The 142,393-nt window shown below is 49.3% G+C and overlaps 1 protein-coding gene across 4 annotated transcripts; it reads left to right on the top strand.

Moving 5' to 3' along the window:
• The first annotated feature begins 64,454 nt into the window (after positions 1 to 64,454).
• Positions 64,455 to 110,091, top strand: RBM19 (RNA binding motif protein 19). Of its 4 annotated transcripts, none has more exons than XM_015878371.3 (25): positions 64,455 to 64,595; positions 65,369 to 65,551; positions 66,275 to 66,406; positions 66,580 to 66,618; positions 67,198 to 67,414; positions 67,923 to 68,197; positions 68,657 to 68,749; positions 69,458 to 69,536; positions 70,246 to 70,317; positions 70,676 to 70,876; positions 71,362 to 71,492; positions 72,070 to 72,191; positions 72,942 to 73,038; positions 73,539 to 73,649; positions 74,133 to 74,333; positions 74,868 to 74,985; positions 77,108 to 77,256; positions 78,534 to 78,594; positions 80,221 to 80,300; positions 81,806 to 81,861; positions 83,105 to 83,221; positions 99,210 to 99,315; positions 103,189 to 103,309; positions 106,563 to 106,674; positions 109,813 to 110,091. In XM_015878371.3, exons 1-24 carry the CDS (start codon positions 64,560 to 64,562, stop codon positions 106,652 to 106,654), a joined length of 2,889 nt encoding a protein of 962 aa, XP_015733857.2. In that variant the 5' UTR covers positions 64,455 to 64,559; the 3' UTR covers positions 106,655 to 106,674; positions 109,813 to 110,091. The 4 variants fall into 4 exon arrangements, 2 of the variants coding, with proteins under 2 accessions (XP_015733857.2, XP_015733858.2); XM_015878372.3 differs by having other exon boundaries at positions 106,563 to 106,669; XR_014931990.1 differs by lacking the exon at positions 78,534 to 78,594.
• The last annotated feature ends 32,302 nt before the right edge of the window (positions 110,092 to 142,393 follow it).

Genomic DNA, 142,393 nt, shown 5'->3' on the forward strand with positions numbered 1-142,393 from the left:
GGCTGGAGTAGGAAATCAGAGGAAATTCCTGGCTGTGGTTGTTTCATGTGAAAGAGGAGGCTGTAGTTCATGGCTTCTAAGCCTCCTCACGTTAGTGGCATAGTAAGTGAAAATGCCAGCCTGTGTTGTCTCCCATTCGTAACAACACATTTGCATAAATGCATATCATCTAGAGGAACAAATAGTGTTGGAAGAAGCATTTCAAATCCCCACTTGGATGCCCCAAGAGATTGTATCAGCTCTCACTGTTTAGCTCTGGCTTTGGGTTTGTTGGTGCTTCAAGGCAGGGGCGAGGGAAGACTTGGTGTCTGCTGGGTTGGCAGAAAAATGACTAATGGCAGAGCTCTGTTTTGGGATGAATTAGAAAATAAGCAACAATGTTTTTCCAGCCAAGAACCTTCTATTCAATTCGAAATGAATTTCAGTTTGCATTCAACAAATACTGGGTACCATTTTTCAGAGAAAATGGGAAGACGTTTTTAACTAAGATTGGACTGTAACTAAAGGCTGTGCTTGAAAATAACACAACAAATTATTTTGGTCTTCACTGTTGTTGAGTTTGCCAACAGTTTGTGTTTAAAAAAAAATATAAAAAAATAACAGAATGGTTTTCTCTGATTAAATTTCCTCTTATTTGCTTCAGAACATAATTGGCCAAAACATGTCATTCAGCCCTAATCAAGATCAGATTAATCAAACCTATGTAGCTAATGGCTTGTAGCTACCACGCTAGCAAAGGAGACCTCCAGATAAAGGAATGGGGATGTGATGTGAATTCCTGGTTTTCAGTGGTTGTGTAACATCTTTCACAGGGATAGTATAAAACCAGGATAACGGGTTTATTAGAGAATTGCTCCTCAAAGTCATTCTAGAGTAGTTACAGTTTCTCAAAGATTTTGAGATGCTCTGTCTCGTTAAACTGGACCCTCATGCCTCTTTAGATCTAGATGAAAATCCCCCTTGTCTTTCCTTAATATGTCTCTTTGTTTTAATGGTGGTGTTTGCATTTGCCAGCAGGCCCTGTGCAGATTTCAGCTGTGGCAGAAGGGCTCTGAAGTGCCTGCTCCAGAAGCCTCTGTTTTTATGAAGGGCTTTTTGTGGTGTTTTTTTAAGGTCTATGTTGATCTGCGAGGAGTAAAGCTTATGGAGCTTGGTTTCTTGTGTCTCGGTGTCTTGCGCATTGGATTATCACATGCCTAATAAGGTGTGAGTTCTGATTGAAACATTTCCTGAGGTTGGAGCCTGTCAAGTATTTCTTCTCTCCCACGTGTCCTTTCCAGCATCCAACAGCCCCATTGAGCTCCAGTTGTGACTTCTTTCCCAGGGTGGGCGGAAAATGTAGACTTTTTTTTCTATCCAGCTGCCTACAGACATAAAACCTAGCAAACTTTGAATGCTTTGGTGGCTTTTTCCATCCAAGTTGATTGAAACAGGACCGTGGATTTCAGAAATTATTACTGGGGGGAGCTGAGTGATATGCAGTGCTGGTACGATTCCTTATGAATCGCTGAAAAATTCAGTCTGGGGCTAAGATCAAACCTGGTGTACTTCATTCCAGTGGAAAGCTGGACAGGAAAGCTTCTACGTGGAGGAAAAACAGTGAAGGAGTTTCAGCTCTAATGGGGTTTAACCTGACATATGGTAAACTTGGACTACTGGGACTAGGACAGGAGAGGTGGAACCCCTCTCTGAAGGCAGCAGACCTACCTGGGGCCAATGGTTATGAGCAGCACAGCTGCAAGGACTGTGCTATTTGATGTCTGTCCCAAAGCCTGGAGGGGTGGGGAGGGTCTGAGCATTTGAATGTGAGATTCTCACCATGTGCTTGTTCCACTGTGGCCCCACAAAACCATGCCCTTGGACAGGTGACATTCACCTCCCAATGTGTTTAACAGCATGGAACTGAATGTTGACTTACTTATTACCTGGGTTCTAGCATGGGAACATGCTGGCCAACATATCCCAGCTCTGGTGTGGTCATGGCTTTATTGAAATAATTACTAATTTTCAAGTTGTGGGGTTTTTGGGGGTGTCTGCTAGAAATATATCATGTGGGATTCAATGTTCACCTTCAGCTCTTTGCACTGTTTCCCCTGAAACAAACTACAAAAATATTCCTGCTACCATTTGGAAATCTTACTGCTTGCAAATAATTCCAGAAGGGGGGTGGGGGTGCTTGTTTTGCTTCTCACCTGGAGCAGCTGAGAGTGCTGGGCTGCTCCAGGGGTCCCTGGTTGCATGTCCCCAGGCCCAGAGGCACAGACAGGGAACCCAGCAGGCACAACAGAACGCTGTCAGCAGCTGCCAGCATTCTTGCGGGGACTGTGGCACCTTGTGTGTTTTGACAGGGGACAGGCTGTTCTCCCGCTAATAGGCTGTTGGACACAGTGTTTGGGAGGAGAGGGTGGAAGGTTACAGACTCCAGGCACAGCTAAAGGTTAGGGATTCAGTGCTGGCACTGCTCCGTGCCTGCATCCTGGAGACCTGGGGTGAAAGGATGCTGCTGGGCTAGTGTCTGGGGCTGTATGCCATTGTACATCTGCAGTTCGGGGACTTTATCCTTCTTAGGGGAAAGGAAGAGCTGGCATTAGCAAGTATTGCCTTCAGGCTAAGGTAAATAAGAATAATAAGGACAATTAATGATTCTGAAGATTTTACTAGCATAATTGGTGCTGATTTAGATCTCCAGGTATCAGAGAGACGTGTGGTGGTAGAAAGAGTGGCTGAATTTTCTGAATGAGATAAGGGAAGGGGGGTAGCAATGGGGAGTGAGAAACGAAATGTGCTTGCTAAAAAAAGCAAATGGAGCTGGCACAGGCATTGAGTGGAGCAAGGCAGGTGGCATAAATAATACCCGTGTATCTGTTCTCCTTATAGAGGGGTCATTCACTCTGTAATTAGCCCAAGATATTAGTGCTCTTGGTTGCTATATGAGCAGGCATAGAACTCTGTTGAGCAGAAAATAATAGTATCATTCCCTCCTACAGAGGGTGAAGAAGAAAATGAGGGAAAAAGTTTAGTCAAAGTGAAGAACAACTGCATGAGTTACATGACTTGGAGGGTGGGCTTCATCCAGCTCCTTTCAGGAGACTGCTCCTCAGGCTTGCTCCATTAGCAGCTCTGCTGGGAGGACACTTCTCACCCACAGGGACCACTGGAGCCACCAAGTTCCCTGGGTTCCTCTGGTGCCCCTGATTTCATCATGCCTGGGCTGTGAGCCCTGCTGAGCTGTGCTGGTGCCAGCCTTTGCAGACAGGTCTATCATGGCTGTGCAAGCTGAAAGTGCAAAGAGCATAAAGAGGGCACTGGCGATTTCTGGATTGGTTCTGCACTGGTGTTTTCATAGAATCATGGCCATTGATTACCACAGACCTAAAAGGCATTAAGATTTCACTGGGCAGCACCAGTAGCGACATGGGTTGTACCAGAGGAGTGAGGCTGTCACCCTGCTTGCTAGACTGTTAAGGAAAAGGGGATTATTTTTTTGACGTGGTGCCACTGCTTGCTCCTGGGAGCAGTGGTAGCTAAAGCACATCTGAAAATAATGTGATTTTTGCTATTGTTTTGATCTTGTTTTATTGTGAAATTCATCTGGCCAAAACCCCATTATGGAAACAACAGGTTGGATCAATGCAGAAGTATCCCCCAAACTCCCTCTGCTGGGAGTAAGGGTAGGCAGAAATCAATGAGGAGCTCACTGGTCCTTACAGCTGCCTGACTGGAAGTAATCCCTGTAATGAGTTTCTCCACATCTCCTTGAGATGCATTACACCACGGCCTGGGGAGCTCGGTGCCCACAGAGGGCTTTGCTGCTGCAGATGCTTAAACAGCATGTGGCTGGGCTAAGGACACGCTCAAGCTGCCTTACTTGCTTTGGAAAAGTGATTTGTCTAAAATGTACTGGGACCAGGGATATCTGCATGACAAAGCAGAACAGGAGGGCCAGGGAAGTAGTGGGCTGGAAGGACATTAGGTACAAGAAAAATAGCAAGCCTGGCTTGGGACTGTTGAAATATTGATTGCAATCTTCAAGAGAAGTATAACATACTGCTGCCCACAGTGTGCTGCTTGTGTTTCATGTCTTGATCCTCTCTATAACATCTGCTCCCAGTTTACGCATGGGGAAACTGAGGCATGTTTTTGTTCCTGAAAACCTCTGTTGAGTCTGATGCAAAATGACAGATGTAGCTAATGATCCTGCACCAAGGACAACAACCAGACCTGGTTGTTGGTGGGGCCCTACATGGAGAAGGCAATGTTTGCCTGTTCCCAGCTTACCTCATGCACCTTAGGAAACTGTTGTATGAGGATCTTCACCTCTGTAGCATCTGCAACAGCCCATGGTGAAAGACAAACTCCTCTTGAGAATGCCTGAAGCCTTGTATAGGCTCAGGGTCCTCTCTTTCTAAACATCACAGGGTGACCATGAAGCTTTGGAGCTCAACAACCACCAGGCAAGATGAGCCCAGCTCTGTTTGCATCCCTTTAGAGAAGGAACAATCCAGCATTTTGAAGTCTTTGCACAGGAAAAAGGAAAGAAAAAGGGGATTGCTACATCCCGGCAAGGCTTGGGGCCCACCAGTTCCATGTTTTCCCAGTAGCGGATGCTTCTGGAGCTGAGGGACACATGATTACCCTGGTACTGAAAGGCCTGCTGCATTATTGCCATCCTGCTAGCTGCCCACACTGTGGGCACACCAGGCCCTGATCCCATCACAGTGATGCTGGGGTGGCCAGTGGGTCTGCAGCCATGTGAGCAGCTGAGAAAACTCCCCACCAAGCTGCAGCACTCCACTGGTGTCTCTCACTTACCCAGGAGTCCAAAACAATGCAGTGACACTCCTTTTCCACAGACAGTGTTGCCAGCTCTTGAAATACTCAATGTTTTTTTTAGAGCCCCAGCTCCTGAAGCCTTGTAATTACTTGAGCTTTCATTTACTTTAAATAAAGCCTATTTCTAACATTCATACTGTCAGAGAATAGCCAGAAAATGTGACCTCTTATGAGCTCAGAAGCCACATAATGAAAACCCCACCTTTAGTTTTTGTATTTCAGTTTTTCTCTCCCCTTCATGTCATGGTTTTCACAATCTGCTCTTGCAGATCAGGGTTGCTGGAAGTCTTCCTCTACCCCTTGAGTCTTGCAGTGTTGCAAATGATCTTGAATTTGTGTCTTGGATGTGCTGATATTTCAAGTTCACCAACTTCAAGAAGTTACTGTGGATATTTTCTGTCTGCTGACTCATAGTTTTGCGCAGATAGCAGTGAAGGTAAGTAGAAAGGTTGCCATTCCCAGCCTGCACAGCAGCCTTTTGCTGTTAGGACTTCTCTTCCATGAGCACGACTCAGATCCAACCTCTGCCTTGAATTCCCAAAGTTTAAACCCCAAGTTTTTGCTGGTCAGGTTTAATTGTCTCCCAGACGAGCCCAGCTTTTTTCCAAGCTCTGTTCTGCTGTCTTCTGTCTTCTGTCCTCAGACCCCCACACGGCAGCCAGAGTGTGTGGTAATCCCAGGGAATTACCTTTTGAAGTAATCCTCTTACTTGAACAACAAGCACTGGTGATCTCCAGTGAGAAGCACGTGATTGGAAGTACGCGTAATGCAGAGACATTCCAAAACACATAACTTTCTGGAGGGTGGGTTGATAGAATTTTTAGCAACATCAATCAGTGCAGCGGCCAAAATCACACGTTCAGATTGAGAGCTACAAAATATGGAAAAGTTTAAATAATCCTTGGAAGCAATCCAGGAGTTGGTCACTCAGCCTGCATGAATAGCACGGTAACACAGCCCTGTAATAGTGGGTGAGATCTGTCCCATTGGTTGTCCAGTCTGATTTTCCCATTCCAAATTGGGGGGAATTGGCAGAACTACTTTGTATTCTGGCTGGGAGAGCTTGGCTGGGAGGACCTCAGCTTTCAGGAACAGGCAGCAATGTGAGTTTTCTCCAACCAGGGTTCCTCTTGGCTTCAATCTCCTCATTATTCTCCACAACTTACACCTCTATTAAATAACCAGGGAGCTGCTTGCTTTCTGCTGCAGGAGATTCTCCCCTCCCTCTGTTGGAGAGCTGATTGCTGTGCAGTAGCAACCTTGGAGATCCAGTGAACCCACATATTTTAATTCATCAGCCCTCTCGCACACTGGCTCCTGAAGTTTTCCTTTCTTAAGGAAAAGTAGAAGAGTAGCATTGCATTGCCTTACGTTCCAAGTGGGAACAGCCAGTGGAGAGCAGGACTGAGGGATCACTATAGTGAGAGCTGCTCTCATCTCTAGAGGAAAACAGTCAGAGTTTTCTTGTTTCTGTTTTCCTCAGCAACAACCTTAAGCAGAATCCCCTTTGCCACAGCTAACAGGATGATGAAGAAATAGAATCAGGAGGTTGTGTTTCCCAACCAACTTAGGAGTGAAATGTCTCTGGAAAGGAAGGGAAAGGATGGATGGGAGCAGAAAGCACAGCCCAAGGGTGGGTTCCTGTGCTATGAAGTACAATGGGCACAACAAATCCTTGGCATCCAGACATCTTCAGGCTGACATCTGTCTGTTTTCCACTGATTTCCACGTGCACCAAGACACACACACACCTTCCACTGGTGTAGTGTGTTAACAGTTCTTCCTTCTTGATGCTAGGAAAAAAGTGAAGCAATTCAATACCAATATGCATTCACTGAGCTGCCATTCAACCTGGAGAAGTCAAGCACCTTCCACTTGTTTTTTTTAATGTGGTTTTAAATGTTTTTTAGAAGTATCTGTTTATTACAGCTCAATAAAGTTTTATTTTGCAAAGAAACCATGATAGGTTTCCTCTGCTTTAAACAACAAACAGGCAGCCTCCCTGGTCAGCACCTCCTCCCTGATTCATAAAAACGTGTTAACAATTCATTTAAAATTCATATACAAGCCAAGCACAGTTTATTCACGAAGTTGCACAAATTAATACAAAGCAGCACACTGCCAGGTCCTGGCATGGAGTCAAAGCATGCTCTGACACCCTCCCTCTACTGAACAATGTGTCCGTGTGTGCTTGGGGGCTGCCCTTACTGAACCGCAGTGTGGGGCAGCAGCAGTGCAGACCTTGGGTTGTGCAGGGCCGTGTGTGCTTTTCCCTGCTATCCATCCATTGCCGTCAGCTGTTCTCTTCCACGTGTAGCCACAGTGATGGGTATGTTTTTCCTCTCTGGAGTGCTGTGAGCTAGGGTGTTAAAGCCAAGGATGTCTGCATGCAGTATGAGTCAGGTGGAGGGAAAGGAGCACTCCAAGGAAAGGCTTGCAGGGGTGTTCATCCAGAGCAGGCACAGGCAAAATGTCCTAAACAGTATGTAGGCATGTTTGTAGTTGTAACAGACTACATGGTACAAAGCAAGATTTGGCAGAATTGATTTGTCTGTCCCTATGTCCAGAAAAGCAACCACACCAGATCCTGCTGCCTGCTTCCCACCGGCCTGACTCTCAGAGACACATCCAGGCCCTCACTGCCCTGGGGAGCTGTTTCCTTAGGGGGTTTTTCAGCCCCATTCCAGACCCCCTGTCCTTGTCTCCAGTTTCACCCTTCCAGGGCAAGAACTGCAGAAGGAGCAGGTGAAGTTGGTGACCTTGAACATACTGTTACTACTGTCGCTGATAATGGCCCCAAATTTCCCAGGTTGAAGGAGCTGGGAATGTTCAGCCTGGAGAAGAGGAGGCTCAGGGGAGACCTTATTGCTCTCTATAACTACCTGAAGGAAGGTTGTAGTGAGCTGGGGGTCGGCCTCTTCTCTTGTGTCATTAGTGATAGGACTACAGGGAATGGTTTCAAGCTGTGGCAGAGGAGATTCAGGCTGGACATTAGGAAATATTACTTCTCAAAAAGGGTGGTCAGGAACTGGAATGGACTGCCCAATTAGGTGGTGGAGTCACAGACCCTGGGGGTGTTCAATAAACGACTGGATGTTGTGTTGAGGGTCATGGTTTAATGAGAGCTATTGGTAATAGGTGAATGGTTGGACTGGATGATCTTTTAGGTCTGTTCAGGTCAGGCAAAAAAGAAATAAAAATGGTTCTAGAAGAGCTGAAACATTTGCAAAATTAATGTTGTATTTTAATTGATGAGATCTGGTTGCACAAGGTGTTGACAAACAGATATTTCCAAACACAAAATTTCTTCTATAGAAGATAGATACTCATCCTTTCATCTGCTTACTTTTCAGTTGGCCAAACTGAATGCTACCCCATTCTAAAAGAGCCAGTGTAAAACTCAGAGGGCCATGCAGTCTTTCATGCTCAGCAGGCACAAAATGTGTCTGGGTTCACTCTCATCCATCCCTGTGATGTTGCCAAGCTTGTGCACAAGTTCCCTGTGAGCTTTGGTTTGGGTCACACCATCAGTTGAAGCTATTTTGAATCATGCAGTGAGAGCACCACAGCTCCTTGCCATCAGCTGCCCCTTCACAAGGGCTGGATTTATGCAATTCTAACAGTGATGAAATTAATATAAAGGTGAATGTTTTAACTGGTGTTAAGGGCTATGTTCTCTTCAGTAGCACCCAATATGGCTCTGCAGATCTGCAGTTTTATCTAACTTGTAACAACTTATTTTTTCCCCTGAGTAAGTGCGCACCTTTGTTTAAACACATATTCACCTCTATTCTTTCCTTTCTTCCAGAAAGAAAGAATTCAAATCATACAATGGTGACAGACTGCCAGGTGCTGGAGGAGCTGTGCCTGGTATATTGGGAGGGAGGGCAGAGCAAGGTGACCTTCATACCAGGACACATCGATTGTCCTCCATAAAGGAACCTGGAAGCAGCAGCAAGACAAGTGTGAGGCCAGGTGGGACCTGAGAAAACAGCCCTCACTCCCACCGCCTGTGCTCCTTGGAGCAGGGAGCACTCATGTCCATGGAGAAAAGCACAAGTGTGGCTTGATGTTATCAATAAATCATCATCCTGGATTTCCCTGCATCTCCAAGGGTCAGTGGCTGCGGTGCCAGAGGTTCTTTCCCTGGGGGCTGTGGGGCAGCCAGTGAGCAGCATGCTGTACGTGCAGCATGGCCCCTGAGCAGTGCATCGCCTGCCTTGCCTCTTCCTCAGGGACCTGATTGGTTTGTGAGTGACAGCATCAAATACCCCACACTTTTGCTCCTTCCCCCTTCTCTGCTCACCTCTTATCTTAAGTGCTCTCCTGCCTCCAGCAGCTGAGTTCTGTCACACCAGGGAGGTCCAATGGCCCAATAACTTCATAACCTGCAGCTCACAGAGTACATAAGGTGGGTTACAAAATGCTGCAACCATGTTTTATCCCTAAGCTCCAAGTCTTCTTTTGGTATTATGTGGATGACAACTCATTTTACAGGTTTATTACAAAATCTGCTTGTAACGTCAGTCCCCAGTGGTTGGGAGCTGTATTTTCTGAGGTTAGAAAAGAATGTATTTGAGACCTTTTCCTTTTTTTACAGTAAAGAGACTGAGAAATACTGTGATGATGGAGCAGAGTCCCAACTGCCAAAGCTGATACAAGTCCAGAACTGCACTCCAACGTAAGCAATGCTGTGCTGTGACTCTTAGCTGACTTACAGACAGCTTAAGTTTGCTGCTTAATTGTGAACCATGTGCTTCTTAGAGCCAATGGAGTGATGCTGTTGGATCATCAGGCCTTCTGTCTGATGGGAAAAGTTGGCCACATAGCCTGTTGAGATGAGACACTTCTCTGCAGATGGTTAAGCTTAAGCAAAATACATCTATCCTATACTCTTTGTTGAATTAAATCCGAGTCATTTTGGGAAGTTATTGCTTAAAGGAAAAAGTAGATCACATTTCATTAGATGATTCCTGAGATGAAAAACCGGAGCTGGTTTTATAGAAAACAAGGCTAACCTTCTCCCAGCGTGTATAGGAAGTGGGAGAGTAATCCCTACAGCTGAGAGCAGTCCCTGATGGAGACAGGGAGCGAGTGTGAAGGCAGAGCACAGCAAGGCAGTCACTCACATCCCATCAGCTATGAGATGGAGTACCAAGAGCAGCTGTTGCTCCACTGAGGCTGAGAGACACTATGGGACAGGCTGGGAGCATAGTGGTAATGGTGATCTGCAGGGTGAACACTGTGCCTGTTGACTGCCAGCTGAGCACGCATGGCTGGGGTTGTGCTTTTCTTTCTTTCAGAGGCAGTCTGGTGTAGGCTTAGGGCTGGGACAGAAACAGGCAAAACCAAACCATTATTGTGAGAGATTAAGGAACAGGTGAGCATTCCTGCGGGGTGAGCAAGGAAAGGAGGACAAATGTAGGTGAGAGCAGAGCAGTGGCTGGTGCAGAAAACGAGTCTATGACTTGTTAGAGGAAGAGCTGTTTTTTCTCTGATCCCATCCTGACTCAGGAGTGAGCCTGAATCCTACAACTTCTACACAGTCCGTTCCAAAAGGAAAAAGCCTCTTAGAGCAGTTGACAAATTCTGCTTTAGTAGAAAACTTGATTTGTTTTGAATTGAATGTAGAAAAAGTCAAGGAAAAGCCATTTCGAAGCAAGACCATCCTTTTTGCGGGAGAAAATGTCAAAAGGGCATGCTGACATTTACTTTTTTTTTTCCACTTTGTTCCTGAACAAAAATTTGCCAAAGCCAACAGGGTGTCATTTTCTGATGGAAATCTGTTTTGACAAAAATTTTCCAACCAGCTTCATGAGCTACGCACAAATATTTCCGCTCTCAATTCCAGCCTGGATTTGGCAGGAGGGGGAGGGGCTGACAGCTGGAGAGGGGCTCTGCATTTTGGTACCCGCTGGTGATGTATCACTCTGCCCCAAGAGCCACCGCTGCAAGAAACATTGCTGCTCCTGATGCCCTGGGACCAAGGCTCACCCCATTTGGCTGGCTGGCGAGTCTGGGCAGAATTGCAGCACTCCCTTAATGGGAAATGCTCACATGTGAGTTGAATTACAGCTTGATAGTGTTAATTTGAAGTTATGTCCCACTTAGACTCCAAGTGAAATGGAATGCAAATATGTTTTTCCTGAGCAAACCTACTACTGCTGCTAAGCAGTACTGTGTGTCTGGTGTGTGTGCTGTGCCTGGGATGGATTCAGAAATGTACCTAGGCTTCACACCAGCTGTAGTACACTGGGAGATGCCCACCTGGCAACATGGGATGGAACACTGCTAGGAGAAAAGTCAGCAGGAGGCTTCCTTCAGTGGGATGACCATTCAGATGAGCTGCAGGTGGTGTGTGATATTCCTGCCTGGCTGAGGGGCTTTTCTTCGAGTATATTTTCTTTTGGTTGGAGTTCATGGATTGTAGCAGAGATATGGAAGGAGTGCAGGAATCCCCCTGGCTCTGGCTGAAAGGAAAGTGGCACCTCTGGAGGTGGCTGAGGAGGGGGCAAGATTCTTCTTGAGGAGTTTCCTCACTGTGGGGAGACTAAACATCAGCTTAGATTAGATGTCACTTTCAGTTTTCAATGGAATTCGTTCCACTTCAAGCATTAAAGCAAATACAGGGTGGCATGCAGAGTTCTTTTTTCCTTGGTGGAGACACCAAGTCATGCACTGGTGGAGTATTTGGGGAACAGATCCACACAACCCTTCACTTCTGGCTGACATCATCAGCTTGTCTCCTAGGAGGGAATGTCCTGGATGACCGCAGGCCACCTATCTCAGCCAGCTACTACCTGCTGACAAGGCGCTGCTGAGATGTGTGACAACTGCAGATGGCTATTAGCTCCTGGAGATCCCCTGTCCGTGCTCTTCTGTCCCCTCATTTCACTGAGTGGCACCAGGGGAAAGTGACAGCTGAAGTACCATCTGACCAGACAAAAAAACAACACAAAAATGCAGGGGAAACTTTCAGAGTTCTTTCTTCTTTGTTTCTTCTATGACTGGCTACAGTGGTTGTGATACAACACCATCCCCACGCTGGCTCAGCTGTTCCTTGGTCCAAAACCGGATCTACCAACTCATCCTATAGAGCACAGCTGCTTCTCCCCCATCTATTCACCTTGCTTTAAAGATGCACCTGAGATCCCATGGCTCACAGCTGAGCTGGTGGCAATGCTTGCAGCAATCCATGAGGTCTTGTAGCTCATCTCTACATCACTTGAAACCAGAACGTACACAGAAAGAGGTTTGAGTGCTCCCCTATAGGATGGTGGAGAGAACCACCAACCTGTGGGCAGACATAAGGGCCCCAGCCACGCTGGCAGTCCAGCTCCTACCCCTGTGGAGAGCCCAGCTTGTGCTTCAGCTCAGCACAAAAGGGGCTCAGGATAAAACATAAGCACGAGGCATTGGATGTTACTGGGGTGGGGGCAGGTGGGTGGAAAGCCACAGAGGCAATAAAATTAATTTCCTTCTCTAATATATACAAGACTTTCTCCAGGAGAATTATGACCCAAGCTGATCAAAGTCTGTAAGTGGTACTTATGCTATCAGTTTCACCCCCTTAATGCCCTCCTGTCAAAACAAAATCCCTTCGAAAGGCTTTGAGGAAAATCACATGAGCATAATGGCTTTCAAAAAAAGGGCCCTAAGTACTCAGTAACATATACAGAGAAGACTATTAGATCGGCTGGTGTAATTGTACTTATAGTCAAACGTAAACATTCTTATATGAGCAAGTTACTGCTTACCCACAGAGCAGAGCACAAGCTGCAAATGCTTCGGTTATCATCAGAGAGAGGAGGGGCTGGCAGCAGTGGGAACTTTGCCCTAAGACAGGATGGTGACTTTGAGCAGAATTAGATAAAAGGGGAAGGGAAGAGGTGGGGGAAATGATGGGGCTTATTAAAGAACCATTTGGAGATGTACACAGAGAGTGTATATATGTATTTTTTTGGAGGGGGATGGGTGTCATAATTGCAGTGCCATGCTGCTTGCAGGTAGGAGTTGGACACATCAAACTATCTGATCCTCTATCTGTGTTTGTTCCAACATGTCCTCTGTGGATTTAGTGCTGTTCTGACAGCTCTGGGAACCATAGTTCTCCGTGTGTTCCCAGGATGGGGGCATGAGGTGGTGCTGTGAGGTGATGTGGTGCAGCCCAACCAGATCCCCAGCCAGCCCAGCCAGTGGGTGCAAGAAGGCTGGTGCCTCAGGCACCCACTGGCCACTAGTACTGGGAGCAGTCTGCAGACCAATGGGAATGACCAGCCCATCTGTGTCTCTGCACAAAATAGAGCCTGAGTATTTGCTGATCCACCTGCAGGGATATGGTCACAGTACCTGCTCTGTGTGCAGCTCCTGCTGTATGTTCTGCCATTTTGCTTTACTGTTTGGGAATGTTTCAGCTACTCAGACCCCCCTTTGCTAGTAGCTGCAGTGCTTCAAGGGTGTTCCATAGTTGGTGAAGGCTGAAGAGCATCAGTGGTTCAGGGTGAGTCTGGAGAATAATAGATGGGGACAGTGTTTGAGCAGATACTGATACTAGGGCAGCACAGCTGAGCACCAATGATAGCTTGGATGCTTCTAGGTGGAACAGGTACTTTGAGGGGCAGTGCCACATGTTTTACCTGCACAAACCCACAGCAGGAGCTGAGAGCTCTTCTCTCCTCTAGTTTGCATTGCACACCCTGACAATCAGAGCCCAGCAGTTATTTCTTTGGAGTCTTCTTTCTCTTTCCCAGGGTTTCCATCCTCTTTGGCCCCAAGGACCATTCATTTTCATTGCCATTCGTTGCTTTATTTATTTATTTTTCACAAAAGCCTGAAATACTTCAAAAGCTTTCTTAGAAAGACAAAATGATACCAACAAAACCATACGTTTTCTATTACTCTTTTTCTGGTGAGTTGAAAACAAATCTTCCCTGGTCATCCCTCTTGCGCTGCAGCAGAGACAAAGTCTGCTGGAGTCAATGAAAAGATGTCCATAGATCAGGCTAGTCCAGATTCCTAACATCTCATAGAGGTATTTCCCTATCTGTCCCTCCTTCCTGGACTTACTGCCTTGCTCTCCCATTGGAGGAAATTCCTTTTCTGGTGATAACCATGTCTCTAGCTCATATTTCCTCTTTCTTGTTGACAGTTTTAAACCAATAGATTTATGAACTTTGAAGTAATAGAAATATTTAAGGCATACCTACTTTCCTTTATCTAGAACAGGCTGGGATTATTATTCTTCTAGACACTGCACTTGTAAAGGGAGACATTCACCTTTCAACTCATCTTCTGGACAGACAACCCCACTTTACTTAACGAGAACTCTGCTAACCTCTGGCTGTAGCTGTATAGCACGAAGTGTTACCACCAGTTTCATCCCAGTGCTGTTGTACTGAATTTTATCCCAGGCAAGGTGAACCAACATTTGGGGTGGCCACAGCAATACCCAAGTGATTACAGGGTGCTTAGGGAGTGGGTGAGGGAAGATGGGATTGGTGAAGTGCTGAGCTTTGGAGCATTGTGATTCAAAGGTCTTTTCCTTGGGGGTACCCAGATCTCTGCCCCCTCCATGTGGGATGCTCTAGCCTGGGAGAAGCAGACTCTTCACAGGTTTTATTTGTTGGGTGAGAAATTTTCTGTCTCTTCAAACCCCAGATGGCTTTTGTCATACCAGGAAAAGATGCCATGCTGATCCAAACTCCAGCTATTTCCCAAGCTTCATGCTGAGGCAATACTTATATTATGCTGGGCAGAGAAGGGTCACTCTCCCTCACAAAGTGATGCTGGCTGCTGGCTAGGTCAGAAGTAGCCACAGCACTGACAGCAGCTTAGAGCTGACCTTGGCTCTGTTAAATGGGCAAGGAGTATGCTGCAGCTTGCGCCTGTCCTGGGGAACAGCCCTGTCCCCAGCTCCCAGGGATGGGCATTCTGCAGCATTGCTCTTCTCCTGTCCCTGAGAGCCTGCTGAGTGTCAGTTCCTCCCTCAAAGACTTCACAGATGGGCACAGAATATTTCCACCTTTCTCCTTGATCTCTGCTGGGTCCCTGCTTACTGGATAGAAGTAGAAGGAGTAATCCTGCCTGACATACAGGGGTGGCTGGATACCTTCAGGGCATGTTAACCCATGTGCTGATTTAATGTTGTCAGTCCCCCAGGAAACAGGGGCTAAAAGTGATTACAGAAGTGGCAGCAACCTCCCACCTTAAACTGAGCACTGTGTTCAGGGCTGTACAAACCACCTGACACTGATGAGCAACACCTCCCAGCATCCCCAGAGAGCAGAGCAGGAACTCCACAGGTGAGACAACTTTGTGGTTAACAAGAATGTTCTCATCTCTGATAAGCATTAGCTGACAAACTCCTGTGGCAACATATCTGTGGCTATGTTTGATCTGAGGGAAGCTGCACCTGTGCTCTAGCAGTTCTGGTCCCTGGTGACCTGGAGTGCTATGCTTCTGAGCACCCTCCTTGCGTCAGGAGGTTTTTATCAGCCCCATTCCTAGTATGTCACTCTCTGAAGACAGCTCAGTGGTGGAAATGGAGCAGGTGGCTGGGTCTGTGCCCAATCAGATCTATTAAATGATGTTTGCCACCACGACAAGCAACAGCTTTGTGACTGTTTCCATTCATGCATTTATTCCCTCTCTGTAGTGTCATCTGGTGTCTCCAAGATGAAGTGCTGGAGTAAGAGGCAGTGCAGGGAAATCGCACCCTGGCATTTCCCCAGCTTTATCAGCTGCAGGGCTTAAAAAAAAAAAAATCATTTTCCAAGGCCATAAATCTTGAAACTTTCACCAGCTCTTACAGTAAGGCACATGTGCAGAACAACAGCAGCCTGTTTACCCCAAATCACCAAAGCATTTCTAGTGGAGATGATGAGTTGGCAGCGATGAAGTTCCCCCCCAAGCTGTGGGGCTCAAGGGGAGAGGAGGATGCTCTCCCAAAGCCCACAATGGGATGTTTCTGTGAGGGTAATTTTAAGACCCCTGTTTTTTATTTCTTGTTTCATTGCATGTTGGTATTTTTTTAGCTGGGATTCTTCCAGAGTTGTAGAACTTGATACTGTAAGGGTTAACTGGGTGTGCTGGGATGCGCCTCTCTCCTCTTGATCTGCAGCTCCTGGCTCTGTTAAATATCTCTCCATCTCTTTTACATCCAGCTCCTCTTTTACAAGGCTGGGTTTTGGAATCAGCCTGGCCAGGAGATGTCTTCCCATCTGCTAGGCTGTGTGACAGCAGGTAACCAGCACTTCAAAAGGACAAAATCATTCCATTTCCCTCCCCCCCCCTAAACTACACTACTGGAAAACAACATTCAAGCACAACATAGGAAGCAGCAGCTGTCCTTTTTCCTTGTGAGACCTGTTTGCCTCCGCACCCAAATAGGCTGTCTTGAGGGACACCACCAGAAGTGAGCCCTGTGTCCACCAGGGTCTCTTGGGGCTGCATGTCAGGGACTGCAGGACTATGCCCAGAGAGTTTTGCAGCTCCGCTTTTATCCTTCACCCTCCAGAGGAGCTGAAAGTGCTGTTTTATCAGTGTGCTGCTGACCTCTTACCCTGGATCAAACCAGCAAAGGCTGGATCATGTCTTGGCTAATCACTGCAGCTGCAGAATGGAGCCCTAAAGCTCTGCATCTTCCAAGGGATGCACTGAGCTCACTTTCTCAGCCTGCCTGGTGCTTTTTTCCCATTCTTTCCTTTCTTTCACCTCTGCTGACTCAGTGCAATGTTTCCCACTCCACTTTTCTGCATGACCGTGCTGGCTGTGCAGCTGGGTGTGTGCAGTGCATCTCCCAGCACACAGGTTGCTCTGTGCTCCTCGTGTGTGGTCCTCCTCCTGGGAGCCAGTGCATGGCTTTGCCCCTCCTGCTTGGGCACTGCATGGGATAGTAATAACAGTGGCATAAATGTCTCCTGCAAGGAGCAATCAAACGGGAGGGCACTGCTATCCTTTAGTAAGAAACATGTACAGAAGAGGCATTGGGGTTATTTATTTCAGTTTTGGGATAGAAGCTTAAAAAGAAAAGCCTAAAAAGCAGTCATGCACTGTGCAAATAGATCTAAGAATCTCCCCTATCCCCTCTCACTGTGGAGCTTCAGCCACCACAGCACACCCTCTCTGCAAGAGGTGGTCCTACCTGGCTGCCTTCACTCCGGCTTTCCAGTTGCCAACCCTCCTGCTTCCCAGTGAAGTCTCTGCTGTGTTGATTTGAGGGCCTGTAGCCCTCTAGTGCCTTCCAAGAAGCCCATGTAGGATAAAGATATCTCCTAGCACGTGCTGCAATGTGAATGCTGAGCACTGGGATGGTGGTCCCCAGACCTGCCCAAGTGTTCATCTGCTGCTGATATGCCATATTTGTATTGTTTTAAAGAATGGAATGGTTTTGAACTGAGCCCTTGGGAAATACTTTCAGTCTTTCCTAGGCTTCCTGATGCCTTTTCTCTTTGCAGAGAGGGGCCTATTTGAAGGACACCACCCCCATATTTACAGGATCCACAGCAAAAACACAACTTGACTCATGATATAACCAATCCAATTGATGAATGTCTTGGAAATGGATTTTTCATGACCCTCCCAAAGCAGCATTTTCCAGAAACACGTTCCCCCCTGCTTAACTACCCATGGCACTGAGCACTCCCATGCACAGGACTGCAGAGTTCACCTCTGCTGTCAAACTTCCTTCTATTCCAAAGGAAAGGGGACTGCAGACAGCAGGCAGTGCATCCCAGTGCCTGTGAGGAGCTGGGCTCCCCAAACAGGACAGCAGGTGCAGTACCTATGCAGCTTTGGGCCATGCACAGTAAAGATGAAGGCAGATTTTAGCTGCTAAAATAAGTAAAAGATTTTAGGGCGCTCCTATAGCCTCTGATTTATTTCTCCTAACACTTTGAGAATGTAGGAGAAAACACAAGCGTTCCACAGACAACGAAGTACATGAAGTAACATATTTCCAACAGCTCTTGCTGTCTCAGTCTCTTCTCTCACCAAAACCAATCCAGTGGCCATTTTCCCCAATTACCCCTCAAAACTGTGAATATCAAGTTAAAAAGGGGGTGAAAGCAGAGCTCGGAGCTAGAACTGGAGCTTGCTTCTGCACATCTTTAAGGTCACGGGGCTGCTGCTGTGATTCCTTGGGTAGGTACCAGCAGTCCCTCCACCCTCCCTCCTGGTCTGCCTGGGGACCTGTTTGGCAGTCCTCATCAGACAAAGCTACTGGGACTCGCATGAGATGTGGAAGCCATTTCAGTTGCTTTTCCTCCTTTTGTTGGCACAAGCCATCCTGCAGCACTCACACCTTCCAGCAGAGCAGGGTGCAGTGCTGGAATGCTAATCCACTAAAGAGCCTGGCACTTGTGGCTTCCCTGTAGTAACATCCTCTGCAATGACCCACCATGAAGTTTATAGTCATAAAAGGGGCTGGCAACCATGTTTAGAGTCACCAGGAGGCGTTTCAGAAGAGAAAGACACAGGGAGAAATGCTCACTACCTGCACAAAGAGGGAACAAGATGAGCAATGTGCATCTCAATGCTCCTGGTCACATCTCCATCAGCTCTGCACTCTCCTGAAAGAGTTAACTCCCTGGTGCACTAAATGGTCAGCGGCCCAATAAATTATGCCCTCAAAAGACAAACCACAATCATCATTAGTCACGGCTCATTGGACTGTTAAGGCTCCTCAGTGAAGTTTATCTCTTCCCTCCTGTCCACCGGCAGCCATATTTCATGCTCCGAAAACAGATGACCCCTGAGGTCAGCAAAATGAAAGCCCCATTCAACAGGTCTGCGAAGGGCTCACTGTGGAAAAAAACGGCTGGGGTCAAAATAACATTGAGATATGGGCAGACCTTCAGCCGCTGCCCTCCTGGAGCAGACACACACCACACGCTCAAGTGACCAAGACATGTTAATCCGTTTCAGGATCAGGCAGGGTCAGGCTGGGGCTGGGAGGAACAGTGGCATAATTAGGTGAGGGTGACCTCCATAAAACAGTAATGGGCTTCCAGAGGTGCTCCGGTGCAGGGCTTTGCGCCCGCTGTCCCATCCATGGTATGGCAGAGGTGGCTGTGCTGGGACACTCCTGTCCCCACTGGATATCCCTGTCCTAGATTGTGGCTGGTCTTGTGGCACCCATGCACCTGGATGGGAAGGACATCACAGCCTTATGTCACTTGTTAGTGCAAGTTTTTATGAAGAAAGGAGCGGTGGAATCTCCCCAGGTGGAGCTGGAGGCAGAGGAAAGAGGAAGGCCCCCAGGCTCCGTGTCCTGTACACAGGTTCCTCACCTCTGGGCACTGACTCTCTTTTCATAGGGAAGTACAGCCAGGTCTGCCCATCTTCCACCACCAGCATCCTCCTTTCTGAATCATGAGGCCAAGGGGGCAGCTGGAGCAGCACCTTTGCTCCAGACTTCTTTTTTGATACTTCTGTGTGATAGAAAGGTAGAATAATAAAGGTGATAAGGAAAGCAGCTTGATTTTTTTTCCTTTTTTTGGAACAAAATGACATTCAATTCTTTGCTAGAAAAGAGGCATTATGACTATTAAATGGGAATAAATGGTTGCAGACTGAATTAAATTAGTCAGACTTCAAGTGCTTTACTGAGCAACAGTACATTTCATACATCAAGTTACACTTTTGTTCCAAATACTTTTGTATATAAGTTTTTACACTCCCAGTACATGAAATAAAAGGTTTCAACCCAAACTGTTACAATCTGCTATGAAACATCAATCCACATTAAGTCATCACCAGCTGAGCTGCGCATGAGAAAACCCCAACCAGTAGTCAGACCCAACTCTTCCTGTAGAAAACTAGTTGCCACCCTCAGCACACTATTTTCAGAAGGGGCTTGGGTGGTTTTTTTGAGCATCTGTTCTACCAGCTGTTTTGTGGGTGACAGCAGAATTGTCAGGAAGCTGCAGCTGAGCTGGAATTTGAGGACAGCCCTGGGGAGGGCAGCTCAGCTCTTTGAGGACAGGGCTGCCGCTGCCCCAGCAGCACCTCAATGGATGTTAATGGACCTTAAGATTCTGCAGGACATGGCGCACCCAATGATATCATTTTTGTGTCACCAGAGGTCAAATCAGGGGCTGAACCCACCTTGACATCTGTGTAGCTATAAAGGAAGGGCTTTAAAACCAGCTTCCCTAATGAAACCCCCTAATTGGTGTCTTTGATCACTGTAAATCAAGAGTTTCTGGGTCAGGGCTATACCAGCAGAAGGGAATGGAGCAACAGGGATAATTCTAGGTAACACTCCAGTGAGATAATTCCTTTACAAAACAGCTCGCTGGGATCACATTTTAAAACTATTCTTTATCTGCGTGTCTACTGCAGTGTGTGTTATGGGCTGTTGTAATATGAAGCAGTGGGGATGATGTGGTTGGGAATATTCGGTCTCACAGCTCCTTTCCCCACCATTACAGCTGTGCCCTGGTGCAGGTAAGGGCAGGGGTGGGCTGGGGCAGGTGCAGCACACTGCAGATGCCAATTGGTGGTGCTGGAGCACTCAGAGGCTTTGAGAGTGGTTTGCAGCAAAGGATCCCTGCAGGAACTGGGTACCTGTCTGCAGGGGCTGAGCTCTCCTCTTGCAGGAGTGGGGGGGAAGAGAGGTGTTTTAGGGTTTTCAGGAACATGGGCTGAGGGTCCCTCTCCTCCCCTAGGGAGATGGGGTGTTGGAGTGCTCTGCCATGGGGTTCCAGGAGGCAAAATGTTGGGAGGGAGCCGAGAAAATGAGCATCTCTTTCTCCACTCTCTGGGATCCTCATTTCTTAACTCTTCTGCTGCCTAACTCAGGTGATCAGACTGAACCACAGCATACCCTTCCCTTGTGCTGACCCACCAAACTTCAGTCAGACAAAGAACCAATCTGCTCTAATCAAAGAGTGGGGAAGATCTCCCCAGCTGGGGACAGAGGGTCATGCTGCAGATGCTCCCCTGGGAAGGAGGGCTGCAGCAGTGGAGGGCTCTGAGCTGAGACTTCCCCAGCTCTCCCCCAGAGCAGCAGCCGCCAACACGTGCTGGCCATCTCTGATGACATAGTGCAGTCAGAACAAGGTGTGAACTGATGTGGTATTGATTCATTTCTGGGCAAGGGAGAAGAAAATGGATATCAAAGTGAGAGCATACGTGACATGGAGTCAGGTGCAGGTAAGGCTTTGTTATTTAAATATGCTCTTTACAAGCCTGCTGAAAGCAGGCGCAGATGTAAGACTGACAAGTCAGGATGGTGCGTAATACATGTAGCTTTTCATTTCCTAGTAAATAATAAAGCCATTAGTTATGTTGCAGTAATTAGCATCTTATTGTGGTGTTCCCTCCCTACTGCAGACAAGCCCAGGCTGAGTGTTGCCAAGCCTTCCCCGCCACCTGCATGGAGCAGAGAGCATCTGTGCTCCCTGTGGATGTGTCTCCTTTCAGTCACCTGCCCATTGGACAAGGCAGCCTGAGCCTGTGCTATTTTTGTTCCCCTTTTCCTCCAGTTAACCCCTACTAGAATGGAAGCCCTGTTGCTTGAGTTCCTTTGCAAAGCAACTGCAGGCAGGTCCCAGGAGGAGGTGCAGCTGGAGCCCTGTGCAGGATGACACTGCGGAGCTGGCAGAAAATTTACAGCCTCAGGGTTGGGCTCTGGGCCCCTATTTTATTGCATTTTACACCAATCAAGCTAGATTGAGTTACCGTTGTTTTCATCCTCTCTCAAAACCAGAGAGCAAGGAGATGGGAAGAGGGAGCTGCAGAGGTGTCAGTTCAGGCTGTCAGCAAATACATCAGATGTAAAGAAAGAGGACGTGATATTTCATTAGCTTAGAATGGGATTTAGCTGTCCAGCAAGATCTGGAAGGAAAGGAGCACAGCATCTCCCCAGGATGTATCTGTATAATGAGAAGATTCTCCACTTTGTTGTCATTCCCAAGCTACAGAGGCACATCTGAGTGTTTGCTGCCCTCAGAGAGTGGCCCCACACTGCTGGCAGAGCTGGCAATAGGGAATCTTCATAGCTGTTTTCCAGGACAAGGGCTCTTGAGCTTGAGAGCAGCACTTCAGGTGGGGATGGGTGAGCTTGTTTCTGTGCAAGTGAAGGTGCAAAGGAATGGGATGTGCCCTGAGAGCTGCTTGCCTCCTTCCAGAGCTTTAAGTTCTATGTGTGTGGATTCTTAGAACCTTTTCAACGCCTTTTAAAGGTGAGTTGACAAATGCTGGTAGATATGGACAGTCCTCACTGGCTGTGTTCTGGGTGAGCGTTGACCTGCATGCAGAATGTGTCAGGAGATAAAGTCAGGAAGAGCTGGTTGGGGGGAGACTTGACTTGAAGACGAATATCTCATGGATACAAGTTATGTCTTAAGTACCAAATCTCAGAGCATTTGAACTTTGCCTCCTAATTATTTGTAGAACAAGTTGAACTCTGAATCCTGCCCCTTGGCTCCGACTTTGTATCGCTTCTGCTCTTCAGGTAGGGATGATGATGAAGGACTAGAACAGGGTAGAAAGTGGGTTTTGTCCCCTGGAGAATGATGAAGGAGCTGAGCCATCCACCCCATCTGCCTGCTCCCTTTCCAAGCCCTGCTCTTCATCTCTGGCTTTCAGCTGTGAGCAGCAAGACTTGCTTGGGCTGCAAGCTGCCGGCTCTGCCCTCACCAGTAAGCTGCACATGGTGGTAGCAGCTGCTCTGGCAGAATGACAGAGGTCTTTTTCAACAGGCAGAGCAGAGTCTGGCATCCTGCAGCAGGCCAAGTTTAATATGGCCTCTCCATACGCAATTTGTCACAGCCTTATCAGAACATCTGCATCCTGGCCTCTTATTAAGCCCATAGAGAAAAATAGATATATCTAAGGCCTGAATAGCTTTAAATTTGGAAGCAGAGTGGGAGTAGATGGAAGAAAATAAATTCCTCTTCATGTAATCATCAGAGGAGGACAGTTCTGAACAATGACCAGATCGTCCTCACACTGATGATGACAGCAATTTTGGACTTATCACACCCCAGCACTATATTAAGGCACAGAGATTACATTGTTATTCATTTGCACAACATCTGTGGAAAATCAGCTTGGAGAGGGCTGGTGCAGATGCTACAAAGCCTTGTGATAGGAGCAGAGAAAACGCTCCTTTGCAGGGAGCGCAGCATTCTTTCCCTCCTGGCACTCCCCTGTCTGAGTTGCCCCTTTCCTCCTCACTCCTTCCAGGCAGCCTCTGGCTATGGTGGACAGTGTTCCCTGCATGGCATGCCAAGGTGGAGGTATGTCCGTGCTGCACTTGTCGCTATGAAGGAAGAAGACCCCATTTCCTATATTTTGAAGTTCTAAAGGAGGACCAAACGGCTGTTCTCCATGCATTCATACCAACAGAATTTCATTCCTCTATTATTATCTGCATCCTCTGAGATGACAGCCCAGCTTTCATGCCAATTTAGGAGTAAATCACTGCCTTGGTTGTTCTCCTGCACTTGGTCTCATCAGCACTTAACCTGTGCAGCCCTCCTTGTTCGCAGCCTGCAGGAGCACCTCCTTGCAGCCTATCTGTGATTCCCACATGGATCAGCTGCAGGAGTATTAAGCGATTATTTACACCCAGTACTTTGGCATTTTAAAGCAATTTCAGTTAGCCAGAGTATGAAGAATTGGGAAAAGCAGGACTGCAGTGGTAGCCTCACTGCTAAAAACACAGAGAAGGCTCCTAGCTGAAGATCTTCTGGAACTAAAACGGTGTTGGATTTGCTTCTATATATAAGTATGCAGTTCCAGAAGCTCTGCTGCACTTCTAAAGGTGATATCTGAGTCTCTCCAGTCATCACAATCCATGACAGCACATTATTTGATTTCATACAGCATATGGATGATTCAGGGGATGAGGGGCATTATTATCAGGCACTGTGTTGATGTGTGGGGCTGCCCAATAGCTCAGAAATCCAACACAGCCTTCCCAGCAAAGCTGCCCTGCTTCTGCTCAGGAGTCACTGATGCTGGTCTGCAGAACCTCCGCTCAAAGAGCTTGAAAGGACTATTTTAGCAGCTGGTGCAAACCATCCATCAGTGCTCCTGTCTTCGCTCTAGCTTGCACCATTCTGGTTTGCCTTACTTCAGTTATGATGAAATTTAGAGGAACTGCTCCTGACAAATGAGACTCTCTAGTGGGTTGCTTCTTTAAACCATTAACACATGCTTAAACATTGACAGAACTTAGAATGAGAACTTTGAAAAGGATGATCCCTCATTATCAAAGGCAGCTGGTGGCATGCCTCGGATCACTGCTACGCAGTACTGCATCAGTGTGAGCATGGCCTTGTCTGATCAACCCTAGGCATGTCAGGAGAGGAGTGGGACATGCTGCCCTTCATGTTATAAAAATGGGGTGGAAAGCTGTTTGTTTACAGGCAGAACAGGAACGAGGTGAAGATGCAAGTTGGCTGACTTGAAACTTCTCCATGTTCTACACGGACCTCAAGGAGAATTCAAGGAAAGGCCTCGTACTGAGATCAAAGATTTTTTGCAACTCTTAACATCACAATTGTGTCCTCCAAAGGAAGAGCTCCTGAGAGATTCCCCTTTTGCTGCCCTCAGCTTCTCCAGCGATTATTCCCACTGGTGCTGCTGTGACAAATCTCTCTGAGGGCACCAAGAACTCCGATGGCACATACTCATTAATTGATTAACTGGGACCAAGAAAGCATCCAATCCCATTAGAGATAAATAATTTATGCTATTGAACTCTGAGATTGGGACACTATTGATCAAGGGCAAGAAAGAGGACAACAGCTGTTTCTGTTTTCAGCATTATGGAACCTCAACTGACATGATGATGCTTCAGCTGGGGGTGGGAGAGAGACCACCAAACTGCAGGTGAACAGCTGAAATCTCCACATGGTGCAGAGGAAACTGTTTCTTTACCTTTAATCCTCTATCTTTGATGATGCCAAGGACCTCGAAACCTGTTGAGCTCCTGGAGGCTTTTAAGGACACATATCTTGAGTGCAGCAGATGTTTCAGGAGGAAACAGCAGAGTTCAGCTTTTCAGAATGGGACCGACTGCCATAGTTTTGAAATTACCACTGGTCAGGACACTAAGCCCAATGCTCCAGAGTGCCCAATCCAAAAGCACCAGAGGAGCACCCAGTCATAGTAGATGGAGGGGAGAGCAGCTCCCTTGAAAGATTTTGTTTCTTCAAGGATATTCACACGACGACAGAAGCAGCAAAGGGGAAAGTCATGATGGAAGCATAACCCTGTGCTGTGTGCCAGCAGAAGGCACTGCCCCTGCTTGGGAGCAGCACTGTGTATCTAGTGCCAGAACTACAGAGTGCCTTTGGAAGACAGAACAAACCAGTGCTTTCTAATTCAGATTTAATTCTACCGTTTTGCTCTACATGAAGCAGCTGAGGGGGGAAGAGAGTAGTTTGGTTTTGCTGTGTAAAAAGAAAAGGAGGAAGAAAGTGTAGTTCCCACTGGTGGTGTTTTTAAGCCGATCTGGAGAGGATGTAGGGATATTTCAGGGATGAGGCTGAAAAATGGGCAAAGATTTTCTGATGAGGTCCAGAACTGGTTGGACTTTACCTATTCAACAGCATCTGTATGGTCGAGAGACTGTTGAAACCTAAATGAGCCAGCTGGAGGCTTTCCATTGACTTCAATAGAGGTTGGATTCAATGCAAATGAATCCTTGCAGAATTCCAGGAGATGAGGGGGAAGCTTTGCGAGGTCCAACCAATCTGGAGAAACAGGATCGTTCAGTTGACATCCCCCTGTAATGAGCACATGGTTATTTCAGGCAAAGGCAATCTGTTATTTCCACTCCTGAACATTTATTTGGGTCAGGTTGGGAAAATCCAATTGACTTACCAAAGTCCCTCTGGGGTGATAACAATCTAAATACCACATATTACTTACTGCATGTGTATTCAGGAGTGGTTAGCGACTGTGTGTTTATTACATGTGGCCTCTCACTGGAAGTTACTCTCTCTGCCCCCTCCCCTAAATTCACTTAAAACCACTGCAGAGGAGGGAGGCAGAGCAGCTCTGTGCTCAGCCCCTGGCAGGAATTCCTGCAGCCTGCAGAGAGGTGAGATCGTTGCAAGCCATTGGTCCCATCTGGCCAAGACACCACACGGACATGGGGTGATGCTGTCCCAGCACTAAAGCTGGCTTGTTCACAGGGACCCATTCTGCACTTCACTGCCTGAGGATGCATGTAGGTCTTCATTCATGGAGCTGTAGCAGGGCACAGGTTTCACCTTGGCAGTGCAGATTTTGGCTTGTGGTGGAAAAGGTGAAGTTGAGGGCAGAGACGATGAGTGCCACGAAGGTGCTGTTCTTACACTTGAACAATAAAAAGGATTTTTCACCCAGGATGGATGGCAATGGAGCCCTGGATGAGATGCACAGCCCACCCCAAAACCCAAGTGCTTTTTGCAGAGCATCACTTTACAGGCTCAGTTCTCAGCTTTTCCCCACCCTGGCCAGACAAGAAACAGCACGAGCCTATTCCAGTTTTGGCAGTGCTAGGAATGGATCAGATCCACGCTGCTCCAGCCCAAGAATGCATCATCTCCATCCAAGAGCTACAGCTGCCCGTTCCAGAGCTGTTTCTGGATGTGTCTTTCTACCAGAGGAAACTTCAGCTGGAGAAGACAGACTTTCTAGCCTTTGTATCCAAAAAGATGTGATTGCACCTTGGGTTTGGGTGTCGCACAGAACATTATGGCTTTCAAAAAACTTAAACTGGCTTCATAATCTAAATGCCTTGATCCCATGGAAAGGTTTGGGGCATATTCGCTGGCTATGTGGCTTCTGAACAGAATAGATAATCCCCAATATCCCTCTCCTGGCTTTTTGGAACTGCTGGTGGATTGATGCCTCTCATTAAGAAGGTCCTTTCTAGCCCTACAGTCCATTTTGGGCCAGTCCTTCACAGGCAGCTTTTTAAACCCCAGGTCTGTCCTATAAGCTACACTGGATATGATTAATCTGACTCCATGCCAACCCCTTCTCTAATCTACTCCTTACTGCAGGGAGCTTTGGTGCATGTGTTAGCATCGGATGCTGTGGGTTTGAGGCTCCTGCTAGCAGCTTGTCTGACTATGTCTGAACCCTGCTGCCTCTGCAGACTGGTGCTGGAGACAGATAATCTATTTTCATACTATGGTTAAAACCCACCAGCACCTGCACTACAGCAAAACCTAAGAGTCCTAGTGAGTCAGACGCACAAATATGAGCGCACAAGCTCCTACAGAGGAGGACTGTATCATTGAGGCTAGCAAAGCCCTCTGAATGTATCCTGTGATGCAGCCCAAGGCATCAGCCAATTCCCATCCCCACGCAGCCATCTGGGGTGGAAGGAGTGTCACTGCACCAACAAAGTGTAACACTGTGCTGTGCTTGAATCATTGCCCTCAGCTCAGGGCTGCGTGTGAGCCCTTGGTGCTGAAGTGAGAGCCAGAGGGGCTCCTCCACCCCCTGTGCTGCCAATCCTGCATTTAGCTCTCGCCCAGCTCACTTTGTGAAGCACTGAACAGCATAAAAGCTGGGAGGCATATCCCAGCCTGACCTCAGCCTCACAGGGCCCCATGGACTTGCTCCCTTTTCCTCTGCCATGAAAGCTGGTGTACATGCTTGCAGATAACAGCTTTCACAAAGAAAACCTGGCATCCTGAGGCACAAAGCGCAGGTGCTATATGAAGCAGTTGGCATAGCTTGCAAACAGGGAGTTCCCTCTCTTGCATGGGAAAAGTGTATCTTGAAAAGCCTGGATGGCTCTGGCTTGCGCCACGGTGCAGATTGCAGAGCCTGGTGGTTTGCATTTTGGGGGAATTTCTGCATGTCTAACCCATTTGCTCCCTGGAGCAGCTTCCTGTTTGCATGCATTTAAAGCTCTCCCTGCCCAGCCTGCTGCTTGCAGGGTGAGGGCCACAAGCACACCGCAGTGGAGGACACGGCCCATGGGCTGACCCTGTGCCACACAGACACCACGCCTGCAGCAAGGATGGTAGTACTGCAGTACCATTAATGCGCTCTTAAAATATATTGGAGGAGCGACTGGGAAAATGAAGTGTGTAAGATTTATCCTGCACCAGAGGATTTCAGCATCCAAGAAAGTCAGAGTCCAGTCCCTCAGACTTAATAGAAACCTCCTGCTTTATTAATGTTGCTTTGCTTTTTTTTTTTTTTTTTTTTTTTTTCCCTTTTTCCTCGTCCACAGGTCCTGGGCAGAATGTCAAAGCTGTACTTGAGGAGTTTTCCTGGAGGTTTTCATTAATAACAGGGCCAGGGAATCCACTGCAAATGTAAAAATAATAGATCTGAGAGCCCTAAAAGGATGGAGATTTACTTTCTATGGAAATATAAGGGAGAAGGTGGGAGTGAAAGGTTACTGTGGCTAAGTGCTGCCAGGGAGGTGCTGGGCATGGGGCTGTGTTGGTAGAAGTCTCAGCCCAGGTGTTTCCCAGTTACAGAGGAAAGAAAAGGGGGACAGACAGCTTCCATCAACCAAGTCTGATTGACTCCAGGTCCAGATGCCTCACTCATCCCTCTGAAAAAATGAGGTGCAGAATAATGCTGGAGAGTCACACAATGGATGTGAGTCAGGGTGAAAGATGCTGCTTGGTGCCAACCCACCAGCATTCAGTTCTTGGGGTTCCTCCCAACTGCGTCTGGGACAGTGGCACTCCTGGACTCCACAGCTGCTCCCTGCTCACATAGTCACAAAAAAGTGGCACTGTGTCTGTATCAGTCAATGGAAAAGGCACAATAGGCAGCAGAGAGACCAGGAGGCCACTACCCACCTTTCCACCCCTACAGAGATGTCAGCCCCAGCACCTCAGGTTTATAACTTGGGATTCCAGCACTATGAAAATGCTGCTTTCTAAAGTCCTTTGTGGCTTGTAAGTGGAGAAGAAACTTATCCAAATGTTACCTTGTAATAGTGGCTTTTAAAGACAGCCACTGTGCTCTGTGAGCTGAAGGCTCAGCTTACCAGCGCACAAACATTTGCATCGTGGTCTGAACAGATGACTGCCCAGCCTGAAGCAGCAGGAAGGATCCCCACTGCTGTGTGCACCAGGAGTTTGGGAGTGGGCAGTGCTGGGTCACACTCCCCCGTCAGACAAACACCCTGGTGTTCCTTCAAGATGTTTATGAGCTGCCTCATCTCTCTGTGAATGCTGCAATTAGGACCGGCATTGAAACCTTCAGCAGTGTGGTTGGAGTGCTGAAGGGCAGGGTTTGTTCAGATTGGACACTGTTGTGCTCTCATGGCACTGCTGATGAGGTGCTCCAGCACAGGCTATCTGCACTGACCAGTCTCATTTTCCAGAGACAGCTCTGGGCTCCCTGACACCATACTCACCTCCAAACCTGAATACAGATGAATTGAGTGCAGAGCTGAGGGTGTCACAGATCCAGGAGAAGCTGCTGCATGGACAAAGCCCATCTCCCTCCATGACAAACTGCTTGCAGCTCCTGTGCTCTCTAACCCAAGTCAAACCCCTGCATGTGGTATGCGACCTGCTAGATTCCCTCTGGTCACACTGGGAGCAGAAAGGCCTTGCAGCCTGCTGGGGAAGCACTTCAGCCCCAACACAACTCCTCCTGCCACGCTTTTCAACAGCTCTGAGACCCCCGGTCCAGCTGCTGTGCTGGTGGCCAGCGGGCTGGAGGCATTTTCCCAGTGCTGTAATCTAATAGCACCAGTGGGAATGTTTACAGCACACTGCCACTTGAGGGCTTATCAGCTCCCTCCCTATCTCCCACCGCTCCAGCCTGATAAACTGAGGTGCTGGTTGCAGCTGGGGGGAGCACCCACGGTTGGGGATGGAGCTGGAAGCAAAGCCGGAGGGGGTGCTGCATTTCCCTGCATCATGGAGGGTGCTGGAGAAGGAGCTGAAGTCCCTTGGGTAGCCGGGCTGACACCTCCCCAAGCAGTGGAGAGCAAATGGTGCTTGGGAGCAACGCGCATCCAGGCTTGGTGCAAAGGGAGTGTGCCATAGGAGATGTTCTGCTTCATGAGAGAAATCCTTACATCCATGTAAGGATTACAGGAGTGCTGGACAGGCTGTGATGTTCCTAGCAAGGTGGACACCTACCTATAGCAGGTAGGAAAGGGTTTTCCCTAATTAACCTCATCGGCAGGGGGCAAATGGCAGCTCACCTCCCTTCTTTGCTGCAGGGGTGGCTCTGAAGCACCTGCAGTGTTCTGGATGCCGGCACTGACCTCTCTCACCCAGTGGCAGCTCCTCAACCGACCAAAGAAAGCTCGAAAACATCTTCGTGCCGTAAGGGAAGATGCCCCGAGGTGTCCATACGGACCACGCGCATCCCCGCAGCCCGGCAATGCTCCCGCGTGGGACAAACCGCTATTGCCCCCTAGCGGTCCCGGGTCGGGCCCCACGCCCACGGTTGGATCGCTTTAATAGTTAATTAGTTTCCTCGCTGCTTTGTGCAAAGCTCACCTGGATGGCAGCTCCCAGCACAAGCAGGCTGCCTTTGCCTCTCGCCGTCTCATTTCCCTGTCTGGTTTTCTCCAAGAAGGGAAACTTAGGTTTGAGATTTCTGAGATCAATTGGAACGTGGAGCTTCTCAGAATGCTTAATTTTAACTGCACTTTAAGCCATTGTGATGAGAAATGTGTCGGGAAAATGCACAGCCAAGAAATCTGGTGCTCCTTGTGATGATGTGGCCAATGGAGAGGTAGTGAAGTTGCATTGGGACTGGGAAACAAGGTGAGCTCAGAACATGGAGGGATATTTGTAATGGAGAAGATGTGGGACTGATAGAGGGCTGATCCTCCATGGGAGGGCTTGAGAAATGTAGAGGAAAGAGATGGGCTGAAAAGTCCCCATGCTGAAAGAACTGTGCAGGACCCACTTTCTCAGCATTCCCCTTGGGTCACCCCTTTTATCTTAATACAAAAGGACCCTTTGTAAACCAAAACCACCCTGCTCTTCCCAGAGCATGTTCTGAAAGTGCCCTCCTGCAGATTGCAGAACCACAGCAGGGTGATGCTATACTGATCCCTACAGGAACCATTTCGAGTGACTTGTCAGGACCTTCTTCATCCCAGACATGAGATCTCAACTTCATTTTTCATTTACAAATACATTCCTCCCAGAGCTAGACACATGAAGTAAGCATGATCACAGACATCCTGAGCCTACTGGAAGCCCCCGATATTACCTCCTGGGTGCAAGCAACCCATCACAGCTGTCCCAAAGGGTTTCCCCTTGCTACAGATTGCTGCAAGAGAGGATGGAAGCCACTGTCAGACCATCCCTTTGGAGCTACCTGGAGGTGTCTGAGGTCTTGGGTGGAAATTCTGCAGCTCCATGGGACCCCAGGAAGAGTTTTATGGCCCAGGGCAGACCCTGATGCCCACCAATATCCACTGGTGATGGCCCAGCATATGACAGAGGTGTCCCAGGCCTGTCTGAGATTTCCAGGCTGCAAAGCAAGGGTGTCAAGGCTGCAGATGGTCTGGGACGCCAGATTCCATGGGGCCCCAGTGTGACCATTCCCTCCTGGAAAGTGCTGCCCCATGTGTGAGCTGGCAGAACAAGACATGACAACACCCTCTGGATGTGATTTAAGCTGCTGCTGATGGTCCCTTGGGTGGCCCTGGCTGACTTTGCAGTACAGGGAGCACCCCCAGGGCTGCTTCCATGGGCAGAGCTGAGGGAACAGGGAGGTTCTGGTGGCTCAGTTAGGAGCCAGGGCAAAAACATCTCCAGCACACTCCTGTTCCATCTGAATTTTTACATCCCAGGGAGATGGATTCTGAATCCCATTTCTAAAGCTGTAGCATTTCATCCCTTTGTCATCAAGCAGGGTAAGCCTCAGAGTTTTCCCTTTTTCAAACCAAGAAATAGAATCTTCCCCACTCAGGCAGTCTCCTGTGCCCCCACTGCCCACCTGCACACAGCATCTCCCAGGCACCTCCACCACTCCCAATACCGGTACCCACAGACTGCTGAGCTCATACCCTACACCCTCCGGGGCTCAGTGGGGCACCTGCTCTGGGCACCCAGCAGCAGCTCCTGTTCCAAGTCCACTTTTGATGGCCTGCCAGCCCCAAGCAGTGCTGAGGGCCACCTGCAGCACAAAGGATGCTGTGTGGCTGCTGTTTGCCCTCTGGGAGCTGAAAGGAAGCTTGGCACAGAGAAAAACCTTTAGAAGCTACCAGAAAGAACTGAGATTTATGTTTTACTCCTCTCGAGTGGAGAATAAAGGGAAACTTGGGTGTGAGCAGGTATAGCAGCAGCGATGTAGGCACTTTATTTGTGAAGTGCCTATCTGAGGAGAGCAGCAAATGGGATTTGTCTCCATACGTTCAAGAGGAGCATTTGACAGTGTATATTTGTAGTTTATATCTTAATAAGTTGTCTTTGGCATCTGGGGGAGGCTGAATATACTCAACTGAGAAAGTGCCTTTAGATTTCCACAGAGGCGGTGGGCTGTGTGGAAAAAAAGAAATCTCAGCCCTGTATTATTTTTAACCTGGATGTCTTTTGCTTTAGATTAGGGAGAAAAAGTGAGATAAATTAAAACAAGTAAAAATAAATAAATAAAAATCTCCCTGCAAAAGAGGGCACGGTGCATGTGTCTGCAAGTTGCAGCAGCCTGCAGAACAAAAAGGCTGCTGTTGGAAATTTGGGCAGACGTATAGAGAGTTTAAAGGAATGGCACACTGAAAACCCACTGCAAGCCCCATTGCCAGTACTCCACAAGAAAGGACAGCTCTGTCCCTGTGTCACTGCATCGGGCTCAGGCAAGATGAACTTCCCTGCAGCTGAAAAGCCGTGTTGTAGATTGATTCCTTGCTCGCATTGCTGAAAGGCTAAGTCATGGATTCTTCTGAGCTCTGTGGTTAAGGGCAGACCTTCTCCAACCCAAGTCCCCATCCCAGCCCGCCTGTGCATGGAATGAGCCTCCCATGGTGCTGGGCTGGCCAGGCAGCCTGCAGTGTGAGCTGATCTAACAGCACAGAGCTGTCCTTCAGAAATGGGCTGTAGCAGCTATGCCACGCTGACTGTAAGTCTGAATTTCCCTCTTACCATGCTCTGCCTGGTGGTCCTGTGCTCAGAGTCCTTCTGTGAGCATCCCTAGCCAGAGAAAGGCAAAATGTCTACTACAGCATCCTGTGACTGCTTGTAGTTAGACAAGTATGGCTATTTCTCCTGCTTTTTTCTGCCATTCATTAGATCCACTGACATCTCCCACAAGGATCTGAGCACCCATAACAGAGGACTGTCGACCCCAATGCCTTCCATGGAGGTTCCCTGCTGCTTGCAGTCTCTGTGAGTTTAGTCAGCTCAATTCTTCAGCTCAGTCCTGAGCTCTACATGGTCAAGGGCCTCTGATCTAAAGGCATTAGTGCTTTGGGGTGGTACAAAAGTCCTCTTCATTCTTCCTAGCTCTGGCCAGTGGTGCCCATCTGTACTGCTGGGCTCTGGGCTGTGAGCTCACCCTGCACACCAGGGTCTGTCTGTGTGGTCAGAATAAGCACAAAAACAACTTGTAAGAGCTGAAGATAGCTCCAAGCTGAGCTCTCCCAGCTGCAAGCCATTCTCACGAGCTGCTTGCATGAACTGTTGCCACCAAATGTCCATATAATTTTATGGCCCTAGTCTATCCATCGCGCCTAATACGTGGATATATAATCCACATTTAAGTAATGAGATATGACAGCTTGTACATTTCTTTGTGATTATGGCATGTGTCATAAAGCAAAAAGCTGAAGGCAATAATCCCCTGGAAACACATTGCCCTGGGGTGTCTTGTTACTATTATGAAATAAAATCACGAATGAAAAAATAATGAAAACATTCATGAAACTTGTGCACTCGAGCTGTAGGTGTGTTAGAACTGACAGGCAATCAAACCTCCAGCCCAGACTGCGAGGACTGCTTCTATGCATGCAGCTCCCACGCAGCCTGGTCATGGTGCTGTGGTTACTGCAGTCAGGGCCTCAGGGGAAGCAGCTTATCCTTGCTGGCTCTGGGGGTTCACCTGCATGCTCCTTGGCCAGGGTTGATATTCTACTTCCAAACCCACAGAAACATTAAACTCATTTAATAGAAAGCTTTTTTAAAAAAATATATTTTCCTAATTTAAGGCATAGTACCTTCTGAATTCTTTGGGCTAATAATCTAATTCTGATCTTAACTAGGCTCAAGGCGGGAGCATTCTTACAGAGTAGACCTTCTGTGGAGTGTGAGGGATGTGGTATCTCATGTCAGATCATGTCATCTCATGATACACTCATGATACTTAACCTCCTTTTCCAGTTAGTAGCAGGATGTTTTTCAGAGAAGCCTGGAAACAACAGCTATGTAGCTGCCTGAAAGTACCAGGACATACCTGTCCTCTTGTCTCCCTTTCTTACATATGTGTATATATATACATATATATATATACGCACAGTAGTGTTAGGATGTCAGTTTCCAAGGGTTCTAGGTGGTCTGTCCTGCAGAACCAGAGAGCTGTGTCAAGAACCAGAAGCAGTGTGGTGATGCTGATGCTTGCTGGGCAAGGGTTGGAGTTCCTACCAGGCATTTAGCCCAGCTGCAAGAAGGAAGCAGAATCAGGGCCCCAGCTGAGGCACTGTGAGAGTGGAAATTGCTCTCCTGCAATGCCTCCTCCCAGCTCAAACTGCTGCTGTTATGAAGTTAATGGAACATTTTCCAAGGCAGCTTGTCTTGGTTGTGTCATAAAGCTAACAGCCAGTAATGGAGAAAGAGGCTGACTTGCAACTCCATCAGGGAATGCACTGAAGCTCTCCTAGTGGGTGAGTAGTGCAGACAGACCAGCCCCTTGCCAATAAAAACCTCCCAGTGTGCTCTGAAGAGGCACATGGTGTGAGATGACTTAATAAGATGACTGGTTGCTCTTCAAGAAGAAAGTCTTAAAGGCGCAGGAGCAGGCTGTCCCTGAGCCGCAAAATGAGCTGGTGGGGAAGAAGAGCAGCATGGATGAATAGGGAGCTATTCTTGAGGTTCTGGGAGGAACAGAAAATCTACCTCCTGTGGAAGAAGGGACAGGCAACTCAGAAATAATACAAAGATGTTGTTAAGATGTGCAGAGAGAGAATCAGAAAGGCAAAAGCCCAGCTTGAGCTCAAACTGGCCACTGGGGTAAAAAGGAACAAGAAAGTCTTTTGCAAATCGATCAGCAGTAAGAGAAGGACAAAGGAGAATCTCCATTTTGTTGAATGAGGCTGAGAATGTGACCACTGAGGATATGGAAAAGGCAGAAGTTCTGAATGCCTTCTTTACATTTTTCTTTAAAAGTCAGACCAGTTATCCTCAGGGTACTTCACTCTCTGACCTGGTAGTCTCAGTTGGGGAGCAGACAAAACCCCCCACAATTCAGGAAGGCACAATCAGAGACCTACTGCTCCAGCTGGGCTACCACAAGTCCATGGGGCCAGATGAGATTCACTTGAGAGTGCTGAGGGAACTGGTGGAGGTGAGAACAGAGCCACACTTTGCTGGGGCCTGTCCTCTTCAATATCTTTACTGATGACCTGGATGAGGGCATCGAGTACAACTTCAGTAAGTTCGCAGATGACACCAAGTTGGCTGGAAGTGTTGAACTGCCTGGGGGTAGCAAGGCCCTATAGAGGGATCTGGATAGGCTGGAGAGCTGGGCTGAAGCCAATGGGATGAGTTTCAACAAGACCAAATGCTGGGTCCTGCACTTTGGCCACAACAGGCTTGGGGCAGAGTGGCTGGAGGACTGTGTGGAAGAAATGGAGCTGGGGGTATTGACTGATGCTTGACTGAACACTATCCAGCAGTGTGCCCAGGTGACCAAGAAGAGAGGCTCTCAAGGCTGGGTAAAAGCCCAATGCTGTTGTGTGACCATCCTCAGTCCCAAGGCGGAGACGCAGAGCATAGTGCTGTGAGGTGCATGGTGTTCTTCAGAGCCAAGGATCTCATTCACACTGAAGAGCACATTTGAAAAAAAAACAAAAAAAACAACAAATGAGCCATCCAACAAAAAACACACAAAACCAAATAAAAAGTCACCTATTGGTCATGGAGGAAAACTGTGTATATGATCATGTTGGAAAAGGGAGGGGGTTTCTGGGTTAGGGTTAGGAGAATGAACAGCAGTGGGCACAAGTTGAGGTAGAAGGATATGACTGGCTACGATGTAAAGCAGCTTTTACTCTGAGAATAGCTCTTTGCTGGACCAAAGTAAGTGGCAGGCTCTCCATCCTTGGAGATATGTTAGGAACCAGCTGGATATGGGCTTTTTTTATTTCCCATGGGTAGCACCAGCTAATAACCTTGCTAACCAAAGACCAGGTTGTGCTGTCTTCCATCCCAGAAAGGTAAATAATACCAAATAATATTTGGTATTATCCAGCATTTAGAAATGATCTAACTTTGGCCACCATCTGAAGTATAGGACTGGAAATCTTTGTCCAACTTGAGTCCTTGTATCTGGAGGTACCTGGTGATCCAGATGGACACAGGTCTGTTGCGCTTGCATGCTTTTGGTTTTGAGAGAAAGAAGAAATTTTTGTCACAGGTTCCATTTTCTTGGGTCATCTGAGATTGAAATCTCTTCTATCAATTTCCCCAGTGTTTTGCTTCATTGGTAACCCAATAACATCGATGGAAACAAATGTCTTTTCTTCCTTCTTTTCCTTGGAGGAGAGAAAAAATATTCCGAGAAGTATCATTAGCTTGAGAACTGGTTGAGAACTGCAGTTTTTAGCCTGAAAATAATTGAAAAGGAAGTTTGCACATTCTGAAAGGCAATTAAAAGTCAGCATTTTTCACATAGTAAATATTGGACAAAAGCAAACAAGATTTTTTGGGACTCTCAGAAGCTTCCCAACACTTTTAAAAGAAAGGGAGAAAAGAAGGAAGGAAGGAAGGAAGGAAGGAAGGAAGGAAGGAAGGAAGGAAGGAAGGAAGGAAGGAAGGAAGGAAGGAAGGAAGGAAGGAAGGAAGGAAGGAAGGAAGGAAGGAAGGAAGGAAGGAAGGAAGGAAGGAAGGAAGGAAGGAAGGAAGGAAGGAAGGAAGGAAGGAAGGAAGGAAGGAAGGAAGGAAGGAAGGAAGGAAGGAAGGAAGGAAGGAAGGAAGGAAGGAAGGAAGGAAGGAAGATCCATTATTTTAAATAAAAATTTGACATTTTAATATAAGAAAATATTTTGCTTGGCCATCTGTACACATAGCTTAAATTTTGCATCATAAAATATATCTTTGCATTTAACATACAATAATAAGATTTCAAATATTTTAGTATCATTCAAACAAAATGATCCAATGAAACAGTGTCAAAAATGAGAAGGAACATTCCAGCACTGTCCTCAGAAACTCACAGTGAATGCTTTGACCCTCTGGCTTTGAAAATTTAGTATAGATCAAACAACTTCATGCAAAATGTTCTGATTTTGATCCAAATGTGGTTTTGGAAGGCAGACCTCCACCAATAATGATGTTTACCAACATTTGATGCATGTCCTTCCAGCGCCACAGCTTTGCTGGGCTGTACCCCAAATAAAACGACAGTCCATACAGCTGGCTCTTATTGCACATTATCTTGGTACTCAAGCACATTGCAATGACCAGTCCCATTTTGCAATGAGGTTGCAAAATCACTGTACCAGTAACACCATGTTGGGTGCTCTCCAATGCTTGATTATCCCATTCTGTGCTATGAAGCTGGCAGTGGGAACGATACCGGCCTGGAGAAGACTCAGGGTTGAGCGAAGGTTGTATATCATCTCCTGAGGCTCTACTTGATCTTGATGTCTGGAGAAGCTTGCTCAAAATAACCTGACAATTGTCATTTGTCCCATCACAGCTGAGGTTTGTCCCATCACGTTACCTTCAATGATCTGCAGCAGAAGGGGTGTTGACAAGATTTCTGAGAGCTGGAGCATGTGTTTCTTTTTTATTTTTTAAGTGCCTGGTATTACCTTGAGGAAATCTCTGCAGTACAACTAACCAGAATTAATAGCCTCTGTTTCTGTATACAGAATAGTTAAAATCTGATTGAAATTGAATGAGATTGTTAAAAATTTTTCTTTGAAATTTTTGCTGAGGACAACCACGTAGGCTCACACTGGTGTATTTCCCTGCTTGGAAGGACAAGATCTTGTTAACCAAACCCTTGCTGAAAACAATAATAAGCTGGCATCAGCCTGAAGCTGGTCACCAATGTAACCTTCAGCACCGAGCCTGTCTTCAGTCTCCTCTCCAAATGCCACTCCTTGCAGTCAATCACAGCAGTGCCCTTCGGGCTCTGACCTTGGTGCATGAGGTCCTTTGACCTCAGACAAACACCCTAGGTTTAGTTTGGTCAGACAGGCTCTCTGAGAACACAATTTTGGGTACTGTAGTACAATAGGGTGTTTTACCTTCATGTGTGTGTTTGTATGTGTGTTTGTGTATATGTTTGTGTGCAACAGTCCCTTTGTAATGCACAAAGCACTTGTTGCAGTTTTGAGCCATGCAGTCTCAGCAGCAATGTGTGGGAATGTTCATGAGCTCAAAGCTGTGCTTAGATTCTTCACTTCAGACTCAACAGCTTTTGAGCAGCTCTTTGGGATTCATGTGGCATTAATGATAGCACAGTAATGAAAACATGACTTTGTACATAAACCCTTTATCTGTTCTGACAGGAGGAAGATTAATTCCAACTTGTTTCTAAACATACTGACAGTGGGCAATCTGGGAAGAGAGGGAAACAATATACCTCGAATTTGGCCATAAATGAGGAATTAATTGAACACGTTCTTTTAATTTCCCCCTCTTCCCCAAGGCTGAGCTAAACTCACATCCCTCTGGCTGACAGTGTGCTTCCTGGTGGAGGAGAGGTGTGCGCTGATTGCCTTTCTCTGTTGCCTGTTGTTTCACTGATCCCTGCTTGCTTTGGACAGTTCTTTGCTCCTTTCACAGCAGCTCTTGCCTTTTGGTGCTCCTTTCCCAGGAGTGATAGAGCTGGGAGGAACATCTGAGTTGCAGTTTGTGGGTGCTGTGTAAAGGACAGCAGGGATCTGGCCCTGCTTTTATCCCCACTTCCTCAGGTTGCTCATTGCATTGCTCCTGTCTTCAGGGCAGTGCATGGAGCCATCCATCCCATTTTGCAGCAAAACATGAGTTTACAGGGAGAAAATCTGTTGTTGGGAGACCTGGATATTCCCTTTCCCTTTTTGTCTCTGTCTGGTCCCCAGCAAGTCCCTGCCTGGCCCCAATTACAGGGGACGAAGAGCACTTCAAACACAGTGAAGCCCTGTTGCATGCCTTTCCTACAAAGACATCTCCTGGCCTTCTGCCCTAATGAGAGCAAATTTTTTGTCCAAACATTTGAAGCGAGGAGGTGCCTTCTCTTGCAACCCCCCACTGAGATAAATATTATTATCCCGTTTGCTCCAGTTAGAAATTAAAACAAGGGTATTGGCCTCTTTTAATGAGATGTGACAGTGGCTCCAGCACTTCAGAAGGGAATTAGGCAAGGAGGGTTGGCTGCTGAGCCTGGCTGCACACTGCTGCATCCTGCGGCCCCACTGCCCCGGGATCAAAGGGCTCCTCCTGCTGCTGCAGCCTTCCCGGCTCCCCTCCCACACGGGAGCAATGGCAATTACCCAGTGCACTTATTCTATCTCTTGCATCTATTCTACCTATTGCATTATCCCATCTAATGCATCTTTTCTGTCCAATGCATCTATTGTATCAGTGGCATTTATTCCATCTAATTCATCTCTTGTATCTACTGTATCTATTAATATCTAATGCATCTGTTGTATCTGATGCATCTATTCTATCCAATGCATTTCTTCTAACACATCTATTGTATCTACGGCAACTACTCTACTCTGCATCTATTATATCTATTGAATTTATTCCATCTAATGCATCTTTTGATCTAATGCATCCACCTATTGCATCTATGCTGTCCAGTGCCTCTATTGTATCTATTGCACCTATTCTTTCCAACATCTCTATTCTATCCATTGCATCTATTCTATCTATTGCACCTATTCTAAAATCAGAAATACTTAGCAAATACTCCCCAAGGCGCACTGGTTATGAAAATTAGTGATCCAACCCTGTTCTTGTGTCTGTCTCAGGATCGGTTTGATTAGAAATGTCAAAAAAATGTGGGGCAGAAAGGTGAATTTTTAATCCCATTTTAAAGGGCCTTTAGCCATGCATGAACTCCTCATTTGAAGTATAGTGTTCAGCTCTTCCCTGCTTCCCCACAGCCCAAACAAAGGGTTCTGGCAGGAGCCTTTGAGCAGCAGCACTGGTTGCTGTGCAGAGCAGGACACTGCATCACTGGCTCTGTGAGCAGTGTGCTTGGCTGGCTTGTGGATCTGAATAGAAAGTCAATTTGCAGGCATGGCACAAAATATCTGATGCTACAGGGGTGTGAGGGATGGTGGGAAGCCATCCATAGCAGCCTGAACCCCATAATGTAGACCTTACAGAGTGAAAGCTGTTTGAACAGGCTGCTGGCTGTGATTGCAGTTAATTTGGTTGTCTTTTTGTTTGTGTGTGCAAGAGTATCTCCTAGCTGCTGTGTGAATGGCTCCAGTTCCATAAAGGATGACTTTAGCTCAGCCCAGCAGCAGGGATGGTATTTTATGATCCAGGATCTTGTTGCCATTGATACCGAGATGGCAAGGGATTAATTCAGCCCAAACATCCCCCCATCTCATGCAATGGTGCACTTGGAGGGTTGAGCTCATTGTGTCGGTGTTGCCAGTGTAAAGCTGTGTTTGAGGGAGGATGCTGAGCTGTGAGTGGGAGCAATGCTGCTAGGGGTTCAGAAACACTGTTATCACTGTCCCTGTGATGGCAACAGGACCCAAAGGCAGGAAATAATGGTGGTGGCAGTCGGGCACTGGGAAAACTGGAACAGACAAAAATCCCTTAGCCCTATATCCATCGCAGAACGCAATGTCAGTGCTTTGTTTTATTTTTTAAATGAAAATATGAAGATAGGCTTTAGAATGAGACAGATTTAATGGCATTGATAAGGACGTACCTATCCTTCACTCAGCCCTGGGGCTGGGGCTGCTGGCAGCACAGAGAGCAGCACTGCTGCATTCTGCAGTACAGCTCTGCTCAGTGCACAGTCTGTCAGAGCAGAAGGGAACTATGTGACAGGTCGGGCTTGATGGATTGAGCAGAGCTTTGTGCATTCAGCCCAGGATTTTGGAACAAGGGAAGAGGCTGGTACTGAAGGAGACCAGCACAGAGACCAGGTCTGGATTTCTGTGGCTGCTAATGTCCTCTCTGTCACCTGCATGCCTGTGCGCCAAGATCTTTCTTCTTATTTTTCTATGGAAGTTGTTTTAAAAACACAAGCAAATATTCCCACATTATCAACATTTGAAAAACTTTCTATGAAGAAAACATCTGAATATTTTGTGGACTGCATTTTAATGTCCTGTTTTACAAAGGCCAAAAGCATTCACTTCAAAATATATGCTCCCAGCTAACCCAACTATCAGTGAAAAGTAACGAGAAGTCATAATGAAGGGAAATGAACCAGCAGTGGCAACACTCTCTCTGATGATTCCTTTGGCTGCAGCTAGTTGTAGATAACTCTGCATTCAGCCTCGTCATTAAAACCTGGCTTCTGAGAGATGCTTCAGCTGCTTTTGATTCTGGAGAAATACCTGAGCTCCCAGATGCCAGACTTTGGCTTCTTACCCGGCAGGAACTTGTTAGACTGTCAGCCCCAAATGTTCAAACATCCCAGGTTAACCACCTCTCATCTTCAATTAATTACGTATCCATACCCATACGCTCATGTAGACAATCCTGCAGCTTGTGGGGTGAAACCTATGGCTTTGGAAGGCGTGGGTGTAGGAGGACGCTGGTTTTGTTCTTTGACCATCAAGCAGATTTTAAGCCATGTGCTAATGAATTTATGTGTATCAGTGGAAGCAGCTGTGCTGCTTGCATGCCTGTTGCATGCAGGAGATGCATCCAGCTGCATAAATGAGGCATTTTTCTCTTTGTTTACAGGTCTGACATTAAAAAGAATGTGTTCACAATTTCAGTGGTGGTTTGGGAAGGGAATAAGAGGGTGCTGAACGTCTGCTGGTTTGAGAAAGGTGTTTTCACTCTCTCTTTTTTTTTTTTTTTGAATTTGTTGGGAAATCAAGATGAGAGAACTCTACTGTTTTGATCAATCCAAAATCAAATAGGAATATTATCATAAGAAAGCTCCACGTTGGCTTGAGTGGTGGTGGTTTGTTTGCATGTACTTAATGCCATTCAGTTAAGCCTTGCTTCTCTAGTGCTCAGTGTCTGTGCTCAGGATGGGCTGTCACAGGCAGTGTGCTTTGGGGCATCGCTGCACAATCCTGTCCAGGCCAGGGGGTGCCAAGGTTTTGGGGAGCATGGGGCAGAGCATTGGCAGCCGAGCACATTTCTTTTCCTGCATTGCTGGCTGCTCCCTCCCAGCCCATCCTGTTCCACTGCATGAGCCCAGTGATGTTATTTCAGCAATCAGCTACAAGAAAAAACAGCTGGCCCTGTAAGCCGGCATGTGGAGGTGTGGAAAGTCCGTCGGGGGATTAAGCTGGTCTTACCATCAGTCCTCACTTGTGAAAATACAACCTACTAAGTTTGCCTAGATGATGCAGTTTTCAATTGCTTTTGTTTGCTTTGCAGACAGGTCCTAAATCATGCTGTCAGTCTGTTCCCTGCCTGCCCTGGCTTCCAGGCGGAGGACCCGCAGTGCCTGTTCTGCTGCTGGCGCTACCCTGGCCCTGCCGGAGGTGTAACCTGTCCTGCTGCCTTCATGCCCAGTTCAGGGCACCATGCAAATTTCTGCTTTCACAATTCAGATCTGTAGCAGAGTGCAAAGGGCATCCTCAGCCCTCTCTTCACAGGGGATTTCCACAGAGTGTTATCCACTACTCCCATTCTCCTTCCTCGGCTGCTACATCCATCTTCCCAGCTGCAGCAGGGACCTGTGCTGTCCCGCAGGCAGAGCAGAGCTGTCTTTGAGATCCTGGCCAGCTTTCTGCATCCTGTCTAATGAGGGTGCCAGGGCTTTGGCATGGGAAGCACTGGTGAAGATGGGGAGGAAGAGTTTTGTAAATTGAGAGATTGGTGGGAGCTGCTAAAGTGGTTCTGTCCCAGTGGGCATCTTGCTCCAGATCTATAGGTGCCTGAGCATGGTTCTGTCAGTGCCCATGAGGGGAGGTGGTCCTGACTGCATGTACACAGCCAATGCAGCGCAGTATAGGGGCTGACTGCTTGATGCCTGTGGATGGCTGTACCAGGCCATGCTGGGTGAGTTCTGCATGCTCCTATGCATCAGCTGGCTGCTCACAGCCACAGCAGTCAGCTCCCAGTGGCAGATCTGCAAATACCTCTATAAATCTGTCCCCAATCTTGTAAGAAGTCATGGCAATATCTCTCCCCCCACCCCGGCCTCACTGCTCCAGGTGTTTTCTTCTACCTTTGTCTCATAACACAATACACAAAGGACATAAAACCCCTTCCAGAGCTGGGGATCTGCACACGAAGTCCTTTCCCAGCAGCCCACTAAATCCTACCCCTCCCTGTAATTTAAATCACAGTGCTTGTGCCTAGAGGAAGGTTGGGAAGGCGGCTGGATGAGGAAGTCACCTGGCTGCTGAAGGTGCTGCAGAACTGTTTTCCCTCTGCATACAGCCATGAGGACAAACATCCAGGAACAGTATAGGCTGGGGCTGGTAGTGCTGCTTGCTGAGGCTGAGCTGCTGGCACAGTGCTGAGCATGCTGCTGGTGCAGCGTGGTGCTGAGGCACAAAGAGTGGGACAGTGACTGCTCCCCAAATGGTTTTGCTGGTGGAAAGGATGGATATCTGAGTAGACTGAAGGTGTCTGAGGATGGGGGAAGAGCTTGGTGTCACCTGGGGCATGATGGTTAGGGGTGATCTTCTCTATGAAGAAGGAAAGGAAAACAACTGTGCACGGCATGCGAGGGCAGGAGGAGGCTGTAGGGCATTCCTTCTACTTGTGTGGGAGATACGTGCTGGCTCAGACTCTGGACAGCCCTAGGACCTCCCTAGCTAAACCCACAGGAGCTCCTCACTCCCAGTCTGACACTGGTTTATGCCTGGTTTTAGCCAAGCCAAAAGAACATCTGCATCTAGGTAAGGCTTTGTTTTTCTTCTCTCCTTGTGCCCTGCCAAGCAACCTGGGGGCAGTTGGAGAAAGCTGCACCCTCCATTGAGGAGTAGATGCTGGGACCAGACAGGGCTCTTCTGCCAGGATTTCCATCCTGTTTCTGCAGCTCTGCAGGCCCATAAGGACCCAGATTTCTACTTCTTCACTTGTGTAGCCCGCAGTAAATCAGACTGTTCTGCAGGAGAAAGGAGGAGCTGGATGGGAAGATGGAAGCGTCCATGCTGTTAAAGCACTCAGCCTGTGGAGCAAGATGTCCCTGCGCCTGGAGCCATCTGGGTGTCTGCAGTGCACACTGGTGCTGACCAGGAAGCTCCCTGATGAAGAGAATGCCTGTTCACTTCTCCTTTGCTTTTCAGGTGGAAATGATATTTGCAATGGGAAGAGATTTGGGACTTGTTCCATCCTTGCCTCTTGCAGTCCTGCAAACAGAATGGCTGATTTGTGTCTGTTCAAAGCAGCTGGATGGATTACATGCATGATCTGTGGCTTTACAAAGGCTGCTCAGGAGTCTTTACATGTGAGCTGGGCTGTGGTTAGAATTAGAAGCAACTCAAGGGAAGAAAAAAAAAAAAAAAAAAAAAAAGGAATTCCTCAAGGAATTCCTCCAAAATAAGAGCCATGGGGTTACAAAAGGGGTAAGGTTTGAGCTGAACTCCTCCTCTTTCTGAAGCCAGCCTCCCTGGGAAACAGTTTTTCAAACTGATATAGAAAAATAAAGAAAGTGGCATGCATCTGACGCTTGCTCCACTCTGTGAGCGCTCAGTGCCAGCACCAGCCTTCAGAGGGGCTCTGGTGGGGAGAGCTGGAGGGAAACCAGTCTGGGATACATGCAATGCATGGCATTGCTCTCCTGCCTGCAGAGCTTGCAAGAGGATTTTGGAGTACCTGGAAGCAGATCTGGCTGGGAATTTTGGATAAAACATGGGGTGGAGTTGTTTTGGTCACATGAGGCTGCTCATAACTCCATGTGGGGTCTGCTGAACTTGGGAAGAGCTTCCTCCCTTAGAAAGAAAGAGGAAGCATGCATCCAGGAGAAGCAATGGCTTGGGGCAGCTGTGTTCAGGAGCTCCAGCTGCTCCAGGCATGGTGATGTTGGGCCCGCCTACCAAAGCATGATCCCTGAGCTGATGCCACAACCCACCATTCAGGGGCTGTTGTTGTGCCCTTCTCAGCACTGGATGCCAGAGCTTCATGCCATGCTCGTGGAGTCTTGCTTGAACTGGCAGTGAGCAGCACTCTGCTTACCCCCACCCTGAAGCACACACTTCAGCCTTAGCGAGGGGATGTTCCAAAGATCTTCCTTCGCGTCTCTTTGCAGAGCTAAGAGAGAAGTTTTGGAAGGCAGCCTCTTCAGCATGGCGGTCAGTAGGAAAACTTGGAAATGTTCCTTTCCATGAGGCCAGTAGCGTTTGCACTGCTCTGGGCATGCTGAGGCTGGCTGGAGAGCCTGTGCTGATGGGGAGCTCCCCTCCAGCTGCTCCTCTGGCATAAATCTGCCCTGTGAGCTTACCCAACTCATTAGACAATGCCTGCTGAAAGGGCAGTAAATCAGTTACTACCTCAGTCAAGAACTGGCTCTAGCATGTTTTATGGCAGAATTAGAATAATGAATGTGGAGCTGGCTGTTTATGTTAGTTTTGGCTTATAAGCTGAAGAAAAATCTTGGCGTTGAACATCATGATAAACTCTCCACATGAGTGGGCCCTGAGATTGGAAACAACCTTTAACAGCCTCCTAGGGGCTGTGAGGGTGTGGGGCTGGCAGAGCACAAGCCCATTGAGTGTGAAGGCTGAGAAAAGGTGCCATGGGTTCCAAAGTGGGATGAGAGCTTCTCCCCGAAGCCCCGCTCCTCAGGGTTGGTTTCCACATTGTATTCTTGAGAAGTAAGGTGAACTAACCAAACTTGTAAATGTCTAGTTAGCTCCATGCTCAGACTCTTTCATTTGCACCTCTCTTGGATGTGCTGGAATACCACCGTGCCTTGTGGCAGATAAGCAACTGTCTGTCCTCAGTGCATTTCTATGCAGCTTAGCTCTAATATTATAGAATCACAGAATGGCATACGCTGGAAAGGACCTTCAAGACCATCCAGTTCCACCCCTGCTGTGAGCTGGTTGCCCCCCAGCAGATCAGGCTGCCCAGGGCTCCACCCAGCCTCCACCTCAAGCACATCCAGGGATGGGGCACCCACAGCTTTCTTGGGCAACCTGTTCCAATGTCCTCAGTTAGGTTTTGATGTGTGAAGATGGCTCTGTGCTCTGGATGTTCAGGTGTGCAAGATCCAGACTGGACGTGGCTTTCTCCAGTGTGTAACGTGGGTCTGGATGGTTCATGATGCATCTGGCCCAGTTTTCCTCTAATTGAGGAAAAGGTTCCATAAAAAAGTGTGAAGAGGGTTCCACAGGGTGCAGTCCAGATTCATGGATGAGCTGGGAGCATTTCTGGGCAGAATTAAAGGCATTAAAGGGCTTTGTAATAGGGCTAGAAGGAGACATGAGATGCTTTCTGAGCACCCTGCATGAAGCACCAGCGTGAGTTCGTGAGCTGCATTATAGAAACTGCATTTATAGCTATGTCCTCTTCACTGTACATTACAATCCATGGGTGTGCATAGAGCTGTGCTGAGTTATTTCACTTACATTTTCATTCTGCTTGGTGGAAATAAACAAGAACCATCTTTCATTTCTGTACTGGTTTTGTCCAACTATGCCATGAAACCAAGAAGGGAAAGAAGACATTGTGTGCTTGCACCAGGGTGGAGCACCTTGGGCCCTTGCTTCCTGCAGGTTGAGGTCACTCAACAACCAAACTTATGGAAGGATCTTCCCCAGCCAAAATGACCCAGTCCTTTAGAGACAGCTGGTTCTGAAGGTACCATGATGCCCTGGGCATGATCCGATGGGTGGCAGCCCTGCCCATGGCAGGTGAATTGGAACAAGGTGATTTTAAGGTCCCCTCCAACCTAAGCCATTCTATGATTCTACAATTACATGTGGACTAAGTAATGCAGCCCATAGATGGAGTAACTCATACATGCAGTTTTCACAGTGGGGCTGAAGGCTTTGCTTAGGGCAAAGCTCAGAGCATAGACATTAAAGTTTTTGCTGTCTGAATTCAAGCTCCAAATCCTGTAAAGGCAGGAGACGTGTATGGCTTTCCATGTGCTGTATCTTCTGCAGGTAATCATGTGCAGACAAAGGGGCCCAGATCTGCAGTGCAGTAAGCAGAACCTGTAGAGTTATGGCCATGATACCGTCACAGAGCTGTGGGCTTTGCACTGTGCTGTGCTCCATGCACAGAGCTGAAGCCCTGACTGCTGCAGTTTCCCTACTCCTCCCCTTGGCTGTCATCTCCAGACTGCAAAATAGCCCCAAGGCTTAACCTCCAGCCCTCAAACCATCCCCACCATTCCCTCCTGCCATTTCCTATTCTCCTGGTGCCTGCAGGGCTTGGCTGGGCTCAGGTCAAGTTTATCCTGGGACAGATTTCCATGGCACAGCGGCTGCCGCCTGTTGGAGGGGCATGAGGGCAGCCCTCTCCTCCAGCTCTTTGAAGATGAGGGGCTTTAGTACATCTTCAAAGTGTATTTCTCCTCCCCACACCCCTCTATTTTATTATTATAATTGATGACCAGCAAACTTTTCCTTTATCTCTTAAATATGTTTCTTTACCCTTAAAAATGTAATATTTCTTTTAACTCAGGATATGGATGAGTCTGTGCCTAGCAGGGCTGCCTCCACGTCATCTGTCAATGTGATCGTGTGAAGCCTCTGTTTTCAGCTGGCATCCAGTGTGGATTGCAAAGCCATGACTCACCCGCTCCTGCAGAGTTAGGACTGAAAGTAAAGGTGAAAGAAAATAATAAAGAGAGCCTCCTAAAGCTGTTAATTACTGGATTTTATTCAGCAAAGTCCATGTGGGTGCTATCAGATCACAGGAAGGATTAAAATCATTGCAGGATTTCAGGAGCGAGGGCGGCAAAATGAATGGGCGCTACCTGGAAAATGTCAGTTGGAAGAGTTAAAATGATTGTAATAAAGCTGGGAGGCCAAGATGCAAACTCTTTTATGAAGCATGAGGCAGAAAAGGGGAGGGCATTTGAACCATTTGTTATGTAGTCAAAACATTGCGCTTACATACAACGCCTATGTGAGTACGTAGCAAATGCTTAAAACCGATGTTTCTTTCTGTCTCCGCACACGTCTGTACAAGTAGCTAAAATAAGCCCACTTTCATAATGAAAAATCTGTTGATTTGAAAAGCAGAAATCTCATTTGCACTGAAAAGCAAGCACACTTCTCTGCAGACACAGGCTGGGCTGAGTTGGGACAAAAGCAGGGATGCCAGTGCAGGATGCTGGGCTCGGTGCGTTAAGGATGGTACTGCAGTAGTGCTGTGCAGTAGTGCTTCTGAGGGGCTGCTCCTGTGTGGAGGGAAGGATCTTAAATCACTGTGCTCAGGGAAGGTGCTTTACCTTGCTGGTTTGGAGGTGGAGACAGGTGGTGTTTCTTATGGGCCCTAGATAGCTGCCAGGTGTCTGTGCACCACAGGGTGCTCTGCATCCCAGCAGCACCAGCTCTGCAATGGGACCCACCAAAGCAGAGGCATCATTTATATGTTGTACTGAGGACATAGTTTAGTATATTGGTGATAGGTGGATGGTTGGACTGGATGACCTTGGAGATCTTTTCCAATCTTGGTGATTCTATGATTCTATGTATGGGGCAGTGGTCAAGTGCACTGGTCAAGTGCACAGACATGGCTCTAGCTCCAGGCTCAGTGCTTTGTTCCATCACTCCCCATCCCAAGGCATTTATTTGGTGATCCTGAGCAAGCTGGCTTTGATGTCACGTTTACTCAACACCTTTCCAACAAAAGACATGTTTAAAATGAGATTTGCAAACAGCTGTTGATGGGAAGAATTTTGTGATGTCATGCACTGGGGAGCTGGGATTTCATGGCTGTAGTCAGGAGCAAGGTTGTGGCTCAGGGGGCCTTGAGGCAGCAGCGTGAGTTGCACAAGGCACAGAGCCCATCTGCCTCAGTGAATTCACTTTTCCTTTTATCAGTAACTCTCTGTAATTTTTCCTTCCATCAGGCATCAAAGGTCCCTGAAGCTCAATGTGTCATGGCACCTCTGGCTTCATCCTGAACCTATGTGCTGCCAGATGGGAGCTGCTGGGTCTGCATCACACTGTGGCTGTGTGAAATGGGCACCTTTATGGCACCATGTCAACACCAAATCCTCTTAGCTCAGGAGGCAGCTTTCTTGCCACCAAATGCTGCCCAAAAGCACTCGCATTGCTTTCCTAGTCAGCAGCTGGCTGCTGGGAAAGCAGCTCCACAGGCACTAAGCAGCATCTGCATGCAGCCCTACAGGCAACTCTAATGCTACTGAATGCTTGAAATTAGCACCTTGCCAAACCTCATCATCCATCACATGGCTCTGTTGGGCAACATGTGAGGTGGGGAAAGGAATACCAGAGGGAAACAGTGGGTGCCCATTAGGCCTTAGTGACTACTACTTTACTTTCAGCCCCAGAATCATAGAATGATAGAATCACAAGGTTGGATTCCTTACAGAATATCCCAGTGTTGGGCTGTTTCACCCCTAGTGGCTAGGGCTGGAGCTGTGTGGTGTCTCTGTGCACTCCAGCAAACCTGCAGGGACTTTCCTGCAGGGATGGAGTGGCTCAAAACCCAGGTGTGTGAGCTAGAGCTGGGTGCAGCCCAAGCAGAGACCCCTGCCAATGGGCACCAAGGGCTCTGGGGCCATGGACAGCAGCAGAAGCTGGCCCCACTAACCCTGTGCATATGAGTGGAGATGATAAGTGGAACTGCGTGTCCCAGAGCCCACCCAGCCCTGCGCCTGGCGGGTGGGTACAGGGCATGCAGGGACCCTGTTTAGAGTGGATTTGGTTTGTCTTGTGTGACACACAGAACCTGAGTTATTATTTGATCCTGCTCTGAGTAATATCCAGATAAATGGGCCTGCAGATTTCCAAATAAACATTTTAATAAATGATGGGTGAATTAAAGGAGAGCAGCTCCCCTCCCTCCCCTGCTCCCAATATTAATGTTGAAACGCAGGCAGGCAGTGTCTAACAGAGCCCTGGGTACTGTAAATACATTTCTTGCACTGTCACACATAAACACTGCAGAGATGGAGATCAAAAGGTCTCGCTGCACTGCGCGGGGCGGCGTGATGGAGTGAACATGGTGCTTTGTGGTGGGCGGGGTGCTGGGATGCTGTGGAGGAACAGACTGCCTGGAGACGTAGGAGCCCAGAAGGCCTGGGGGGCCTCAAAGGGGGAAAAAAAATCCCAGCTAGAAGCAGGAAAAATAAATAATTCTGTTATCTCTGATGAATTTCTGCCTTTGATCTGGTTTTTCCTCTCCCTCGTGCTGCCTTTGCACCCCTCACCTCCCCCCATCCCTCACGATGTGATTTATCCTGTGGCCAGCCGGGCTTGGGGCGCCTGATGGGTGCTGATGGGTGGGCACTGCCCCAGCCCTGCACCGTGTTGGGCACACCCCCCCACTGCCCCACTTCCCCCACACCCACTGTCCCATAGCACACAGTGCCCAGGCTGTGCTGGGCTGCCCTCTGCCAGGGGATGGATGCATGGAGTGTGGCTTTCCTGGCCTGGGGTTACCGGGCTTAACTCTGACAGCTGCTAAATAATTGGGTGTTTCTTCCACAGCCAGTGCCTCCCTTTGGAGCCAGGGGAGGCCACATGGGTGCCTCTGATATTTCCCTGCAGTGTTGCCAAAAAAAAGAGAAAAGCTGGAGTTCTGGAAGTGGGCACTAGCAGAGGAGCACTGCCAGTTACTGGGGGTGAGTCAGAAGGGATTACTACAGCCTTTGTGATGGACCAAAGCTCCCTCCAGCCAGCAGCTCCTCAAGGAAGAGGTGGCCTGTGCTGCACGTGATGTGATAGGATGAGAGGGAATGGCCTCGAGTTGTGCCAGGGGAGGTTTGGGTTAGATATTAGGAAGAATTTCTTCAAAAGAGCAGTTGGACACTGGCACAGGATGCTCAGAGAGTGGTGGAGTCACTGTCCCTGGAGCTGTTTGAGAGCAGTGAAGGTTTGGCACATGGGGACATGTGGCACATGGGGCCAGTGGGCATGATGGGGGTGGGGTGTAGTTGGACTTGGGGATCTGGGAAGTCTTTTCCAGCTTTCATGAATCTATGATTCTACAGATAAGGAATAAACACCTGTAATACTTTTAGAAATAGATAGATACAGTTCTTTATCCACAAATAGGAGATTTTGACATTAAAGAAAAGTTCTGATTTAGTATGGGTTATTTTTACCCCTGATTTTTTCCCTAAATCAATGAACAGTCAATCATTGTATGCTAATGAATGCCCTCACTGTGGTACTGCAGCATTACTTTGATTCTTTGGTCTTCATTTGTCTATGCCACATAACTGTAATGTGTTCCTCATATGCAATAGATATAACATCATAGAACCATTGAATGGCTCATGTGGACATTGATGACCATCTAGCTCCAACCCAAGCCATGCTGTGATTCTAAGAGCGACATGTAATTTCACAAGTTGTTTGCTTGAAGAAAGCTTGTCCAGCTTTGCTGTTATGAATTAATGAGGTTATTTATGATAATATTATTCAACAAGCTAATAGTTGGTGGTTAAAATAGGATGCCAGTTCACTCCAGGAAGCCTCACTGAGTGTGTTTTCTGTGAGGTATGTGGAGGTTTGGTTTTGTTTTGGGAACAGTGTGGGAAGGTACAGTTCACTTATTTGCCCTGTTTTGAGGAAAAAAGGTTTCTGCCCTGAGTGCTGTTGGCGTTCAGGAGCTGTATGCAGAGGGAGTGTCCAGCTTTGTGGATGGAGCCCCGAGCAGCCTGATCTGGTGGCTGAGCCCTGCCCATGGCTGGGAGATGGAGCTCAGTGATCTGTTATGTCTCCTCTGACCAAAGGCATTCTATGAGTCTATGATTTGTGGGACCAAGGGGCAGCAGTCAATCCTTCTCAGTCCTCAACAGGATTACTCTGAGTCCCTCTGTCAGAAGCTGTTTCAAAGCTCTTAAAGAAGAGGGTTCCTGTTCTAGTCAGGGCAATCCTCGAGCAGAACCAGGTGGGTAATGGCCAAAGATCAGGAGAGGGCTTAGCTGTCTCCAGAAGAGAAGGCAGGGAGAACTGAATCTGATCAGCTTTTTGGATGTTTATTTTTTCTCCTTTATCTTAAAACAAGACAGACAAGGAGAAAATGAGTTGAATAAACATCTTTCAGTGGCTCTACAGTAGAAGTGGTGGGTGAAAGAACTCCTCTAGTGTTCAAGGAGGTGAGCTGAGGGCTGCTGTGGTACTGCTGCAGGGAATGCTCTGCTATCTGCACCCTGCTGCACCTGGTAGAGCGCTGGTCCCTCTGCCAGCCTCAGGAACAGCATAGGTTCAACTCAGCATAGGTTCAACTCAGCATAGGCTCAACTCAGCATAGGCTCATCTGAGGCTCAGACAGCTTTGTAGTGCTGCAGGTGAAGGTGTGCTTGGTAGGCAGTGCTTTTGAGGTTAGGAGAAGTAGTGAGGGCTCTATACAAATAAACTCTACATTGCAAGTGACTTGTTGTGGGATGGGGTGTGCATGAATAGCAATGGGAAGGTGACTTGAATGACTCTATACTCCAGCTTTGGGCAGGAGGCTGTGGGTGCAGCACGGCTGCAGGACCAGGTTTGTGCTGTGAGTGACATGCAGGAATGGCCCAGGCGGTTCCCTCCTGCAGAGTGAGTGTGCCGCAGCCTTATCTTGCCCCAGACTTCAGAGGAACAATCCTGCTCCTGAGGTGAGGACCTGACAGCCTTGTACATTAGCACTTTTTAAAAGCGATGTCCACTTTTGAAATAGTACCTGTCCCGAGAGTGGTCACTTCGTTTGACAAATGCCAGTGATGACAGCTGTACACCGTGTTACAAACTCCAGCATTCCACTCACCCATCTCGAGCACATCACTTGAATGTGGTGCTCAGAGACGTGATTTAGTGGAGGGTTGTTAGAGTTAAGGTAGTATGGTTAGGTCATTGTTGGACTAGGTCTTTTCCAGCCTGAGTGATTCTATGGTTCTATGATTGATCACAGGGAGTGGAGCATGGAGAGCCATGTTCTCTTTAATGCTCAGATGTGTTCACTGTGCCCTCCCTGAGCTATGCTCTGAGGTCTGTTTGGACATTGGGTTTGGGCTGCTTGCCTGCAGGGTGTGCATATGGAGCATCACTGAAGAGGAGAGCTACAGGTAGGTGTGGGTTTTCCCAGAAGAATGGTGGGGTTTTGTCACCCTCTAATGTCTTCCCAGTGCAAGGAGCAAAGCCAAGCAGAGAAACCCATTGTCTTCTCATTGTACAGGAAATCTTGTCTTCTATCTGCAGCTTCTGAACTCATTGGTTGTGCCAGTGGTTGGCTCAGAACTTCTGCAGAGCTGTGCTTTTTGCACGGAGCCCACAGGGACCTCCCCAGATGGAGGGAGATGGATGGATTAATGGGGCTACTCCAGGTTCTGTGCTGAAAGTCTGAGCCAGATGGGGAAGGAGGATGCAGGGAAGAGGCTCCCTGTGAGCATGCAGCTGAACTGGGGTGAATGGAGTCCTTGTGCAGCCCTTGTGGCACTGCTTGGGGAACCACTGTAAGAGTCACCCCAAAAACCTTCGTTGAGATGACATTATTGAAATGACAAGCTAGGACTGCACAGAAACTGGGAAACACCAGGCCTGGACTGCTTTTGCACAGCCCCTCTCTCCCTGCCTTTAATATTGGCATCCTTTAACCTGTTAGAGCCCTCCAGTGACACAGCTGCTTGGACAGGGTGCTGGGCACAGGGACATTTGTATGCTGGCAGATGGCTCAAGACATGCTCCTGGGGACTGGGGCATTGTGGGCACTTGCTCACAACTCATCAGCATTTTTGGCAATTGTGGGGTGAGGGGGCAAAAAGCAAACAGATTAATTCTTTTTGTTCTTTGGGTGGCTCTTGGATGCTTTTTCCAGCCGATAACCTGTCCCCTCTTGGCCATACCTCTGCTGAATGCCTCCTGGTGCCTACCAAGCCCTGAGGAGTGATGTACAGTCCAGACAGATGGCACAGCCTGAGCTGAGCCTGCAGTTTCCTGCCCTATAATATCTGAGTTTCCTTCAGGCCCAGGTCTTTGTCAGGTCACTCCCACCCAAGTCCTGCACCTCTCACCACGGTCCCCTTCCCACCCCTAGAATATTTCATGATACTAACTCGGGTTTTATTGCCCCATATGTTGGAGATGCATGGAAAAAACACATAGGAGAAATCCCCATAGTGGGGGAGTGAAAAGCAACTGAGTTTATGGGGTGTTGCAAATAATCTGAGGCAAAACAAATGTTTAAAGCCAACCCCACTGCCAATTGTTTGAAACATGAAAAAATGGGCTGAGGGGCAGTGGTTAATGGGCCAGTAATTTTCTTCCTTTCTGGACACCCCAAAGCAACAAATATAAAGTATTATTTGAGAAAGGGATGGAGCATGGGGGTTTTTATTGCATGCACCTAGGAGCAGTGCTGGCTGGCTCTATGGACCAGGACTTTTACAAGCAATAACTCGTTTGTGGAGCCAGGCTGGGGGCTTAGTGTTGGTGCTGAATTTTATAAGACACTGTGGGGGCTCGCAACAGACTTGCTTTTTGTAAACCAGTCCATTAAATAATGCAATCTGAGCTAAACAGCAGCAGGGGACTGAGCCCTTGGGACCTTCTGAGCCAACCCCTCTGCTTCTGTAATAAACTTAGCAGCATCCCACTTCCAGCAGAGCACCTGCACAGAGAGCCTAATGTACTGCTGCAGTGGAGGTCAAAGACAAAAAGACCCAGGCCGGTTTTTTTTCCAGAGTGGTTGGTTGTTGCCGCAGTGGAAAAAATGCTGCCATTCTGCATGGTTTTAGTGCTGGCTCTTGTCTTTTAGAGCTTTGGGATTTAGAGCTTTCCCCCCCCAGGGAAGGTTATCCTCCAGGATTTCATGGGATGGTTACAGAGGTTGACAGCCCAGGTCTGACATTCTGGATGCTTTTCTGCTCCCTGCCAGGCATGAGGTGGCAAAGGGCTCACTGTAGAAAATGCCTAAGGCTTGCTTGTGCTAATGCTGGGGCTGGTTTCTCACTGAGTCAAAACTACACTCCTTTCTGTATTTCCAGCCAGTTCTGATACTTACCGGGATTGGATAAATCTTTCCTTTTAAAACTTTATTTTATTTCACTTAATTAGAACAAGAACCCATATTAGAGCAAAACATCTCAGTGGATTTATAGCTTAAAGAACTTTCTAACTTACTTACAAAAATAGGGCATATTGTTTGGAGTTAGGGTGATACTACTCGATCTTTGTGCTATTTCAGCTGAACATCTTCCTGCACAAACTTCCTACTGCACCCCTGAGCCAGAGAAGAGAGCCCTTCCAGCTTTTAAGCCAGCTTCTTTCAGCCCTTTGTGGTCTGGGCTGCAGGACTCTGGGTGCTCGAGGACCCTTTAAGCACAATCCCCTGACTCCATGAAGAGGAGCAGGACTGGGACCGAGAGCACCCACATCATCCCTGACCCGGTGCTGCTCAGCGGGGGATGCTGCAGGCAGAAGGTTTCCATGGAGATGAACGGATGCTGAGCTGGGGATGCAGCCCGGTGTCCCTTGATGCTCCGGGGGATGCGGTACTGAGGTGTGAGTACCCCAGAGAAGCTGGGGGGGGCGGGGGAAGGGGCCAGGGCACGTTTCCCTCAGCCCTACGGGGGCTCCTGGGGTTTGGGCAAAGGGTGCGGGTGACATCTGGTGGTGACGGCTTCTCTGCAGGGCTGTGCAGTGATGCTGCTGCAACAGCAGAGGCTGCTCAGCTTTTTCGGCTCAGATCAGAGCCTGCGAAGGAGGAGAGCACATGGGGCTTCAGGCAAGTGTGCTGGGACATCGCTGCTAGGTTTTCCTGCTGGCTGGTTTTCAAAACTGTTGTCCACTGCGTAAGGATAAGGTGAAAGGAAGTGCTGGAGGAGCTGCTTGGAGCAGGGATAAATCACAGATCCCAAGGTTTTCCCAGTCCCACGATTTGCAGGGTGACCCTGTTTCGGCGATGCTCTTCATTAAGGCCTTGTCCTACCCAAAAGAAGGTGTGTAGCTAAACCCAAGCTCATGGCTTCAGGCTGTATGGAAGCTAGATATCTCTCTGGATTCAAAATGGGCTGGAAACCTTGAGGAAGAAGGTGGCTCTCTAGCAGAGGATGTGAAACACAGTTTTGGAGCAGATGTCCCCAGACTGCTGCCCACCATCAGCAACTGAGGCAGAAGTAACTCCATGCATGCATTCCTTACCTGCATGCCTGGGCGCCCAATGCTTATTGGTATAAGGAGGAGAATACTGAATGAGCTGAGCGTTTGGCTTGAGCTCTTCTGGCTGGATTTCACAAATTATAGTCATTGAGAGACTGCTGCCACCATTCCAGCCCTGCAAATGATAGAGGCCTGCCTCATCCCAGCTGTGGGAGCAGCTCATGGCAGTGCCCAGCACACCCCTGTGTGGCAGTGCATCCAGCTGCAGAACAGATTTGTTAGAAGGCGAGGAGAGCTGGGAGCACATCTCTTCCTGGTGTTCTGCACCTTAGCTCTGACATCCTTTCATTTAGCTCAGCCTCAAGTCTGCAAATCAGATGGCAAATCTTGTGCTGCTGGTTCCTTGATGCTGGTGCTTTAAACCTTTGGTGAACATGAACCAATCATTGTGCATTTTTTGGGGGGAGTAGTACAAAGTCTCTGAGTCCCAACAGTTTTTTTGGAGTACGACCTCCTGAATTCATCCAGCTCTTTGTGCAAGCAGGACTTGAGGTGCAGCTGAATGTTGGAGCTGTACATACCACAGTGCTTTAGTTAAATGGATTTTGGAGCACTGTAGGGAAGGAGATGAGGGTGAATCCCCATCCTGGGGGTCACAACTCTCCTCTCCTCCCAGTGGATCCATGTGAGGTTAGTTACAAACCACAGCAACCCCTGAGAGCCCCTCTCTGGGTGGCTGAGCTGCTGGAGGGTTAATGGGTCGAAAAGGCTCCAGCTTCCTTGGTGGGTGGAAAGGTTTAACTCTGCCCTGCCGCAGCCACCATTTTTCTGGTTGGGTGGGCAGGAGGCTTAAAATGCCACTTTGTCTGGCAGAAAGATGAGGGCCAGGAGAAGGGCAAAGTAGAAAGCTTTTTACTTCCAAAAATAACTCTCCAACAAAATGAGGAGGTCGGGGGGTGAGCAGAGAAATGGAGAAGCACCTTCCCTGGGGGCCAGCACTGAAGTTTTTACTCTCTGAGTAAATGAAAAAGGAAAGCTTGGCTATGTGAAAGGCTTTCCCCTCATGCTAGGGCTGTAATGAGCTGTATGGGCTGGAGTGAGAGACTGGGAGCTGGGAGACAGATCATCCTCTTACCTTTCCTTCATGTTGGCCATTTGCAGCCATCAAACTGCTTCCCTACATTGTCTAACTGCAGTTCTCTCCCCTGCATGGCTGCAGCTGGGACAAGGTGATGTTGGGATGTGTTGTCCCTGCCCCACATCCCAGCTTGCCGGGAACTGGCTGATCTCAGTATGGATGCACTTGTGGTGCTGCACCAGGGCAAGGTTTAAAGATAGATAATGGACTGGGGTCTGCTGTGCATGAGCCCAGATAGAGGCATAAGTACACTGGGCCAGGCATGATCCCTTGGCTGGGGACTGACATCATGGACAGAGTTTGGTGCAGAGAGAATCTCTGCTGGCCGTAAGGAAAGTCCATCTGCAAAAGCTGCACACGTGGGGCCCTCCTCTCAAGCAGTAGGTTTGCAAAAGAATGCCTCACAGAGGGTGTTTCCCAGAGTGAGTGTTGGGTGGGCACTTTATCACTGGTGGTGGCTGACATGCCAGGAAATACTGTTATTTCTTCCCTTCCCGAGCTGGGAGATGATAAACACTGGGCTCTGCCTGCATTCAGCTGTGATCCATCAAGGCAGGGAGGGGGGACTTGGACCAGAGTGTGGGTGAAAGGAGGTCAGCGATTGTGTAAACAGGCACTTCAGGGTTCACCCGAGCTGGTATTACTGTAATTCATTAGAGGTGTCAGCCCTCTTTGTAGTCCTTGCTTGGAGAGCCTCTTGCCTGGCAGCTCCTAACATCCAGCATTGCCAGCAGAAAAACAAACAGCGTGAGGTGTCCTTGTGGGAGAAGGGTGCTTTCCTGCATCTGGGGTGGGGGTTTGTCTGGGGGGACCCCTTCCTTGTAGAGACACACCCAGATCAAGGTGATGGGACCAAGCTTCTTGCATCAAACTGGTGATCCTATTCCACCTGGTGTGCATTGCAGGATGGTGCAGGGCTCGAGCAGGCTGTGCACTCCTGTGGCTTAATGCAAAGCTCCTTACCTTGTGTTAGCAGATGGGTATGGAGTGGGGCTCTACACAGATTCTTCTGAGCCCTAGTTCAGAGTGAGGGCTGCAACAGCTTGTTCCCATCCCCAAACCACTTGCTTTACTGCAAGGAGCACCAACACCCTGCTCCCAGCAGCCAGGAAGACTGTGCTGTACATAAACCCTGGGGCTGGTGCTGGAGCAATATGGATACAGCTTGGGGAAGTGCCTGCAGCACTTGAGGCTGAGCTTGTGCTGCAAGATCCACCCTGTCCTCTCCTGTATGAGCAGGGTGACCGTCTCAGAGATTATGCTGCAGCATAGGGATGCTCACATGCATCCTTGGGAAAGCAGAGGGATATTCAGAGCATTGAGATCTGATGCAGTCTACTCTGGTCCTTGCAAACCTGATTGCTGGCACTCAGTTCCTCTTCTGGGCAGGACTGCAGCATCCTGGTCCAGTTCAGCATCACCTCCCAGTGTTCCTCTGTGGTGTGAAAGAAGTGGGCAAATAAGTGTAGAGAATGCAAAACTGCTCCCAGATGTGAGGGCCCAGGAAAGCCCTCCAAGTACTTGCAGTTGTTCAGAGTCAGCTGGTGGATGGCATGGGAGATGATTTCTGGTTTGCTCTGTATCACAGTTGAATAAACTTTCTGCTTGCAAGGAATGGTTGGGATGCACACAATGTGAGTGGTAAGCGTGGCATGAAGGAGAATGAAACCCATGTGAGATTTGGCATCTCTGCCAAGCCCGAGAGGTCAAAAGCTGTCAGAGAAGGACTGGGCTGGGGAGGCAAGCATGTGGGGCCCCCTAAGTTGTTCTATATTTAGTGTATACCTTCTGTCAGTATTCCCGTCCTATTCCTTTCTTTAGCATTTCAGATTCGAGTGTTTTCAGGCCAAGCTCTGCTGTACCAACACTGGAGCTCCTGGTCCTGAAAGAGTCCTTCCTGCTCCCGCAAAGCACAAAGACAGTGCAGCGCTGACAGAACTGCCCTGGCCAAGCATACAGGGTTGACCCACAGCTGAAATGACAGGATTTCCTTATGAAAACAAGCATGGGAGCACTTTGGCTTTCATGAGGTTGGTTGACTGCTGCAAGTCTATGGAAATGCATGTGGTTGGTGCACTGATCCCAAGCAGGTGCTGCTAAGGAGGGTTGTGCACTGCTGAGAGGAAGACGCTGGGGTGCAATGGAGCTGCAGTGCAGCAGCTTTGGAGATCTCTGTGCTGGAAGATGAAGTGTTGGCCTTTAGCTCTATAGTTGTTAATAAACCACCTGGCATTACTTATTTTAATTGCATTGCACTCCAGCTTAGGGCAGGTGAGCAGAGAGTGTGCCCTACATTTTGCAAGGCGGCATTTGGTCAGGGATAATTGTGCTGGGTCAGTACAGGATCCCAGCACTGGGGCCTTCGACTACTGGCCAAAGGAGGCAGGTGCTTTCAATATTAGCCCTGTTAAGTGTCTCTGATAGGGAAAGGTGTATGCAAGATATGTACTGTGAGGGGAGGCTGAAGAGGGGGTTAAGTCCTAGGAGAGGCCCATCCCTTGTGCCCTGCCCCTACCGTGCTGCCTGTCAGTGTGTCAGCTGTGCTGATGTGTTGGTGGTGGCCTGTCACCCAGAGCATCCTGAGCAGTGACAGCCTGTCCCACACACCCCATGCTCTCTTCTCCCTTCCTACAGTGGTGTGCTGTGCTGTTTCTTCCTCTGCTCTCCTGAATCATTCATCCCTCTGTGCCCAGTCTGGCTATGATTTGCCTGGGTGGGTTGGGGGTGTAGAGGTAAAAAAGCACTTTGTGTCCTTTGGGCTAGGTAGGTAGCTTTGAGTAATGGGACTTGTACTGGGCCTGGCTCCCATGTGCAACATCTCCCTGGCTTCTACATATCCTGCTCTGGGCACATTTCATTTCCCTGTTTGCCATGGCAGCCCAATCATGGTGCAAAGCATCACAACTCTGGAAGTAAGCAGGGAATTCATCCCTTGCACTGCCCATCCATGCACACTGTTCTTCCTCTCCCATACTCCCTCCCACAGCCTTTCTCTGTTGTGACCCATTGGCTCCCACCCCTGAGACCTCCATCCTTGCACCAGGGCTTGTCCCCACTCCATCTCCCCAGCCTAGCAAATGAGAAGACATCTTTACGTCTTGATGTTCCCAGGGTTTGCTGATAAATGCTGTCTCCACAACCCCAAACTAGGCTGACATGTTATCAGGACAAGCACTGCTAGGAAGTGACCTGTGACCCTGCCCATGGAGGTCCCAGGGGAATTGCCCTTATCAGTGCTTTCTAAAAGCTTCCCTTTTCAACATGACAGAGGAGCCTTGTCCAAGAAATGTCCAAATAGAGGTGGGACAGGGAAAGGCACAGGGTGCTGTGTGTAACAGGGGATTCTTTTGCTGTTTGCTGAGTGAGGCTGAGGTTGGGATGAGCATACTTCCCATTGGAGGGGGCAGACGTGGATCTTCACCCTCTGCCTTGCTGGGCCAACCTGCTCCATGCAGATGGATTTCCCAGCTTCATGCCTAGGTTATCAGGGAAACAGAGAGCAGATAAGAATGTCTGGGGCAGAAGGAGCTGTGGGAATGTCTTGGGGAGCTGCATGCAGACTCACTCAACTGTGGGGTTTCCCATCTGATAGGGAGGCTGGGCTGTAACTTCTCCCCCAGTGACCTCTGTTTACCCCTCAGGAAGGATGATCCACTCTTCTCTTCCACTAGATGCCCTTCTGGCAAGCCACCTTTCAACCCAGCTTCATCTTTATACAGATAACATGCTGGGGCATTGCTGTCCCATTTTCCCTCTGTCAACTCTCTGTTGGAGCAACCAGCTATGTATGGTATTTCTGCTGCCAACAGGCATCACTGGGTTCAGGTGCCATCAGTGAATTTTGGAGGCCACCATCCAGCTTGGCCTCCTATCCCTTTCAACATATCAGCTTGTCCATTTTGATGGGCAGGCAGATGGACTGTGTGGGTTGCTGGTCCTACCTCCAGCTCCCTGCTGGGGATTAGCAGGGATGGGCTCTTGCTGACTTGCAGTTGTCACTGAGTTCCCACCTTTGATCAAGAGTCAGCATTCCTGAAGTGCTCCATCTCCCACAGGTTGCGCTGATCAAAGGCAGCTGTTGCCTGGACCCTCCCCTGAGCCCATTTGCACACAACCAAAAATACAGAAACATGAAGGAAACAAAAGGAGGTGGAGATAGTGATGGATGGAGGAGAGAGTGGACAAGGGGCAGCAGCAGGTGGAATCCTTCTCCTCACAGAGGGTCCTATCTGTAGCCACCAGAAAGATGCCAGTAAGCCTTTGTGGGTCAGGAGAGATGCTGAAGTCTGGCTCAGGGCATGCCAGGAAGGAGTTGGACCTTATCTGTCACATGAAGGAAATGCTTTCATTACTAGGTGGCAGTAATTGCTTGGATCTTGTGCAGCTGCATGGCCAGTAGGATGCAGCCAACATCTCCTGTGGCTTGGTGGGCTCAGGATGGATGCCAAGAGATCCTCGTCTTGAAGCTGATGCCAGAAGTTTGTTTGCACAGTGCCAAGGTCCCTACAGTCTCTCTGGAAGACCATAAGTTGACCTCTGCTTGGTTGATATGTTGCTGAAGTCCTGTATGTCTGCATCTCTACGTCTGAATGCCCCATGGCAATCCTGGTTGGTGCCAGGGACTCCTCTGCTCAGTACAAGCTCTCCTGTCCTTATCCATCCTCTCACCTGTCTGCTTTTTACTCAGTAATACAGTTTAGCTTTCAGGCTCTGGAAAGACACACTGCTCCAAAGTTGCAGACAGGAACTGCAGATACCAGGACCAAAGGAGACATGAAGCAGGCAAGCCCAGGTGATGATTTATCTGGATGAAAGGTGAATTCTGCCCATGGTGATGCTGCAGCAATTAGCAAGCAGGAAAACTTACTCTCCATGTAGTAGAGGATCTGTCTACTTTGGGTGAAGCCCTTCAGCAAGGCAGCATGTTCTGCTCTTCCTATGGGCTCCATCTCCTTGTGCATCACAAGGGAGAGATGGATTCATTGGACACCACGCTTCCAAGATCTTGATGTCCTTAATCTAGGATCAGGTAGGATAATTTGCTCATATGAGGTGGGTCCTGGCATCTGGCAGCAGGCAGAGTGGGCAAGCTGTGAGTGACCTGGGGCAAACCTCTGGTGTCCTCTTTTGGACACGTGACAAGAAGAAGCATCTCTCCAGAACTGTGGTAGGCTTCACATCTGATCCCTTCTTGTACCCAGGGATGGGCAGGACCTGCAGCAGCAGCTTCTTCCTTTCTCTCCTCCAGCCCTGCTCCCCAAAGTTCAGATTCTTGGCTGCGGGCAGCCCATAGCAGTGTTTTACAGCAAGGTGACCCCTGCTCTTTGGTGTTGTGCAAGCCCCTGTCCATCCTGCTGACGAGCCATTTGCCAAACACATTGTGACAGCTAGGCTGGAACCACACAAGGACTGTGTCTTCTGCTATTGGCAGTGGGCATGGATGGAGAACTAGACACCCCCTGCCAGGCACCGGGGGACCTTGGAGGAGGGGGTGAGGGGGAAGGCAGTGCTTGGACCCTGCCACTAGCCTGACAGCCCTACACAGATCTATTGGCAGGACAGGAGAGCAACCCTGCTCCTCTATCTACAGACACCCAGGCTGTAGGTTCATGGTGCATCACCTTTGCTGGATGCATTGCCCACTGGGTACCCTCCTGAATTTGACTGAATGCAACCCCCCAGGCATGTGCACGGGATCATCTGACGTGTTTCCATGGAAAAAAGACCCCAAAACAGGATACATTCAGTCTGTTTCTGAGGCTGCTCTGGTGCAGTGTGGGAGTTGGGCTGTTTGACCTGCACCCAGTACCATGCAACACACCCAGTCTGTTCCCTACCCATACCATGCACCAGTAGCAAAAGGGCTAAAGTTGGTCTTTAGGATGTTCAAGCACAGCGAGCTGCTTTCCAAAGCCTCCTTTGAAACTTCTCAAGCTAGTGCCTCGGGTTCCCTCCCACCTGCCTGAGGTTGGGGTCTCTCCTCAGAAATAAGCCTACCTTGCAGCTTGCTTCGCAGGATCTTTCCTCACTGGGAGGTGGCTCTTTGTGGTATGAACCCTCTCAGAGGAGACACAGACCCAGCAGAAGGGTGCTGGGAAAGAGCAACCCCTATTGCAGGAGGAGCTGCTGGGCAGAAGCTGCAGCTCCAGGTGAGGCTGGGGCAGGAGAGGCCACTCATGGCCCAGATCAGCTGGCCACTGCCTGGTGGCAGCTCTGTCCCAGCACTGCCTGCTTAGGAGGACAAGGGCAGAACAGTCCTGGGCACAGTGTGCTGAAGCTGCGCCTGCCGGCAGCCACAAGCAGTAGTTGAGGAGGAGATGGAGGGGGGGGGGGGGACAGACATCCCAGTGAGGACAGGAGTGACAAGGGCAAGGTCTGCATGTGTCAGTGACGGTGTGTGGGGCCCTGTCAGTGCCAGCTTGTGTCCCAGTGACAGGCTGACAGCCCAGCAAGGACAGCAGCAGAGGGCAGGAGGAGCAGGGCCTGTGCTGACATCTCGTGCAGACCACTGCAAGGAGTAGGGCAATGGGAGCAGCCACATCTCCTCTCAGGCTGCAGGAGGAAGGCTTTGTGCTACATGAAGCAACAGACAGCCATCCTGGAGCGTGCCACTCTCTCCTTTCTCCTGTGCACTAAGCCTGTCCATCCCTTCAATTCTTCTTCACTGGAAATGCATGTGTTTCCCTTCCTGCTCTCCAGGGACTTATATACACCACACTCCCCAGCTACACACCTGCTTTCTAATCCTGGTGGGATGCAGCAGGGCCCTTCTGCCATACACTGCCTGCGTTCAGGGCATGGGGAAGCAGGGCAGCACCGGGCCCAGCAGCACCACCTGCACCTGCACTTCTTCCTCCGGGCAGGGCTGGAGCTGAGCCTCCTCTTGCAGACGAAGCCCCCTGCACGAGGCAGAGCTGGGTGAGGTGGATGTTAGCAGAGGGGCTGCTCCGAGGGGCACAGCTCCACTTCCCTGTTCCGACCCGTCGCTGACAGCCCGCCGCCATGCCTCGCCTCACCGCGCCTGCGCACTGCCTCTCCGCGCTCACGTGATGCAGCAGGAAGATGGCGGCGCCCAGGGGTGGCGTGCGGGACTGTGAGCCGGGTTGGGCCTAGCGTTCAGTCGGGCCGCTCTCTGTGACCGACATGTCTCGGCTCATCGTAAAGAACCTCCCCAACGGGGTGAGTCTGCGTGCGGCCTCTGTATGGCAGCGTTCGGGGAAGGGAGATGAGTCTGATGGCTGCTGGGACGAGACAGGGCCGGGAGAGGAGGCGGAAAGGCCTGTGGAGGGCCCATGGGTATAGATACGGGTGGAGCGCCTGGGGGAGATGGTTCTTGAGGGGCTCCTCGATGGAGCACGGAGAGGCCTCGGGGCAGGGCCGGTGGGGGCTGTGGGCTGTGGAGGTGCCCTGGGGCCTTGAGGAGAAACCAGCTGCCCTGGGGATGGAGGGCCATGCTGAGGAATGCTGCGGGTTCTGTGGAACAAAGTCAGAAGGTACCACGGAGCTGCTTCCCAGCACGTGCCTCTGACCTCGGGACGCATCCAGCAGCTTCTAGGGTGGAGAAGAGGGGCAGATTGTGGCTTTCTGACCTTCCTTTGTTCCTAGGGAGGCAGAAGCAAGTGTAGATGGTTCTATTCTGACATATCTGCCCCCAGGGGGATACTAAAAGCTGCTTATGGGTGGGCTGGATGCTCCACTGAGGGCGTCCCAACACCTGGATGCAGCCTTTAGTATGGGGGTCTAGTAGGCACAGAAGCAGACATGTAAGGAATTTGTGGGGAAGAGGATAAGTTTTCATAGCTGACATGTGTTTCTTATCAGCCTTGCAACAACAAGGTGCAGTTTCTTCAGAAGTCCTTTGTATTAGTAAATGCTTTGCTTTAGATTTATCTGCCAAACGTCTCTATGATTATGTTGCTGATCTGCCTTCCTTTTCTTCTTCCCTTCTCCAGATGAAGGAAGATCGCTTCCGGAAGCTGTTTGCAGCCTTTGGGACACTCACTGATTGTTGCTTGAAGTTCACCAAGGATGGCAAGTTCCGGAAATTTGGCTTCATTGGCTACAAGTCTGAAGATGCAGCTCAAGCAGCATTGAACCATTTCAACAGAAGTTTCATAGACACCTCCAGAATCACTGTGAGTTGATATCTAAAAGTACCTTCTTTTGGTTCTTAAGAAACTTAGTCACTAGGGGATTTGATAGTCTTACAGATGAATATCTAAGAGCAAAATAAGTCTGGAGACTGAGTCCTTTGCAGCAAAACTCCATTCCTGGAGGCATTCAAGGCCAGGCTGTGGATGTGGCTCTGGGCACCCTGGTTTAGCGGCTGGCAACCCTGCCCATGGCAGGGTGATTGAAACTAGATGATCCTTTTCAACCCAGGCCATTCTATTATACAGTTCTATGATAACAGCAAAGCCTGATGCCAAGAGTTACTGCTGCTGTCTTGGGTAGGTACTTGATATGAATGGGTTGTCTTCTGTGCACTAGCAGTGATTTCAGTATTGGTTGGGGCAAATGCCAGGTTTTAAGCTGAAATAATCTGAGTTCTTTGTCCTGAGCTTGTATTTTCATTCGTTTGAAGTGATTCATCTTACTGTACTAGACAGGAAATTTCATTCATGATAAGCAGGAGAGCTTATTTGAGTCTTTGTAATTGAGTGTCACAAACTGCCATTTTGAGCAAGTATGAGGCTGCGTACTTCTAGAAAGAACATTTGTATTGAGTCATTAACCTGAACCCTCCGTTCTGTCCAGGTTATAAGAAAGATTCTTGATTAAGATGCATCCTGCAGTTTCAGAACAAGACTGTTGAAGATGAATTTAATTAAAAACTTGTTTGTTTGTTTTCTTTTCAGGTTGAGTTATGCAAGTCTTTTGGTGACCCTTCAAAGCCCAAAGCATGGAGTAAGCACTCTCAGAAAATCCCTGCTTTGGAAAAACAGCCTGAGAAACCTATGACAATTGCAGCTCCCGCAAGCACGAAGAAAGTAAGTTTTGCTTTTTTTCCATTTAGATTTGACACATATCAGTGCCTTGGCAGAGAGAAGGGTAGCCTGGCACGCAGAAAAGTGGACAGCTGATGTTGGGTCGTTAGGTTACCTGAGAAGTGTTACTGGCTTTGCTTCTGATAAGGTTTTCTGAAAATGACTTCTCTTCCTAGGATAAAAAGAAGAAAAATGCATCAGAAAACTTAAAGGAGGTGAGTAGAGTTTCTGTTCCAATGCCTACACTGTTGAGAAGTTGTATTAAAAGCCAGAGTTGAATAGCCCTTTTCTGTACTGCTTTCACTGTTATATGTTAAGCAAGATGTATGACTTAAAGAACTCCATAGCAATCCAATTCCAATGAAATGAATCATGATTTCAACAATCTCAGCGTGCACACACACACACACACACACACACACATATATATATATATATATATATATATAAATTCTTATGGTTTTTTTTAATTGTTAAGTACTTCTCTGTTAATAAGCATTCTATCCAGGACATGTCTTTGAACAGTTGTGTCACATGCAAGTTGTGTCATGTTTAGTTTGCACACTTTTTTCCTTCTTTAATATTTTCTTGTCTCCTTTAAAGTGTTTTCTAAACATTAAATGTGAGTAGTAGGGCTGAAAGACTGAGAAGATGTTAGTGACTAAGTGCTCATCTTGTGAGTGTGGACTGCTCTTTGTGAACTGTTTTTTTATGATACTGGAAATATAATTGAATTTTAACATGCTACTTTTGTCTTCATGTCTCTCTTTTTTGCTTGGTTTGTTTTTCAACAGCTGGAAGAAGATAAAACATTCCAGGAATTCTTGGTGGTTCACCAGAAACGGTCTCAGGTGGCCACTTGGGCTAATGACACTTTGGCAGAGGAGCCCAAGAAAGAAAAATCAAAGCCAGTGGCTGATTATCTGAACTTTGATTCAGATGAGTCTGAGGATCTGAGTGAGGAGGAGGAGGATGGGGGTGAATCCTCTAAAGATGAGAAGGAAACCAAAGGTACCAAAATGGACAATCGCCCTTTGCTTGGCTTTGTCTCAGTGAATGTGAGAGAAAACGTGCTCCTGGGGCTTGATTCAGTGTCCTGCTGAAACAGAGAATGTAATCAGAAGAGTAGTTTCCCCAGCACATAACTCATTGCGGGCACTGTGGAAGTGCAGATGGCTTCCCAAATATAGAGAAATGTGGGAAACACTCTTTCTGGTATTAAGGAGGTGGCGTTTGTGCTTTCTCCTGGGTTGTTAATTCAAAGCCTAGGAAAAGTAACAGGGCAGTCCTTTCCAATTTATTTTATACAGGAATTGTTGCTTGAAAGAAAGCAGGAATCCTGGCATGTTACTATAAAAGTGCTAATTTATAATTGCTCTACTGTTTTCTAGATTTCTCTTTAGGTGGAAAGTGTACAGTAGAAGGTCATCGTTCTTAGCCTGTTCTTAGATTTTACTTGGCTGGGGAGAAAGCAGCAGTATATGTGCACAAAATTTCTTTGTTCTCTCCTTTCTGACAGCAAAGAAACAACAGAAGAAGAAGGCAGCTACAAGAGAAGACCTCTCAGATATGGATTACCTGAAATCTAAAGTCGTGAGGGATTCCTCCTCCTACTCTTCATCCAGTACAGATGAGGAAACAGATAGTGAGGAATTAGAAGTGGAAAGCAAGACTGAGGAGGATTCAGGCAGTACAGAAAATATTGGCACCCACACAGAAAAAAGGAGGAAGTCAAAATCCCGAGAAGCAGAGCAAGAGGCACTAGCAGAGAAGAAGAAAGGATCCACACTAGAGGTAGAACTGAATTACACTTATCACACTTAAAGAAGGAGCTTCATGGGATAGTATTTGTTTGTTGGTCACTCCAGGGTGTAATTGAAAGCTTGAAGTCTGTGAGACCCCTAGCTACCAGCTTTCTTGGCTTATTGGGTGGGACCCATTTAAAAAAGAAGTTTGTCAGATCTCCTCTCAGTGCTAGTTAAATTCCTCATTCTGGAAAACAGTATTAGTCCTCCTTTCATAGGCTTTTCTCTCTTCTTATGTATATCTGCAGGGAATACTTTTGCAGAGCTTGTTTTTAGCATCTGGGTTTGATCATTCCAGTCAAACCTTGCAGCCTTATCTAGGTCCTTGTGGCCAAGCTGATGCAATTGTTTTTCCTCTTCCACTCTTCAACCTCCTGCTTACTATTCAAAATCACCTAGTCATATCATGACTTCTATGGTTTTTCAGTCAGCTTCTTTTTTTTTACAGACTTCTGTGCAGCAGAAAAAACATGTGAGTTCAGCAGGAGCAAGCACACTACACACAGTGAAACTACGTGGTGCTCCTTTGAATATCACTGAAGTAAGCTTGGTTCCTGAGCTGAGAATTCCCAGCTTCTAACTCAGCAAGGTCTTTGCAGAGGCCCTGTCTTCACTTGGTTGAATTGTATGGGCAGTTGGGGAAGGTTTTTTACCTAGCTTTGTGCAGAAATATTGCACAAAATTGCTCCAAAAGTAATGCCTCCTATTTTTTTATGTGGTCTGTGACATCAGAGGGGGATGTTGGTATGGCAGTAAGAGATGACCCTTCCCACCAATGTTCCTTTACATTTAGTTGCTGTGCAACAGATGGCAGCAGAGGGGAACTGACAAAATGGTATCTGATGTGGAAGTGCATACAAAGCAAAGATGAGGAACTGAGTTCTGACCAAACAGTGACAGTTGAGTGGTTTGTTTCAGCGGTGATGACGGTGACTGTTACGTTTCCAACTCAGGTGCAGATTTTTAGATGTGCAGCATCCAGGCTCCTGTTCACTGCTGGTGAAAATACTGAGCAAATGGTGGTGACTGTGTTGGAAAAAATAGTATTTTGTAGCTGAGAACTGCCTCTATCAGATAGTATTACAATGCTCTTTGTATTTATTGTTGCTTTCATGGAAATAAATAGGAAGCGTTACTTTTGGAGTGACCTACATATGGCGTTTTTGTAATGCTTATTTGAGAAAAAAAGGTCTGATGCCCGCTTTCTGTATCCAGTAGCTCATTTAAGCAATTCTTATTCTTCCTGCAGCAAAAGATTCGAGAATTCTTCTCACCTCTGAAGCCAGTGGCAATCCGAATAGGAAAAGATGCCCAGGGGAAAAATACAGGTAATGTATATATGTGGAAGAGGGTTGGCTCTGTGAGATCTCTCAATCACACCATTGCTCTTTCCATCTGTAGTGCTGCATTACTGGCCTGTGTCCCGATTCTTACAGACCTTTCTGTGACTTTGCAGTTCATCTGCCCTAGTTGCTGTCCATAGGATGCTGTGGACAGAGTAATGTTGGCTGTACTCCCTTAGGGTAATGCAGCAGACAGCAGAAGGAGCCTTTTCTTTGGTTTGTCTTTGAAGCTTTCCTAAACTTCCCAAACCATGCCAAGGAAAGGCCCCTTCCTCTAGGAAAAGCTGCTGCTGCAGATCTGCCTTTAGCCAAGGTGCTTTCCTGGCAGGCTGTGATTACTGGAAGTACCCATCAGAAGGTGCGGGTCCTTAGAGCTGATAGGGAACTTAGTTATGTGCTTTCCTTTCATAACCTAGAAGCAGATGCACCATTTCTTTGCTTTTGAAGGCACCTTTGGAAAGCCTACTTCAGCTGTGAAGTCAGGCTTGTTTAGTTTATACATAGAGAATGAGCTATTAAGAGGCAGCCTTCCAGTCTGCTGCAGCCATTTTCAGGCTGGATTAAAACTTTAATGGGAACTGAATGCCTTATCTGTAGAAATCTATATTTTAAGAAGCCTGATTCACCCTTAATTAGCCTATTGGTGACTGTGTTTCCTTGTGTGATGCTCAGCTGAACCTTTGCTTCCTCCAAGGTTTTATCTTTGTTGACTTGAAGAGTGAGGCAGAAGTGAAAAGGGCCTTGAAACGGAAAAAAGAATACATAGGTAAGTGCTGTTTGTTCCTTCTTCTTCTGTCTGATGTCAGTGACAGAGTGCTCAGGTGTTAAAGTGCTCCCTGTGAAAGAATCTCCCATTGCCTTAGTTTCTTCCAGGCAAAAGGTGGGGGAGGTTTCCTCTGCACAGCTGTTGTGGGATAACCAGTTGCCATTTAAGAGCCATCAGGAGCAACTTAGACTGGCTGACCTATGTGTGTTACTCTTTGGCTCCTGCTATTTGTCATGTGCCAGATGTGTATCTTTTGAGTTATGATTGCTTTTGTCACTACTGTAAGCCTACTCTTAACACACTGATAGCCCAAGGCCTCAGGAAGCATCTAATGTGCCTGTATATGTTTGTTGACTAGGTAAGAGATACGTTGAGGTATCTCGATGTGAAAAAACCCCTAAAGAAACTGCTACAGCAAAAACTGATGACCAACCTTGGCAACGAGTGAAGAGGGATGATGAGGAAGAGGAAGACTTGTCTGAATCAGGGAGACTCTTTGTCAGAAATCTTCCTTTTACTAGCACTGAGGAGGACTTGGAGAAGATCTTTTCCAAGTATGGTGCGTACTTGCTGTAGTACTGGGACTTGTAGGGCTGTGTCTCCTTGCTAACAGAGGTTTGCTGGGTGGGAATGGATGTATGAATCTGTGTATCTCACACCTCTTAGACTTTGATTCAAGTCATCTTCACTGCCTGGTGTGACAGCATGCAACTGCTTGGTATTGAAACTGACGTATCACTTGCTCAGAGTGTGTTCTCTATGCATCTGCCCTCATTCCTCATATTTCTAATCCAGCAATCAAAGCCTTGTGTGCTACAATATATCTGGACTTCGGGTGCTATTGCTGGGCCTTCCTTGTTGGTCTGTAGCTAGAGGCTCCTCACCCGGACTCGTGGCTCACCACACACCTTCCTGTAATGTTCAGAGCAGTTCTCTCTCTGGCTTCCTCCATGGCTGTGACCAGGGGATGCCTGTTCAGAGTGCTGGTGGTGAGTGTGGTGGCCATGTAAATGATCTCTCACAGAAAGACCTTTTCTCTTGCAGGGCCCCTCTCAGAGATCCATTTCCCTATCGACAGACTGACAAAGAAACCCAAAGGATTTGCTTTTATCACCTACATGATTCCTGAACATGCAGTGAAAGCCTATGCAGAAATGGATGGACAGGTGTTCCAGGTACAGTGACTGAGTTTCATATTCTGTCAGCCTACAGCTGGTAAGGGTGGTTATTAGTGAAGCGGACAGGTGTTTGCTTGTATGAGTTGCTGAGCACAACTCCTCTAGGTGCTAAGGGGTAGAGTCAATTTTCCTTTACTATCTGGGAACACACTTGACTAAGAGAAGTGCCTGAAAGTTTCTTTCCTCTGCTTAGTTCATGAACTTCTGTGAATTATTTCAGAGCTTCAGATCAATGTTTATAAATATCTAAAGTGCAGGTGTCGGTTGGATGAGGGCAGATTCTTTTCAATGGTGTGCGTGGTAAGACATGGAGCAAGGGCCAAAAATGGAAACAGGAATTTTCACACAAAGAAGACTTCTTCACAGTGAGGGTGGCAGAGCACTGGAGCAGGCTGCCCAGAGAGGTTGTGGAGTCTCCCTTTTTGGAGATATTCAAGACCCATCTGGACAGCTACCTGTATGACCTACTATAGGGGAACCTGATTTAGCAGAGATGTTGGACTCATTGATCTCTAGAAATCCCTTCCAACCACTGCACTTCTGTGATTCTGAATCCCATCTTCTTTTCTTTCAGGGCAGGATGATGCATCTTTTACCCTCCACAATCAGAAAGTTAAAAATTGAAGATGTTGCTGCAGAAGAATCTTCCTGCTACAAAAAGCAGAAGGAGGCCAAGGACAAAGCCAACAGTGCCAGGTACGAAGGTGTCTTGTGGCAGGGTAAGACAACATGACCTGCCAAATTACCAGATGGCCAGAATGCATCTTTGCAGGGGATGTATAGATTACCAAAGTCAATAAAGAATTTGTTATGCAGCTTTTTGTTTTCTTTACCTCTTACCTACTTGATTCTTCTTTCCAAGTAGCTCTGGTAGTTCAGCAAGTAGCATAAATAGAAAGAAACGTGGTTTTCATTGGTTTTGTGTATGAATTTTTCTGGTGTCTAATAAAAATTGATCTCATGCTGTAACTTTTCAGGGTAGTGGCTACAAATCAATTATATCTTTCTCATGCACTTGGTCACCTGCATTCTAAAACTTGCAGGAATTATCTTTCTAACAGATTCATTTGAAAGTTGACAATATGTTCAGACTTTATGGGTAAGGAATGCAACTTTGCTTGCACAGGACTTGTGCTTTTAGGAAACCATATGAAAAAAGACACATTCCTCTGGCTAGCTTCCAGCTGTAACTTTATAGCTGTGACCACTGACCTGCTAGGGAAGGAGAGCTAAGGTGCCAGCACTGATGCCTTTGTTTGCTTAGCAGTCATGTCTCCCTCATTCTGTCCATTCTCTAAGTGTGTTCTACCCTTCTTTTCCTCCATCTTATCCTGGTTAATAGTGGTGACCTTGAAAGCTCTTCTTTTTCAGGATGATTGAACAAAGAGATGTCAGTAGAAGAAAAAACTGCAAGACTTTGAACCTGTCTCTTCTTTCTCTTTCCAGCTCTCACAATTGGAATACACTGTTTGTGGGGACAAATGCTGTGGCTGATGCCATTGCTCAGAAATACAATGCTTCCAAAAGCCAAGTGTTGGATCATGTGAGTTGAGTTACTGATCGGATGGGATGGGAGACTATTTTCCAACCTCTTTGCTCATGGCCAGCACATGCCTGGTCATTTTGCACAGCAAAAGCTGCTGTACAGTCATAAGCTCCACACGGACTGAAGCATTTGTGGTCATATAGCCTGTCTGTAGGTGACAGTCTCTGAAACTAGAAGTCAAAATGACAATCCTATCCTGCTTTTTTCCTCCTACTTAGGCTTTTCTGTGGCTGAAGTTTGTATTTGTACATGACTAAAATTGATGGGAATTCACAGATTAATTTAAGATCCTCCCTGGAAACTTCACTTTCCTTGAGAAGTTCTCTAGCTCCAACAGCAGCTTCAGAAGAACTGAAGCATTTTGTCTTCAGGTTCTCTGCCAAATTCCTGTTGTTTCTAAGAGCAGCAGGAACAAGTGCTCAGCAAATTTCTGGAACAGGCCTTTTGCTTCTGTATTGAACTCTTAACACATTGTTGACTGTTATTCTTGTCTGCAGGAGAGTAAAGACAGCGTGGCAGTGAGAGTCGCTCTGGGAGAAACGGAGCTGGTCCAGGAAATCCGACGGTTCCTCATTGAAAATGGAGTTAGCTTGGATTCCTTCAGTCAGGTGAGATGCCTGCCATGAGGCTGCAGAGTGAACCTGCTTCTTCTGTCCAGTCCTGACATCCTGTAATCTCTTCAAGGTTTTTAGTTAATTCTCAGTGTTGTGCAAGATTGAACTATTAAAATGGTTTTTAGTTGTTCTGAACTCTTGCAAATGAAGTGGTGCTTGGGATAGTGGAAGTACATGCTACAGCGTAACAGCATGTTAGTGGCAGACATCAAGTCCTGTGTCTGTAGCAGGATGTAGCTGGAGCTGAAATCTCTGTGTGTGAGAATTTGTGTGATGGGGTCTGTGCAGGGGCATGGATCTTTTCAACAGAATGCTGTTTTGTAAGAGGTTGTTGGCTCTTTTGAATCCTGAAAAGGTGTGACATGGCATGAGAGCAGATTATGTTGAAAATGAAATATCTTCAGTTAGTAAGAGATTGGTTTTTGCTTTCTGAAGTCCCACATCCTCTTTTTCCTCTTCTCCCACTGAATGTGTCAGGCTGCTGGTGAGCGGAGTAAAACTGTGATCCTGGTGAAGAACCTCCCAGCCACCACAAGCACAGCAGAGCTGGAGGCTGTCTTTAGCAAACACGGCAGCCTGGGCCGGGTGCTGCTCCCAGCCGGAGGCATCACAGCCATTGTGGAGTTCCTGGAGCCAACTGAAGCCAAGCAAGCGTTCACCAAGCTGGCCTACTCCAAGGTGAGTGTAGCCAGGGGGTATGCAACTGTCTGGAGGATGTTAGCTAATTGTGAAGCTGCATGCTAAAATGTGAGATAGAGGTGGTTTTTGAAGGAAGTTAGCTGTCAGCATCACTATGTTATTCCCTTAGATTTAGGAAGATGCCCAGTGCATCCATCTGCAGTAGCAGCTGAGTAGGACTCACAACATTCAGGGAATTGTTGGAGGAGTAGAGCTGTGACAAGTGTCCAAAACCCTCTGTGGCCAATGAGAGGGTTTCTGATGCCTTTTGCTACAGAGGAGTTAGTACTGAAGCTCGGAGCTCTCCCTTTCCTAGCTTTCTTTGTTCCTTGTCCTCCGGTTTCCATAGACTTGTCCTACACAAGCTTGGTTACTGACTCACTTCTCCAGTGAAAGATGGTTGAGCCAAACAAAGATGCTGCATAGCTTTTCTTCTCCATAACAGAGTGTTTGAAGGGAAAACAGAGCTGAGAGCTGACCTTTCTTCGAGCCTTACCTTCTACTTTTCACATTTCTTCTGTGTTCTCTCCACAGTTTCGCTCTGTGCCATTGTATCTGGAATGGGCTCCAATGGGTGTCTTCTCCAGCCCAGCCCTTCAGAAAAAAAATACAGAGGCTCTGGAGAAGGAGGGAAAGGAAAGGCTGGTACCTGGTAAGAGCTTAAACTGTATCGGAGGAGTCTGACTTTGTTACCGTGCTCCTTTCCACGTGAAGCAGCAATGCTGACATTCCTTAACTTTTTGATGCACTGGAACAGGTTGCCCAGAGAAGTTGTGGGTACCCTGGAGGCATTCAGGACCATGTTGAGGCCTTGGGCAGTATGATCTGATGGGTGACAACCAGCCAAAGGCAAGACTGTTGCAACTGGTTGGGCTTTAAGATTCTTTCCAACTGTAATGGTAGCAGGACTGGCTCAATGAGGTGTTAAAAAAGGGTGCTTACCTGTCTCTGGAGATTTAGGCTTGCAGAGAGACTCCACAAAGGAAAGATCTCTTTGCTAGAGATCCCCAGTGGCAGTCAGCCCTTAAATGGGATCTAAGAGGTGCATCTCGGCTCCCCTCCTTTCAGTCACACATCTGAATTGCCTTTACCTGTGCTCTCAGGCTTTTCTCCAGGTGCTCAATCAGTGGTTCAGGCTGTGACTCAACAGTTCCCATACACCAACGTAAGCTATTCTGTGACTTTGTTACAGAACCAGCCTTATGACATTCTCTGTGTGGTTTTTAGTGTCACCTCACTGTGCAGTGTGGTTGTTGATGTTCCCACATGTGTGCTGGGCTCAGTCCTGTCTCACTCCTTGCCTCTTGGATGAGATGTGAGCAGTGTAGTACTTCCTATAGCAGACCAATCCAATTTGGATTGGAGCTGATGTTCTGGGCAAGGGCAGGAGATTTTTGGTCAATTTTGCTCTTGGCAGCAGCCAATGGGATTTGTAGCTACTCTTTAGGCCACCCCAGCCCCCTGAGCACATGTGGTTACATGCTCCTCAAGGACACTCTCCTTGTGTGAGAGCACCTGAGCACAGCAGTGGGAGGATGTGGCAGCTGACTTGCCAGTGGCAGGCTGTGAGTCTCTGTAGTTCTTTCTCTGTTCCTCTTGCATTAGTCCCTGCTGTGTGCTTTGTCTGGACGCTTTTTCTACTGCCGCAAGGGCACAGCCTTCCTTCCACTGGTAAACTCTCATTTTCCCCATCCTAGAGGCTGTAAAAATTAAATCTCACCTGTATATTTAAAACCTTTCAAGCCTCAAGATAAAGGGCTTTAAGCCCAGGAGCTCCTGGAAGGCTGCTCAGGGCTGATAATGGTCTTTGCTGCCAGCCTCTGGAGCTCTGTGTCTAGGAAAGGGAAGGGAGGGGATGTGCAATAAACTCCTCACCTTGTTCACTAAAGGGCTTCAGGTGGCAGCACATGGCCTCTTATTGTGCCAGCCATAGATGGAGGCACCTTTTCATCCTGTCCTGTCTCACTAAATCTCTTCCCTCTCCCTTCTTCAAATTACTTGTTTTTAAAGGCACTGAGTTCTTTCTATATCATGCTGGCAAGCACCCTGCAGGTTGGGGCAAGGAGGGTTTGGCCACCTGACTGGAAAGGCTTGGTCTGTGTGGTGCCAGGGGTAGAGAGGGCAACTGGATGGAGCCCTGCAGGGAAACTTGGCTCTGGAGGTAGAACTGGGAAGTGTTAAAGTATCTCTGGCCCCATTCAGGTTCTCTCATACCATCAGAGAGAGCACTGAGCCTAGGAAAATAGTCAAGTAGATAGTGGTAATGCCACAGTGAGTTACTTAGCTTGGTCCTCCTGAGCACAGCATCAGATATGCTGTAGGGGCTGAAGCTGATGTGAAAAACAAGTTGTCTAGGAAGGGAAGAACTTGGGAAGCCAATGTATGACAGCTAGTGTATCTAACAACAGCCGTCATGTTGTTAGATGTGGTTTCACACACAGTGGGTATGTATTAGCAAGAGATGAGGTGTTAGAGCACTTACAGAACTGTACTTTTGCAAGTCCGGGGCTCCTTGCCTAGTTCAGTAGGTGTCTGGCAAGGATTCATGTGGGGGTGCTTGGGGGGGTGAGGAGTAGGTTTATGGAGTTTCTATGTTCAGAGGATTTTGTTTCTAGAGGGATCTGTTCACATGTGCATGCTGAGTCTGCCTCAGGCTTTGTTCACTGAGTCTGATCTTGCTGAAGCAGTGACTGCCTGCTGGGGCAGGGGGCAAGCTCACTCCAGATTTCGTTTTGTTGTGTCTTACAGCATTGAGTTTTCTATTTTTGTATCAGATGGTGACACAACTGTAAAGGGCTCAGAGAAAACATCAGCACAGGATGATGAGGAAGAAGAAGAGGAAGATGAGGAAGAGAGCATTCCAGGGTGTACCTTGTTCATCAAGAACCTCAACTTTAACACCACAGAAGACACTCTGAAGGAGGTAAGCCATAAGCAAGGAGTGGAGTCTGGGTTTTGCTTAGTACAGGCAGGCTGCTCTGATGGAATAGAAGCAGGTTGAGACCATGCTGGTCCCCTTGCTGCTGGAAGGTTTGCATGGGCTTGAAGAAGGGGTTCTCCTGTGCTGCAGAGAGCAGGGAGAAAGGTGTTCTCCACCTCTGCTGTGCTAAGGATAAGATCTTGAAAGGAGATAAATTGCCAGTGGCATAGCCTTAAAGGTATAGGAGGGAGCACTGGATTATATCAGGTCTGGGAATCTCCACTTTTGAGTTATAGGCTTCAATTTGACAGATGTATCTGAAACAGTTTTGGTGGATTTGAATTCTACCTTGGGACAGGTGGAGGCAGTAGGAAATCTTTTTAAGACTCTTCATTTCCCATTATTCTCCTTGGGATCAGTACTTGCGCAGCTGTAATACTGCTTTACATGCTAAGGCAATAAATAAAACGATTATTTCATTGTCATGTGCTTTTCATCTTAAATTTTGTACCAGTATGGAGCTGTTTGTGTTACTTTACCTCAGCAAAGCATTTGGGAGAGATTGTAGCATTTCTAAAACCACATGTGATATTAATAGTGAAGCTGGGAAAAAACAGCTGGAAGTTCACGCCTCTGCCACTCTGTGGCCTTGTGATCCACCATATTTCATGGTCCAAGAATGGTGGTGGGGTGTCAGTCCATCCTGGACCTGTGCTACTTCATCTTGGGATGGAGGTGCTGGTATAGATCTGGTCCAGCTGCCTGTGGGGACAAATGTAAATGTTTGGAGAATGACTGGGTCTTCTTTTTTTCTATCTTTCTTTTTTCCCCTGGTACCTTCCAGTTGCTGTTTTACAAAGGAGTCATACAAATGTTGTGCCACTGTAAGACAGCCCATGCTGCCCTGCAGCCCACTCTTATAACTCTGGTAGGAGCTGTTTTCTCAGGGGCATTGCAGGAGTTACCTGCAGTTGGGTCCCTGCCTGCATGGGGCAGCTGTAATCTGCTGTGGTCCTCCACAACAAACACAGAGGCCCGTGGTTTCTGAGGAGTGGTGAAGGATTTCTGGCAACATCTGTATTGATTTATTTACGAGACTGTGTGTGTATTTGCACAGAAATAATTTTGTAAGAGAAAAAGCAGCTGTGCTGCCTGGGTGTCAGGTGTGCCTGGTGGGGAGGTGGGCTTGTGAGCATGTGTTCCTGGCTCTGAATGAGTGCTACGCTGTCACTCAAACTGACTCATAAGCCTCTGACAAAGGGTGTCTGAATTCCTTGCAGACATTCTCCAAAGTGGGAGCTGTGAAGAGCAGCACAATATCCAAGAAGAAAGACAAAGCAGGTACTCTAGATGTTACTGTTCAATTTCTTCCCACAGCTGGTTGCTGGGGGCTCAGGTGTGGCATTGCGTTAGCATTCATCTGGATGAGCATTTGTTAGGTTTGCATTGACGAAATCTTCAGTGTTTCTAGAAGTGTGCCTGTTGAAATGGCTGAAAACAGCAGCCAAAAACACAGTGGAGTTCAGTCTAGAAGGTTAAGCGGAATTGTGGAACTTATAGAGATGTGGCCTTCTCATGAGATCAGGACAGAGAAGCCAGCTCCTTCAGGATCACAGAGCAGGATGCAAGTTGAAAGGGACCAGTGTACTTAAATGATTGAACATGTGCACGACACTTTATCCACAGCAGCAGCCACAGTGTTCAAGGGTGCCTGGCTGAGTACTGCTCTGAGCGGGCATTGTTTGCTGCCTGTGCTGATCCCAGCAGGATCTCTGCCTATCTCTCATGGAGTTGGACAGGACAGGGACTGTGTAAGGCAAGTGCAGCTAGGTGGGCTGCATCTTTCCAGTTTTAGGCTAGGGATTGTACAGCTCTGTGGGACTTTGCCTTAGGGAAAGGCTCCCTTGGCATCCTTTTGCATGGGATGCTTAAAAACTCTGATTCAGTGCCTACCAGAACTATTGGTTTCTGTTGTTGCAGGGTGATCTCAACATCCTGCTGCCTCTCAAGTTCAGAAGTTAGAAATTTGCTAATGCATTTTTGCTTGTGAATTTTTCCTTTCCTCTCCTAGCTTTACTTACGGGCTTGGAAATCGCAACTGCCTTTCCCGGTCACAGAAGCTTATTCTGTTTTTTGCCTGCCTCACAGACATTCTGTCTTTGAAATGTTGGGCTTTTGATTCATCGTAGTGGGAAATCATCCCATTACTTGCACATGACAGTTTGCTTGGTTCCCAGCAATGGTCAGTAACTGCCTACTTGCAGTGTGTTAACCAAAACCAATTTCTGAAAAGGTTGCAGATTAGAAAAGTCTCATCTGGGGACTAGACTGTAACCTGCATATTTCTTTCCCATAACAAAAGTCACACTTATGTCTGGGCTGTTTACAAATTTCCACAGTGAAGATCTTGTTTCGTACGTGAGGAAAATGTTCTGTGTATAAGCAGAGGCCTGTGTATCTATAATAGGATCAGTCACCCTGACTACAAACAGTGGTTGTTCTGTAGGACATACAGTTATTGTTTTATTTATGGAGGCTGTGCTTAAATCTCACAAAGCTAAAAATCAGTTTGGCATACAATACCATCTCTGACATCAGCACCAAAACAAGCTCTTCAAACTGAGCATCCATTCTAGAGCAGTATCTTGTTCTATGCAAGCTGGCAAGGAATGCTAATGAGGAACATGACAGTCAGGACATGGACAGGTTGGCCTCTTCTCTGGTGTATTAGTTTTTGCCTTCCTCCCCCCCCCCCATTTTTAACAGTCAGAAATTCAGGGAATTTTTGTGCTCACAGTTTTCTTTGGAACCTGTTGGGCACTGCAGTTGATTGTGCAAATCTGTGTAATGCTGTGGCAGTGTTAGTAGTTAGTATGTAACAACACTTTATTTTGATTTGTATTTAAATGTGCTTTTTAGTATCGTTGTTTCCCACTATCGTAACAATTCTCCTTTTCCTTCTGATAGGCACTTTGCTTTCTATGGGCTTTGGATTTGTGGAGTACAAGAAGCCAGAGAGTGCTCAGAAAGCCTTGCGACAGCTCCAGGTAAGCTGAGGGTGTTGTTGGGCCTGGTTTCTTTTTAGAGACAGTGGGGAAATAGTGTAGATAAACTGCAAGGTTCAAAATCTAGTTGAGGAGGAGGGGTATGTACCCTCTTCCTGCCAATACTTAAAAAGATATTTGTTACCAGCGCCTAAAAGAAACCTACAAGAAAGTAGGAGGGGGGCACTTTATCAAGGAATGTCATGACAGGACAAGAGATAATAGCTTTAAAATAAAGAAAAAGGATCTAGATGACATAGTAGGAAGAAATTCTTTACTCAGAGGGTGTGGAGTCACTGGAACAGATTGCACAGAGGTGCTGTAGATGCTGCATCCCTGGGGTGCCCAAAGTCAGGTTGCATGGGGCCCTTAGCAGCCGTATCTGGTGGGAGGTGTTCCTGACTGTGGCAGAAGAGTTGGAACTAGATGCTCCAAGCTCCCTTTTAGCTCAAGCCGTTCCGTGGTTCTCTGTAAGGGGCAATAGTTTGTACAGAAGAGTGTTTATTAGCACTGATCCAATGCAGAGATGGCAGAAAATGTGGAATTATTAAAATTCAAAAAGTTTATTCTGCAAGCTTTCCTCTGCAGAGCTGACAGAGACCCAATCCCCCCAAAAATAAGTATAACTTAGTACTTGGTGTTGTGGGGTTCTGTTTTATCTTTAGTGAGCCTGTCTGTGCTTCAGGCGCTTGTAGTCTCACGCTTTCTCTATCACACATGCCATAGGGTTTGGATGCTCTTCAAGGGTATAAGGTGTTGCTGGAACAACACATGGGTGATACAGGTCTGACAGCAAAAGCACTCCTTATCTAAACAGACTTGGTGGAATTTCTCTGTGTGTAATCGCTGTTTGCTCTGTGACCACTATCCATGGGTCTCACCTTCTACAGGTGGTGATTTTGCATACCACAGCTGGTGTAGTCTTGAGGTAGATGGGTGTCTTGCATTGTTTTGAACAGCAGAATCCTGGGGTATAAGAGAAAGCAGGACAATTGAGATTTTGCAGAGGGAGTGGGCAGTAGGGCTCCAGGTTCTCAGCGTAAAGCTTTTGCATGCCCTATGCTGTGTCAGGACTAATTGGGCTGCTTGTTTTCTGTGCTTTAATGTGTGGTTAGCAGGAGACAGAAGACTTTTGGTCTTGGCTATTGACAGCAAGTGAGTCATCCTTGGCTCATTCCAGAACAAGCAGTAAGGTGCTCCCTGCCTTTTGAAGATTTTACAGTCCAGAAAGAGAAGAAACAGTAGCCCAGGGCAAGGAAATGACTTGCCTTTGCCAGACTAGTGGCAGAGTTGAGGCCAATGGGCAGACATCAATGTGCTGTCTGCTTCCTCGGTTAGTCAGACTGTCTCCAGCTTCATAGCAGAACCTTGCCTTGTATGAACGGGGAAGAACTTCAGTGAGAAGGAAAGAAATATATGGAGAACAAAGATGTGAAATGCTATGCTTGTATCCCAAAGCTTGAATGCTGTTGTGACTCACATTTTTTTGTTTTCATTTTAACTTTTAGGGCTGCATTGTAGATGGCCACAAGCTCGAAGTTAAAATCTCTGAGAGAGCTGTCAGGTAAATCTGTCTTCCCTCTGTAGCGTGGTTACATTTAGTCTGTGCTAGATCTTGGTAGGCTCTTCATTTCTAGCATCTCTGCTTCATAAGGATGCGGGGCCAGTAGTACTTTGGCTGTTTGACGTGTCAGCCTAGTTGTGCGTTGCATGGAGTTGCCTTAGTCAGTACTTGGAAAGGAAGAAATTAAAAAGGAAGAAAAAAAAAGTAGATGTGAAGGTGCTTGTTTACTAAGAGACTGACTACCAAGTGAAACCCTAAGCAGCATGCACTGCTGGTGTGCCAAAAGTGGGTGCAAGGTGAGAACCAAGCATGTGATACTTGTTTCATATTTAAGGAAAAGGCTTCTCTGAAAAATGCTCAACATTCTTTTGGTGGGGTGCCTCAGAGACAGACCTTTCTGTGAAGTTAGATTTCCTAATGTCATATAAAGAGAAGGACTGACTCAGGTTTGTACCTTTATTGCTGGAATCTGTGACTCATGTCCATTGGGATTTTGATGATCTATGCCTATGAGGTTTAAAAAATAAACCAAGTGTTTGAAGGTGATTATTGGCACCCTAAAAACTGTCTTGTAGGGACGCTTTAAGAAACACCTCACAGCATTTCCAAATGGCAAAATTCCTTTGCAAATCAGGTCCCTGGGGCCCAGAAGGCTGGCAGTTCACTAGCTGCACTCTGTATTTGTTTTTTTTTAAGCATTCATGTCCATTCTGGATTTTAAAATCCAGCCTGTGATGTATAATGCTTTACTTTAAGCTACTGTGTTTTTTTAAATGGTAGTTAAATTTTTATCTAGTTCAAATTCAACACAACCTGAGCAAAATAATTTAACAATATATTTTAGTTTTATTTACTGTTTTCTAAGTTAGTAGGTAGAAGAATGAACATTAGCTTGCATTAGACTACTTGTTTAAACATGTGCAAATGGTTCATCTCCTGATACTGAATAGACAGAATTTGCAGTCAAAAGAAAAGTCAGCTGCAGATGTGAATACAAACCTACTGCCTGAGCTCTGTTGTGGCTGCACTCAGCAAGCCAGAAGCTCTGATTTTAAATTGGGGATTTAAATTACTTGCATTCATTTCTTCTCTATGTAGCCCATGTCAGTCATCCCAATTGTCCATGACAATTATCCGTTGTCACCAGTATGAAGCCCACAAAGTTGTTGTGAGCTCGCTGGCTAATTCTGACGGCTGGCATTCAAGCAGACAACATGCCCTTACCTGTCTGTTCACCTGACAGGCCTGCTGTGAAGTCCTCTCGAAAGAAGCAGACAGTCAAGAAGCAGAAGACTTCCAAGATCCTGGTCCGAAACATCCCATTCCAGGCCACTGTCAGGGAGATCAGGGAGCTTTTCAGGTAGGAAAGCATTCTCTGTGGGGTCTGGGCAGTGCCCTGCTCAGGAGCCAGCAAGGTTTTAATGCAGGATCTTTTTGTTGGGTTGTAACTATGAATTTTGACTTCTTTGAGGTACCAAGTGAACTTGTAAATAGAAATGATGTAACAGGTTTTTCTGCTATAGAAATGCTGTCTGTGAGATAGATTACATATGCCAGAGTCTTGGCTCGAGTTCTTTGATCTGCCAAAGCTGGGTCACTCTGCAGCAGGCATCCACAGAGGATTGACATGTCCCCACATATAACAACAGATGACGCAGCCTTGGATGTTTTTTTCCCTCTTGTTTGTAAGGCTTGCAGCAGCGTTCCTGCTACTTGGCACACCTGGCTGGGAGGAGCACTGAGAGCCGCTGCAGACAGCTGGTGTGAGGTATCAGCTCGGGCCAGCTCCTCACTCCATCTGCCCTGTGCACACAATGCTGTAGCTCCTTCCCAGCCTGCAGGGAGCATATAAATCTGGCTGTGCCTTTGCTGCACTGGAGTGCGTACCTAATGTGCTGTGCATCCCTGTGGCTGCAGGGATGTGAGGTATGCATCTTGTCAGAGCCCATCCAGCAAAAAGTACCTTAAACCCTAACCTAGCGATCGGTAGGGATTTCAGTAGGGATTTCAATCCCAGCCTGCATTCTGCTATGTACCTCCTGCTCTCTTCATATCCTCAGCCCAGTTGTGCATTCGATGATACACTAAGCCTTGTAGTGTATCCCACAAAAGAGCTGTAGCTGTGTATAGTGTAGCTTATGTCGTCTGCTGCTGCCAGGGTAAGAATCCGGGTGGTAGGTCCAGGCCATGCTCCCCACTGTGCTGCTGGCTTGCTGGAGGAATCTGGGAGAGTCACTGTCTAGCTCTGCCTATCCATTTTGCTTTCAGCAATACTGAGGGTGGCATCGTCCATCTGCCGGATGTGAAGTCCTGGGTCAGGAGGAGGCTTTCCTGTGGAGCTGTTGTTTGTCTCAGCAGCAGGCAGTGGTTCTGCCGGGTCCAGGCCATGCTTTTCCTCAGCCATGGAACCACTTTTAACCCTTTGAAAGTTATCAGGCCGTGCACCAAGAACTGCCTTACACAGAGCCACAAGGCCTTTCTGGGAGCAGGGGAAGCTCCTTTCCCTATATACCCGCTCTATGAGCTATGATGTTTTCCTGCCCTGACAGTGGGTAAGGACAGTAGGTCTGTGCTGCTACAGCCTGTGTTCTTGCAGGGTAGAAGGATGCCACTGGTGGTGACAAAAGCTGTATGCTGCAATGCTGTTTAGGAGTGGGGTCTTTGGTTTTAAGTGGGTGCACACCATGACTCAGCTCAGACATGTTCAGGAAAAGCATGGTATAAGGATTCACATAGAAGAGCAAAGGGGTTTTCGTGCTGTGCAGTTGTAACCTGGATGCTTTTGCTTCAGCACTGTCCTGAGGCCCCTAATAAGGCCCAAAAAAGCCTGGGGCTTCCAGGGCTGTGTGCTGAGGGCTGACAGCATGTTAGGCACTGCTCATTCAGAACTCAGCCTGTGTGGTTGCATCCATGTCCCACATAGCACCAGAGCAAACAATATTGAGGAACCTGTTTGCCTTTTAGGGTGCCAGGCTATGTTCATAGAATGGGGAGACTGTGAACATCAAGAAAGATCCCCGGTGGCGCAGTGGTTAAGGACGCCGCCTTGCAACACTGGGGCCCGGAGTTCGAATCCCCCCTGTGGCGCAAGTGGTAGAAGTGCCACTCTACTACACAGAGGCTCGAATCCCGGGGGCTGGACTCGATGATCTCTAAGGTCCCTTCCAACCCGCACGAAACTATGAAACTATGAAAACGGATGAGTCTAGCGGAGAATGAGGGCTTTGCTGTGTGTTTTATTCTCCTACCTTGTCTGGCATCTGGGGCTGGGTAGAGGCAGGGTGGCTGTGATGCACATGGCAAGAAGCACACAGCCTCCAGCAGCATGCTGCTGCCAGCGCTCCAGGGTGATGCACAGACATCCATTTTGTTTACTTGGGTTCTGTGGAGATGGGAGTTTGGTCTTCAGTACAACAGCCGATGGTTTGGGGGTGCCCACAGTACTCCCTATGCCCTGCCAGCCATCCAGGCCTGCTGAAAGACTGAAACTGAGCACAACTGAGCACTGCCATGTGCTTTGTCTTCCAAGATGGCTCTTTGACAACAGATGCCTGTGCCCTGGAGCTTCTTGTGTTCCTGTGTTTAGGAACCTGTCTGATTTTTGTTATTGATTTGAAATCACGGATAGTAGTTGGGCGGCAGAGGCGGCATGGCCAGCAGGGCTGCAGGGGGCACTCTTAGCCTGCCCAGGAGAGTATCCGGGCTGTGCATGGCACCACCAGCCTGGGAACACAGGGACAGAGACAGGGCACAGCCCCAGCACAGAGCCAAGCTGGGGGCCCTGCGGACGAGCTATTGTTCAATGTGCTCCAAAGCCCTGAAGCCGATGTCTCTCAGCCTGCTCCCTTCTGCTTTCTTTTTTGTTTTATTTTCTCAATTGCTTTGGCAGGAGAAAATGCATGTGTTTTTACCCCCCAAACAAATATTTGCATGTTTTGAGATTTTTTGACAAGCTGTCTTCATTTCTGTATCTCTCACAGGTAGGTGTTAATGGCGCTGAAACAGCAAAGCAAGGGAGCTGGATGTTTTGAACAGCAAATTGTGCAGGTTTCTGTACACCACTCAGGGTTTCCTGAGCTGGCAGTGCTGCCCCACTTGTCTTTATGCTTTTTAGTATTGTTGATTAAGGATCCATAGCTTGAATGCTTAGACCTGCCCAGCACTGCCGCTCTCATTCTTACAGCAGATGACAATAGATGTGGCTGCTGCCTTGCACTGGCTGCTTGGTGTGAGCAGAGCTGTGCTGCCATGGGGCTCTGAGTGCCCACATCCATGTTGCTGCAGAGCTCTGCCTTCCCGTCCCCGGGTGCTGCTCTCTGCCATCCACTGGGGCTAGTTTTGTGAGATCTGATGGATGTTATTTTCTCCGGTGGGAGAAATGCTTTTCAATTATAGGGGCAGCTTTTGGGCTAGGTGTGAAGATTTCGCTTTTGTGGGTGTTTTTTTCCCCAATTTTGTTCTTTATTAGATTCTACTGTCATCTTCACTACCTGGAAAAATAACAAAAGACAAATGGTCCTTGGTTCTCCCTGAAGAGCCATAGTTAGGGGAGGAGAGACAAAGACACTGATATCCCATGAAGGCTGCTAATTTTTGCTACCAAATTGGTGGGCTTTTATGGCGTGACTTTTTTTTTTCCGAAAGGGACTGTAGATGTGGCAGGTTGAATTGGAGATTTGTGAAAGGCCACATTTTCACAGATTGGAGCTCTGGCAATTTCTGAAAATTAGGCTCCTTTAAAATCTTACCACATTAGATCTGTGCAACCTTCATTGGATGTTCCAATTAACTGTTTGTTTCACAGCATCCTCTGCCATCCTCCTTCCCCCCCCACCTGCATCAACTTTCATGGATATCAAGTCATGGCTGATTTGCAGCTGGCCCGTAACATTTCAAGAAGATACATGTTTTATTTTCGCCATAAGAGATGTGGTTGGATTTGGAAAGAACTGTCTTATAGATCTCTGCCCAACAGATGCTATCCGAGACATCTATGGAGGCAGAGAGAACCTGCCTGGACTTGGACATCCCTGCTGCTTTTGCCACCAAAGGAACTGCATCTTAAGTTGCATGTTCTGAGACTGGCACTGTTTCCTTTTAATTTCTTTGCAAAGTACACCTGTATGTATGTACAAAGTATGGAAAAGGGTCCTAAAATTGCCATAACCTCTGCTTCCAGCCCACCTCTGCCAATTGGGCACGCAAAAATTCCGAGCACTGCTCAAGATGAGGTGTCAGGGCAATTCCTGGTTTTCTCCATTCTAACAAAGATGTGGCATTTGCTGCACCTGGCAAAACAGGTGTCTGAGCCTGATGAGGAGGAAGCAGATCTCCCTCTGTCAGAGGGCAGAAGTGAGAGCAGCAATGGGATGGGGCATGGGAGTGAGAGCTCTGCTAGGAGAAGGAACATCTCTGAAGAAAGATGCAATGGATAAACTGGCAGAGATTTATTATTATTATTATATTTTTTTTAAGGCAGTAGGTAGTCTTTATGAAGTTAATTTTATAAGATGATGCCTTTCACTTCTTCTGACCTATTATAATAAAGTGTAGTTATCAGAATGGGCTTTTCATTTCCCATTATGAAGGACACGGTGGTATAATGAGTCCGTCTGCCAGACACACTTGCTGTTCACACCTTTCTCCCAATAATGGAGCCTACATGGCTGCAGACAATTTCTCCTTCTTGGAGTAACAAGTAACGTTGCCCTGTTGAAGCTGTGGAAATCTTTGCTACTGAAAGGCAGAGGAGGGAAGAAAAAAGAAGTAGAGTGCCTTCATAAACATGTGAGTTTTTTAAGCAACTGCTGGGCAGTATTAATTAGGATGCACAGTGGAAATGCCCCTGGGATGCATGGCGCTGCAAGCATCACTTTCTGAGCAGCCCAACATCAGCTCTCTCTGAGTGATATTTTGCTTTTAAAGCCCTAAATGTTGTGCTAGAAAGGTTTCAAAATCCATTGCTTCCATGTTGCTTCCTAGTTGCTTCCATTCCCATCTCGGTGATTTGAGGGGCAGAGGTGAGGTTGCTAGCTGTGCAGGCACCAAGTGGGCTGGACCCTACTACTGCTGCAGGAGAAGGGGAATTCATCTCCCCCTTTCTAAGAAGGGCTGCTGGGAGCTGCTGGGATTGTGCCCTACTTGCCTGGGCTGTGCATGCAAGCAGACTGAGCTGCATTTCAGCCATTGTATCAAGGTGGTCCAACAGTCAGCCTGCAGCTACCATGGGTTTGAGGGACTTGTGTCTTGGGGAGGAGGGGATGGGTGTTGGATAATAACAAAGCCAAAGTGAAACTCCTGTCCCATATGGGGTTGGCTGCTGGTTGGAAGCCAGGAGCTCCTGCTGCCCCTGCAGCAAACACAGAGTTGTTCCTCAGGCTGCTTCTGCCTGATGAGACCCTCGGGGTCACTTCCATGTTCAGGTGGGCAGGTTAGTCCACTGGTGCCCTCAGATGGACAGTCCCTTTTCTGGAGCGGTCTACAGCAATGGGGAGAAAGGCTCATCCTCTCCACCTTTGTGTGCTGGGCTTTAGGTGCACTGCAGAAGAGGATCCTCCTTTTGAGAAGAGATCAGTGTATGAGATGCTTGGATGGATGCTGCTGTGTTGGGGCCTGGAAATGTCTTTGCAGCTGAGCTTCAGCTACTCCACAGGCTGATTCAAATAAGTGATCAACCCTTGAGAACTACAGAGCAGTCATCAGTGTGCATGTGTGCTCTGGTACCCCCAGAGTACCCTGGATTACATACTAACAGAGCTTTAGATCCATTTTGCTGATCTTCAGGGGAAAAAAAACACGTGCTGCTGATTCCATTTCAAAGACAGTTTCCCCAAACTTATATGCTGCAAACCTGGGCCTGGAGTGCTGTGTAGCTGCGTGTCCTGGAGGAGCAGTGGGGGCCCCGTCCTTGAGAAGTATAAGTGCTAAGTGCTCAGGCATCCAGTGATGCTAGTGGATGATATGGCACTTCTTTAATGCTAGACCTCAGCTCTCACTTAGGATGTGAGGTGTGCACACTGCTGATGCCCTTGGTTGTCTGTGTGTGGGCATTGGGGCTGAACAAAGCTGCTCTGGGGTCATTGCTTTCAGCCCTGCTCCCATTGCAACTCAGCTCCTCTCAGCCCTTGCTTAGCAGGCACCATCTGCAGGTGAGATTGGACAGCACTTGGAAACAGTGGTGCTGTTAGGGATTAGCTTGAGTGATGGCTGCCTCCTTCCTGACTGAGAATCCTGCCCCATGGTGTCCTGCTCCCATGCAGGGCTCCAGACAGTGCCATGCAGATCTGTGCTGAGAGTGGCTTGGATCTGTGGGGCTGCTTTATTTCTGGTGCTATCTCAAAAAGCATAAATTAATGTTTACGTGTATATATTTTTTGTCCTTCTTCAAGCTGCTGCTTCTGTGTGGAAACCCAAACACAGCAGTAACTGGGCTGCTATTCAGAGAGTAGATACGTAACCGGCCACTTTAATTTGACTATCCAAAACAAGCCATGGGGTTCAGGAGAGTGAAATAGGTTTTTGGTGCTGTTTTTCGGTTTGAATCAAAAAGGTGTTTAACGCAGATAAGGAAACGTGTAACTTTGTGTTATCTTGGCAGGGCTGCTTTAAAAGGTGGATCTTCCCAAGAGCAGAAGGAAGATTTTTCAGTACATCCCTTTCCCTGCCTTAAATATTCATTTCAGCACTGGATTTTAATTTCTTTTTCCCCTCTTCCATGCTCAGTGTGCTCCACACTCACAGGTCCCCGAGCCACAGTGAGCTTTGGTTGGTTGTCCTGCTCAGTCCTGTTGCCTAGTGCCATGCAGGGCAGTGCTGGGCTGCTCCCCTACAGCAGTGCTTCTCATTGAGCTCCATTTGTTTTTGCTCATCAGCGCAGAGGGGCTGGGGAGATGAGGAGAGCTGGCAGAGGGGCTGCATGTCACACGTGTATCAGATAGAACCATGGTATTCTGCTCTGGGGCTTTTGCAGTTTTTCTGTGCCAGTGAGGACTGGCACAAGTGTGTGCACACATGTCCTTTCCTTGCTCAATATGAAACGAGGAATGCAGCACATAGAGGAGACAGCAGCCAGGGTTTTCTAAGTAAACCACTCTTGCTGTTAGTATTATAAGGTCTTCTTTTGTCTGAACTACTCAGAAGTTTATATGCATGTCTGTACATAAGGAAGGAAAAACGTACGACAAAAAAGCATAACCTCACACTGTAGCTGGTGTCCTTTGTCGCCTTTTGGTCATCCCTCTGGGGCTGGCAGCAGGACTGTGAGACCTGGGAAGTTGCAGTGTTGCTGGCCTAACTTCTGAGCTTGTATCTCAGCTTTTTAGCATGTGGAGCAATGAAGGTGTTTGTTTTCTTGATTTTTAAAATTCTTCTCTGTGTCATTTCTTAGCTTGTTGTTGGCCCAGCCACCTTCCATGTCTTTTGCTAGCATATGTGTGAGTATTTTCCTGTCACACTTCACAAGAAGGCCCTGAACGAGCCCCTAATGAATCACAGTTTCCAGCTCAAGATGACACCGTGTCTTTTATTTACATCTCTGTTTACATTGCTGCTCACTGCAGTGTTTCTTCCTCTCCCTCCACTGTGGTTTTCCAGCCCTGGAGCTGGTCTCTTGCTGCTCCTGGCAGGCTCTACCCAGGACTCCCTGTGTCCAAGCACTTACTGTTGGCTTCTGCTGCCCGTGGCACCATGAGCATTTGTCTGCACTCCCCCCACACGCTGCTTTTCCTGATGAAACCCAGCCAAGGCAGAGTCTGCTGCCATCTGCCTTCTCGCCTGCCTTTGCTCCTCCCTCAGCAGTGCCTGAACCAGCTGAGTGCTTCCAGGCATCAGGCAGAGAGATCTGAAATGTGACAGCCTGTTCCAAGTGAGTGCGAGCAACTCCTGCAGCTCATCCTCCCAGGAGTGCAGTGCTGGGAATGGACGCTTGTTAGATGTCCAGCTACTCACATACCACCCCTTCCATGATGCCTATTTTCAGACTAAGGTTTTGTTAGTGGCATGGAGAACTGGTCCTAGGAAGATGCTCTGCTTTCTGCATACTCAGTGGTAGATGTACTGCTTCTCCATCTTTGCTTCTCCCAGCTTGGGTCTGACTACTTGTCCTCCGTCCCTTTCACCAGATGTCTGTGCCAGCAGCTGAAGGGTTAAAAGACTTCAGGGGTGGGGGGAGCACAGAGCTGAGGTACTTCAGATGCTCATTACTCACTGCCATCTTCCCCCAAAATCATATTAATTTCACGCTGTCATGCAGGACTGCGTTGTCTCTCCCGTCAGCATCCAAGAAGGGGGGGAGTGCCTGTCTCTGCCTGCCATAGGGATGTTTGTGGGGAGAACTGCACCCACTGTCCCCATGGCTGTACCTCCCCCCCCCCCAACCCATTAGGGCTGAGCTTCCACTGCTTGTGAGGGCCCAGGGGCCTGTGGTGCTTTTCCAGCCGCCCACTCCTGCTGATCATTTTCCACCCCCACAACTTGTGCAAAAACCCCATGAAATGAGGTGTGCTGCAGCAGGGGGGACGAGGGGGGGGAGCAGCCACCCTGCCCTACCTGCATGCAGAGGTGATGCTGCTGGCAGGTCCCTTCTCACCTCCCCTGTCACACCACTGCAGCCCAGCTCTCTGCACCTCTGCACTGCCTACATTACCTCCTTCACTTTGTGATTTTCTGTTTTATTATTTTTTTCCTGAGGAGGGTGGGGGCGTTAGGCTCAAAGGGTCAGGCTATCTCCTCCCTGTCTCCCATCACCCCCCATGACTGTGCTCCTTGCAACACGCAGCCCCCCCAGTGGCAGTAATTCAGTTCCGCTGTGTGCAGTGGGTGGGCTCAGAGGGATGGCTCTGAGGTGATGCTGACCATCCTGCAACCGGCAGCACCTACTTGCTCTCACAAGCTGTTTTCCTGAGGAAATGGGGTTCTCCATCTGCCCACATCACTTCTCACCTTTGAGGCTGAAGAGGGTGCAGGGCAGCTGGATTCCTACCAGTAACACAGGACTGTGGTGGTGGTTGGAAAATGGTGCGCAGACCACTGCTGCCAGCACATAGTGCTGCTCATTGCCAGTGCTTTCTGATAACTAGCTGAGTGGCAATGAGTCAGGTGTTATTTTGTGTTCTTTAATCTCCCTCCAAGCATCTCGCTCATGCTTTCCCATCTCCACTTCCTTTTGAGGTCCCTCTTCCTATAGATGCCATCCTCTGATGTGTGCCCTCCAGCACACTACTGGCACACAGCTGTAGCCTTTCATCAGTCCCAGCCCCGTTGGTGCCCCTGCTCTGCTCTCCCCCCAGCAGCTCACAGGGAGCTCCCAGCCTTCCTTGGCTAGAGCACTGCATGCAGCAGCCAGCAGAACCAAGGTGCATTGTGCTCTGCAGGAATGCTTCAGCATCCATTTCTCCTTCTGTAGCAGTGAGCTCCCACTTGCTGGCATTGATGGTTGGACTGGATGATCGTACAGGTCTTTTCCAACCTTGGTGATTCTGTGATTCTGCTCTGTGCTGCAGATGAAGCAGGTAAGGGGGAGTGCACACCCAGTACTCCCAGCAAAAGCCCTTTGCATACACTCACCTGCCCTGTGGATTTTGCACGTAGGGGGCATCACTATCTGGAAGCAGGAGCACTTTAAGGCAGGAGGAAGCAGCAGTGCTGGGATGTGCATGGCACACAAGGACAGCTCCTGAGCCTGCACCTGTGTTAGCATGGAGCATAGAATGGGGCTAGGTCAGCACATGTCCCAGCAGTGCAGCATTGGGGTGGTTGGTTACCACCCGGGGCTCTGCTGCTGTCTCTCAGCTGTTGTGGTGCAAGCTGAGGGAACACACAGAACATCTGGAAATATTCCTGTGCTTACAGTGCTTCTGCAGCATATCAAGCTGCATGCAACCTGACAACTGGTGGCAGTGCTGCTGCTGAGTTTTGCTCTGCTCTGCATCCTTTGTCTCCTCTTGGTCTGAGGAACTCGGATGCAGCTGTGGGAGCTGTGTGCTCTGTGCTGCGCTCAGATCTCCCCATCCTCGCTGTATTGAGGCACCAGAACACAAACACTTCACTCAGGCTTCCACGTTCTGAATGCATTTGCATGCATTTGATCTTCCCTACATGTTTCTCTGTTCTCCTGATGAAAACAATTAATCTGGTTATTTTTCGAAGTCATCCTGCAGCTTTACAGGAACAAGACTTAAATTAGGTTTCTCTTTAAAGCAGAGCTATGTTAAAATAGCTCTCTGCCTATAAATACCTCCTTGCTTCTATATTTATTCTCCGGCTTGGTGCAGGAGGGTCTGTGCTGGTTTCTGCCTTTAGGTACGAGATTGCAGCCAGTTCCTGCAGCAGTGCTGTTTTCTATGCAGGGTGCCCTGTGTGAACCTTTGGGGGGTTCAGGGCACGGCTGCATCTCCCTTCTCATTTTTAGTGCTTTGCCAGTTGCACAAATTCTTCTCTCTTTGAAACCAGCTGACTCATAAGAAGCACAGAGCAAAGGAGATTTGTACTGGGCCCTCCTGCAAGCACTATTTTTAGCATAACTTATTTCTGACTGTAGTTGCACTCTGATCAGGCTTTTCAAAAGAACCAGGAAGAGATGAATCCCCAATCTCAGCACTGTTCGGGCTGTGGGTTGCTTTGAAATCCCAACGTGCAGGAGGTGGGTGTGGGTATCGCCGCTCCTCAGCCCTGCTCCTGCATGGTGCTGTGCTGGAGCTGCATGGCTCAGGAGCTCCATAGAACACTGTGGGTGTGAAGTCCATGAACAGATTCCAGCTCCATGTGTTTGGGATGTATGGGTGTCAGCCTGGTTCTTCTGGTGCCTGCAGTGCCTAACCCGGCACTGCACCTTCCCTTTGCCACCCAAAGCATTGGGATGGAGAGGTACAGAAGGAGATCTGTCTGTGCTTTAAGTAATGAATCTTTAAGCATGAAAATAACTGCATATAATGCCCAGGTGTCTTCCCAGGGAGTGTGAGCATGCTTAGCGAGTCCTAGGCACTTCTCTTTGGTCTTACCAAAGCAAGGATGACAAGTGCCTCCAGCTGTGAGGCAGACCTCAGTAAGGAGTCGCATCTCAGCACCGTGCTAAGCCCTGTGGAGCAGGATTAAACGTGACAGCATTACGAAACCAAGCCTGGTGCTAGCACCTGTTTAAAAATGACTTAAGTGGTGGGATATTAAAACTTTAAAACCTGCCACTGTGCTGCTGATGGAGGATTTAAAAAATAATAATTACCGTTTTTTTTTTGTCCCCCTTTTTGCTTGGTTTTCAGAATTGGTTTCTTTCTGTTTAGCATGCAGCCTAATTGCGTAATTACACGATAGACTGGAGTAGAATTTAGTGTGTGTAATACCAGTTATAAAGAAGAGCCCTAATTATGTATATCTTCTCAGGTAAATAATACATCAGGGGCACGGAGTGGCCTAATTACTGCTCTGAAAACCTGCCTAATGACTAATTTACATGGAATTTCAGAAAGCTTTTGATAAGGTCCCTCATAAGCAACGTTAAAGAAAATAAATCGAGAAGGGATAAAATGTTTTGTTACATTTTTAAGCGAGCAGTTGAGGCGAAGGGGAAACAGCCCCCATGCTCATGTTGTGTGTTGTGGGAGATAGGGATGCCCTGGGGCTGCTGAGACCCCTGGAACAGAGCCTGAGAGCCCTTCGCAGGGAGTCTTGGAGACTTCTGAAGCCTCGGTGGGGTCCCGTGTGAGCACTGAGCTACCACAGGGAGGAAGGAAACTTTGCTTTTGAGTCTCCTTTGTGTGTTCCCAACTGCTGGAGCCAAACCTGAGGAAGGGAATGAGCACGAAGGGCCTATGCACGCTGGGCAGAAATAGAGCATGGGGATCTTTGTGCCTGGCCAGTGACATGCTAATTGGCTTTCCTTCCTAGCAAGCTTTGCAAATGATGGTCTTTTAGTTGTCAGCAAGATAAACAGTTGCTGCAGCAGGTGTGCCAAAATCACTGTCTGGATATAATTAGACATGTTTACCAAGAGCACCCAAGAAATGCAACAGAGTTGCTTGTCCCAGGCATGTCTGTCATGATCTGCGTCCTGGGTGTGGGCACGCTGCTCTGCATGGCCTGAATCACAGAATCACCAAGGTTGGAAAAGACCTACAAGATCATCCACTCCAACCATCCACCCATCACCAATAGTTCTCACTAAACCACATCCCTCAACACAGTGTCCAAACGTTCATTGAACACCTCCAGGGTTGGTGACTCCTCCACCTCCCTGGGCAGCCCATTGCACTGCCTGACCACTCATTCAGAGAAGTAGTGTTTCCTAACATCCAGCCTGAACTTCCCCTGGTGCAGCTTGAAGCAGTTCCCTCTAGTGCTATTACCAGTTACATGAGAGAAGAAGCCGACCTCCAGCTCACAACAACCTCCCTTCAGGTAGTTATAGAGAGCAACGTAGTCTCCCCTGAGCCTCCTCTTCTGCAGACTGAACAATCCCAGCTCCCTGAGCTGCTCCTCATAAGGCCTGTGCTCCATCTTTGTTGCCCTTCTTTGAACACACTTCTGGGCCGTGATGTCTTTCTTGCAGTGAGGGGCCCAGAACTGAGTACATGGGGACAATTACTTCCCTGTTCCTGCTGTCAGCACTGTTTCTGATGCAAGCCAGAATGCTGTTGGCCTTCTTGGCCCCCTGGGTGCACTGCTGGCTCATGTTCAGCCGAGCATCAACTGGTGCTCCCAGATCCATTTCCTCTACACAGTCTTCCAGCCACTCCAGCCCAAGCCTGTAGCGCTGCCTGGGGTTGTTGTGGTCAAAGTGCAGGACCCAGCATTTGGTCTTGTTGAAACTCATCCCATTGGCTTCAGCCCAGCTCTCCAGCCTGTTCAGATTCCTCTGTAGGGCCTCACTACTCCCAGGCAGATTGACACAGGTCAGCACCTGCCCATGCCCTTGTACTGTTGGGGTGTCCTTCTTACAGCTGCCTTTCTACCCTTGATACTGTGCCCAGGGCATTAACTCAGTCCGTCATGTTACACCATTTCTTAATCCCAAACGCCTTCACTGGCTGACAAGCTCTGTGTGTCTTTGTGTGAGGCTGGTAAAGCAGCAGCCATCAGCTCAAGCAGTGGTTAAGTGTTGGCTTTCCAAGGCTGCCAAGGCAGGGAGCTGAGCCTGGTGGCCATCTCCAGCCTTCAGAGCCTTTGGAAGTGCTGCTCCTGGTTTTGGTGATCTCCTTCCATCAGGGCGAGTCACAAGGTGTTCCCCATGGAAAGGCTGGTTCCAGCACCTACCTCCTGGGGAAGCCTTGTGTGTCCTTCAGCACACAAGCAGCATCCCAGAGCTCCCCAGGTCCAAGCATTGGGGCAGCCCAAGGCTGGGAGCCATGCAGGCAGCATCGAGCATTGCCATTGCCCAGGGGCAGGACAGAGACAGCTGCCACTGGCTGGAGACACGGAGGGGTCCGGCTGTTGGTGTCTGGCCGTGCCCTGGAGCTGCTGTGCCCCTCTGCAGGTGCCCCCCTGCCCCTCGTGCCCCCTGTCCCCAGCTGCGGGGTTACCAAGGAGACAGCACTGATGGTGCTGGTGATAACAGTAATGGGGGAGATAGGTGGCAGATTAATTCCTGAACTGCCTAACAGGATTTAAGCTAACAAGAGAGGAGGGCTTTTTTTCTTCCTTCCTTTCCCTTCCTCCTTTCAGATATTTCCTGTGCTGGGGATAACAACACCGAGGAGTGTTAAATTGGCTCTGAATGTCCACCCCTGGCTGTCCGCATTCTTGCAACGATTTCATTAGCTTGAATTATCCACGTTATTTTCTTGTAATGGGATTAGCCGAAGTGGAGTCAGCCTGAGTCCTGCAGCGGGGGGCGGGAGGGCCGTCCGTGCGGATCTCATTAACTCCCACATGGGGTGGGCTGCCAGTTCACCTGGCACAGCCGCTGGCAGGGCCCTGCTTCCAGGGTGGGGGGACAGAAAGGAACATTTTTTTTTCCTTTTTCTTCCCTTTTCCCCTGTAATCAGCACATCGGTATGGAAGCAGAGGCGGGTGTGGGCATCATTTACTGGGGGGCAGAAGGTCCTGTTTGAGGTTGAAAGGAGAGGGGAAAAAGCAATGTGACAGTGACTGTTGTGCATCAAAGGAATGAGTCTGAGCAGAGGTGCGTTGCAGGGATGTGGCTGTGCAAGGGGGGTTCTCATCTTGCTTGGGCCCTTTGTCCCCTTTCAGAACCGTTGCAGTGAGTGGGAACTCTGCCTGAGCTCAGTCCTGGGCCTGTGTCATGCATCCCCCAACCAAATTCCCATGCACTGAGTTTTTTTCCTGATTTAGGACCGTCCCATGCAGTGGGACATCAGTATGTATCTGAGAACATAAGAATGGCTTGTTTTGCACAAGGAGAAAGAAGGTTCCTGCAGAATACCCCCTCTGAGCCCATCCTCTGTGTTCAGCCATGCCAACGGAGGATGCACAAACACCTCCATTAAATGGGCAGAGCCCAACATGCAGTGTGCTGTCACCAAGTGTGAGTGTGCACCTTCAGTGCTTATCCCACAGCTGGACGTAGCCTTAGCCAGGATGTTGCTCTGTCTGGCGCTCCCATCAGAGAGCTGCAGAGTACTTCCTTGCATACCATCTGCTTCGTTCCTCGTCACCCCACTGGGACAAGCCATGTTCATGTCCCCACTGACAGCGCTGCTCCCAGGGGCTTTGCAGCTGGCCCAGCCCAAGAAGCCTTGCTCTGCAGGGGGTAATTGAGTTCCCCTGCCTCTGCTTCTCTCTCCCATCCTCTCCAAATCTGGAGGAAATAATTGGAAAAGAGAGGTGTGAGCCTCTGCCTGGTGCTGGAGAGGAAAACATTAAAGGCCCAGGCTCTCCACTTCATTCACAGCTCCTGGGATAGTAATTGCTGTGTTGTGGTTTCTAATTAGCGCCGCAGCAGGGGAGTGTTTCGCTTCTCAGCCTTGCAGAGCCAGCCCTGTCCCCCACTGCCCTGCTGAGCATTACATTTCTGTCCTGGGTGCTGCTGTCCTGGCTCAGCTGCCCCACAGCTGCACCACTGCCACCCTGATCCCACAGACACACTGCTTCAGGTTTGGACCCCGCTGTTGGTTTATTTACCGCCAACTTCTTCCCTCTGCTGTTCTGCATCCCCCACAGATCCCCTATGCCCCTCACATGGCCACCCTGCTGCCATTCACCATGCTGTTCTGTTGTTCCCTGTGCTGTGCATCAGCTCTCAGCGTGGTGCCCAATGGTGGTGCTTGGTTCTTTCGTGCACTGAGCAGTGCCGTAACACTGCAACCAACATTCTGTTCCCCCATGCCACACATCTCATTTCCCATAGATAATGCATTGGGGCCCCCATGGTGCACCAGGTGAGGGCTCAGTTCTCACATCTTTGGGCCAGAAGCCCTCTTGTTGGCCACCATAGTATTCCCTCCCCGGGGCATCCAGCACCTACAGGGACACAGAGCTCTGTGCCCCACGTATCGCACAGGAGCACTGTGCCCCACGCACAATCTCTGCAGCTGAGGCCATGCATCCCTTCAGGGGGGTTTGTTTGTTTGTTTGTGTGGCAGTGGCCCGAAGGGGGCATGAGGGAGGGAGAGCTCAGGCAGCCCTGAGGAGGAGGCGTGCGAATTCATTTTGAGGCTTCATCATGGTGCATTTACACAGCGCGTTGCCTCGGGAAATTGGGTGGATGGATGCCTGGTCATGCTGCCAGAGCTCCAGGTTAACTCCCAGATTTAGCTTATATTATTTCATGAGAGCATTTATGGCCTTTACTGTGTTTATTCCCAGGTGCTCTCTGGCACTGCTGCATCCTGGGCTCCTTTTGTATGTGCGAGAGTGTGTGCAGGTTTTCAAATAAAATAGCACATCCAGTCTAACCCGGTCTGCATTAAATATTTATTGGTTTCAGTTTGTGCATATGTGTTTGATAAATGGAAGCGAGAGGAGGGGAAGCAGGAGCTTGGACACAGGCAGAACATGGGCATTATCCTGGATTCCCAGGGGTGGCACACAGTGAGCTGTGCTGCAGTCGTGCTCCTGGGACTGGGGTGGGGGCTGCAGGGTTCCCATACCTCAGAGCTGGCTGCAGGCACAGCCCTGCCATAGGGCCCTGCTTTCTGCACATCTCAAAGGAGGGGAGGTACAGAAGTTACACCAAGGGAGGTGCTTGCTCTGTGAAGGTGTCAGCAGGATGGGTGAATGGCCTTTGGGATCCAGCTGTTAGGGGGAGCCTTGGTGGTGCTTTTCCTTGCAGGAATCAGGTGGGCCCAGTGCATGGATTGCTCAGCCTCAGGGCTGCCTGCAACTGGAAGTGCCGTGATCTGGGTTAAACGTGGCCTTCCCATCAGACTCAGTGTTCTCACTTCTCTCCTTGTTCACAGCACCTTTGGGGAGCTGAAGACCGTCCGGCTGCCCAAGAAGATGGCAGGAACGGGCTCACACCGTGGCTTTGGCTTTGTGGATTTCCTCACCAAGCAGGATGCCAAGGTGAGGCTCCCTCCCTTACCAGCCCTTTCCTGGACCAGGGGGGTCTGGGGGTTGCTTGCTGGGGCTTACCCTAGGTCTGACACACTGTGGGACTCACCACAGAGCTGTGATGGAGCCAAGCCCCAAAGGTGGGCAGCGCCCAGAGGTAACTTTGTCTCTGTGTCTGCATTCAGGCCATTGGAATACTGTCTCCTCCACTGAAGCCAACACTCTGAGTCCCCACTGGAGATTACTTCTGAACAGCTCGTCTCTGCAGCTGTGGGGAAGGCCAAGAATGGCTGCTGGGACAGCTGTTCCTTGCAGTACTGTGCTTCAGACCTGCCAGCCTCTGCCTGTGGGGTGAATGGCCTACAGAGCAGTGCTAACAGCCACCAGTCAGACGTGCAGAGCTGCTACCCAGGGCTTCTGGGGACAGTTGCCTCTGGGATGTGGCATGGGCTTCATGTCCAGAAAACAAATGGTCCCATGTGGTCCTGCTTGAGCTGGCTGACTAGAGGTGGCTCATGGGAAGGAAAAGAAATTCCAACACAGTATCAGTTTTTTCCAAGTGCCTCCTGGAGCACCTTACAGGAGACCTGAGCAGTGCTGGTTGGGACTGAGTTCTGAGCAAGGAGTCCCCACTCAGAGAGCTGTGTGATATCCCAACCCCTGTCCTCCAGCACTCCTGATAGAGAGAGTCAGCCTTGGGGAGGGTTTGCTCCTACCACACAGCGTGTTTGCAGGAGGTAGGGCAGCACCTGGTGTGCTGGGCAGTGCTCTTAGCCAGCAGGTAACACCACCAGGACGGCTGACCATGCTGAATAGCTTTGTTTTGTGGTGTGTCTCTGGTGCAGTGGGTGCAAGTTATTGTGAAGGTGCTGTTTGGGTGTCCCTGCTGCTAGCAGTGTGTGGGATCGGGACGAGGAGTGACTGTGGTGCTCCCAGTTTTCAAGACCATGAGCAGAGGTGATGGAGGGAGGAGCAGGGAGCAGGCGTAGCCTGTGTTTATATTTTTAGACAGGATCCATTGATCCACGATCACAAGGGACTATTAGATCATCTGTTCCAGCATGACCTCCCATATAGCACAGCACATGAGGTTTTTGTGCTAGTCTTCTATTGATCCACATTCAAACCTGCTTTGACTCAGCACCATGCTCCCCTCCAGGTTGTGCACCTCCAGGACAACTCTGCTTGGTACACCTTTGCTCAGAGGCAGCCTCTGCTAGCTGCACTTTCAGCTCCACATGGAGCAGCCGGGTTGCAAGAGAGAGGTGCCCTTCTCCAGGTGCTCCTGCTGCCAGCATCTAGCAAGGACCAGCACTCCCCTGGTCCCACAAAACAGGATCGGCCCTGGAGCTTGAGCCCTGAGAAAGATCGCTCTGAAGGTTCCTCTTCTCTTCCAGCAAAGCAGCTTTTCTTCCTTCCTTTTTTTTTTCCCCCTTTTTTTCAACCTCTTCTCTTTTAGGGATTTAATTGTCTCATAAGTGGCACATCAAGTACACTCCATTGGCCGTCTGGAAAAGGATGTGCTGTGTATTGATGAATAGGATCCTGAATATTGTAAACACAGCCATAATTGGCTGAGAGTTTATTGCTAAGTGAAATGGGAGAGGAGGGGAGTGGGCCTGGAGACCTCTGAGCTGAATGGCTGCAGACGATCAATGACTTTTTTTTTTCCCCCTAAGAGTGGTAATTTGGGAATCGCTTATAAGCATCTTATAAAACGTGATGCTTTTATAATAGAACAGTTATGGTGGCTTTGTTGGGCATTTAAAACCTGTGACCTCCCCATTTGTCTTTCTCTGAGCCGTGACAAAGTGCCTGTAGAGGTTCCCCAAAGCTGGGACAGAGGTGTGGGCTTCCACTGTAGTTCTGGGTGCACCCCATGTGGTTCGCTCCCTGTAGCTGTGGAATGGTCCTGGTGTGGGTACCTTACATGCAGTGTTAACTCCAGTTACTAAAGTGTTAACCATGGGATACGTTTCCTGAAGTTCCCTGTGCAGAATTGTTGTGGGATTGTTTTTATTTTTAAACTATTAACTGGGAGCCAAGTTTCCACTTTTCTCCCTCGTCGATATAAAAATACATCTGGTCTCCAAATAGAAATTGCCCTTTTGGGAAAGACAGGCAGCCCTTTAGAAATGCGCACACATGGAAGGCAAAATCCTGCGTGCAGCTGGCACTGCCGCAAGCATCCTGGGGTGGGACTGTTTCTTGTGAAGAAGGGAAATGCATCAGTCTCCTAATGGTGGTGACCCTTTGTCCCTCCAAAGCCGACAGCCCGAGGCTCTTCAGCTTGAGTGTTTAACAGAGCAAGACGGGACTCCAGGCAGAGCAGACCCATCCTCAGATTAACGGAGCACGCAGGGATGGCCGCAACACCCCAGCCCAGCTGTCCTGTGCAGCACAGTGCTCAGCACACAGTGGGTGCAGCCCCAGGAGCAAGCAACCTGTGCCCACAGTCCATCTGCTTGTCTGCTTTTCCTCCCTTTGTACTTCTCCTGTTGTTCAAATGCATTTTTCTCCTCCCTTTTTTGTGCAATAGCAGCAGCGTCACATTTCCCCTTCTTGCAGAAAGATGTCAGGCTGTGCGGGTGTATGGAGGGGGCATTACTCCCCTCCACTGCTGTCATTAGCTTATCCTCTCTTTTCCCTGAGGTGGTATGGAACACACTCAAAGCAGTGAATTCAACTTCTTTATTTTCATTGGTTTCCAAAGGAAATGACATTGGGTGTTTTTCACCTGAAGCCCAGGGAACCCCACAGCACTGGGTGCTCTGCTTCTCCCATGTATAACAGTGCTGATGTTGAGCAGGCATTATGCACCACCCACATCCCACCAGCAGGTTCCTTCATCACACAGCAGCCCTCTGTCTGCACTGTGGGACGAGAGGATGCTGTATGTACCTGCGCCCTGTCCTGCAGCTTCCTCTGCCGGTTGCTGCAGCTTGTGTGCAATCCAGAAGTCAAAATGAACAAATGAGAGCCGATGGTGAGCGCTGCTGTATTTTGCCAGGCAATGGCAATGGCTCTTTGTGCCAATGCAAACAGCCATCAAAGCTCCCCACTGCCGCTCCCCCGAGTGTTTGTTTAAGCCAACACATTGCTCTGCTAATTGGATCCCATTCTGAGTGGAAATGGGCCTTTTAAAACAACAGCAGTGGCAAATAAAGGCAGCTGTAGCTGCAGAAGGCTGCAGCCCCTCATAGGGAAGCACACCCCACCATCGTGAGGCCTGTGTGAGTCTGTGGGAGTGGCAGGGTGGAGAGATGGAGAGCACTGATATGCCAGCAGGGTGCAGGGAATGGGAGATGCGTTCCTCTCCTCTGGATTGAATGGAAGTAATGGGAATGATGGAGAGTCAGAAGCACTGAATTGTTAAGGTTGGAAAAGACCTCTAAGATCACTAAGTTCAACCCCAACCCATCCCTACCATGTCCACTAACCATTGGGTTGTGCTTTGCTGTGCCAGCATGGAATGGGGGGTTCCCAGGTGCACTAGGCAGTTATCTGCATATTTCCCTTCTCAAGGGCATGTGCTGCCACAGTAACAACAGGGACCAGATGCTACCTGACTCCCCATGCTGCCCCCCACCTCACCGGGCAGCAGCACTCCTGGCCCCAGGGCTGTCCCATGGCTGCACCCAGAGCTGAGCAGCTGTGTGGAGCACCTGCTGCAGCCCGCAGGGATAGTGTGTGGTGATTGCTCTTTGCAGATGTGTAGAAGATAAATGATCAGGCCAAAGGTGCTGATGGAGACGAATCCTGCCCTGTCAGAGCAAAGTGCTCAGAGCAGAGTGTTCTCTCCCTTTCAGATTCAGGGCAGAGGGAGGGACATCTTTGTTTTTCCTTCTTATTTTCTCCTTTTCTTTTTTCCACTTTAATCTTCAGAAAGCATTCAATGCGCTGTGCCACAGCACACACTTGTATGGCCGCAGGCTGGTCCTGGAGTGGGCAGACACGGAGGAGACGGTGGAGGCACTGAGGCGGAAGACAGCTGACCATTTCCATGGTAAGACAGCTGACCATTTCCACGGTAAAGCATCCTCCTGGCTGCTGGCACACACAACTTGCACCAACCTGCTGGCCCATGGCTGTGCTGCGCCGGCCCTTCCATACCCAGGAGAAGTGGTCACACTGCACAGAAACTGCTGCACTCAGGGATCAGAGTATGCAGCTCTGTGCAGGTGAAGCAGAGGGCTGCAGGCTGGCTGCAAGTTGGCAGGGCATAGATACCAATTACCCACTTCACTGACAGTACCAGGGCTCTCTGTGGCAGCTACAGGCTCTGCTGTACCAGCACCTTGCAGTGCTGCAGAGATGGGAATGGCAGGGGATGAGCAGCCCTGGTGGCACTGTGCTGCACAGATAACCTCCCAGCAAGGGAGTGTGGGCAGGGATGGGCACTGGGGGGCTGATGGGGTCACAGAGAAGCTTGATGACAAAGAACAAATAACGTGACCATCGGGTGGGATCCAGAAAGTGCTGTTTGGATCAGGTGCCCGAGAGTGACAGCTCGGCAGATAGCAGCACTGCAGGTTGCTATTGACAGCCATTGACAGCGCAAACGCATGGCTTGGCAAATATTTATGTAGGAAGGGCTCCCCTGGGCTGGAGGACTGAGCTGGAGATCGATGCTCTCCTCCCGAATCCCCTGCAGCATCCTTTACCGCTGTCGCACACCTGCCTGTCACCAGGGGTGGCATAGCACCATGGCGTTGGGCAAAGCACAGCTCCCAGTACTGGAGACTGTGGATGAGGGGGAAGATGTGGGTGGGAGCTAGATGTGTGGCTGGGGGGACATGGGTTGATCTCCAGCATGGGCTCTGAGAAGACCTAAAGGAGTTTGGTGATGTCTGCTGTGTATAACAGCCGGGGCGTACAGCTGCAGGCATGCATCGGGAGCAGGGAGGACAGGCACTGCCTAGAGATGGATGTGCCCTCTGGGATGTAGCTCTCTGCAGCAGTGTGGAGCCAGGCTCCAGGCAGCACAGCTCATGGCCAAGCCCATGGCCAGGCAGCATAGCTCCATGGCACAGCCTGTGGCCAGGCTCCAAGTGGCACAGCCTGGGGTCAGTCTCTGTGCAGCACAGCTCACTGGCACAGTTAAGACCTGCTTGCCCCTCCAGCAGCTTTGGGGCAGCATCAGTTTGGCCTCAGAATGCACAGAGCTGGGCTGCAGGAGATGAAGTATTCTCCATCCCGGCACCACCTCCCTTCTGTTCAGTCAGGCACTTTACTTCTGGACACTGCTTACATAAATTTTGCCCCTCAGGTTTTGTTTGTTAGGTTGGAGAGATCTGGTCTCAAAGTCTCATCTGCACAGGCATTTATCGTAGGAGTCAGGTCACGTCTGAACCATCATTTCCAAGGATTCAACAGACACAGTAGGATGGACCCCTTCCTTTACTGCACTGCACCTGGTGCTCTGCAGTCCCACCCAGGGCTTTTTGTGTGCATTCATGAGCATCCCCCTGTTCACGTACTGGTAGCATGCAAACCTACACATCCATCCATCCATCTGTTCATCCATTCATCCATCCATCCACCCACCTCCTTTGGTTTGAATCCCTTTCCCTTCATGCTCACCACAGGTAGTGTGGCTGCACCACGTTCCACTCCCATCAGCCCTGTTGCCATCGACCTGTGTTGGGAGCACCGTGCCAGCGGACTGCTGCCCTCCTGCCAGCACTAACATGGGCGCCAGCTGCGCCAGGCAATCCTGCTCCTTGCCATCAATCAGAGAATTAACTGACAGATGGGGAATGCTGCACCGAGCACAGGAAGGGGAAGGGCTGGCTTCTGCTGGGGGACGAAGCAGTGGGAGCTATGAGGCCAGGTTTTGGGGTCCAGCCCTTGTTTGGGTGGGAGAGGGCAGAGAGAGGAGGGCTGGGGCTGAGCCCCTGCTTGCTCCCCCCCCAAGCTGCAGCCTGTGATCTGCTGCTTCCCATCCATTGTGGCTCCATTTTTATTGTCTTCCTTTCTCTTCTTTCTCTTTTTTTTTCTTTTTTAATTTTTTTTTTTCTTTCTTTTTGAGAGCACATCTGTAAGTAATGCAGACACATGCCGTAGCCAGAGAGTAAACCCTGCAGGATTAGTGTGGCATCCGCAGCACCACCATGGTGTAATCCCACAGTAATCCCTACCGGCCCGCCCCGGCTTTGGCTGTTGTTTAAAGGGAGTAAATGGGATCGTTAGTGGCAAATCCTAACCAGCCTGGAGCAGCAGGATGGACCTCCGACCAATCCACTTCCACCCTCCTCCTTTTTTATTATGTTATTTCTCTATTAGCCTTTCTCCTCCCTGTTAGCTGGCCGTGGGCTGCCTGGTGGCACATGGCATGGCATGGGTGCTGTCTCAGCTCAGCTCAGCTCAGCTCAGGACAGCAGGCAGGAGGCGCTGGGTTAGGGCCTTCCTCTGGCATCGGTCATCATGTTTTGTGTCTGTGAGTGCCCTGATGGGGCCAGAGCTGTGCATGGGGTCTGGGGTGGCAGCTGCACCCCTTCCCACAGCCCCCAGGAGCAGGCAGGCCCTGGCACTCTGACAAGGAATTAATTGAAAAATAAAATCGTTAGGTGAGAACTCCAGAAATGCAAAACTGCTCTGAGCTGAAGGAGGCAGAGGAGGGGGATGTGAGCTTTTGTCAGGTTAATTTCTTCTGTATTGATGTTTTGTGACATTTACTTGTTGTTTATCTCCCGCAGCAGCTGTAATACTAAAAGAAAACGCACAGCTTGTTCCATTTATTTATTTTACACCTTTTCTTCAGTCCTATGGTATGTTTGTTTGTTTGAGAAACCCAGCGAGGCTTTTGATGTCTGAAGCAGGATTCAAACAACTGTTCTCCATGTGCTCCACAGCTGCTGGCAGGGAGTGGGGGGTGGCTTCTGCAGAGGGCACTCTACAGCTGGTGGGGGGACATAGCACTGCCTTGTACCCAGCACAGGGCAGGCAGATCCAGCACTGCAGGCCTGCAACATCATCTGGGCTCCACTAGGACTGGGGTCTGGCCCTGAGGGACCAGCCTGGTGTACGGACAGCTCCTGTGGCCACTCTTGGATGTGGGATGGGTGAACTGCATTTAAGGGTTGGCATCACCACATATTGACTGGAGTCAGGCACATGGCTTCCAGCAGAGCATTGGAGCAAAGGTGCTGTGGGTGTTGAGACAGCTTCTCAGTGGTGCCCATGGGGTTGGTGGGGCAGGACTGGGGTACCCCATTGTGACCCTCACCTTCATTTTTCTCTCGCCTGTGCCTCTACAGATTCCCCAAAGAAAAAGAAGAAATCAGAGATGCTGGGTGAGATCCTGGAGCAGATAGAGGAGGAGGAAAGCAACAAGGATGGAGGCCTCTAGCCAGTCTGCAGCATGGTAAGGTGGGTATGGCAGAGCTGGCCCTGCAGGATGTGTCTCGGGCTGCAGCAAGACACAGTGCTGCAGGCAGGGTGACAGCTCCTCAGGGTGTGTGGCAGGGAAGTAGGTGGCTCAAAGCCATACTTTGTGCATGCTTCCTTTCTCCCACCTCCTTACAGACCTCACAGGGATAGGAACAGTCCCAGCTGGGTTACATGGCTGCAGGGGTAGTCCCAGCAGCGTTACACTGCTGCCTGCCTCATGCAGCGTGTTGCAGTGTGCGCATGGCCTCAAAATAGCATTTGTTCCCCTGGAGCAGCTCAGCTCAAGGATACATCCAGTGGTCAGCAGCTCAGCAGCATGCAGCTGGAGAAGGGATGGAGAAGCAGTGCCCAGAACCAGGCAGGCCCAGTTACTGGCATGCAGCTGTGTCACTGCCCACAGACAGTGTCTGCAAACCTCCCCAGCTGTGCTCTGCTCTGCTGCAGGAGCTGGTGCTTCCAGCTCTTCAACTGCTTCCTGGCACCACATGCTGCATCGCTCTGCCCCCAGGAGCCAGAACTGCAGGCTCTGGGTCTGACCCCCAGGCTCACTCATAGGCTGTGGGGTACTAATGCCTGCCTCTTGCTGCAGCACCAGCACGGTACCCAGGCCCAGGCCTTGCCCTGGGACAGGTATTTGTTCCCATTGTGCAGGTGGATAAACTGAGGCACGGTGCTGGAGCAGCACTATCAAAGCAGCTGTCAGCTGAAGTAGGGATGAGTTCAGTGCAGAGTGCTGGAATCTCTGGTTTTTTATTGTTGCTGTTCATGCCTATGTTTAGGCAGCAGAGCTCTGTGTGTCTGGGAGCTGCCATCAGCTCAGCCTGGGGGAAAGAGACATCTCTGAGGAAGAGACAGTGAAAGATGGGGAGGGATGGGAGGCACGTGGCACTGCAAGAAAAGATGAAAACCATCCCAAGATCCACAGGAGAAGTGCTGTGGGGTGAAAATGTCTATATAAATTGCTAGGTAAAACACAAGGGTTGGACAAGGATGCTCAGCAGGAGGGAGGAACCAGCAGCACAGTGCAGCCAGGGCTGAGCAGGGCCCTGCCCGTATGCTGTCCCCAGCAGTGTTTGAGCAGAGCCTCGCAGGACTACAAATTTGGGTTGGATTTTCCCGTGTTGGTTTTCTTTTCTTTTTTTGTGTGTCTTTTTCCCTCCCTCATTGTCTTTTGTGGCAGGGCAGGGTTCTTGCTGCGCATCTCTGAGGTCTGCAGCGGCGGCGAAAAGGATTAGCGCAAGCAGAGCATGTAGGCTTTAGAGAACAGAGGAGAGTTTGGTTTCAACATCTAATTCAATTTGTTCTGCCGAGATTGAAATATGAAATGGTTGCCAGTCAAATGTTCTAAGGTGGGAGGAGGGAGGAGAGGGGAGAGGGAGCCTTCCAAATTTAAATTTTAATGAAAATTAATTTAACCCTTTGATATGTTTTAAAACATGTTATTTCCCTGTCAGGATACGGGGCTGGAAAACATTCGTGAGGGCTTTTTTTCTGTACCTTCAAATATAATGAAGATTTTCTTTTTCCCTTAATGATACTTATCTCGTCGAGCAGTTCGACACTGGTTAATTTTTCAGGCGATTTGGTATCAGGGAAATCTGTTTGATGTGCACGGGTTGGGGGGGGCTGTGTATGTACACAGCTCTGTGCCCATACTTCAATTATGGAAGTGCTGATCGCAGACGTGGAGAACAGTTGGAGTTAATTCCCACTCTGCAGGCAAGGACCCAACGTCTTTGTTGCGTACGGAGGATGCCGCACAGCACACCCTAAAATGACAGCAGGTGTAATGGGAGCATTTGAGCCGTGGAATCACTGTGGAGTGCTGGGTGCAGCTGTGCTGGGAAAAGGGCACGAGCTTCCTGCCTCTGCACGTCCTGCTCACCCCACTGCTGCTCAGCACAGCCAGCAGCCCCTGCCCGGCTCCGTGCCCCAGAGCATCGCGTGACATGGACATGCTGCCTCCTGCTTCCCAAAACGTGTGCATCTGAGAGGGAGAGAAATCGCATGGCAGGGCTTGAGATTTCAGACTTATCCATTCATGAATAATAATCAGGCTCAGTAATTCACAGTAAATGGGTATCCAAATTGGCTAATAAGGGAGGCTTTCACCCCAAACTGGAGCTGGGAAGAGAGGCAGAGAGAATATCAACAAACGTTGGCTGAGGCATATGTGCACGATGTGACCTGAATTGGAGAAATATGCAAAGCGATGAGAGCGGGAGCACGGCTCTGCCAGGGGGTCCATGGGGCAGAGGGGCAGCAGCAGCACCCTGCACCCTGCCTGGGGCCGGCTCTTTCCCAGCACACATCCCACCAGAGCCTTGCAGGGCTGCAGGTTGGGGTTGGATAGCAGACCTATGGGACGGGTCAGTGCCTGAGGCTGCTTCCACTCACTGCACTCGGGCTGTCCTGAGGGCTGCAGGACCTGGCAGCAGACATAGAAGCTTTGCCTTCCTGCTGGAGGGAGAGGCTGCTGTGGAGCCTGCAGGTGTGCAAGGAGCAGCTCGCTCACAAGCATCTGGGTGCATGCAGGATGCAAGAGGAGTAAAGGGCGAAAACCGACTCCTCCTGCGTGGAGCTGGGCACTGGGACGTGGAGTGGGCATGCCCTTCCCAAACTGCACACTCAGGTACTGGCAGTGCTGCAGGAGGAAGGCAGAACTGTGGCTTAGTTAGGATGCAGCCCTCAGATCTGCGCTCTCCCTCTGATGGCTGAGTGTGATTGACACTTACAAATTACCCAGCCAAAAGTGTCGAGTCTTTGACCCCTGAGTAACATCTTTGGCAAGCCTGAGATTTGCCAGCATTTTGTCATCTAATTACTACAAATCCCTTGAAAATTCTCTGGCTGGTGAATTTTTAATGCGGGACAATCTCAATGTGACGCATGGCCCAGATGGGCACACGCACACACACACACACACACACACACACACACACACACTCCTGCCATTCCCCCTAACCTGCCCACTCTCATCCTTTCCCTTCCTACTCTATCACCTCCCTGCAGGGCCCAGGGCTGCTCCCCAGCTCCTCCAGCCCCACCACCTCCTGCAAACTGTGCGGCAATGACGGGTGGCTGCTTCATGGCATTGCCTTTATTCTCTTTTCCTAGGGTTGATGGATGGAGAACCAATGGATTCTCAGTGGACACGCACCTGTTGTGTACCCACAGCCGTCTGCCCATCCCCAGAGTGTGCTGCCACCCCAAGACCCCCCTGTATCCACAGCAGCAGGGCAGGAGCACAGAGCTCAGACTTCAGCATTGATGTGGGAGTCCTCTCTGGCCCCAAGGACTCTGGTAGATGTGCTCTTCGTGTCTGAAGTACACGATTATTTGTGTACCATTAAAAGCCATGCATATATTTTTAATAATAGCTTTCAAAAATCTCAAGGTTTTCTTGGATGTATTTCTGTATTTGTGGGGTTATTCTGTCCTGATGGGGGGATAAGGGTGATAAGGGACTGGGGCTGGGGCCATGATGTGTTCAGCTCTTCCTGTGTCCCTTCTGTCCCCACTTGCAGGCAGCTGCCTCCCGCCCCTGCCTGGCTTTCAAAGGGAAAGAGGCTTTGCTTTGCAGCCGGGCTACCACGTTACATATGTACGCAGCTGATAAAGTATTTTCACTTCACCCCTTTCCCCTCTGGGAATCGCTGTCTTACGGCAAAACTGTTTTGTCTGACAAGGGCTGAACAGATTACACGTGTTGGCTGCAAACACGGGCCCTTTTTTTTTTTTTTCCTTTTTGAGAACTGCATACCTTAAAAAAAAACAATGATCCTTGCAGCACCTCAATGCCTGGGGTGCCATGCACACTGCCTGTGCCCAGTGCAAGGTGCTGCCCTGCACCTACAGCCATGTCTCTCCAGGTCTGTGTCTACTGTTTGTCTCACATGGTCCCATCAGAGCCCCAAGCCACTGAGGTGGCCTTGATGCTATTCAGTGCCGGCATCAGCAAGGCAGGACTTGTGGCTGCAGTGTAGGGTAGGATGTCTCAGGACCCCTCATCTCCACTGACAGCAGGGGGATGGTGCTCACATGAGCAAAGCATAAATGTTTCTCAGCAATTACTTAGGAACAACCATGTACATGTCAGAATTACCCCATTGCAGCAGTGCAACCCATCAGGTCCCAAGCAGCTCTGTGCATGGCCAGTGGTCCCCAGCTCAGGGACCCCCAAGGGAAGCACATCCAGCTCTGCTCTGTGATCACATTCACTATTTTGTTTCCCATTTTACAGTACTGCACTTGAGATCCCACTGAAGCAACAGGTCAAGGCCCTGGGAATGCTTTGTTTCCCCTGAGTCATTTGTGGACATAATGTGTGTGACACTGGCTGGAACCCACCGTGAGGAGTGCAGGGAGCCCAGGCTGTACAGCAAAGCACTGTGTTCTAGGGGCACCAGGCCCCTACTCCATGCCTCAGTTTCTTTTGCTCTTTGCCTCATTTTCCTCTCCAAGTCCGCTTGGAGGGGGCTCTGCACACAGACACATGAGATCCTTGTGGCTGCAGCCCCCTACAAAGAAGAGTGTTCATGGAAAATATTGAACCTGGGGGTTGTGGTGATAATGCCTGAAAAGGAAGCAAGGGAAGAGGATAAGTGACGACCGTGTGCTCCCCCTGGGGAGTGTTCTGCTGTAATTCCGATCTTAAAAATTCAGATGAGAGGAAATGGGAATGAACCAGCACAGCATCTTCGAGATGAGTCAGGACTCGGATGGAAGCAGTAGCTGAGGAGGGCGACTGGGGCCCACTATGAGCCCCTCCTGATCACTGCCCAAGTGCCCTTGTGCCCTGCTGGTCCTGCCCTGTACACCATGAAGGCCATTGGGCTAGGTGTGATGGGGCTGAGCAGCTCTTCTCCCCATCCACACACCAAAAGGGAGAGAGAAAAAACGGGAGGGTAAGGACATGTCAAATCAATCATATTTAAACAAAAGTCTCTTCAGCCCAAGGGCCCTTTTAAAAGCTGCTTATTTAATTAAAAGTCCCATTTTCCATATTTATGGCCCTTATTCAGTTAAATATTAACCGCCTGGGCCAGGGCTGGTTAATTCTTTGGGAAGAGGCAGCATTGGAGTTCATTAGGAGTTTGTCAGGTGGCCGGCACACTCAGCAGATGGAGAGTGGATGGATGAATAGGGGGACAAACAGATGTACGTATGGGTGGGTATATGGGTAGATGAATGGACGGACGGACGGACGGATGGATGGATGGATGGATGGATGGATGGATGGATGGATGGGTGGATGAATGGATGGGTGGATGGGTGGGTAGATGGATGGAGAGATGGATGGGTGGATGGGTGGATGGATGGATGGATGGATGGATGGATGGATGGATGGATGGATGGATGGATAGATGAGTGGACAGATAGGTGGGTGAATGAATGAAAGGATGAATGGACAGGTTGATGCGCTACAGCACATGAGTACATAAGAACAGCACCATCACCAGGGCCATCCTTGGTCATCTTCCCAGCTGCCATTCTTAAGGTGGGATACAAAGAAATAGGATAGGGGATGGCGGTGGGAGTTGTGGCTGTTTGTCCAAATCCTCTTGAGCTGAGCAGGAGGGCAGAGGAGGTTTGGATGTGTGTGAATAGGGTGGAGGTGGAAGAGGTTGGGGTGTGGGGACCCTAGGGAGCAGAGCAGGGGAGATGGCCATATCTTTGGCTATTCAGCCAAGGTGACAGTGCAGCCACATGTCCTACACTGAGTCTATCCCAGGGTGATGTGATAGAGGTGATAGAAGCCACCATCCTTCTTCCTGGAAATGTTCAAGAGGGTTTTTAAAGGGTCATAATGGTGAAATGAAGGAGTCAGTAATTGGCCTTGGAGACCTGCAGGCCGAGAGATCAGTGCAGGTGCAGATGGAACTCACTGCATGCCAGCGTGGGGAAGGGATGAATGCAAAGAGTTGGAAGTGCCTGCAAGCAGCGTGGCAGCACAGGGAACCTGAATCTTATGTGGGATCCTCTTAAGGAGAGGATCTGGGCTTCTGGGCTCAATTAGGTGCACCAAGGAGCAGCAACATGTCCCAGCTGTGACAACAGCACCATTGCTCTTCTTGCATTAAATGCGCATGTCCTTTCTAGTAAGTGTTCTCCCTGCTTTTGGTGGCTGTTTTGCTCTCAGATCAGTGTTTGGTTCATCTTAGTTGTGACCTTAATGAGAGCTGTCTGCTGCTTTGCTGATACTCAGCTCCTTTGACCTACATCCATGTAGACTGTGGAGGAGACTAGGGGCTCCTCCTTGACTCTCTAGTGTGTAGATAGATAGTGATTAAACACCTTTTAGAAGACAGTCGCAAAGTCAGAGGAATGAACAGGGCTCCATATCCTGGCTGGAAGCTGCACTGGTGGGAGAACATGGCACAGAATGGCCAACCCGTGGGGTGCAGCAGGTGCCTGAAGTGGAGCAAAGCCTTGGGAAGGCGGCTGGGAGCAGAACCCACTTGGGCTGTCACGGCACCTTGGCGCAACCCCTTGGTGCTCAGCACATCCCCCTGCCACTCTCTGCCTGTGTTTTAGGGAACACACATCCCCGCACAGCCCTGGGTACCACCGTGCCAATGTGGTGATGCAGCGGGGCAGCTACGGGAGCATCTCCCCTTCTTACAGGGACGCGGTGCTTGCAGGATGGACAGGGGAAGGAGGTGTTCTCAAGGGACGGTGGGCAAGGAGGGGGAAGGCTGGTGCAAGCCGCAGGGACAGCGGCAGGAGAGAGAGAGCCACCGGGTTATCAGAGAAGTGTGAAGACAATAATGCAATCTGACATTTCTGAAATGAGACCCCCCGGTTGCCCTGGCAACGGCTCACGTGGGAACAGTTCCCGGGAGACGGCTCCGAGATGTACCATAAATGATGTTTGATTAGAATTTAAATCATTTAGGCGGAGAGAAGATAGGCCTTTTGTCAGCGAGGGACCCGCGGGGGTCAGGTTACCTCCCCCCCCCCTCCACCCCCTCCCCAGCCACAAGGCCGGTTGAGCCCAGCGTATGCGTGCTGCAGGGAGGAGGAGGAGGAGGAGAGGAGGAGAAGGAGAAGGATGCCTTCGTGCCCTGGGAACCGGGCCGGCACGGGGGCTTGACAGCTGTTGGCAGCAGTGCTGACCCCGATAGGCAGTGGGTTAAACCCAACATGAGTTCTAGGGGTCTGCTCCCTGCGCCCCTGGCTGGGGGAGTGGTGCCAAAAGCAAAGCAAAAGCTCTGCATGGAGTTTCTTCCTGCAAAATTAATCAATGTCTCCTTCGTGCCATGGTTTGGGTTCAGGGAGCCTGCAGGGCTTGCTTCTCAACTTCCAGAAAATGCCATCTGATCATGAAATTAGAGCTAAACTAATAAGTCTCCACAAATATTAATCTAATGAATTTAGTTTCTCTCTGTTTGTGGACTAGCAATGAGGGAATTACAATGTTCTCACATGTTGTAATTGAATGCATTCAAAAAACCTTTCTTGACTGCTTCAACCATATGGATTTGGTCAGGAATATTAGGGCTCTGAGTTTTCTTTCCTGGTTGTGATCACTCTCATTCAGTGTAAACTGAATGACAGTCACCTTTCAATGAGTGCTAAGAATTAACCAAGGGGAGCTCTGAGTCCTGAATGCAAGCCACAAGTTCTGATGGTGGCTTTGCATCTCTAGAAAACCTCTGCTCTCCCATGGTTTGCCTACAGACCGGAGCCCTCATAAGCACATGGGGATGGACCAGGGCTAGGGAGAACCTGTGCAACTGGAGTCTCTTTGCCCTGAAACCAAGTACAGCTTCTGCAGATGAAGTGAGGTTTGGTAGGTGGAAAGCATGCAAGGTGTGGGTTTGTTCAGCTCATGGATCCCATAGAGCATCTCTGAGGCAGCTATGGATGCAGGGGATGATGTGGTGGATGGTGTGGATGTGGCGGATACAGAGGATGCAGGGGATGCCATGGAGGCAGGGGATGCTGTTGGGTCTCCAGGAACCCAGCTGTGGTGCCGATGTTGACATGCTGATAATTGGCACGTGCTGCAAGTGCAAATCCCATACAGGACCAGGCTCGCCACCAGCAGGCACTGCCCAGGCAAAGTACACCCTGGCTCCCTGCACACCAGGTCGGGGTGCTGGTTGCTGAGGCTACCAGCAGCAGAGAGCCCCATGTTTGGTGGGGCTGCACTGTGCCAGTCTGAGCATGCCAGAGGAAGGGGCTTGGGAATGTGTTACTTTTTAAATTAGCACTGCATTGATTTGGTTTGAGAAGCTGTAGTGTAGGAGCTTCACTACATGCCGGTGCTGAGACGTGGGGGATGCAGGCACATACCTGGAGACTGGTCCAGTGTTCTGTGATGGGGGAAGAAGGATGCTCAAGCTTTGCAGTGCTCAGTGCTCACCTGTCCTCCCTTGGCAGCCACTTACAGCTTGCCCTGCTGCTCCATGGGACGAAGGGAATCAGAGCATTTTAATCATTCCATCTCCAAGGGGAAAATAATGGTGCTGGCAGCTGAAGGAGCCAGCAGCTTCTTTTTCACATAGAGCTCTTGACTTTAGCAGAGGGAGCTGCTGTCTCTGGTGCTGGGATGAAAACAGGACCTGTGGTGACAGCTGCCAGCGGCTGTGGCAGGGTCACACAGCAGCTCTGCAGGGTTGGGATGCTGCAGGTCCTGCTCACCGCCATGGCAGTGGCTGTCCCCAGGCCTCCCCCTTTCAGGCTGAGAGGCACCAAAGACCACACACTGGGCAGGAGGGACCACTGTCCCCTTTGTTCTGCTCCTGATAGCGGTGGAGGAGCAGTGGATGTAGCAGGGAGCAATGGGGGAATGCTGCCAGATGGGCTTGAGGAGCTCTTCTGCTCTGGTGCCTCTCCCTTTCTCCTCCAACACCCATTTTTTTGCATGGCACTGTGTTTAACCCCAGCAGCGACACCAACCCACCCTCTGAGACCTCACATCTTTGTTTTTTGCTTTCCCTGTCTCTGTCTGTTGCATTTCCTTGTGTTAACAGAGCAATTAGGTCTGAACCTCACCAGACAGGGACAGCAGGGACAGCCAGTGTGACATTTGGGGATACTGCCAGGCTTGTACAGATCCCCAGGCCTTGTGCTGGTGGCATATGGTTGGGACCAAGCACTGATGTCCTCAGAGGGATCTGGTCTATAAACAACCTGGAAGCCAAGGAGCACAATGTGGGCCCTGACCTCGCTCCCTGCCTGCACCATGGGGATGGACAGAGACCATGGGGGTGACATGGGGGCTGTGGCTGCACAGCCTTTCCTTCCAGCTCCCTGTGCCTCCTCCTGTCATCCCTCACTTGTTGTGTCCCTGTTCCCTGCTGCACGAACCACTTGAGTGGCTCTTGTCTGTTTATTTTCTCTAATGGCATCAGGCTACAAGTGTCTGAATGCTTAAAATGAACACCATCAGGCTTTCTTTCTTGCATTCACTCAGGAAGGGGGAACCTTTGCTCTGTTCAGGTTCCTAGGGAAGGTATCAGCCTTTCTTCGGTCCCTCTGAGCCCAACAATCCAACTTCTGCCAAATTCAAAGGATGTGGAATGAGCTGGTTACAGAGCTTGTGGAACCCAAGAGACCATCTTCGGTGGTGTGCGGGGCTGATAGAAACCCCAGCATGAGGTCCTACAAAGATACACAATGCTACCAACCCACAGCCTTGTGCTGCCTGCTGCTGCTCCATTTCCCCACTTTTACCCCGAAATCATGATGGACTTCCCAGCCATGAGACCTGAATGCATGCACAATGCAGAGAGTGCTGGAGCCGGAACAGGCAGGGGAGGGGGGAAGCCATCAGGTGAAGTGTTTCAGCTCCACTTGGGCAGTGGGGGACAGCAGGCAGCAGTGGGATGACAGTGTGGGGTGCTGGGATGGCCATGGGGGGCAATGGGTTGGCAGTGGGTTGGTAGTGGGGGTCAGAAGGATGGCAGTGGTGTGCAGTGGAATGGCAGTGGAAGTGAGAAGAAGAGGGGTAGCAGTGGGGGTCCGCGAGGTGGCAGTGGTAGCAATGGGATGGCGGTGGGTTTGCAGTGGGGGGCAGTAGGAGACAATGCAGGTGTCGGTGGGATGGCGGTGAGGGGCAGTGGAATGTCAGCAGGGGACAGTGGGATGTCAGTGAAGTGGAAATAGGATGTCAGTGGGAGGCAGTGGGGGGCAGTGGGAAGCAGTGGGGTAGGGCAGCCCCACACCCCAGGGCGCATGCGGTTGCCCTGCACCTCTCCTCCCTCTGTCCCTCACAGCTGCTTTCTCCTTCTGCTCCTGCTCCCTTCTCACTCCCTCCACTCTGCCTCAGAGACACACATAACTCTCCCATGAAATATATACAGTGTAAATATATAAAAAGCCAGCGTTTGCCTGCTGCTTATGTATTCATGAAATAGTAAATAAATTTTATGGGATAATGTGAAGACTGCCAGGGAGCAGGAGGATAAAAACTAACCCCTAATGAGCCTCCGTGTCAGTTTGGCACACTCGGGATCGATCTGCCGCTTCCATTTAGCACCCACGTGCAGGGGTGGAGGTGGTGCTTCCTCGGTACAGCCCTGCACATCACTGGGCACAGGGTGAAGGGTGTGACAGGGTGATAGTCTGGGAGTTGGGGGGCTGCGCTGGGGGGAGCACACAGGTCTGCATGGGAGAGATGAAGGCAAGACTGCATGGAAGGGATGGAGATTTGCATAGGAAGGATGCAGGGAGGCATGTGGACTTGTACAACAAGAATACAGGGAGAAAAGCAGGGAGGGATTCAACCTGACACAGGAGAAATGCAGGTTTCTATGGAAGGGATGCTAGAAAACCTGAAGGTCTGCATATGAGGGAGAGAAGGAGAAATGTTGGTTTGCAGAGGAGAGATGCAGGAAGGGATGTGGGAAAGGATTCAGGTTTGTATGGGAAGGTGTAGGTTTGTATGGGAGGGATAGAAGGAGGGATATGGGGAGATGCAGGTTTACAAAGGAGTGTTGCGGGTTTGCATGTGGAGGGCAGTGCAGAATTTCAGGGGGATCAACAGGATGTTTTCCTTTGCAGGCAGGCCAGGGTTGGGGCTGGAAGGGTAGTGGGGACAGCCCGGTGACAGCCAAACACCATCTTTCATGCCAGGGCTCCCATCCTGCTGCTTTGGGTGAGGTAGGCACCAGGGATCCTACCCCAGCACTGAGATATTCCCTAGTCCTGCAGCTTGCTGCCATCTCTGCTCCTACCCTGCAGTGTGCCCAGTGCTCCCGCCCCAAGACATTGTGTTTTCCCCATCTGCTCTCAGTCTTCCCAGGCTGCAGCTCAAATCCATCCTTGATTGTCCTGAATAAAGCCAGGAAGCTGCTCTTCCCCTCCTCCCCTCCAGCTGGTGATGTGTTTGGAGGCATTAACCTCTCTGTTTGGGTAATTTTCGGCAACATTTGCATCCACATGGCAAAGACAGCAGGGTGCGGGTCCCACAGACAGGCAGCACTGGGAGTGATGATGGTGGGAATCCCGTGCTGGTTGGGTGGGTGTTCTGTCCAGAAAAAACACTGGTTTGAGTCAAGCAAAATGCCAGTCTCATTCATCAGCATTTGGGAGAGACAGCGATGTTTGGAGGGGTGGCAATGGGGGATGTCGGAACATTTTGCCTCCACCATCATCTGCCACGAAAAGAGGAGATAACACATGTGGGACACAGCATCTGTGACAGAGGTAAAATAATGTGGCTCTTGCACTGGGTGCTTCCACTCCGGGAGGGCCCCTGCATTCCCTCAACCTCCAGTGCTGTGCCCGGGGCCACAGCTTCCAACCCCTTCCTCCCCCCTTATATCCTTTTTTATGGAGGGAATGAGATGGAGAAGTAAAAATTATTAACCCCGGGGTCAGCACCGGCTGCCTCATTCCTCTCTAGCTTCAAGCACTTTCTCCCTCATCTGTTTCACAGACAGCGATGTTCGGCTCAACACATTTGCATATACTTATTGCATTTTTTCTTTCTTTCTTTTTTTTTTTTTTTTTCCTTTTTTTCTTTTTAGTCTTTATCTATTTATTTATTTTTAAAGAGACAGCGCCATCCTTGGATTCACTTTTTCCCCCTCCTGTGAGCCGTCCCTGGCTGCTGGCTCTGATATGGGTGTTTGTGCTCTCAGCAGCGCCACTGGCAGAGAGTGTTGCTGTGTCCTCCTTCTCTGCATCTCTCTGCTGCTTTTTTGCCTTTCCATGGGATGCCCCACTGCCATAGCCAAGCCCTTGTAGGTGCAAACCCAACCAATGCTGTCAGCAAACCCATGCTGTCATTCAGGCATGCCAGCAGCATATGCTTTGTCTTCAGGGACTGACCATGGCAAAGGCTTTCTCCTCCCATCTGCCCTGAGAAGCTCTAAAAAAATCATAAAAATATAAAAAATGGAGCACGTTCTATCTGACACTCAGCATCTCCCAAAATCACTTGCAGATATTCATAATAGTCCAGCAGCTATTAGAGGTGCAAGAAGAAGGAAAGGGAAGGAAATGAACACTGGGCAAGAGGAGAAAATTCATGGCCCTGCTGATACGCCATGATAAATAATTATGAGTTATTAATTTTAAATTACATCTTTAATGCGTTGCATGATTTTAATTCCCACCACGGTATTAATATAGGGGCTACGGGTTTGATTAATTTGTAGCAGAATGGAATGGTGTCGGTTCCTGGGGCTGCTGGCACACACGGGGTGCAGCCGTGGGCTGCAGGTGGGAAGCACCCAAAGCCGGGGGGGATGTGGGGGCAGCTGGTGCCTGGGGTGAGAAGCAGCCAGGAGTGTGTGCGAGCACAAGAGTGCTGGCAGTGGGATGTTTGGGGGCTCTGTTGTTTTGGGGGGGCGGATACTGTGAGACACTGCACTGTGGTGCTGGGCACCACTCCTGTATCCCACCGGGCATGCTCGTGCAACAAGGGCTGTGCTACAGAGTGGAGGAAGAGGAAGCATTCTCATGTTCCCATCGCCTTCACTGCACTATTCAACGTCCTTATTAACAAACTCTGACCTCCCCTCGTTGCATTGCCCCAAAGCCACTTGCCACACCCCATGCTGGGCTCTGTGGGACCAGGGGGTGAGCATCTGTGCCCCCCCACAATGAGGCCAGGAAGCTGCTCTAAGTTTGCTTTCTGAGTAAACTTCCCTAAGTGTGACAATCGCTTTAGCTTCCCAGCGAGGATTTACCGGGCTTCTGTTATCTCTTTGAAAGTCGGGAGTTCTCCAAATGGGCATGAGAGAGCAGCCAGAGAGGTCAGAGCCGGTTAGGCTGCACAGCCGTTCAAAGCCCCCTTCCAAGCGGCGTTAAAGACGGGATTAAGTCTAAGAGGGTTATGAAGGGAGGAGTAAAACAGCCTTGTCCTGCACAGAGCACAGAGATAAGGCTCTGTTCTGGAGGTGTGAACTCCCATATGTGCGAGCCCAGGCACTCGGGGGGCTGCAGCGGGATAATTCCAGAGGCGGCGGATCAAGCTGCAGCCAGAGCGGGCTCCTCGCGGGGTGGTGCTGCCCCTCAGATGGGATTCTTAATCTGGGGAGCGGTGGCACAAGCAGCCCTGATTTTCCACTTGCTGAGGATGTGTTGGGTCCCTGCCCTTTGGCTGAGGCTGCATTTGGAGACCCATGTCCTTTATCAGGTGCTGGAAACAAAGCCAGCCTGGCCACTGTTGTCCCCAACCTTTTACATCCCCAACCCGTCCCCTACCCCTTGTGTCCATAATCACTTGTGCTATCAAGCTCCTGGTGTCTCCAACTTCTTGTGTCACAAATCTCATGTCACCAACTTCACGTACCCCCAATTCCTTGTGTTCCCAACTCCTTGTGTTCCCAGCCTCTTCTAATCTAACCCCTTGTGTCTCCAACCACTTGTGTCACCAATCTCTTTTGTCCCAACCTCAAGTGCCCTAAGCTGTTGTGTCCCCAATTTCTTGTGTCACCAACCTGTTGTGTCCCCAACCCTTTGTGTCTCCAGTCTCCTGTTTCTTCTCTTGCCATCTCCTGCAGGCGCTGGAACACTGCTTGGATCAGCAATCACTGCACTGTCATCACCTTCCTGGGCTAGATTGCATGGTACACACTCTGCCAGTATCATGGGAGGGATGGGGATGGATGGAGATGGATGCTGCTGTTGCCCCCACAGTCTTGCAGTACCAAAGGGCTTGTGCTTTTCCTTTCTTGGCTGCGTCCCCAGGCTGCTCTGCAAGGATCCAAGTTCCAGTGTGATGTCTGCATGTTCAGAGGCTGTTAAATTAAACAGTTCAGGGAATTAGCTGCATGCCGCGAGCTGCAGCAAACATGCTCACAGCCAGAGACAGCTGATTTTGCTCCTTGCCAAAAAAAAAAAAAAAAAAAAAAAAAAAAAAAAGAAAAAAAAAGCACCAAGAAGAGCAAAAAAGGTAAGAAAATCCCCTCCTGCTGCATGGGGCCTTTTCTTTCTCCTCTCTTTCTTCCAGAATTATTTTTGCAGGGCTCCTGTGGATGCTCTCCGCATCCCCTCCTTAGTTCTGGCAGTGCTGGGGCTCCGCTTTCAGGGGCTGCCCCTGAGATGCAGGCAGCCGTGTCACTGTGCTGTGCTCGCTCAGCACCAACATTTTTTTTTGCTGTTAAAGACCATCCCAAAGGAGCTGCTCTGAGGCTTGTTCTGCAACCCAGCCTGCTCCAGCTGTTCCCCAACCCCCACCGTGGACTGCAACAGGAGTTTTGTGCAGGACCTGGGCAGGGAAGGGGGCTTGTCTTATGCACTTTCCTCCCAGTGCTCCTCATGAGCACTTCAGTGCACAGAGCATTCCACTGCTGCCCACCTGCATGTGATCCTGCTGGTTTGCTTTCTTTTTATTCTATTTGCAAAGGAAGTTGATGGCATTTTCCTACTTACTAATTGTTATCTGATGCTTTTTCTGCAAAAAGCAAAAACAAACACAACAGAATGAAAAGAAGGAGTGCTCTCACAGCCATGGAGGTAAAACCGCACCATTCCCAACAGCCAGCCCCTTGATGAGCGCCCATGTAATGTGCATGCAGCCTTGTAGCCTCTGGGAAGGACTTCCCAGGGGGAAAACCTGCATCTCCCATCCCATCTGGATCTCCCACCCCAATGCTGCATGCACTTCATGTGCCTCCTGCTTCCCTCCTTGTGCACAGAGGAGGATGCCCAAGGATCTGGGGCAGCTCCATCCCACTGCCTTGGTTCTGTGCTCCCATCTCGCCAGCCCCAGCATCCTCATGCTGCTGTCAGGAGGAAGATGTAGAGCAATCACAGCTCTGTGCTGCAAATATTAATTATCTGCTAACTGCTCTCCAGGCAGCCATTAGATCCTCGCTCTCCAACAGCTGTTCCCAGCCACCCACCCGAGGGACACTGCTGTGGGGAGCAGACAGGGGACTGAGGGGAGCGGGGGTGGCCGTGGGGAGGGGTGCCAGGGCTGCAGCCCCCAGGGCTAGAGGATTTTTACAGGGCACTGTTATTTCCTTGCAAAATGGCTTTATTTTAGGGGCTGCTTTCTCCCAGCAGGGACGCAGGGATCATGCTTCCCCTTTGCACAGCCCTACTTGGCTTTTGCTCCACCCCAGTGGTGGGAGAGTGGGAAGTGGGAGAAATCTGCCTTTTTTTAATTGATTCCCTCTCCCCCCCCTTCCAAAACCAGGCATGCTGGTGGGAAGCTGCTCGCTGCAAACAAAGGCAGCACAGCCGGTACCATGGGCAAGGAGGGATTTGCGGGCGCTACCTGCAGACCCACTGCTCTGCCCCAATTCAGGCTGCAGAGCTCAGCTCAGCAACCCCACACCGTATGGGGTAAAGCAAAGGAAGCAGTGCATGGGGTGGGCAGAGCCGTGGGGAACACACATGTACACCCCCACCTCCCACGCCTGCACCCCTCTTCTCTCTGTCACCCCATGACAGTTTGGGGCTGCACCAAGCAGAGCCAGTTAACAAAATAAATGAGTGAGGCAGGCCTGAGCGCATATAAATCTCTTGCAGAGAACATTTAGATGTTCCATATTTGAGCTGGCCACCACTGAAATTACCATTCTGCCTCCCCTCAACCTTGCCTCTCATTACCGGGATTTTAATGCTCAGGACTTAATTGCTGAGGCTTAGTAGGAATTGCCTGCCTCTGCCTGCTTGGGATCCCATAGTCTGGGCAGATCCCCGGGCTCTTCCTGGGAAACGCCTGCCTATGGGGTCAGATGAGGTCTTTGAATGTTTCCCCACAGCTGTCTGTATTTCTGGGGCTGGACAACCCCTGGAAAAGCTGCTGTGAGGAGGCTGAGCTGCAGTGGTGGTTTGCAGTCCCCTCTGCATCATTTACCTTCTTGTCCATCCTGTACTGTGGGAGTACAGGAAGGGTTTGTGCAACATCGATGCAAAAGCAGGAGTGGGAGTTTGCTGGGAGAGATGAGACCAAATGGGAATGCTCCTGCTTCCACCAATAAGGTGGAAATTTACTTAGGGAATAGTGTATGTGTTGGAAAATAATACATTCTTGCTATGAGGGAACCAGGAAAATCTTGAAATTGAGCCCAACTTTGCCAAATGGGGAAAAATCACATCTCCAGCCAGAGAAACCAGGGCATCAGGCAGCTGGGGGCCAGGGCAGCACCATGCCCTGCATGGGGCCGGCTCCATAATTGGCAGCCCTTGCTCCACTGCCCCTTCTTCTGCCTGGTGTTTAATTGCACTGGCTAACAGTTCAGGGGCAGAGCTGCTCGGGGGCCTTATCTCTGCTTTCACCATTTTTCTTTCTGGGAAATGAAGTTAAAAATCCCTTCACAGCAGCTCCAGCGGAAAAAAAATTAGTCCCATATCACTATTTAACATGCACTGCTAAAAACTAGATAAACACAGGCCGTCACTTGGAGATTAGCTCCTCACATGACTAAATGATTTATTTAGAAGATTCCTTCTTTTCTCTCTCTCTCTCCTTCTCCCTCTCTCTCTTTTCCTTGGCTAAGAACATATTAATCAGAAATTAGAGGCAAGCTGAGGGATGGAGAACAACCTGACAAAGAGCAAAGAGAGAGGGAGAAGGGAGAAGGATGAGGGAGAGGAAGGAAGTGGGGACAGAGACTTGAAAGGGGAAGAGGCAAAATGCACAAAAGGTGGGTAAATGGAGAGGGGAATACAGGGAGTATGAATGAGGATGAGAGGGGAAGCGTGTGTTTTAGAAGGGGGACCCACAGCAGAGGAATAGGGATGGAGCTGGAATGGAAGGAAGGCAGTGCCAAGAGGGCCGTGTGTGGAGCTGAGCTGCCCCTGGCAGTCAGACCTGCTGCTGAGGGCACTGATGGGGTGCGCAGCCCCCACTCCCCATTCCCTGCAGGTGTGAGAGATAAGAACATCCTGGTGCTGCTCAGGCGTGAAGGGGCCGGGGATTTGCAGAGGGGGATAAAAGAGAAGTGGCACCAGCTGATTATGGGGCTGTGTGCTGGGGTGGGGGCAGCACCGTGTCCCTCCCTGTTATCCGCAGCAATAAGCAACCCCGAGGCTGAGGCTGGCAGCGATAAGGAGATTAGGCAGTCAGCTCTCAGTAGCGCTGCTCCTGCGGGATCTCCTGCTCCCACGGGCCCACCAAAGGTTATCTGCTGTGCTGCACTTGAACCTTCCTGCAGCCCTGCCCGGGGGGTGCTCACCAGCCCACAAAGCTGAGGATGCTCCCAACCCACAAATCAAAGGATGTTCCCACCACAGAAATAGGAAGGATGCTTCTCACCACATGAACGGGAAGGATGCTTCCTATCCCATAAAGCAAGGGATCATCCACAGAATACTCACCCCACAGATGGGGCTGCTCCCCAGCCCCACACCAGCCCAACCCCTTCACAGGGACAGCCCCAACACCAGATGACCCCACGCTGCAGCACCAACCCAGCCAGCTTCCACCTGCCTGCAAGCACAGCGCTACTGCTTTGAGCACTGAACACTCAGCAGTGCCCTGATGTATCACAAAATGGCCAATTACTCTCTCTCACTGGTTATTAATTTATTTAACTTCAATTTTGCATAGAGTGCTGCCCAGGTGGGAACTGGAAAGCAACCAGAGTTCTCTTTGCACATTGGATGCAGTGTGCCACTGTGGGGCACCCTCTGCAGGCGCTTCCCTCAGTCACAGCCCCATGGGCTGAGCGGGAGCTGGGTGATGGCCTCAGGGAGCTGTGGGGGTTGCAGGGGGCTGCGGTGTCCTAGTGAGGTTGGGGTATCAGATCTGCAAGTGCAAACCTGTCCATGCAAATGAATGAGTGGAAATTCCTGCATGCAAACCCATGTGTACAAACCCTTGCATTTAAACCCTTGTTTTCAATCTATTGTGTGCAAATTCTTGCATGCAAATGCTTGCATTCAAACCCATATGTGCAAAACCATTGCATACAAAGCATTGTGTGCAAACCACTGTGTGCAAATCCTTCCACACAAACCATTGCATGAAAACCCACGTGTAAACCCTTCCATAGAAACCCATGTGTGCAAATCCTTTTGTGCAAACTGCTGCATGAAAACTCTCATGTGCAAACTGTTGCATGCAAACCATTATGTACAAATCCTTCCATGCAAACCTATGTGTGCACATCAACACTTCAGGCTCTCTGCCACCTTTGCTCTCACACTGCTGCAGCCATGTACTACAACCCACAAAGGCCCTATTTCCTTTGCTCCACACCAGAGTAGAGGGGCAGGTTGGGATGTGCAGCGCATCCTGTGCACCATTCCCATGTACCCTACAGCAGAGCTGCTCAGTGTGAGCCCATGGGTGCCCAAAGCTGAGGAAAGGCTTTCAGGGCCCTGCAGGCTGAGTGGTGTGGGGACACATTGTGATACACAGCCCTCTGCAGCCCTGTACCTCATAGCCATGGTGTCTCTGCTTATCTGCACCCATGACTCCAGGAGCCTGGAAATGATAATTTTCATGCTCGCCAGCCTTTCTGTTTCCCCCATGCTGCTTTCCCTCCTGCATGATGTTCTGCAGGCTGACAGCCACCTCACTCCCCCCCACCCCTTCCCAACTTGCCTCCTTTTTCTCTGCATTTTTTCCCATACACTCCTTTCTCCTTCCTCTTTATTTTATCTCGATTTGCCACAAATCTGTTCCCCCACAAAGCAGCTGCCATCTTTGTTCTTTGCCATTATCAGCTGCGGCACACGGGCCCGGACAGGCTGCCTGGCAGACAATTGCTGACTAATAGACTGTCTGAGAGCTATTGTGGAGTGTGTCCGAGGCAGATCTATCACCGTGTCCTATCACCCGTGCCGCATTGACACCAGGGGAGAGCAGCACGGAAGGGGGAACGGGGAAAGGGATGGGAAAGAGGAAGAAAGAAAAAAAAAAAAAAAAAAAAAAAAGAAAAAAAAGCTCTCACTCGGCACAGCACAGCACTGCTCCATGGACCAGGCAGGAGCAGATGTGGTCAGCATCTCTGGCGGGCTCCATCCTTCCTCCATCTGCTCCTGGAGGCTGCTTTGCAGTGGGGGGCTGCTGTCAGAGAGCTGCAAGGGGAGAGGGACTGCAAGGCAATGGGGAGTGCTGGGGGTGGGTGACACTACTGGCGGTGCAGGGGGTAGCAGGATGCTGGTGTGTCTTCTGCCTGTGCACTGGTGTTGGAGGAATGCCTGGGAGCCCAAGGAACTGGGGACACAGCGCTGGCCCTTCCTCCTGCTCAGAAGGCAGCTAGGATGGTTCTTTGGCTCCAGTGTGGCAGGAGCTTAGTCTATCAGGCCACAGCTGAGCAGGGGGGCAGGGCTCAGAGGTGGCCCCCCCACTCACACACAGTTATCTTATTGCTGTTAATGAGGCCTGAATACCCAGTGTAAAATCTGGTGGCACAGAACCATCACAGCTCCTTGTCCTGCCAGTGAGTGCCCTGTGCAACATTCAGGCTGCAACCTCAGCCCCACAGTAAGCACTAGGACCGTGTCTCCAGCCATGACCCCAGCCCTGGTGAGAGGGAAATGGAATGGGAGACTGGGGTTGAGTTTTTGAATCTTGTCTCTTTGTACTCTTATCCCTTTGTTGTGTTGGTCTCGCACTGGGGAGGGTGCCCAAAAGGCCACTGTTAGTGCTTGGTGCTGGCTGGGGGAGACTCTGGGACCCCAGGGAGATGGGGACAGAGAGGACACAGCTGCACACATGGGCTGCTGGAGTCGAGCAATGCATGGGCGCTGTGAGAGCCCCAGGCCCCAGTGGGGCCGTGGACAGTAGAGGGGACTGCAGATCAGTGGGAGAGGTGACATCTGTGGGCACACTTTGGGGATGGGAATGGAGCAGCTGGGACTTAGGGTGGAGGAGAACAGGGATCAGGAGACAGCCACGGTGTGCAGGGGGACGGGGCAATGCTTAAAAAACATCACCCCTCAAAGGGAAATGTGCTCCCTGTGCTGATGTGTGACTGCAGAATGGCACCTGTGGGTGGTGTGCAGTCCATGGCTAAAGTACAAAGGAGCGCAGAGAGAGAGGCAGTGGGCTCTGTTTTCCCCAGGCTGTGCTGCCTGATCTATGCGTGCACACACAAGGTGAGATGAGATGAATAGTTAATGTCCCCAGTGGGTTTTGCTCCTGCTCACTGCAAAGTTGTGAACAAAATGACCGGCCATGCATTGAACGGGCTTACATCTCTCTCCATATGGAAATGAAGATAATCCAGGGCCTCGCTTTGTGTTCTGCAGGAGAGCCGGTGGCAGAGGGACTCGGGGGGATGGGGCCAGATCCTGCCCGCCTGGGGAAGACACAGAGACCCCAAAGTCTCAACCCCATCTGCACACACATGAACAACAGCCTCCTGCCTCACGTCTGCCTGGAGGTTCTGCACAGCTCTGAGATGCACTGGGGGCCACACTCTGCCTTGCACACACACACGCCCCTTATCCCCCTCCCCCGACTCAGCTCTGCTTCTCTCAGATCAAAGCAACAAAGGATGGTTCTTCCCAAACTCTTACTAATGAGACACTCTTTCAAGAAAGCCACCAAAGTGCTGCTAACAAACTAACTCAAGGGGATGGGGGAAAAAAAAAAAAAAAAAGAAAAGAAAAGAAAAAGAAAAAGAAGAGAAAAGAAGAGAAGAGAAGAAGAGAAAAGAAGGAAGGAAGGAAGGAAGGAAGGAAGGAAGGAAGGAAGGAAGGAAGGAAGGAAGGAAGGAAGGAAGGAAGGAAGGAAGGAAGGAAGGAAGGAAGGAAGGAAGGAAGGAAGGAAGGAAGGAAGGAAGGAAGGAAGGAAGGAAGGAAGGAAGGAAGGAAGGAAGGAAGGAAGGAAGGAAGGAAGGAAGGAAGGAAGGAAGGAAGGAAGGAAGGAAGGAAGGAAGGAAGGAAGGAAGGAAGGAAGGAAGGAAGGAAGGAAGGAAGGAAGGAGGGAGGGAGGGAGGGAGGGAGGGAGGGAGAGAAAGAAGAAAGAAAGAAAGAAAGAAAGAAAGAAAGAAAGAAAGAAAAAGAAAGAAAGAAAGAAAGAAAGAAAGAAAGAAAGAAAGAAAGAAAGAAAGAAAAGAAAGAAAGAAAGAAAGAAAGAAAGAAAGAAAGAAAGAAAGAAAGAAAGAAAGAAGAGAGAAAGAAAGAGAGAGAAAGAGAGAGAAAGAGAGAAAGAGAAGAAAGAAAGAAAGAAGAAAGAGAGAAAGAGAGAAAGAAAGAAAGAAAGAAAGAAAGAAAGAAAGAAAGAAAGAAAGAAAGAAAGAAAGAAAGAAAGAAAGAAAGAAAGAAAGAAAGAAAGAAAGAAAGAAAGAAAGAAAGAAAGAAAGAAAGAAAGAAAGAAAGAAAGATTATCCCCCAGATTAAATTTTCCTCCACTCTGGGCACTTTTCGGGGCTTCATCTGGTGCTGTGCATCTGGTTGGATTTTTGGTGAGCCCTACAGTATGCGCACTGCTTGTGATGGATTTGAGGCTCGCACACCTCCTGTGGTTCCATTCCTCTTTTGTTTCTCTGGCTCCGAGTGGAGGACAGAGGTGGGGGACATTGAGCAGAGACCCAGCAGGGCAGCATCTGCCCCGGTCCGGTCTGTGCCCCCTCTGCAGGGTGACGTGGAGACCCCTGAGCGGCTGTGGGTCCCCACAGAGCCCAGCAGCAGCAGCAGCAGGCACTGAGCATACCGCATAGCTCGATGACATGGCTCCCCCTGTAGCCACCGGGAAAGAGGCACGGCAGCACAGGAGCAGAGGGGTGCCCCTCCACCAGCCAAGTTTGTGGGGGTCCTGCCAGCCCATAATATGCCGCAGCAACCTGCACTGCCTGATTGCAGAATAGTGGTGAGGTCAAGCTGCACCCAAATATCCAGATTACAGGGTGTGCCCACAGAGCATCCTCCCTGGGGCAGGAGGGCTGATAGCTGGAGCCATGCACACTTCATGGCACACACATACAGCCAGGGATCACTGTGCACCTCCTTAGGACAGAGCAGATGGGGCATAGTCCCAAGCCATGCTGGAGATGCCCCATAGGGTGTGCAAAGGGCAGTCCTGCTGCTGGAGATACCTGGTGCCAGCGTGGTGCTCGGGAGCCTAGTGCAGCAGGGATGCACACAGCCAGAGGAGAAATGTGGACAGCCTCTTGATCACACCACGCAGAGTTGGCTAATTGCTGTGACTTAACAAATTCCCGCTGCCTATCTGAGCCATGGAAATCACTCCAGCATGCACTGGTGGCCCCTAAACACACACAGGTTTTGCTTAAGCCGCATTTTCCTGTGCTGTTGGGTGGGGCAGGGTCCAGCCTGTTCCTTGCAGGTCCTTCCCCATCTGACCCAGCATTTGGGATCTCCCTGTGCACCTTGGTTCAGGCTATGAAGGCTTTGCAGATTGGGGTTATCTGAGGGCCAACCTCACCCACCCTGTGCCAGCTGCTGTCTCTGGGGGCAGCCCAGATGTCCCCTGTGACCACTGCAGTGGGAGGGGAGCAGCAGGCAGCCTACAAGGGCAGACAAATCGCCTCTGATGGGCAGCATCAGAGATACTCCATGAGCCATTTGTCACCACTCCTGCCAAGGATTTGCGCAGAGCAGGGGGAACTACTGGGTGTGGGACCAAAGGGGCAGGGGTTGCTGCAGAGGTCAGATGAAGCCCAGTGCTAAAAGGATGAGTTTCTACAAACAAAGACAATAATTTGTGCTCCACGGATTGAGCATTGCAACATCCAGAGCTCAGTCCCTTTTGCTGCCCCAGTGCTGAGGCCGTGGTGTTGGGGCCGGAGATGAAACTCAGAGCAGGCTTTGGGCCACAGTACATGAGTGACAGTGTGACTGTGCATTCAGCCTCACTGGAAAATCAAGCTCTGCTGGATAGTTAAAGTGTTGGGCCCTGAGATCTGCTTATTCTGTTCTGCAGCAATAGTGCTATAAAAGTGTTCCGCACAATTACAGCCACAGTGGCTACAACCACAGTTAGAAACCAGTGGTTTGGGGCAGGAGCAGCTCTTCTCCTCATTGCCCAGGCATCACTTTGCATGGACAAAACAAATACCACAGGCAAATATGTGCTATGTGCACTCATCCCCATGGCAGCACCTCTTTTCCTTCCTGTGCTCAATTGCAGAGGGTGGCTCTGCTGCGTCTCCATCCCAAATCTCCACCTTTTGAACCCAAAGCAGTCTCATCTGCTCCATCGCTACCCAGCTGGCTGCATGTGGGCAGTCCATCCCCTCGGCCCCAAAGGGCTTTGGGGCGGGGGCCAGAGTGGAGGGGGCCATGCAGGCGGGTGTATGCTTTTTATTTCAGTAATTCTTTTATCTTGTTCTTGCACCCTGAACAGTATGAGCGTTCATCAAAGTAATTGACGCGGATGAAATTAGCGCTTCCTGCTATGTCGGACAGATAAACTTTGCTGAATATTGATTTTGCACAAAGAAAATGACATGTGCTTGGTCCTCACCCTTTATCTGGACGGAGCAGGGAGATGCTGGGGGAGGCAAGGGGGGAAGGAGGCAAGCCTTCGCTGGAGAAGCATCCATAAGAATTACTTTTATCTCTTCTTCCACAAGAAGACAACAGAAGATAAGGCTGGGTGACAGTGCTGGGGGAGGCTGAGGGGGAATCAGGGAGAGGAGTCCAGCAAATACCTCTGCTGGTGCTGGACGTGGGGCTGGGCTGGGGGCTCTTTGTCAGCCACAGGGTTTGGGCATATAATAGCTTTCCAGGGGTGTGTGTCACAAAGAGTGGAAAGGAGTGAGGGCTTCCCCTCATCCCACCTGCAAAATGCCCCCAGCAGGGTGCCCTGCCCTGCAGCCCTACCCCACAACCCCAGAGCAGCACCCTGCCCATCCTCCAGTCCAGAAGCTCCGCTCCGTCCTTGCCGCTGAGCCACTGTTCCCCACTCCAATGTTTGCACAGAAGGTTTGCAGGATGCATTCACCCAGCTGCAAGGTTTTATGTCAACACCACGCTCTGCAGAGAGGGGATATGGTAACAAAGCTTGTACATGTGCTGCTTTTCCCAGACCGCCATTCTCTGAGATGTGGGGCTACCTTAGTTCTGCACACAGAGCATCTCGTGGTATAAGCAAGCAGCCATGGGCTTTTCAAAGGCTACAGAATATATTTATACACAGTATTATTCTTCCTGGCACAGACGCACGGCACAGACCCCTTCATATGAGAAAAGCAGAGGTAGCCCTAACCCAGGCTGATTGCTCCCGAATCACAGGAAAACTGAGCACTACTTATTAACAGGGATTTGTAGCTGTTCTAGCAGAGCATTACATCCTAGTCAACATCAGCTTGCATAGCAAGTGCTTGGGAAATTGGGGGAGTTGTTGAAAATTGCCCTGCCTGAAGCCCCGAGAGCCATAACTCAGGATTCAGGGCAAGATTATGCAGGCAAGGGACTGCCCACCAGTATGGAGATACAAATGGAGTTTGATTGAAAAGACCAAAACAAGAGGGTGTAAAAAGTGATGAACCTGAATTTCCTGATCTGTGCTGGGATGGACTGGGCACAGAGCAGAAGGCAGTGGGAACCCTGGGGCTGGGTCCTGGGGGTCCTTCAGCCCTCTTCTGAGTGCATCACCAGGTGGAGCCTTGAGCAGGGTCAGCCAGCACTCTGCTCTCCTCATCAGGTTCAGGAACTTCATATACTAATGGATACTTGGTACCAACAAGGGGGTAAATAGTGGTGCAGAGGAGCTGGCTGTGGTCATGAGGCCCAACACCCCTCAGAAGATCAGCAAAACTTATTCCTTCAAATGCCAGGAGTGTGAACCAGTCCAGTTCTGCACTTGTTTGACTTCCCAACATCCAGATGCCTCAGCTAGAAGAGCATTCCTTGCCTCCGGTGTTTCTTGGCAAAACACTCAATCCAATATTTTAATTACTTCCCATCTGCAAACTTTGGTGGCATTTCTGTGGCAGTTTCCCTTGGCCAGTGTCTGCTTATGAAGGCTTCATTTAAGCAGCACATGCTTCTCCTTCATCCTCCCACTCACACACACAGGGATCCAGCACTCAGCATGTTCTGCATCCCGCTCACATCAGGCTCTCCTGTTTTCTTCTTGGGTAAGGGGAAGCACCGCCTCACATTGGTTGGATTGTTACAATTTCTAGCATCCCTTTCTTGATTTCTCCCCTCCCCAGACGCACCAGGCCTTGGGGGATAAAAAAAAAGAAAAATAATAATAATTTTAAAAAAGCCTTTATTTTGCTGCTTGTATTTGCTAGATAACATGCCCTGACATTGGGAGCAAACAGTTATTAAATAAATGCATTGTTAGGCATGCTTTTTGTCCTGACACCTCTGGTAAATCTGCATTTGTTCTGTAGTGAATTAAGTAGTTTTAAATCAAGTTATAATCGGTGGGTGCCCTTGTAAGTGTTATTTTATACCCTCCTGAGCATGCTTTGTTTGCAATTTCTGTACAGTTTCTTTAGGTGCATTATATATTTTCCTTGAAATAGCAGCATGCTGTGCTACAGTATCCAGCTGCTTAGAAAACCTCCTGCCATTAGCATTAGCCCTTCTGTCACAGCTCACCAGCCCAAACCTTGTCTACATGGGCTCAATGTCTCTGCCTCTATGTGCAGCTTTTGAGGTGCCCATCCCAGCTTGCTGCTGCAACAGATCCCCATTTATTATCCCCATATCCTCATGGAGGGCGCTTTCTGGGGTCCCATCGCCCACCCAGCTTCTTCCTGGCTGAGTCTGACAGGGTTTGGCATGGATCAGTGCTTGCTGCACCAGCTCCCACTCTGTGCTCCCATATAGGCAAAGCTGGTCCCTGCACTGCAGCTCATGGCTGTTTTTCCTTGTGCTATGACCTGCTTCCCAGCCATGGCCAGTGTGAATTCTCATAATGCCCAGCTTGTCATGATGTGGTCACTTCCATCTCTACATGGTGTGGTCACCTCCATCTACGCTGCAGTCACCTCCATGGCCACATCCATGACAGGGCTCTCTACCTAATCACAACATGGTCTCACCTGGAGGTTAGAAACTTGATCTGACACTCAACGCAGCACTACTTTCTGTGGCAAGGACCAGGGCTGAGAGCTGTGTCCTCTAACTTCTTGGTGTCTTAAATGAGCTCTTACAGCTTGATCTGACAGTGAACTTAATCTTATGAGCCCAACATTGAAGGCCATAAAAATGCCATGCAGCAAGTCCTGCTCACCATCCCATCACAGGCAGCAGCAGTCGTGGCATTGCCCAGCTGCTGCCCTCTCCTTGCTGCCCTCCCTGTACCCCAGGGTGGCATTCACCTCACCCCACCCCCAGCCTGTTTTCCCATTTATCTCCTCTGCCTGGTGAATATACATAAATATGATCAACTGTGTCTGTGTGTGACCTTACCTGCCCTGACTAAATTCATGTAGTGTCTGCGAAGATAATTCTAAAGCCATAAGAAGATAATAAAAAAAGGAAAGATTATTTAAAAAAAAAAAAAGAAAAGAAAAGAAAAGAAAAAAGGGCAAGCATTGTGGTTTGTGTTCTCTTATCTAACTTCCTGCAGGCCTGGATGAGAGCAGTCCCTTGGTATTTAAAAGGATGCTATAGCTGGGAGCACTGTAGCAAAGGAGTGGGATGGCTACTACTGGTCCCTGCCCTCCCCATAGGACATGAGGAGCCTTGGGGTCAAGGGAACAGGCCACAGGGAAACTCCAGTGACTGCACCCCAGATGGCTGAGCGGCTTGATCCTTCAGTGCATCATCTTCAAGTGGTGGGCAACAGGAGCAGCTGGGAAAGCCTGGGGTGACAGAAAGTGGATGCACAGCCCCACGGGCAGCTGACCTCAACAAGCTGGGGAGACCAGGCTGGGAAAAATGAAGCTTCAGGTGTGATTTTCCCATCTAAAAATACCACTGTGGCTGCACTCAGCCTTTGCATGAGACCACATCAATTGCAGCAGCAGAGGAAATTATCAAAGGGTTCATCTCAGTGGTGTCATCGTTGAATGGAGCAGGTTGTCAGATAAATGTGAGCATGCAAATCAAAAAATCAGAAGAGAAAAAGCATGGTAGCTCCCTCGAAACAAGACCCTGAGGTAAGATGTCCCCAGCTGCCCACCAGCTCTGGAGGTGGGGGCACAATGAAATGTCAGAAATGCAGGCATTGGTGATTGCTTTCTTACTGGTGTAAATATCTGTGCACTCTGAGTTCAGAAGGCACAGTGCTTTGGGGAGAGTCAAGATGAGCAAACTCCAAATGCACCCAAGCTTTTATCAAGAACACTTTTCACTCCCCTTCCCCCACCCCCCCCACCCCCCCACCCCCCCGACTCTAAATGGAGTCAGCCAAATCATCAGAGTTGGTAAAATACTAAAATGGTATTGAAGCACCAAAAATTGCCCTGAACGCGCCCAGGACAATGTGGTTACTGGAGTCACCCACACCTGTGGACCTGTGGGTATCCCTGCAGCCAGGGATACAGGGTGGCAGGACATCATCAATGGGCAGCATCCTGTCTGGGGAGCGGCTGATGGCTGAGGACAGCCACAGTCAGACACGGGAAGAGGAACACTAGCCCACTGCCTCCCCCCCACCTCTACCACCCCCCCAGTACATGTAGAGGGCTTTCTTCCGCCTTTGTTTGGCATCTCTGAAGTGCTGTCACCACAATGGCCGAGGTGAAAGGGGTTAATTCAGGGGACAGAGGTAGGATGTGAAGATGCAGAGTGGGACAATGGGCTGCCTTCCTCTTTTGTCAGCACAGCCATTGTGCCGCGTGTGAAAAATGAAATCTGTTTCATTTTGCTTCCAGATGCGATCGGGCGCCTCTATTTAGAAGCCATCAAAAAAAGCCATCCGAGTGCTGGGGGGAGCACAGTGGGGGGAGCACAGGCCTGCCAGACACAGGCACAGCCCAGCCCCACCCCGGAGCAGCTTTGCTTTATTTATTTGAGATTTAACAGTTATTTAGATTTAACCCACTCCCTGCTTTGGCTATTCAAGTGGCTGAAACAATCAAAAAAGTCAGTGGGGAGAGTTTAGTTGGAGAAGGAGTGTCCTTCTGCCAGAGCATTCTCCACCCAGAGTATCCTTCCAGCAGAGCATCATGCCACCAGAGCATTTTCCATCCAAAGCATCCTTCCAATAGAGCATCATCCCACTGGAGCATCTTCCATCCAGAGTATCCTCCTGCTGGAGCATCCTCCCACTCCAACAGCAACAAGCTGAAGGCTGAGATGAGTCCCAACCCATGATGCTCCCTATGCCCATCCCATGGCTGAGGACTGTGACAGCTGCTATTATTGTCCTACTTCATCCCTGTGTTCTGCAGGAAGGATGGGCAGCTTTGGTGTCATTGTACGTCAGTACTTCCCCTTGCTCCCAGCACTTCAGGTGACAGTGCGATGAAAACCAGGTCCATCCCTCTCCCCCCCACCCTCCTCTCTCCAAACCAGTCTGTGGGTTTGCTACCAATGTGAGAAATTTTCACCTCCAGGGAAGGTGTGAAACTTGGCAGTTCTGTCCCCTCTGTGGGGAATTACAGCCCTTTCAGAATACAAACAAACAAATGCAAATTAACCCTAAAAAACCATGTTTTTTCAGTGCACATCTTGGCCTTTGCCTCAAATTAATAATTCCAGCTGGAAATTCTCAAGATTTACTTTTCCCATCCAAACACACAGCTGTTTGTCCCCCAAGATGCCAGTGCAAGGGAGAGACACCAGGCAATAGGTACCAGATTTCTACAGTGGGCAGAAAAGACCTGGATTTGTGCACTGGGGCAGCCCAGTCATGTCTGAGACCCAGCAAACTCGCTCCAGCCATGGCTGGGTAGTACCCTGGGCAGTGGGGAGAGTGGAAGATGGCACTGCCAGCATTCCCCCAAGCATCCCATGACCCCCAGGCCCACCATCCCCATTGGCCATGTGGGGATGTGGCCACGCTAGTCCTCTCTTCTGCATGACCGTACCAGATGGGCTGTCCTGACACCTCAGTGACCACAACCCCATCTCAATCCAGCATTATTTGCTGGCTAATTTCCCCCTGCTTGTGCCCACCACCACATGGTCCCCCCCAGCCTCCTAGCATCCCCAGTGAGTGAGACCTCCCTACAAAAGGCAGGCAGGATGGCAATGTGGCAGCGAGACTGTGGGTGTCACATCACATAAATCAAGCTCTGGAGCCTTCCTATTTAACACACTCTTCCCCTTCCAGTTGTCAGTGAAACCGTTAATTAATTAGCTAATCCTGCAATGAAGTGGATTCTAAATGGGTCTCCCCTCCCTTCCCCCCATTTAGGTAATTACTGCTGAGGGAGCTTTTGTGAGAGTAATTTTCCAGCAGGGACAGCCCCGGATGGCTGAGGAAGATGAATTTAAAGGGGGGGGGGGGGGGGGGAATAATAATGCGAAGGGGGGGGAATAAAGGACTCCTTCTGCAAGGTGGCATATGCCGGAGACCCAAGCAGAGACAGCAAAGTGCTCCTTCACTGCATCGAGGCATTAGGGTCCCTGCATCAGTTCCCGCTTGGTGGAACCTGCCCACCCCACATCTCCACCCGCAACTCCCACCGGCAGCACACGCACATCTGGTTGTAAAGCATTTTCCATCACAAGACATTCTTCAGGAGGAATGAAGACAAAGAGAGAGGAGGTTCTTTTCCAAGCCAAACAAAACAAAAGGGGATTGGTTTTCACAGATAAGCAGAGAAATATCTAGCAGTCCTCAGGCCAGCACCACTTGGGGCATTTATTTCAGAGACAAGGCACCAAGGCAGCACCTGAAGCAGCATTTCTCCACCACATCTTGCTGTTTGCCTGCCCCTGAGCAGCTTCAGATCCTTTTTTGTTCCTTGGTATGTCAAACCCAGTCTCCAAGTGAAAATTTTCAAAGGCACACTTTTAGATCCTCAGTTTTGCCTGTACAAGTCCTGCCAAGTCCAACAGAGGTATGGTACAAGCGGTGCCAGCAGCCTGCTATAGCTCAGCATCCTTTGAACTGCTTTGCATCACTCACAAAAGCATTCAAAATCAAAGTCTGTGTCTGAAATTCATGGCCTGGCTGTACTCTGGGTGCAGAGGGATCCAGACACCTACCACAGCTGCAGACCTTGGCCACCAGTTCCTGGTGGGTGATAAACATCAGAGTCCTGAGGACATCCTCGGGGGGAAGGCAGTGTTGTAAGAGTCTCCCTGGGGGTTGTTACATGCTGCTTTGGGTGCCCAAGCTTCAAGCGAGCTCACTGTCACAGTGCAAGAGGATAGGTTTGCTGTGGGCATGGTGCTCTCATTTTAACAGCTGCCTGCAGTTCTTCTGTATGGGAAATGTTTCTTGAGACCATGGGATGAAGTGTTCCCACCCCCTGAAGAAGTTCCCTGGTCCACCATCTGATTTCCCCAGAGAGAAACACTCTCCATCCTCTGCCTGTGATGCAGAGCAGCAGTGTCTCCTTTTGGCAGCTTACTGCACACCACAACAGGCTCCCAGAGGAACATCATCACCCCCAGAGGTGACCTGAGAGAAGCAGGGATGGTGGAGATTACTTCCCTCTGGGCCTCAGGACATGCCACTACAGCAGTGGTTTAATACCACTTCCCTAACGCTCATTCCAAATACAGCTTGGAGAAAAGGGGAAGGCACCTCTTCAGCTTCCTGTTGCCTGCTGCTGCTGCTGGTGCAGCTGAAGCATCCTACAGGACTCCCCACCCTCATCTTTTGACATGAATAATTCTCTTCCAGCTGTCTGCAAACAGGCTGCCAGAGACAACCCTCACTTGTTGCCTCTTCCCATGAAGTAGCCTGAGATTCAGTGTTTCATACTACAGCCTCAAGAAAGAAGTGTCCTGGGGCAGCCCTGGCAAAGGCTGTAGGTCTCTCTGAACTGGGCTGGGAAAGGACCTGCTCCAGGGCTACAGCAGCAGAGAGGACCCCAGAGGTGTGGCAGGAGGGGCTGGGGAAAAGAGGCCATCAGGGCCCTTTAAGACCTTGGAGGATATTTCATAAAATGTTGTGGAAAATTTGTAGCCTTTCTGGGTTTTGAGATAATGCTGGCTAAGCTACAAGGCTGAGAAGGATGGGGTGGGGTGATGGCTCAGATTTAGGGTGTAGCATCAAGAACTGAAGTGACAAAGGCTTAATGCCATGTTCCAAGGGATGCTCACCTGGCCACCAGAGCGAGGTGGTACCATCCCTCCACAGCAGGCCTGGTCCCACCAGGACAGCACAAGGAGGGGAACAGCCCAGCACAGCTACTCATTCCCTGCATCCTCCTGTAGCCACAGAACCAGCGTTGCCCCCTGGAGCCTGCATCCCCCTCCCCACCTGGCCAGCAGCAAGTACACTCAGATGGAAAATAAAGCCTAAGGGTTGAACCCAGAGGGGTACAGCTCAGGGCACAGCTCAGGGCGAGCAGGGATGGGAGTAGCCAGCCACAGCCCTGTGGCAGTGCTGTGCCAGCCTCAATCCCCAGCCCAGCCCCAGTGTCACCGTCACCCACCCTGTGGCCACAATACATCATTGGTGACAGCTCTGGTGTGCATGGCACGGTGCACGTGTGCCTGCCTGCTCCCACGGGCAGCTGGTGCGGGCAGAGGTCCAAGGTCAGCTAAGTGCTTAATGGGCCTCCTGCAAGGACCTGTGATGAAAGGCGGGCAAGGAAGGAGCATATGTCACCACCAGAGCTCCAGGGCTGGTGTGAAGTAACAGAAGGATGCTTCCCATGCAGATTGGCAGGCAGAGATCATTGCTTTTCTGAACATGTATTCTCCCTCCAGAGTGCAGCAGGAGCCTGCCGAGGCCATCAGTACCCACATGCCTGCATCCTGAGGGGTGAGGGACACATGGGTGCCCACAGCACTATGTCATGCTGGGTCAAAGAGACTGCTGTTTTCACAGCAGCTACAACAAAAGCCAGGATACAAAGCAAACTCTAAACAAGAAAGCAAAGCCTGCCATGAGTTTGAGGTTCTGGATCATATTGCCTAAGGCTAAGCTAGAACATGCTTTGCCTCCTCCCTACAGATCTGATTGCTCCAGAGTCTCACTTCACTCCTCACTCAGTTGCACAACCTCTCTGCCAAAAGCAGCGCCAAGCAATGATGTCTCCCAATGGCACAAAAAGCCTGCAGGATGAACACCCTCCCTGTGACAGACACCAGGGGCTGTGGGCTTACCTTTGTGTGCCCACATCACTCTGAGGCTCAAATGGTTTCATTTCAGGCAAGAAACCCACAGGCTTGGAGCATCCCTACCCTTGCTAGAGGGATGCATGAATGCAAAACCTGCCTTGGAAAATCTTCCCAAGGTCCTGGCCAAGCCACAAGCAGAAATGAATGACAGTTTCAGCAGAATATTCTCACTGCTCTCCCAGAATAAAAAGAATGTCATCCTCTGACTCAGACTCTATGGTTTGGAGCCATTGAGATATTCTGGCATCTGAGTGTTTGGCATGTGAGTAAGGTTTTGATCTCTCCACATCACTTCATTGCATCCTGTAGTGATTCCTCAGTAGACAATGACTTTCCTGTGTGAGACTTTCTGGTTGAATATGGGGGTTTCTCAAGTAAAAGAAGTGCTTCTCACTTCTGCAGCCAAAGAAAACATAGGGGCCCAGCCCTGTCCCAGCTGACTTTTAACCAGCAGCTGGTTAAAAGGTGACATTCACAAGCAAACAAGGTGCTGTCCTACTTCCTGCAGGCAGGACTTCAGCCCCCATAACTCCTATAAAACCTCTTGCCTATCTACAAAAGGAAAATAAATCACTGCCTCTGTCCCATGCCAACTTTCCCTCTTCTACTTCCCCACAACCTGGCTAAGGACCAAACCTGCTCACACTTCACCAGTTCATTTGTGCCTGCTGCTCAGGCAGGGGTGGCATCCCAGCAGAGCACTCTGGACCATCTTTTCCCCATGTTTGAGGGCTGGCAGCCACCAGCAGGAGGAGAACTTTGCTGCAAGGGGTGCTTCTGCATCCCTACCAGACACATGCACCCCAACCAGTGCACATCCTAGGGATCAGGGAGGTGAGCTGGGCTGGTGCGGAGCAGCACATCCTGGTGAGGAGGGGAGGGATGTGGGAAGCAAGGTTTGCTTTTGCAGACTGAATCAAACGTTGGGAAGCTGGTGAATTAGCAGTGTTTGCTGAGCAAACGCTGCCGGGTGGGGATAGGCAGAGGAAGAGTGTTTAAGCACACAGTCCTTTATTTGTTAGCAAACATCTCCCTCCTCTCCCTCCACCGTTCCTCCTAAGTGTCCCTGAGTTTGTGCTCCAAAGAAGCAGGATGGTGTATCCCAAGGCAAGGAGGGGTGAAATTCCCAAGAGGAGAGAAAATGTGACAGCATGGTTTTGTTTCACCAGCTTGTCTGTACCACAGGAACAGAAAGCAATTTTATTTAAAACCTATGTTCACCTTCAGCATTATTTATTTTCTATATTGCTTGAGCTGCACTCTGGAGAGAGAAGACACTCAGGACATTGTGGAGCACTGGGTATCCTGCCAGGGTTAGGTGTCGTTGCAGAGGAGGTTGGGACTTAGTGCTACAGAATAGAAGTGTTTCTTGCAAGCCACGGCAGAATGCTTTTAGACCTCACTTGGCTGCTGGGTTTCTGGTGCTGATCTCAAATCCCCTTCCTGGCTGCAGCCCCAGGGTGAGGAGTTCATCTGTGAGTAGTCAGGAGCTACAGCAGGGCTGCCACATCATGCAGCATGTGCATCCTCAGTTGGAGGGGTCCATACTGAAGCTGAAGCGGCAGACCCACATCCAGCCATAAGCTGAGACAAATCTCATTTCACTGTACTGCAGCTAGCAGTAAGGATGGTGGAGCTTCAAGGATCTGGAAAGAAACTGATGAAAGAACCAGAGCAGTCTGGATCTCACCCGCTGGCCAGACTTCATCAGCATCCAACTCACTGGGAGCTGCTAAACCTTTCTTTCAGCTCCTTCATTCTGTTTGGTCTTTAGAGCCTGCATGCCCACGTATGATCTTCTGCAGTCACAATCTCCTTGATGAGATCTTTGTACCCAAACCTACACTTTGATGGTATGGAAGCAGCACCAGTCCTGGAGCACACCTTTGTCAGCCATCTGTGCTGCTGCTGGTGACATTCAATGGCTTTGGCTTAATGGACAGGATGGAAGACAGGAACTGTGCATTCAGCCCTTTCTGACTTCTAAGCAGGTCTCCTCTGGAAGCCCTAGCTGAGGGACTATGCTGTCTCCCCACAGGCTGATGTTCCATGTCACTCAACTGCAAATCTTCCATTACTGGCAAACTACTGCAAAAATACTTATGTCCAGGTTACTGCCCCATTCACAAAACTTTCCCCTCTACAACTGCCGGGTTGGCCTTCATGGAGTAGCCTTAATGTTCATTCACCCTTGCCAGGTGCTTAGACAGCAGCTGTGCTACACACGCTGCTGTGTGAATTACTCATCACTGGCAATGCATACATCATTTATTATTAAACTGCTTGTGTGTTTAGCCTGCAACTTAATCCAGTGTCACCACAGAGGCTGCAGGAGAAATCCAGCATTTTCTAAGAACACCAGAAGCCCCACATGCACCTCTGCCAGCACTGGCACTGCCAGCGGTGGTGGTGGCATTAACATGCCAAAGAGAGCTCTTCCCTGGTATTCCAATAGCACCCCGGGGGAAAGGATTAGAAAGCAAAATGCACAAAATTAGTGCTCCTCAAGACATCAATTACAGGTGATGAGAAATCTTCAGCTGCTGTAAATCAGCAGAGCTCTGCTGCAGTACATGGAGCAGCACTGATTTACACCACACAGCAGCTCTGTCCAACCTTTGGGGCTTTGTCTGGGATTAGCGGGAGGAATTGTTGGGGAGGGGAACAGGCTCATTACCTTGTCCTGCTCAGTGCTTTGCTTTTCAGTGGTGCGTGTTGTTGTCAGGAGCTGGATCTAATTAGTTACTGCAGGAAATGCCTCGGCTTCTGTCCCACACTGTGTGGGAGGGGAGGGGTGCTAATCCTGGGCAACACAGGAACAAGGACTGTTGCAAAAAGCCCTCAGTCCCCTGACCTGTTCTACACCAGAGCAGGTACCCATGCACACAGAGCCTGCCCAGCAGCAAGGGTGCCCATAACAGAGCCCTGCAACAACCCCAGCCAGGGTTAAGGGCCTGAACAAGGCCCAGGGAGTCCATGACCAACAGGAGCATAAGATAGGGCTGGATACAAATTGTTTATGGTATGGGGCCAGAGAGGGGCAGCAGTGTTGGGCTTTGGGCGGAGATGGGTAGGACCCCAGGTGAGGCTCATCAGAGTAATTAAAGCCAATTAGTGCCTGCTGGGCTCTGATGAGGCTTATCTCTGCACACACATTCGTGATTCCCTCCTGATGAGTTGGCTTTAGTACTCTTCCATCAAGTATCAA

The sequence above is a fragment of the Coturnix japonica genome, chromosome 9, assembly GCF_054131305.1.
Source record: "Coturnix japonica strain WE chromosome 9, WE-NBRP24, whole genome shotgun sequence".
NCBI lineage: Eukaryota > Metazoa > Chordata > Aves > Galliformes > Phasianidae > Coturnix > Coturnix japonica.

Bases quoted from the DNA above. Each gene is read 5' to 3' on its own strand.
- RBM19 (XM_015878371.3), top strand. From the start codon at position 64,560: ATGTCTCGGCTCATCGTAAAGAACCTCCCCAACGGG. The intron at 72,192-72,941 runs GTACGAAGGTGT...TTCTCTTTCCAG, and splicing joins GACAAAGCCAACAGTGCCAG to CTCTCACAATTGGAATACAC. The intron at 81,862-83,104 runs GTAAATCTGTCT...TTCACCTGACAG, and splicing joins ATCTCTGAGAGAGCTGTCAG to GCCTGCTGTGAAGTCCTCTC.